This window comes from Megascapheus bottae, chromosome 3, assembly GCF_031878675.1.
Source record: "Megascapheus bottae isolate mThoBot1 chromosome 3, mThoBot2.hap1, whole genome shotgun sequence".
In the NCBI taxonomy this organism is placed as follows: domain Eukaryota; kingdom Metazoa; phylum Chordata; class Mammalia; order Rodentia; family Geomyidae; genus Megascapheus; species Megascapheus bottae.
The window spans coordinates 20,765,041-20,909,219 of record NC_143511.1 but is presented as its reverse complement, the minus strand read 5'-3'; the positions used below and the strand labels follow the sequence as shown (position 1 = coordinate 20,909,219).

Below are 144,179 nucleotides of genomic sequence, written 5' to 3'. Positions count from 1 at the left end.
TATGTCCTATACATATGCATTATATTTGAATGGGCATATTGCACAACTCAGAAAGCAGAATAATCAGAGTAATATTGACATACAAACGTCATACTTCTGTATTTGCTTACATCCCTACATTGGTCTTTTACACTGATGATTTCTGTACATTGTTGAAACACCCACTTTTCTCTTTGTAACTAATTTCCCTTGAAAAGAGATTTTTAAAAAATGTCAGGTGCTCAGTGGCTCATGCTACTGAGAAAACTGAGATCTGAGGATCACAGTTGAAAACCAGCCCAGGCAAGAAAGTCTATGAGACTCTTATCTCCATTTTACTACTAGAGAAAACAGAAGTGGCATTGTCGCTCAAAATAGTAGGGCACTAGCTTTGGTGAAAAGCTTAAGGACAGCACCCAGCCCCTGAGTTCAAGCCCCATAACTAAGTAAAAACTAGATAAAGATAACAAATTTTCCCTCTCCAGACAACCAAATGTTCTAATTTTCCAAATATATTTGCTAAATTTTTAATGTTCTACTTACTATACTTTTTTACCATAAAGATTTCAACACGTTTTCCTCTTTGGCCAATTCTTTTTTAAAAAATGTTTTTGTGCCATTCTGTTGGAAAGTGAGGAACCTTGAACTTTCATTGCACATATATTCTTTTAAAATATGAATACATATATAATGCAAAGCAACTTTTCTGGACTGTTTCTGGACTCTTTCTACAACCCAGATTCTTCCTTGTTCATGACCTTCATGATTTGAGGTAAAGCTTTGCTCCTTATCTATGTTCTCCATGATGTTAAAAATACTATGTGTATCGTTTCTTAGCCAATGTTCTGCAACTAATGATTTACTCACATATAATATTTCTTAAGAGTGGTATTATTGATATTTTGACTCATCCTGGCCTCTACATGCTAGATTCCAGTAACATCTACCAATCTGTAATGATCAAATTCATTTTCAGAAATTGCCAATGTCACTTAAGGGATGAAATCATCCACGATTAAGAGCCACTAGTAGAATTATATTAATCACAAAATGGTTTTACCTAACATCAGAAATGATCTGAATATTATTTTGGGGTAAGCGGAGAAATAGTAAGGTTCAGAGAGCCTTATTGCATTTTAATATGGAATACTATACTTTAAGGATTACTTTTTGTTGGTATTTTCATTGACTGAGAAGTTACAGATAAATATTCTAATCACAATTCAATAAAGTTATAATTGAGCCAGAATGATTTTAAGGAAAAATTGTTTGATTTATATTTTCAATCGCAGATGGAATAACTAGACATGAAAGCAGAAAGAAAGGAATTGGTCTGGGGCTCAGATCTGTAATGCCAGCCCCCCAATGGGGTGGGATCTGAAAGCTTGCATTTTGACGTCATCCTGACCAAAAAGTTAGTGAGATACCACCTCAGCTAGCAAACCAAAACAGGTATGGTGGTGAATGTTTGTAACCCTAACTATAGGGAAGCAGTATGTAGATATCCAAATTCAAGGCCAATATTGAGTAAAAATATGAGACTCTAGGTGAAATATAATGCAATACAGAGAAGAATAGCTTCAAGTGATAGAACCAATTACCTAAAAGGAACTGGGACAAATTTTGAAAGACACCAATTACTAAAGCTAATTCAAGGGAAAATATACAACGAAATAGAAGTCTTTACATTTCCTGTATGTGGAGCAGGAAATGTTTCTCTTCATTTTGCACTCTTTAACACTATCTAACTAAAATAAATTCTTGCTAAAACATAACAGAAAAGCAAAAAAAGGAAAGAGAGAAAGAGAGAGAGAGAGAGAGAGAGAGAGAGAGAGAGAGAGAGAGAGAGAGAGAGAGAGAGAGAGAGAGAGAGAGAGAGAGAGAGAGAGAGAGAGAGAGAGAGAGAGAGAGAGAAAACCCAGGCATACAGGTTCTGAGTTCAAGACCCAACATGACAAAGAGAGAGATTGAGAGATTTAGAGATTGGAAGGAAGGAAGGAAGGAAGAAAGGAAGGAAGGAAGGAAGAAAGAAAGAAAGAAAGAAAGGAGGGAAGGAACAGAGGGAGGGAGGGAGAAAAGAAAGGAGGGAAAGAGAAACAAAGAAGAACCTAGCTCCCATCAAAATCATTTATAAAGTCTGTAGGCATTTACACAGTGAGACCACAGGAGTATATTTTTAGGAGAGGATCACAGAGGTGCAATAGTTATGTGTATATGATCACCTGACATAATGTTTAGGGAAATGAACTCCAGGAAATGGAAACAAGAGATTTTTTTAATTATTATATTTCTTTGTTGCAGTATATTTTTGTTTCTTTTTCTCTTGTTTATCTGTCTTTGGAGGGTAAGGAGAGGTACAGAAATGATGTGACAAACGGTGAGCATATACAGCAGTGGTACTCACTAGATACTATGATGAAGATGAATGATGCAACTCCTGGGTGGGCCTGGAGGGAAAAAATTGGAGAGAACATGGGAAAGAGTGACATACTTCCAAACAAAATGCACTATGGGGGCCAGGAGTGTGGCCTAGTGGTAGAGTGCTTGTCTGGCATTCACAAAGCTCTCAGTTTGATTCTTCGGTACCACAAACACAGAAGAAAGCCAGAAGTCGTGCTGTGTTTCAAGTAGCAGAGTGCCAGCCTTGAGAAAAATCCAAAGACAGTTGCTCAGGGTTTGAGTTCAAACTCCAGGACTGGCAAATATTAAAAAAAATTAATGTACATTTTATGTGGCTTATGTAACCACAATCCCTCTGTATATCATCATTCAATAACAATAAATATTTTTTAATTATTTATAGAAGCAATGTGAGTTCCTCACTAATTCTTCCAAAAAATAAAAGAGGAGAAATCACTTCTATCACAATTTCATAAGGCCTATAATAAAATTCCAAATCAACATATTATGTGAGTAGAGTACTATAGATAAAGGAGTTCTAAAATTGGCCCAAGTATAACATTATTATTCTGGGTTCAATATCACAAAATAGAATTGTAAATAAGGATCGAGTTTTTATGTATTCTTTTGATGCAAAGTTGTTTCAATATCTCAAAATAAGTTAATGGAATATATACTGCTAATGGAATAAAAAAATTAAAAAGCAACAGTTATCTTAGTAATATGCAGAGAAGGCATTTGAAGAAAGTAGACAAAACCTTTTCAAGATGAAAACACTCAGCAAACTAAAAATTGCAAGAATCTTCCAAGGAAGAAAAGGCAAAATAACCAATGGCTAACACATGTAATGATAAAAGCCTGGGTATTTTCTTCTTAGGTTAGAACAAAACACAGATGCTTACAATAACCATTTCTATTCACTACAATACTGGGGTTTTAGCCAGGGTGACAAACCATGAGAAAAAGATACAAAACATCAATACTGAAGAGGAAGAAATCAAACAATTCCTATTATCATTCTGAAAACTATGAAATGCTGTTCAAAGAAATTGAAAATTTCTATGAAGAGAAAAATATCACACATTTATTGATTGGAAAATTAACTGGATCACGATGTTAATATTTGTAAACTGTCCCTTTCTGTGTTTAAAACACTTTTGCAATCACATTGGAACCATCTGGATAATTCAAATAAATCCACTTTTCATCAGCTAATTAGCAACCAGATTTTAATCTGAAACCATCATTCTCCTATCAGGTACAATAACATATTTACTAATTACAAGTATTAGGACATAGATATCTTTACTAAGTAACTATTATTCTGGCTGTCATAAGCAAAAAATAAACTAAAATAAATCCTTCAAAGCATCCTGTTAGATAACCAAACTGAACCAAGAAGGCCTAATCCAACTAAACAGACCTATTTCAAGTACTGAAATAGAAAGGGCAATAAGTGACCTTCTATCCAAGAAAAGCCCAGGACCAGATGGATTCACAGCTGAATTTTATAAGGCCTTCAAAACAGAGCTCACAGCAATACTCCTCAAGCTCTTCAATGAAATTGAAAGCGAAGGCTCTTTGCCAAACTCATTCTGTGAAGACACCATAACCCTTATCCCAAAACCAGCCAGGGACTCATCAAAGAAAGAGAATTAAAGACCTATTTCTTTTATGAATGTTGATGGAAAACTCAATAAAATACTGACCAATCATCTTCAGCAACTCATCAAAAAAAAATTATACACTACAATCAAACAGGATTCATCACAGGGAAGCAAAGCTTCACCAGGATTAATTCCAAATAGATCAGACCTCGAGGTAAAAGCAGATACACTGAAAACTTTACAAGAAAGAATAGGAGACACACTAGGTCTCCTTGGCACAGGTCGAAACTTTCTTAATAAAGACCCAGAAACACAACAAATTAAAGAAAGTTCGGACAAATGGAACTGCATTAAATCACAGAGCTTCTGTATGGCAAAGGACATATCTAGCAAGTTATATAGAAAGCACACAGAGTGGGAGAACATCTTCACTAACCATACAACAGAAAAAGGCTTCATATCTAAAATATATCTACAGCAAAAAAAAATGAATCTCTCCGAAAACAATTTTTCAAAGAAACAACCATCACATTAAAAGATGGGCCAAAGACTTAAAGAGAGACTTTATTGAAGAGGAAATAAGAATAGCCTATAGACACATGAGGAAATGCTCAACATCTCTGGCCATAAAAGAAATGCAAATCAAAACAACTCTAAGATTCCACCTCACTTCAGTTAGAATGGCCATTATCAAGAAAACTAATAACAGATACTGGCAGGGATGTGGCCAGGAGGAATCCCTACTACACTGTTGGTGGGAGTGCAAACTCGCTCAACCACTATGGAAAGCAGTATGGTGGTTCCTCAAAAGACTAAACATACAGCTCCCTTATGACCCAGCAATTTCACTACTTGGCATTTACCCAATCGTCCAGAAACGAGAACATACTAAAGCCACTAGCACTATTTAACATAGCAAAGATATGGAACCAACCCAGATGCCCCTCATTAAATGATTGGATCAAGATGTGCCATTTATACACAATGAAATTCTATGGTGTCATCAGAAAGAACGACATCACCCCATTTATAAGGAAACGGAAAAACTTGGAAAAAATCAGATTAAGTGAAGTAAGCCAGATTCAAAGGAACATAGTCTCAATGGTTTGCATCTTTGGTAATAATTAGTACAAACATAGGACTCTCCTAGAAGAAAATTACAATAGCTCAAACCCTAGATACATAAGGCCATATAGGATGAGGCCAAATTAATGGACCTCCAGGACATGGAAACAAGAGTTTAATTATGAGTGACTGTTGTTCTTAATGTACTATGTTTTTTCTCTTCTCTTGTGTTCTCCTTTGGTTAATCTCACATTGTCACAGTATCTGACTTTTTACCTGATGTGTGTGTGTGTGTGTGTGTGTGTGTGTGTGTGTGTTTATTTGTTTATTTGAAATAGGAGGGAAAACAAGATAAGGGGAGGGGGTGGGGGGAAGTGGGACAAAAACATGAGAAGGGGTATCAATGTGTAAGAAGTAATTCACCTTCTATCTGGTGAATATAACTGCAACCCGTCTATGCAGTAAAATAAAATTTTAAAATTATATTAAAAAATAAGAAATGTAAAGAACACCTTAGAGCATTCTCAAGCATAGTTGCATTTACTGAAAATAGGACAGGTAAACACCAAATTTTAGGTGTTTCAGCTCCCAGAATCCTTTTGGTTATTCCACAGCAGCAGACACCTCAGGCTATTTTCTTTACACAAAACTCAAATTCTACTTTTTCTGATTCAAGTTTTTCTATATAGTTTTTTTCTTCCCCCTTGGACTAAAAAAGAAATTCATCTAAAAGTGAAAGTATTTTTCTCTATTCATAACCCTTGAAACAAGAGCCATAAATCATACCTTCTATGCCATCTTCCAATGTTTTTAATGAGTAAAGAGTGTTTTACACATTAGTCACTAATTCTGTTTTTAAAAACACATAATTGAAGGCCTGGAGTTTGGCTTAGTGTTAGAGTGCTTGATTAGCATGCATGAAGACCTGGATTGGACTCCTCCATATCACATACATAGACAAAAGCTGGAAATGGTGCTATGGCTCACGTGGTAGATCTCTTGCCTTGAGAAAGCCCTAGGACAGTGCTCAGGCCCTGAGTCCAAGTCCCAGGACTATCAAAAATAAATAAATAATTCAAAAGTTAGAAATAGGGACTGGAAGTGTGACCTAGTGGTAGAATGCTGTCTACTATGCCCAAAGCCCTGGGTTTGATTCCTAGGTACCACATATACAGAAAGCTCTGCAAGCAGTGATGTGGGTCAAATGGTAGAGCACTAGCCTTGAGAAAGCTCAGGGGTAGTGGCCAGACTGACCTTAAGCCCCAGGACAGGCAATAAAAAAAGTAATAAGGCAAAGTAAAATTAACATATAGTTTAACTCTTAATAGAACTTTGTTTATCCCATCTAAAGATAATTTTCTTATATAAATTTACTGTTGATTAGGTATTTATTAATTTAAATTTATTTTTAATTAATTAAAAAGTGTGAGGGAAGAGCTAGATAGAGGAAGCATGGTGTGAATGTTGAAAATGGTTACATTGACCAAGATATATTCTGCTCATAAACTGCTATTTGTTAAATGGCAACTTCTTTGCACAACTACTTAAAAATAATAGCACATATATATGTATGCACATACAATTTTTTTATAAAAAGAAAAAAAAAGAACCCTGTTAGGATCTCAGATAAAACAGGCAAGAGGTGAATGATTTTCAAAGCCAGGCCAGACACTGCTGTGAATTAAAATCAAGAAATAATTCTTGGTGAGCTTTCTAAGGAAGAGATACAATATGAGTTGGGAGAAGCAGGCAGAGGATATTCAGGGCTGGGAGTGGGAGAGTGGGGGGAGTGTCAGCTGCGGAAGGGACAGGCAGAGAATGCAATACATGTGTGTGACAAAGTTCATTCCTCATGACTTTCCAGTGACATAGGAAATAAAAGAAGTTGCTGAAAAGAAAGGGCAGCTGATACAGGTGTCTTTGGAGAAGGAGGATTATAATTGAACAGGTGCATGAACTAGTTAATCGACACTCCCCCAGGATGATGTATCAATGATAATTCTGGTCCCCTGGAGGCCAGTGGAGGCCAACATGCACTGAAAGTCAGGTTTAAAAGGCAGCTTTGCAATTTAGAGTATAGATATTTATCTGGATTGACAGATTTATTCACACGTGCCTACCTGAGCAATGCTCCCACAGCTAATCCCTATAATCTATTACCGTCATGGAACAGACTCAGATCTAGAATCCAAATTCACACGCCTTCAGAGCAAAAAGTATTTTATCCTTGGATTATTGAAACATTAAAGGGACATAAATCATAGAGCTCTCATTTGATAAAGGCAGAAACTCTTGGAAAATAGTCAACATGAGTTGAACCTAGTATCAGAAATGTGTGATGTCTTCCAAATCAATTTTCCTCTACCAAGTAAACCAATACTATAGTTCTGATCACAATGATTGGTACTTAAAGAAAGTAGTAATCAACAATAATGGTGTTCTTAAAGCAGATTAATCAAATTGTCCTATTTAATACACTTCTCTTTTCTGGAATTGTTAAGAGTCTGAATTTCTTTTCCAGAAGAGCTTTCTCTGGCTGTGTAAACCCTCTGGTTCTTACCCAGCAAGTGAGATGTGTTATCTATAGATGTGATATCTGCAGCCCACAGCTCAAGACTGATGTGAGTTGATGTTTAAATATCCCCCAATGTCTATTCACTTTGATTTTCCTCCATGCATTTCTTCCCTTTCATTCTCCACTGTTTCCTCAATTTCTCAAATACATTATTAATATCTGATCTAAATTTTTGCTTTCAAGGGAGCCCAAACTAAGGCAGTAAAGCTATATAAAACTACTAGAAACACTTCTTAGAATTTAAATATAAAAGTTTCTTTAAAAGAAAGCAAAAATTATCTTCCAGGGTGAATAAAATACTAGGTTCACAAACATCTTTGCAAGTTTTGTCAAGACTGTATTCTAAAAGCACTGAAGAAAAAAAAAACCTAAAAGCATAGAAGTCCTTGTGAAACACGATAAAGACATTACAGCATCATATCCTCTACCATCCACAGACGTCATTGCCTCAGAATATGCTGGAACAAAATCCAAGTAAAACATAGAAAATTCAGGCAGTGCTCTGGGTTTTTTTCCTCCTAAGATATGTCTTTTTCTTAAAAATAGAATTCCCCAAACCTCAAATGTTGATGTGGTAAAAATGTTTATTCAAGGTTAAACAGTTGGCTTGCTGTTTTCCTTACAATTACATTTAAGTGGGGTTCTAATGAATGTGTGAGTCTTAATAAGATTACCTTTCTACTCCCTTTGGGATATCTAGATTGTTCTGTTAAAAAGAGAGATCATAAACCCTAATCTCATAAAAGTTAAAGTTAGAAGATACACTTTTATATCCTGGCTGTAAATGGCTTGAACATTGGATATGCCTTTCTGGTTTGAGTCTGGCAGACATTAAATGCTATTCTATGTTAATGACCATCAGAGCTATACCCTCCAGCAAAATTTACATAGGAATATTGTCCATAAATTCCAGAAATATGAATAATGTACTAGAATGTCAATTTAAATCATTAAGCCACGTTTTGTAGAATAGGTGCTTTAACCATTCTCAACTCACAGAATTATTAATGACTGGAAATAGAAAAGCCTTGAAACAGCCCCTCCTGCCCCCCTCAATTCCTCTTAATAGCACAGCAAAACCTGCATACCTGGAGAGAGCCTCATACTACCCTCCACTTTCCATTTTTCCAGACAGATCCAGGAGTCAAGAAGACACTGTCTTCTGTCTTTGTTTCTTTTAAAATCAAGTTAACAAGAATATCTTTCTTTTAAAATTTATTTTTGTATAGTTTAATTTTTAAGTTGCATATCGTTTACAAAGAGGATTTTTAACGTTTAAATAATATGTCACAATTGCATATATTTGGCAAATTTTTGTTTTCCATATATTTTATGGTAATTAACAGAAGAGTAACATTATATTCAAAGATAGAAGCACCATTACTTCATATACATTGATACACTTCATATATTTTTATTGTAATTAATAGAAGGGTTACATGATATTTGCCAGATAGAAGAGTGCATTAATTCCCATACATTGATACACTTTCACATGTCTCGGTCCCCATTTCCCTCCCCCACACCCCCACCCCTCATCTTGTTTTCCCCCATTCCCTATCTAATTTCAAATAACCAAATACAAATATACCCAATATATCAGGTAACAAAGTGAGATACTGTAACAATATGAGATAACCAAGGGACAGCAAAAGAGATGAGAGATAACATAGTACCTTAACACCAGCAATCATTCCTTATATGGCTTATGTTTCTATATCCTAGAGATTCTTTCATTTAGTGTCCTACTATATGGCCTTTTGTATCAACGTTTTGCTCTATTGCAAATCTCTGCTAGGAGAGCCCAAGGTTTCTACTGATTATGACAAATGAGGGGAACCATTGAGCCTAATTTCCTCTGAGTCTGGCTTACTTCACTTAATATGATTTTTTCTAAGTCTTTCCATTTCCTTACAAATGGGGAGATGTCATTCTTTCTGACAGCAGCATAGAATTCCATTGTGTACAAATACCACACCTTGTTGATCCACTCATCAACTGAGGGACATCTAGGTTGGTTCCATATCTTTGCTATGGTAAACAGTGCTGCAATGAACATTGTTGTGCTGGTGGATTTAGTATATATTTGTTTCTGGATGATTGGGTAAATGCCAAGTAGTGGAATTGCTGGGTCATAGGGGAGCTCTACCTTTAGTCTTTTGAGGAATTGCCATACTGCTTTCCATTAGTGGTTGAACGAGTTTGCACTCCCACCAACAGTGTAGTAGTGATCCCTCCTGGCCACATCCCCTCCAGCATCTGTTGTTATTAGATTTCTTGATCCTGGCCATTCTAACTGGAGTGAGGTGGAATCTTAAAGTTGTTTTGATTTGCATTTCTTTTATGACCAGAGATGTCGAGCATTTCTTTATGTGTCTATAGGCCGTTTTTGTTTCTTCTTCAGAGAAGACTCTCTTTAAGTCTTTGGCCCATCTTTTAATGGGATGGTTGTTACTTTGGAGATTAGTTTAGGATTGATTAAATTTTTGGAGTTGTTGATAAATTTTAGATGTGAGGCCTTTGTCTGTTGTATGGTTGGTAAAGATCTTCTCCCATTCTGTAGGCTTCCTAATTAATTTACTAGCTATGTCCTTTGCCATACAAAAGCTCTGCAGTTTAATGTAGTCCCACTTATCCAGCCTTTCTCTGATTTGTTGTGATTCTTGGTCCTGATTAAGAAAGTTTCGACCTGTGCCAAGGAGGCTTAGTGTATCTCCTATTCCTTCTTGTAAAGTTTTCAGAGTGTTGGCTTTTACCTCCAGGCCTTTGATCTATTTGGAGTTAATTCTAGTACAGGGTGACAAAGAAGGATCCAACTTTAGTTTTCTGCAGGTGCTCAACCAGTTCTGCCAGCACCACTTGTTGAAGAGGCTATCTTTCTTCCATTCTATTTTTTTGGCTCCCTTGTCAAAGATTAGGTGGCCATAGGTCTGTGGTTTAATATCTGGGTCTTCAGTTCTATTCCATTGGTCTTCAGGGCTGTTCTTGTGCCTGTACCAAGCTGTTTTGATAATTATAGCTCTGTAAAAGAGTCTAAAGTTTGGTATTGAAATTCCTTCTGTGCTGTTCTTTCTGCTAAGAAGTGTTTTTGCTATATGGGGTCTTTTATTATTCCATATGAAATTTTGGATTGCCTCTTCTATTTCTTTGAAGAATGACATTGAGATATTGATCCAGGAGCATGGGAGGTTTTTGCATTCCCTCAGTTCTGCTTTAATTTCCTTTTTCAAGGTTTTAAAGTTTTCATCAAAAAGGTCCTTTACATTCTTAGTTAAGGTAATTCCTAGGTACTTTATTGTCTTTGAAGCTATTGCAAAAGGAGTTGCTTTCCTGATTGTTGCTTCTTTCCTCTCACTGTTGGCATAGAGGAAGGCAGTTGATTTTTGAGGGTTAATTTTATACCCTGCTACCCTTCCAAAGTTTTGAATCAGCTCAAGGAGCTTGGGAGTAGAATCTATAGCATTCTTTAAATACAGGATCATATCATCTGCAAAGAGGGAAAGTTTTACTTCCTCTTTCCCTATTTGGATCACCTTTATGCTTGCTTCTTGCCTTATTTGCACTGGCTAGGAATTCTAATACTGTGCTGAAGAGGAGTGGAGAGAGTAGGCATCCTCGTCTCATTCCTGATTTTAGAGGGAATGCCTTTAGCTTTTCACTGTTACGTATAATACTAGCTATGGGTTTGTCATACACAGCCTTTATTATATTGAGGAATGTTCCAAGGATTCCTAGTTTCTCCAGAGCTTTTAACATAAAGGGGTGTTGGATCTTGTCAAATACCTTTTCTGCATCTATTGAGAAAATAATGTGATTTTTGTCCTTGCTCCTGTTGATGTGTTGAATTATATTGATTTGCGTATGTTGAACCAGCTTTGCCTCCCTGTAATGAAACCTGTTTGATCATAGTGTATAATTTTTTTGATGAGTTGTTGTAGATGGTTGGCCAGTATTTTGTTGAGAAGTTTTGCATCGATGTTCATCAAAGAAATAGGTCTATAGTTCTCTTTCTTTGATGACTATCTGTCTGGTTTGGGGATGAGGGTTATACTAGCTTCATAGAATGAGTTTGGTAAATAACCTTCATTTTCAATTTCGTTGAAGAGCTTGAGGAATATTGGTGTGAGCTCTGCTTTGAAGACCTTATAGAATTCAGCTGTGAATGCATCTAGCCCTGCGCTTTTCTTAGGTGGAAGTTCTCTAATTGCCATTTCTATTTCAGTGCTTGGAATAGGCCTGTTTAGTTGGGTTAGTTCTTCTTGGTTCCGTGTGGGTATGTTAATATTGGCTAGGAATTCATCCATTTCTTCTAGATTCTCAAATTTGTTGGCGTAAAGGTTTGAGAAGTATTCCCTCATGCTACTCTTGATCTTGGTAATTTCTGTCATGATATTACCATTTTTGTCTGTGATTTTGTTTATTTCAGTATGTTCCCTTCTTTTTTTGGTAAGATTTGCTAAGGGTTTGTCAATTTTGTTAATTCTTTCAAAGAACCAACTCCTTGTTTTGTTGATTCTTCCTATAGTTTTTTTGGATTCCGATTCATTTAATTCTGCTTTGATTTTAGTCATTTGCTTCCTTCTAGTGGGTTTAGGGTTGGTTTGTTGCTCTTTTTCAAGGAGCTTATGGTGATACATTAAATGGTTGGTTTGCGATTTTTCAAATTTGTTATTATATGCACTCAGAGCTATGAATTTTCCTCTGAGTACTGCCTTTGCCGTGTACCAAAGGAGCTGGTATTTTTTGTGATCCTTTTTGTTAAATTTCATAAACTGTTGGATTTTTGTTCTGATATCTTCGATGACCCATTGGTGATTCAACAATGTGTTGTTCAGTCTCTATGAGTTACAGGGTTTTTGTTGGTGGAGATGTGTGTTCAGTTCCAATTTGATGCCCTTGTGGTCTGAGAGAGTGCAGGGAATAATTTCAGTGTTTCTGAATCTGTCCAGGTTTGTTTTATGGCCTAAAATGTGGTCTATTTTGGAAAATGTTCCATGTGCTGCTGAGAAAAACGTATATTGTGTTGTTGCTGGGTGGCATTATCTGCAGATGGATTTAGTATGCCCTTGTTTCTGGATGGTTGGGTAAATGCCAAGTAATGGAATTGCCTGTTCATAGGGGAGCTCTACCTTTAGTCTTTTGAGGAATTGCCACAATGCTTTCCATAGTGGTTGAACGAGTTTGCACTCCCACCAACAGTGTAGTAGTGATCCCTCCTGGCCACATCCCCTCCAGCATCTGTTGTTATTAGATTTCTTGATCCTGGCCATTCTAACTGGAGTGAGGTGGAATCTTAAAGTTGTTTTGATTTGCATTTCTTTTATGACCAGAGATGTCGAGCATTTCTTTATGTGTCTATGGGCCATTTTTGTTTCTTCTTCAGAGAAGACTCTCTTTAAGTCTTTGGCCCATCTTTTAATGGGATGGTTGTTACTTTGGAGATTAGTTTTGGATTGATTCAATCTTTTGAGCTGTTGATATATTTTAGATGTGAGGCCTTTGTCTGTTGTATGGTTGGTAAAGATATTCTCCCATTCTGTAGGCTTCCTAATTAATTTACTAGCTATGTCCTTTGCCATACAAAAGCTCTGCAGTTTAATGTAGTCCCACTTATCCAGCCTTTCTCTGATTTGTTGTGATTCTTGGTCCTGATTAAGAAAGTTTCGACCTGTGCCAAGGAGGCCTAGTGTATCTCCTATTCCTTCTTGTAAAGTTTTCAGAGTGTCGGCTTTTACCTCCAGGTCTTGATCCATTTGGAGTTAAATCTAGTGCAAGGCAACAAAGAAAGATCCCACTGTATTTTTCTGCAGGTGCTCAACCAGTTCTGCCAGCACCACTTGTTGAAGAGGCTATCTTTCTTCCATTCTATTTTTTGGCTCCCGTATCAAAGATTAGGTGGCCACAGTTCTGTGGTTTAATGTCTGGGTCCTCAGTTCTATTCCATTGATTTTCAGGCTTGTTCTTGTGCCAGTACCAAGCTGTTTTGGTCACTATAGCTCTATAACAGAGTCTAAAGTTTGGTATTGAAATTCCTCCTGTGCTGTTCTTTCTGCTAAGAAGCGTTTTTGTTATACGGGGTCTTTTATTATTCCATATGAAATTTTGGATTGCCTCTTCTATTTCTTTAAAAAATGACATTGGGATATTGATGGGTATTGCATTGAATTTGTAGATAGCCCTTGGGAAGATTGTCATTTTCATGATGTTGATTCTTCCAATCCAGGAGCATGGGAGGTTTTTTTTCCATTTCCTCAGTTCTTCTTCAATTTCCTTTTTTAGGGTTTTAAAGTTTTCATCAAAAATGTCCTTTACATTCTTAGTTAAGCTAATTCCTAGGTACTTTATTTCTTTGAGGCTATTGCAAAAGGAATTTCATTCCTGATTGTTGCCTCGTTCCTCTCATTGTTGGTGTAGAGGAAGGCAGTTGATTTTTGAGGGTTAATTTTACACCCTGCAAATCTTTTTAGTCCATTTCCTACTTCTTTAAACAAATACTTAAAGGTAAGTAATATTTTTTAACTTTGTTATTATTATTAAAGAGTTGTATAATGGAGTTACAATTCCATGTCAGGTAATAACTAAAACACTTCTTGAACAACGTCATCCCTTCCTTCATTTTCTCCTATATTTCCCCTCCCACCTCTGCCCATATGTTACATTGTTTTTTGCACAGTATATATTGAATATCATGACTGCATTTGTTCATCCTTCCTCTCTCCAATCTTCTGTCTTCCCCTTGCTCCTTTCCAAAAAGTCATAAAGAAGCAAGGAAATTTAAAACAACAAAGCTAACAATAACACAAAAAAACAATAACAAATAAAAACGTGTTTCCATTTCCTGGAATTCAATTTGAAAAATAGTTCTTTAGATATTCAGAAGAGTTACATCTTTGGGTTTCTCCCCTAAGTGTACCACCCTTTTCATCTGTTTATATATAAATGCCGTGCTCCTGGATTGGAAGAATCAATATCGTGAAAACGACAATCTTGCCAAGGGCTATCTACAAATTCAATGCAATACCCATCAATATCTCAATGTCATTCTTTAAAGAAATAGAAGAGGCAATCCAAAATTTCATATGGAATAATAAAAGACCCCATGTAGCAAAAACACTTTTTAGCAGAAAGAACAGCGCAGGAGGAATTTCAATACCAAACTTTAGACTCTTTTACAGAGCTATAATTATCAAAACAGCTTGTTACTGGCACAAGAACAGCCCTGAAGACCAATGGAATAGAACTGAAGACCCAGATATTAAACCACAGACCTATGGCCACCTAATCTTTGACAAGGGAGCCAAAATTAGAATGGAAGAAAGATAGCCTCTTCAACAAGTGGTGCTGGCAGAACTGGTTGAGCACCTGCAGAAAACTAAAGTTGGATCCTTCTTTGTCACCCTGTACTAGAATTAACTCCAAATGGATCTAAGACCTGGAGGTGAAAGCTGTAGAGCTTTTGTATGCCAAATTTCATAGCTAGTAAACTAATTAGGAAGCCTGCAGAGTGGGAGAAGATCTTCACCAACCATACAACAGACAAAGGCCTCACATCTAAAATATATCAACAGCTCAAAAGATTGAATCAATCCAAAACTAATCTCCAAAGTAACAACCATCCCATTAAAAGATGGGCCAAAGACTTAAAGAGACACTTCTCTGAAGAAGAAACAAAAATGGCCTATAGACACATAAAGAAATGCTCGACATCTCTGGTCATAAAAGAAATGCAAATCAAAGCAATGCTAAGATTCCACCTCACTCCAGTTAGAATGGCCAGGATCAAGAAATCTAATAACAACAGATGCTGGAGGGGATGTGGCCAGGAGGGATCACTACTACACTGTTGGTGGGAGTGCAAACTCGTTCAACCACTATGGAAAGCAGTATGGCAATTCCTCAAAAGACTAAAGGTAGAGCTCCCCTATGACCCAGCAATTCCACTACTTGGCATTTACCCAATCATCCAGAAACAAATATATACTAAATCCACCAGCACAACAATGTTCATTGCAGCACTGTTTACCATAGCAAAGATATGGAACCAACCTAGATGTCCCTCGGTTGATGAGTGGATCAACAAGGTGTGGTATTTGTACACAATGGAATTCTAAGCTGCTGTCAGAAAGAATGACACTGCCCCATTTGTAAGGAAATGGAATGCCTTAGAAAAGATCATATTAAGTTAAGTAAGCCAGACTCAAAGGAACTTAGGCTCAATGGTTTCCCTCATTTGTCATAATCAGTAGAAACCTTGGGCTCTCCTAGCAGAGATTTGCAATAGAGCAAAACGTTGATACAAAAGGCCATATAGTAGGACACTAAATGAAAGGATCTCTAGGATATAGAAATGTAAGCCATATAAGGAATGATTGCTGGTGTTAAGGTACTATGTTATCTCTCATCTCTTTTGCTGTCCCTTGGTTATCTCATATTGTTACAGTATCTCACTTTGTTACCTGATATATTGGGTATATTTGTATTTGGTTATTTGAAATTGGATAGGGAATGGGGGAAAACAAGATGAGGGGTGGGGTGTGTGGGGGGGAAATGGGGACCAAGACATGTGAAAGTGTATCAATGTATGGGAATTAATGCACCTTCTATCTGGCAAATATCATGTAACCCTTCTATTAATTACAATAAAAATATATGAAAAAAAATAAATGCATCCAGCCATGTGGAAGTTGTCATTATCCACATGTGAGAAAACATCTCATTTCTCTCTCAGAGCTTGGCTTACCTCAACATGATTTATTCTAAGTGTATTCAATTCCCTGAAAATGACATGATCTTATTCTTTCTAATGAGCAAGTGGAATTCTTATAGGTACCATGTTTGACTGATTGATATTTGAGATTTGAAAATTATTGTACAAAGAGTTGCCCTTTAACAGAGCAGTTTATGAATATATCTTGATCAATGTCATCTCTCTCAATATTCTCGCCCATCCCTCCCCTAGTCATCTCTTCTCTTACTCTTACTGTTTTAGATAGATATTAGATTCTTTATCCCATTCTCCCCTTTGACCCCACCCCAGCACTTTTGAGTAGCCATTTCCTGCAATTTTACTTTGATGAACGTTGATTTTGCCCAAGGAGCTACATTATTTATTTGAGTTCTCCTTTGAACCTACTGTATTTCAGTTAATATATTTGTATGTACTTGTATACCATCCAATGTACTTACATATGTTTATAAACCCAATATAACTTCAACATGTAAGTGAAAGTCTACACTGGGCCTGAGTTTACTTAAAATAATTTTTCCAGGTCTTTCCATTTCTGTACAAATAGCACAATATCCTTCTCTCTAACATATGAGAAAAATTCAGAATTTTTGATCCATGCATTTACTGTGTGGTATCTGGGATGTTTCTATAACTTGCCTCTTGTGAACAATGCAGCAATGAACAAAGGTATGCAAGTGTCTTCACCATATTCAGATTTGAATGTCCTTGGTAGATGCCTAAGAATGATAGAGCTGAATCATGGGAGAGTTATATATTTAGATTTTTGAGGGTTCTCAAAACTGCTATCCACAGTGGTTTTATATTCCTACCAAAACTGCAATAGGGTTCCTTTTTCCTCACATCCCTGCAAGCATTTATTATTGGTCAAATTCTCAAGATTGGCCAATCTAAGTGGAGAAAGATGGAATCTCAAAGTTGTTTTAAAGTACACCTTCCTTTTTAGCCAGTGATGTCAAGAATTTCCTCATATGTTTCTTTGCCATTCTTACCTCTTCTTCTAAGAACACTATCTCCTTAGCCTTTTTATTGATTGGTGTAATAGGGTTTTCTATTTTGAAAAGAGGTAATTTCTTGAGCTCCTTGTGTATTTTATATATTTGGCTTCGTATCATGTATTTCTGATAAAGATCTCCCAGTCTGCTGGCTGTCTTTCTAGTTTAGCACCTATGTCCTTTGCTGTGCAGAAACTTTCTAGTTTGATGCAGTCTCATTTGTCAAGTCTCTCTCCTATTTTATTTGTCCCTCTTCAAAAAGTCTCTCTTCAAAAAGTTTCTGCCTATGCCTATGTGTTCTAATGTTTCCCCAAGTCCATGTTGCAGTAGTTACAGAGTTTCTGGTCTGAAATGGAGGTCTTTGATTCATTTTGGTTTCATATTGGTGCATGATGACAAGCAGTGATCTAAATTTAGTTTTCTATATATGGAAGTCTAGATTTCCCTACATTAATTATTGAAGAGGCTCTTCTTTTGAATAGTTTCTGTCCCCTTGTCAAATATCAGATAATTATAAGTATAGGGCTTTTTTTTCTTGGTCTTCTAGTCTGTTACATTGATCTTCAGGCCTTTTTTTGTGCCAGTACCATGCTGCTTTTGTTATTATAGTTCCACAGTAGAGTTCAGGCTAAGTAATTATACAACAACAGAAGTTTATTGAACCTATACTTCTACAGACTGGAAAGTCCAAGAGTATGATACTGGCTCTGGCAAGGGCTTCTATGACTTCCAAACTAAAAGTCGAAGGAAGAAAAGCAAGAAAGCATGAAAGGCGGAGAAACTATGTAGACTGAACCAGTCACCAAGAACCATTTCCCATCAGAGTATAACTAACCACTCATGAAAGCTCTGACTAATCACTGTATTTTTTTCCTTTTCTCCCCCATCTCATATTTTTATTAGCATCATCACTTGCACAGAAGTTTCATTGTGACTTGTCTACAAAAGCCTATAATGTACCATGATGAGACCCATCCCCTCCAGTCACTGTTTATTAATCCTCCTTCTTCTATAACCAATCTCAAGCCTTGTTTTTCCCTTTTCACACTTGTACATGAGCAATTCTGATCATGTTCATTCTTCTTTACCCTTACTTTCCATTTGTCTTCCACATTTTCACTAGCCTATGATTCCTTTCAAGATACCATAAAACGATATTATTCAAAATTCACATTATGAAAGCCTTTTATTTCTAATACAGTTAAGGTTTTCAAGGGGTGTGGAGCTTGACCCACCTCTGCTCAGATGGAGCCAGCAAATCGATCTCTCTAGAGATCAAAGACACTCATCATAGGGATGAGATTTAAATATCTCAAGATCTGAAGTGTGCCCATTTCTTCCTGAAAAACTAATAAAAATAACTTCCATGCCAGTATTTGTCCCCTCAGTGTAATAATGTCCATATCAAATAATCTACTTAGCAATTATATTATGTCTGTGTAATATTTCTTTTTAAATTATCATACACAATAGCTAACAGATGGAGTCTGCCTTTGATGAGAGTCATGGATGATTTGTTTGATGAAATGATTGCATATCTTCAGAAATTTACAAGAGTTTCAAGTGAGACCACTATGAATTTGCCTTTAAATTTCTATGACATGACTAAAACCTCAGCCTTAGTGAAATATTGTGGAAAAGGTTTACATGTCTGCTTAAAACTCAATTAAAATCCAAGATTAGTTAGAGGTATAAAGGTAAGAACAAGCAGAGTGCATGCTGGAGGGACCCTAGGGCGTTGGTGCTCAGAAAAAGTCAGGAAGCAGAGAGGACACAGAGTGGAGACAAAAGTGAACTTGGATTATCTTGTAGTTCTGCAGAGAGACAGCTGTGGTGGCAAGGGTTAATCATAGAGCCAGGAACAATCATCTTGCTCTGGGTTTCAGCAAGTAGGTTCTTCTTGCAGGTGTCACCCTATTCATTTGCATAAATGACTTCAGCCTGGTTAAAAGTAGCACCTTGGCTCTACACCTGGCTTTGCTGCTGCTGGAAGATGTTATAGATTATACCGTATTTTGATCAGGTATTAATAGAGCTCTCTCAGCAACCTAAAAGTGATTAATGAGATGAGAAGATAAAAATGCCCCACCTGCTCCAACAACCCACAAATGGAATTAATAAGAGAGAGGGGAGGAAGGAGGGAGAGAGAGTGGGGGTGAGAGAGGGAGGGAGGGAAAGACAGAAAGAGGGGAAGAAGAGGAAGAGGGGGAGGGAAAAAGGGAGAGAGAGAGAGAGTAGGGGAGGGAGGGTGAGGGAGGGAGAAAGAGAGGGAAGGAGAAAGAGAAAGAGAGATCCTGAAGAAGCTTTGGTACATTATATAAAATCAGCTGCCTATCTGACTTAGCTTTTAATGATACCATTTTTAATGAGTTACAGTCTTCTGAATCAGTGTACCAGTGAAAGACAATTTAAAACAAATTATATATTCCTAAATAAATGACTTTTTGCACCAAGAAAAATCTTGAGAAGGACAAAAAAAATCTTATCCTGATGTCTCCATCTATAAGCAAAATAAATTCAGTCTAAGATTTAAAGAAGGTCCAAATATCAGCTACAAGAATACAATGAGTGAAGATTCTTCTTGAGTGCTGAACATAGACAAGCCCTCATGAACTAGAAGGTATCTATCTATTTAGGTTTAAGGAAGGAAGCTAATGGATCATACAGAAAACAGTTATGTCTGTGTCACTGGGTGAGGTGAATGCAGTCCAAATAGAAAGAAATCTGTGTTATATGAACAAGGCACTGTTGTATAAGAATGGTAATACTTTATTTGTTCTGCTATGACTTTCTTGTAACTCTGAAAGTATCTCTTTCTCCAATATATGGACTCTATCCCAAGCGGTTGAAAATTCAGTCCCATTGTGATGTTATAGGGCCATACCTAACAATGAGCAAGATCCTGTATCATAAATCATCTCAGATTTTCCTCCTACTTGTGCTGTCTGTAAGTACACTTTGCACAGTAAGAACTTTCATAATGTCTGAGACTAAGTGATATATCCCAAAATATATCTAAAGACGTACTTTAAGGATTAAGACTGCTTTGATTTTAAGCCAATGTGACATGTGCCAGCTCATTTCTTTGCTTCTTAGTATATTAGCTCTATAGTAAAGTACTGCTCTCTCTTATACATGGTATGGCCTTTAGGACCGAGGACAGTACATGAAAACATTTTCCTGACTTAGAAGTTGAATTCCACCTGCATTAGAAATGTATATGTGTATAGATAGATGTACATATATCCTCCAGAAATATCATGAAGATCCAGCATTCAAACAGTTAACTTTATATGAGCTACTTAAGTGTACCAACATACACTTGATAATCAAAAACCCTTGCTTTTTACTAAAATCAGCAAGATGGGAAACCAGGGCCATGGTTTGGTATCTAAAAGCTAAAGGGAATGTTTAATATGGGGAAAATGTCATTTACTTTAACCCCTAAATCATTTATATTATCTAGATATTGTAAAACAATCTAAGTGAAAATAGATGAAATATAAACACCAACTTGAATACTAGCTACTTTTTACAAAGATTCTACAAGGATCTTTTCTGTAGTTAATTCCTATACATATAATAATACAGACGACTCAATTTTCGGATTTTTTTAAATACTATTTTATTTTTAAGGTGTTTCACAGAGGAGTAACCATTCATAAGTTAGATAGTGTGTATGGTTCTTTCTAGACAATGCCATCTCTTTGTTTGATTTTTCCCTAGTTACACCTCCCATAAGTTGCGTAGTTTCCATATAGTATCTACTTAATAGCATGACTGAATTTGTTCATTGTTCCTCCCTCATTTCCACACCCCCTTCCCTTCCTCAAAAGACAAAAACACAGAAAGAAAGGGAGAAAGAGAGAGAGAGAAGGGGGAAGGAGGGAGGGAAGGAAGGAAGGAAGGAAGGAAGGAAGGAAGGAAGGAAGGAACGAAGGGAGGGAGGGAGGGGGAGGGCGGGAGGGAGGGAGGGAGGGAGAGAGAGAGAGAGGAGAGAGAGAGAGAGAGAGAGAGAGAGAGAGAGAGAGAGAGAGAGAGAGAGAGAGAGAGAGAAAGAAAGAAAGAAAGAAAGAAAGAAAGAAAGAAAGAAAGAAAGAAAGATAGGAAGGAAGAGAAAGGGAGAAAGAAAGGACACTATTTCCATTTCCACCATTTTTAGAATTTTTAAGGTATATGTAGGAAGTATAGATCAAAACATATGCTTCTGTTCTTTAAAAAAAAAGCTGTACATCATTCCAGAAAGGTACTCTGCTTTTAACCAAATATATTTTTTTTGTGAAATGATACTTGCTCAAATTGCAGGTCAAACTGTTTTGTTAATATTATAAAGGTGAAAGATTCAATTTGGCAGTTCCTTGCATATTTTTCTTTCTCTCAATATGTATGTATCTGGTGTGTGTGTGTGTGTGTGTGTGTGTGTGTGTGCGCGCGTGTGTGAAAGAGAGAGAGAGAGAGAGAGAGAGAGAGAGAGAGAGAGAGAGAGAGAGAGAGAGAGAATGTGCATGCTGTGTTATGACATGGATTCCTCTTAGAACCATAAAGAAACAAACAGTATTTCCAGTAATGTTTTTATTTGTTTAAATAAGCCAATTATAAAGTAATTTACCATACAAAAAAGTTGTACATTATCTAGTAATATCTTTTTCTCCATGGAGGCTCTTTTCCAAGATCTCAAGTGAGTTTTTAAATTCACAGTAGTATTGAACTTTAAAAATACTAAGCATTTTCCTATAGCACATACCTATGATAAATTTGATTTCTAAATTAAGCACAATAATGTTAAAAAAATAATAGACAAGAATCACAATAATATGTAGTCATTCAAATTACCTGAATGTAGACTTTCTCAGAAGACTCAAAGATCTACTAATAATTTCAAGATGGCAATTAAACTGGGACTATTAATAAAGCAATGCCTTGGCCTGACTCTCGAGGATGCCATCTATCATCCTCCCTGCACCAGAGGCTGAAATTTGAGATTCACAGTTCAGAGCCTGATCAGTATTATCTCCTGTTAACCAACAACAAAATCTGGAACTGGAAATTCAAGTGGCAGAGCAACAGATGTAAGTAGCACCACTAAAGCATAAGGCCTTGAATTCAGGCTTCTTGATACTCATACAAAATAAATAAATGACTAATTGCATTATAAAAAATGCAATTTCATGGAAAAGGAAAGATTGTGATAATTAGCTTCTTAAATAGACTGCAGCTATTATTGTTCCAAGTTTTCCAGTTAAAATCATAAAAAATATACTGCAGGTTACTACTTTGTCACCTTCTAGAATAGATGATTATTTCTTTTCTTTTTCAGGAGTACATCAGATGCTGTCAAATATGACAAAAGTCTGTTTCTTATTATTTGCTCAATCCAGGCCAATCTTTTATCCCTCCATATATTTACCAATACTTAGTCAAACTTTCACATGATATACACAGCCCAAACTTAATAAAGGATTATTCAGGATTTAGCACACAAAACTCAGTGTTGGTTTTGTAGTAGAGAAATCACTCCAGATGTGTCCCTTTCAAGTGGTATTTATTTTGTGAGGACCCCTGGAAAATACTGGTTGCCCACAGCCAAGAAAGCTATACTTCGGAGAAACTGCATTTAGTACTTAAAGTTCTACTGAGGAGGCCAGGAGTTTGGCCTACTGGTATAGTGCTTGTCTAGCATGTATGAAGACCTGGGTTCGATACCTTGGTACCACATGTATAGAAAAAATCTGGAAGTGCTGTTGTGGTTTAAATGGCAGAGTTCTAGTTCTTCAGAAATCCCAAGAACAGTGCTCAGGCCCTGAGTTCAAGGCACAGGACTGGCAAAAAAAAAATTCTACTGTGAATAATATCATTGCTCTAGAGAATCTTGCAGTTTGTATAAGAGACTTAATATTAGTCATTGTCAAAAACCTTATATTTGAACAAATTAATGAACTCTTGCAAGAATTTTTAATTGATTAAAATTTAGTAGTTAAAAGATTTTACCAATTAGAACAAACTACAATGATTCTGAAACTGGTTTCAAAATGATTATTGAAAATTAATTATGAAATAAGTAGGAAATGGCTAATGAGATAGATAAAAATCAAAGTTTGTACATGGAAAAATAAGAGCAAGATGTCCAACTTTCTTTTTTGCATTAATATGTTATTTCCTCTGAATTGGAACTAACATTCTCAGGTTCACATTTTCAGAAAGTCTCTGAAGAGAAAGCATAAAAGTTACAATGAAAAGAAAAAGCTCATTGAAAGTAGAGTATTCAACCATTTTCCCTGATCTCCAAGGTCATTTCTTTATCTCATCTCAGTTTTGTTTTTTGTGAGTCACGGGGCTTGAACTCTGGGCCTGAGCACTATCTCTGAGCTCATCAGCTCAAGTCTACCACGCTGCCCCTAGGCCTGGGTGTTGTTCCTGAGCTATTCTGGTCAAGGCTACTGCCCTATCCTTTGAACACCACTTCCCATTTTCTAGTGATTAATTGGAGATCAGAGTTTCAAGGTCTTTATTGCCGAAGTTGGCTTTGAACCTTGATCCTCAGACCTCAGCCTCTTGAGTAGCTATGATTGACAGGCATGAGTCTCTCACTACACCTGGCTTAGTTTTTGTTTCCCCCCCACAAAAAATAGTTGGCCATCTTTTCCTTTCTATCCATCAAACTACCATCCATTCTATCTCAAGTGAGAGAGGGAAGGTTGAGGTATGAAGCTTTTCACAGTGCCCAAATGTACTCACTGAAGCAAGCTGTTTATTTTAAGCGAAGAAATGTAGTATCCATACAGACTTGTGTGAGGATGCAAAAGTTAGAATCACAGATAGAATAAGCATACTTTTTATTTTTCCTTTTCTGTTTCCTATTTCTAATGCTTACTAGGGAAATTGTACCATTAAAAATAAAACATGGGCAAAAATACTAAAAGTTATCTACAAGGTCTTGACTACAATTAGCCAATGCACACTGGAGAGAATTAACCCTCATGGCTTCCTGACAATGGCCCTTCTGCTTTTATTTCCATGGAAACACAAGGTTGGGCAGAAAAAAAGCAGGGGAAAGTTTTGGGGACTTTTTTCTTATTTTTATAAAGATAACTTTTTCCTCAACTTAGTGGTGGAATATCACCCAACATTAGCCTAGACCCAAGAACCTTAACCTAAAGTTATAATGATGGAGGGGATGATGATGATGATGATGATGATGATGATGATGATGATGATGATGATGGTGGTGGTGATGATGATGATGATGATGGTAAAAGATAATTTGTCTGATGAAGATGACCAAGAAGGCATAAGATGTTAATAGAATCAAAGTAAGAAAAGGTTAAAAACAAACAAACAAAATGGAACGTAACATGGCTTCTTCCCAATGCTTTCTATATTAGCAAAAGTTCCAGCCCACCATTATGTATGTCAGAATCATGCAAACCTCCAATCTTGTATTCATAAATGAACCATAAGCACAAGCAGCGGCATTTTAATAGAACCTGGTAATCTTAGTAGCCACTTTCCATCCATTTCAAGATGGGGTTTCCTTGGGAATCTAATACTAAATTATCTCCCAGGTTCTCTTTAGCTTTTGGCTGACAAATCTTTTTCCATAAAGCCACGCTTCAACATTTGCCACAGAAGATTAATGTTTGAATGTTGTAGAAAAAAGTATCTTACCTCCTTTTATTTAATTTTCCAAATCAAATGAGTATGCCCAGACTTCAATTAGAGCTAATCTAATGAAAGTTAAGTATTCACACTCCTCTATTAAATTCTCCTACAATTCTACATAGGCATTGTTCTTTATTCTTCTACTAGTTCAGCAAATGTTGTTGGTTATCTGCTGTTCACCTGTCACCACATCTTCTATTGCTATTTAGACTCAAAAAAGTTCTCTTATGGAGCTTACAACCTAGACAAAGGATTCAGACTATCAACATCAAAAATCAAAAATTGCATTATGAAAACACTACAACCTCACAGATTGAAATCATTGGCAGGATAGATGTAATAGTTTATGAGGATAATGGGAGGAGCTCAGTACTCCACTGAGGATGAATATCTTTTATCAGCTCTGAAGGATGATGAAATATGGGGATTTCACATGTCACAGGGAAGGAACCATAGGGAACAAAAACAAAACAGCAAAGATTACAATGCAAGAATAAAATGAAGAATGTGTATAAGAAACCCCAAAGAATCCTGTGTGCTGAAAGATAAGAAAATGAAGAGAAGAAGATAACCATAGATGAAGTTAGAGATGCGAATCAAAGCCAAGCCATTCACTCTGTGAAAATCATACCACAAGGATAGGATCTCACCTAATTGGGAGACAATGAAAACTGGGATATCTGAGTGAAGGAGAGAAATGGTTTCCTGTTGAACCCAAAGGTCATACTGATTAAATGAAAGAGGAAGATAAAGAACAAATAAATAAGATGAACATCATTTGGCTCATGAATAAGGACTAATGGTGAGATCAGAAAATTTATGAAAGGATACTTAAAAGAGAAAAATCACATGATAAATTATAGAGCTTCAGTTTGAGATGTTTGAGAGATGTTTAAATGGAGTTGTGAAGAGCTCTGGTTTATATAACAAAAACTAGAGGTCATGAGGGTGCACTTAGATGGAGATGGAGATTTTCAAGAGGTTTAAGAATTAACTAAATCTTTTAAGGAGAACATGTAGGGAAAGTTAACTTGCTCTTAAGGTATGAATGTGGATTATCAAGATCTAGAAGTCATTTTTCAAAGAGGAGCTGTGTTCTATCACTAAGAAAAAAGACTTGAGACACAAAAATCTTAAAAGAAGGAAAATTTTTATTTTGGCTCACTGTTGTAGAGGCTTCCATCTAATGTCACTTCACTCTGTTCTGTTGGCAAGGCCAAAGGTACCTCATGGTGGGTACAAGTAGCTGAAGAAACTACTCACCTCATGGTGATGACATACAGGGAGAAGAAGAAGAGAGTTCCAGTAATCTCTCCAATGGTATTTCCCCAAAGACCTAACCTTTTCCCATTATCCTTCATCTCCTAAAGTTTCCACAAGCTCTCAATATCACCACAGGGTGGAAAGCAAGCTTTTAGCATGAGAGGCCTCTGGCAGACATTGAAAAAGAAAAATACAGCAACAGCTATAGTGAGAAACAAAGTTTTCCAAAGAAGAGAATGTCAACTGTGCCATTGATTAATATCAATCTACCTTCTGGATTCCCTTAAATGTACTTCACAGATTGATTAACATGAGCAACCTGAATGTATGTAATTGGTGTAAGAAGGCAAAGTGGAATACTGAGAAAAATAAATGGAAAATAAGTGAGTAGAATCAATGTAGATAGATGCCTGAGATATACCAGGAAAAAAGAAATAGTAGATTTAAAAATAATGGAAAAAGGAGGGAGTTTTGAACTCTACTTAGTAAGTTTAAATTCTGCATTATGCCTATCTGAGTATGAACATAATATAGAAGCAGATAATGACAATGATAACATGGATTTTAAAAAAGAAACCTTGAGTAACTCATAGGTATTTGGAGTCTAAAGTCATTAGCTTTCAATATGATAAAGCATAATTTCCTAGCCAAATGTGTGGCTCACACCTGTAATCCTTGCTACTCAGGAGGCTGAGATCTGAGGATCAAGGTTCAATGCCAGCCCAGGCACAAAAGGACCTGAGACTCTTATCTCCAATTTATCTCTAGAAAAAGGAAATGAAGTTGGCTCAAGGGTAGGGTAGTAGCCTTGAGCTGAAGAGCTCAAAGACAGCACCCAGGCCAAGTTCAAGACCCAATGACCCACAATAATAATAATAATAATAATAATAATAATAATTTCCTGACTGAGCACAGTTGCATACACCTATCATCCTAACTACTCAGCAAGCTGAGATCTGAGAATCATGGTTTGAAGCCAACATGGACAGGAAATTCATCTCCAATAACCACCAGAAAACCAGAAGTAGAGCTGTGGCTCAACTAATAAAATGCTACCTTTAAGCAATAAAGCAAACCCTCCCCCTCCTACCCTACACACATATATACACACACAGGAATAATTATTTACTTGAAGAGGGGTGGAAGAGAGATTAGACATACACGTAGAGTAATACAAGATTTTCCTATTAGGAAGATGGTGGACCTTAGCATTTGTATCTCTTTCCCAAGTATTGTTGAATGAAATGGGAATGTTAGGAGGATTTTGAAATAATCATAACACAGAGTAAATGTTTAAGAGACAAATGCTGGATAAACGGAATCTCTTAAGGCTGGCAATTCAACTAATTCTAATACAAATCTGTGAGTTCTCATGATATTCTCTAGTAATACTTATCTACAAAAGTACAAAAAATACTGGTAAGGGTTAATCTAGGATAGATATTTGTCAAGGGAAAGAGAGAAACATTGAGAAGTAAAGTGATGAAGTAACTATAAGGATAAATCTTAGAACCCAAGTTATATAAGGAAGTAAACATTTCAGAAAGCCTTTCATACAATGGATCCACATAGCAGATGTTTATGCAAAGTGAAAAAGTTTTACTAACCATCACTGAAAACAACTTGTTAAGCACAGGTTCAATGCCTTCTGTTCTGATATAAAAAATTAAGAATGAATAAAATGATGCCCAGGATGCTGAATACCTGAAGTAGACTGGACATGTAATGTTTTCACTTCTCTGTCTGCTTTACTATAATTTCCTGTGGTTCACAGAAGGGGAAGTACTTACACTACGTTTCTAAAACAACCTTGCCAGTTCAATTCCTAATGGCTTCCACCAATGAAAATCAACAGCAGAAGAAGATACCTGACATGTTTTGGCTTGACCAATTCTTCAGTAGTCGGAAGCAACCAGGGAGTGGGTGGAAGGAGAATTAAGGCCAACTTTAGTAATTATGGGTTTAAGATGTTAATGATAATTTTCACCAGTCCCAGTAGTAGAAAGTCAGCCTCTAGACGATCGAGAGCACTTCGTTAGTATTGTTCTCACCACAGCAGCAGAGCCCACAGTATGTCCAGCAAGCGACTCAGTAAAGAGTGCTCAGGGACATAGCATTCAGGCTTTCAGCAGTTTCCAGATTTTGAATTTGAAGCAACAAAAAAAATTGTTTTATTAAGTTTCTCTTTTGCCTTCTAATTGCTTTTAAGAGATTCTGAAGACATTTTAAATACTTCCCTGGATTAAAGGCCATCTGGCGGATTATGACTTCAAGTACAACCTGGGCTACCTACCAAGTTGCAAGGGAACCTGGGATATAGAACAAGCCTTTTGCCTTGTAGTTGCTTTCAAGACTTTCTAAAGACTTTTAAAAACCCTTCCCTGGAATAAAGCCTATCCAGAGCATTGTTAGTTTAAGTACTACCTGGTTACCTACCAAATTTCAAATAACCTGGAACACAGAAAAAGACCCTGAAAAAGAAGAAAAGGAGAAAGGGAGGAAGAAAGGAAGGAAGGAAGGAAGGAAGGAAGGAAGGAAGGAAGGAAGGAAGGAAGGAAGGAAGGAAGGAAGGAAAGAAGGAAGGAAGGGAGGAAGGAAGGAAGAAAGGAAGGAAGGAAGGAGAGAGGGAAAGAGGGAGGAAGGAATGGAGGGAGGGAGGGAGGGAGGAGGGAAAGAAAAAAGGAGAAGTAAAAAGAACAAAAACAGGAAGAAAGAAAATTAAAAGATAGTAAAAAAAATTGATCTGTTTTAAATGCCTACTCTGGCCAGAAGCCAGATGTCAAAAATAAAATAAAATAAAATTCAACAGTCTAGAAACTTGAACACCAGAATTTAAGATACACACTACACCCACAAGAAACTTTAGGTTCACAGAGACAGAGATATCCACTTTTTCCCGTTTTTTCTTTGCGACTCTAGACATTTTTTAAATGCTTTCTAAGACAAAGGGTTCTTGGTGAGACATACTTTCCAAATTAAAATTTTATGGAAATTAATTTCAGGAATATTCAAAATATTAACCCCACTCTTTGTTTTAACTCACATAAAAAGTTCTGCAGACCTCCAAGTCCTGCATTTTATTTCATGTCACTTAACTCAAGCATTTCTCATTCTACACGATCAGAGAGTATAAATAACTTTGTTTGTCTATCTGTCTATCTCTATCTTTGTTCTTCTCACACCTAGTAACATCGCATCTAACACCCCTCGGAAGAAGTATTCTGCTGAGTGCACTTTGGGAAAGTCTCTCTGTGAAGGAAGTTGCCCATCTGGTCCATCTATTCTGGACTTTGAAATCTCAACTGCAGTTGGCAGAGCAGCACACTTTGACCAGAGATCTATATATAAGAATGTTCTGGAAACTTTGAAGGCAACAAAAAGATCCGTGGGAATGATTAACTCAACACTGTGAAACAAATGATTTCCAGCCTAATAATTGATTTCATTTTAAACAAGCACAGAATCACAAATTACAAATTCTTAGGGTTTGCCATGAACTCTGATACCATGAACCTTTTCAATGAAGTAATTAGTGACAGCACTGCCTAGGGAGTGACCAAATAAATAAATGATCCAGAAACAGACATAGTTTTCAAATCTAGCTGGGTAGGCAAATTCATTAATTCAAAGTATACATTGCACTCTATTCTGTACCAAATCTAGCTACATACTGGGCACATAATGACAAATAGCACAGAGCCACTACCCTAAAGGAGTCCAGGCTCAGGAAAGGTGAAGAGCAAACTCATGAAAGGATGAAAGTGCTCAGGGAAGTGTATTTTGTAGAGTGACAGTGAACAATGGTACACAGTGCCAGATGCCTAACAGTCAGGTATGAAAAGGAGAGTGGACAGCAGAGGATGTACTATTGGGATGGCTTGCAATGTGGTTTGCTGTAGTAAAAGACAAGTCAGGTAAAAAGAAGAAAATCATCTCAGGAAAGGGTTTAGTGTAGATATTTTGGAATAGGAAAGAAAGAGAGAAAGAAAGAGGAAGGAAGAGGAAGGAAGACGAAGGAAGGAAGGAAGGAAGGAAGGAAGGAAGGAAGGAAGGAAGGAAGGAAGGAAGGAAGGAAGGAAGGAAGGAAGGAAGGAAGGAAGGAAGGAAGGAAGGAAAGAAGGAAGGAAGGAAGGAAGGAAGGAAGGAAGGAAGTTTCCTACAGAAACTTCAGAGGAATGGAGTGCAACAGTTGAAGGTTTTGCTTGGATCTCTCTTACTAGTACATGACTCCAGTGTTTAAATTCTAATGGAAAAGTCTTTTAGATGAATAAATAGATTTCATAAAAATCAGCCTGGCAAATTCTTTGTAAAACAACCTTGATGACCTTCACTACAAGAAATGTGAGTGAGGTGCATGGAAGCAGAGTCCTGTCAAGTAGAGAACTGCCTTAGAGAAGTTATCTAGAGCACGGCATCTAGAAAAATGAAAATTATTAGTTCTATGCAGCTATGAACACAGATTGTGATCTGTGTGTAATGTATAAGTGCACATTCTACGTCAATTCTGAAGAAGTTGTAGAAGTTGTACCTAATATGTTATTTTTTAGTTGACGTATGCATTTCTGAGGGACAGAAATGAGCGCCGAGTTTTCTGCTGAGGGTCATTGGAAGTACACAAATTAGAACTAAGGAGTCCTTCTCTTTAGGGAATACAGCATCCTGCTTTCTATGTTCATCAGAGGTGTCACACTGTTCACAAACATCACTTCCCAGTACAAAGCAACAATCAGACCCCTTAATTCCACTTTCTTTTCACCCAAATATTACCATTCAATGTGTGGCTTCCCTGTTTTTTGTTTTGTTTTGGGGTTTTTTTTTGTTTTGTTGTTTTTTTTTCTGAGAGATTTTCCTTTCTCACCCACCCCCTCCTTAAATCAGGCAAGGAGACAAGTAACTGACTTCGGTTTTCAAAAATGTAACCCGAGAGTGCATAATTCTTCCTGTCAGATTTCCTTTTCTGTAAGTTGGTGAGTTTATTGTGGTAGCACTCAAAAGGCTGAGCCTGAAAAGTTCTATAACATATGGCATACATTTAACATGGCTTGTGAATTAAAAATAACAGCCTGCCATCTGCCTCTGCAAGTTGATTTTTATCAAAGTCTAAATGAGAAACTCAAAGACGTGAATGTTGTCAATTAAAATACAAAATACTCAAGTTCAATAGTGACCAATCCACACATTTTTTCACACTAAACTTAAGTTATCCATGCCCTCCACTCCTACAAATTGAATGGAATAACCGATAGTTAATCTGCATTAAAAATTTTGTAATCCTTATATCTTCTTTCTTCCTTGTCTTCCAAAAGGAAAATAGAAAAACTTTTGTCACAAATTTAGCTTTCAAAGTTACCTTTCTCGAAGAATATATTATGTGCATTTCTTTTTGAGATGAGTAGACTGCTAAACAAGTGACTAGAACTCATGAAATATTTCTTCCCTTTAATATTTTATTTATTTTTCTCTTACACTTTAGTTAAATAACAGATTATTGGAGGAAAAGATTCAATGATTTTTTTGTGTGGGGAGGCATACATTTTTACATCCTTTGTAAATATCTAGAAATGATCTAATGAACTAACATCTGAGACAGGAGCTCACACATTTTAGTTGAGTTAGCATTTATCGAGCAACTGTACCAGGAACATCCCTGCCTGCCCCAAAGGCAATAGTCAGGGGAAAGATTTAAGGCAATAGCTGCTTTCAGAAATCTGGCTCCGTATTTAAGAAGACAAGATTTTTACTCAAGAAACAATTTGATATGAAGCTCATCTTTGTGTAGCCAAGTGCTCACTTGAATATACTGACAATAAGAGCAGCAAGTGTTCTAAGAAGAGGGAAATTTTTTCTGAAGTCCCAATTATTCTTTACTAAAAGAAGGTTTCACCAAGTATTGGTCTGTTTTGTAAATGGGCAAAATGTGTTGTGCACAGAGCAACTAAGAATACCATTAGAAGAGTCATCATCGCTCATACTGTTTGGATATAATATCCACATATTAAGGATCCCATACGCCTTTTGTTTCTTTGGTCTTGACTTATCTCACTCAACGTGATTTGCTCTAGCTTCATCCATTTCCCAGAGAATGCCATTATTTTATCTTGTCTGTTGGTTATGTAGAATTCCAATGTATACAGATACCACATTTTTTTTTGTATCCATTCATGTGCAGTATGGCATTTGGATTGTTTCCATCACTTGGCTATTGTGAATAGTGCAGAAATGAACATAGCTGAGCAGGTGTCCTTATCATATTCTGGATTATGATGCTCAGGTTAGATGCTTAGGAGAAGTATAGCGGGATCATAGGGAAGGTCTATTTTCAGTTCTTTAAGAAACCTCCAAACTGCTTTCCAGAGTGGCTGAACTAGTTTACATTCCCACCAGCAGTGCAGTAAGGTTCCTTTTCCACAGCATTTGTCGTTGTCTGAGTTCAGAATATTGGCCATTCTAATTGGGGTAAGGTGGTACCTTAAGGTTGTTTTTATTTGCATTTCCTTTATGACAATGGATGATGAGCATTTTCTCATGTGTTTTTCTGCCATTTTAATCTCTTCTTTTGATAAGTCTCTCTTTAGTCCCCTTGCCCTTTTAGTGATTTGTTTGTTGGGTTTGGGGGTGATTAATTTCTTGAGTTCCCTGTAGATACTGGATATTAAGCATTTGTCTGATGGATTATGGGTAAATATCTTTTTCCCAGGAGGTTGGCTGAGGTGCTAATTTTTTTTAACATTTCATCAAACTAAAGGGACAACTATAGAAAGTATTAAATAAGCTATAAAACAAGTAAAATATTTGTGCATTTATTGAAATTTAATTTGGAGAATCTTAAAAGGACTCATAACTGCTTGATTTAGACTAAGAAACAAGTCTACATATACTCTGGAGATCCATGACTCCGTGTCTTGGATACTAACAGGGGACAGTACATTTCACACAGAGTAAGTGGACATTTTCTAAACATGAATGTCATTGCTTTCTGGTTGGGCCATGCCACACATGACATGTGATATACAGTGCAACTCTAGGGGGAGATAATCACATAAACTCTGATAAAATATTGTCTTAATTTCCTATAGCTGCTACAAGCTACCAACCACATGGTGGCATTGAAAAAAACGTATCTACTGCGTCATAATAATGAAAGGCAGGAGGAAATTTAAAGCCAAGGTGTTCACTGGGCTATATACCCTCTGGAGTCTCTAGGGAAGAATTTTCCTTTGCCTCTTCCAATTTCTTCTAGCATTCCCATTCCTGACTTCAGTCTTCTGGCAGCCTAGCTTAGTCTCTATCTCTATTTCCACACAACAATTTTTCCTTAAATCTCCCTCTTCTTTCTATGATAAAAAGACATTTATTATTGGATTCTGAGCCCTAGCTAAATCCATAACCATCTTATTTCTAGACTTTTAGATTATTGCCTTGGCAAAGATACTATTTCCCAAATAAATTCACATTTACAAATACTTAGTTTATCATGTTAGCATATCATTTAGGAGAATATAATACAACTTACTGTAATTATAGTTTTTGTAGCTTCTAAACTAAGATTTAAAAGCTCTATCCTAGAGAATGGGAGTCTGTTCTACCTGGATATCTCCTTCCCTCCCTCTCTTCTCCCCCCACTTTCTCTTGCTCTCTCTTCTCTCCCCCACCCAACATATGATAGGCAGAGAGGTAATTAGATAGATAATAGTCATTATATATTTTTTTCTAAATCAAATATTCTAGTATTCAAGAAGTCAGTCCAATGATTTCACACACTAATAGTTCAAAAGAATTACTAAATGCAATACAGAACTTCAGAATAAATGAACATTTATTCTACTTTCTTGTTGATAAAACTTGAACAATGCTGATGATAAATTTACTTCCAATTCTAAAAGCAGATGTCAGAATAAACTGACAATCACTGATAAAAATAAAAGAGACATCCAAATATTAAGAATAATGCTCATTAAGTATCCTCCTCAAACCCAGGAAAGCATGCAGTATTTCATATTGTACTCATTTGAGGATAATATATTTTTACCTAATGAAAGAAGGGCCTTTGGAAAAATGCGTGCTCTGAACCCCATTAATAGCAATGTGAGGGAAAGGCTCAATGATGGACGGTATACATTTTAAAGTTAAAAAACTCACACCACAGGAATGCCCACATATCAAATAAATCAATGCAAGCAATCAATCATCCTAATGAAAGCCTATAGTTAGCAGGAGTAAATACCACTGTGATCTATTACAATTACAAACAAGAAAAAGAAAAAAAAACTTGATCCTGGGTGTAAACAATTCACTGTGGTTACATAAAAATCAACCTCAATAGCATGAACTAATGGAAACATAATTGGAGTTGGTTAAATATCAACATTCACCTCATTTGTCTTTCAAAAATAGAGGACAGCTACAAAGATTTCCCCACCAGTAAATAGCTTCCCTCCCCCACTTCACCAAAAAGTACCAGCAATCTTTTCAGAAAAAATACTGTCTCCCATTCAAATCACTGCAGCTGAATGAGGAAGGAAATGGATTATTCAAGTAACAAAATGGTGTATGAGATGATGCAGACTGCCAAGTCCAAATTCTAAGTCTTCCATTTCTGACATATGCAAAATTTCAGTCAAAAGGCAGCTATCTTTTAAATTAACTATACATCATCATACCTATCTAATGGATTTTATCTCTATTTATCCCTCTGGAGTGGGTACTGTCCAGCCTGGTGACAACAAAATGCCCACAAAGTCACCTAGTACAGGATAGGAAAAGCACATATACTTCTTGTATGGTTCTTTCTGGCTTCCCTCAGCATTACTAATTTTGCTGATAATTTTGTGTGGCCAAAGGAAGGTGTTAGAAACATCCAAATGGACCTTGGTACAAAAGAGATTCACCAGCCTTAGCAGACATTAGGTTGTTTTAGGTCCACAATAGAGTATCCAGTCTAACAATCTCCATTGTACAGATATTCACCCTTCTACCTGGAATTAGTATTCAATATTATCAGCAAGTTCTCCCGAATTGTAGAAGTGTTAACATGAAATCATTTCTGGTAACCTGAAGGTGTGATTTTCCAAAATGTAGATGGCAATAGCACCAATAGAAGCAACACCTGAGGATTTCTACATCTCCATGCCACCAACTTCAGGAAAGCCATTCTGTATATGATAGGTATATCAGGCAGAAGGCTCACAGATTGACAAAAACATCTTATCTCCCTACTATAATATAAACGATCATCTTTTCTAAGAAATGGAGAGAAACTCATTATATCACACTAGAGCTGGCTTTATGCTAGTGAAATAATTCACTGACAGTGATTTTTATTTTAATCCAGTTATTGAGATGCATGCTATAACTCACCTAAGGAGAACTACTGCCTTGAAAATGAATATTTTACTTTCATCTTTAGATTTCTAGTGCTTCATTCATATTTTCACATCATTTGAGGAAGTGTAGGATGACTATAGAACATGAATTGAAGCATGAAAGGAATCATGCTAGATCTATTTAAAAGTGACATTATCATCCCTGAAACATATTCTGTAAATACTTTCTCTGCATTTCCAAGACTATTCTTTGCACTTCAAATATAATCCACAGACTTCATTTGCCAAGACCAATGAAACTAACAACCAGTCATCTTTGTTTAATGGCTGTTCAATTGCTTGCAAACATGCCAACATAAGTACTCATTACTACAAAACACTAATATATAATTTGAGTCAGGGAACCAAAACTTTGTAAACTTTCTTAATAGGTTATGGGGTGGGGAGAGGGAGCACAAGGCAGGTTAGGGAGATGTGGAATGAGTGGAAAATGAGTACTGCTCAGCTGGAGGGCCACTGTAGAAATGAAAAGAGAGAGACGAGGAAAGATGTGATGAGAAAAGAAAGACTAAGCTTTCAAAAAGCTTAGTTTTCATTGAGAAATTAAAGATGACAAAAACATGAAGACTACTGGTTGGCTGCTGCTGGTGGTGGTAGTAATAGTTGTAATATACTTGATTATCTTTAAGTAGCTGTATCAAGGCTTACAAGTCAACAAATCAGTTTATAATTACAATGCATCTTGATCGATGCTACCCCCTTCATCATTCTCTTCCTCCCTCCTGGCTCAATCACTCACCTCAATGTTCTTAATTTCATAGGTTATAGGTTGGATATTATGACTGCATTCTCTCTTCGCCCTTTCTTTCTTCATGTCTTATCCTATCCTCTTAACCTCCCCTTCATACCTTTCCCAGGGGCCAGTTTCCTGGTGTTTATTTTGTGGGACTACAAGTCAGCTGTTCTAAGGAATTACATTGTCTGAATTCTCCGCTGCAAATGACATACTGTTTGGAGGCTCTGCTTCCCTTAGAAATACTGCACATGGCCCAGTATTCCCTCAGAGTTGGTCTTGGAGATGGCAATGCCTTGGGGGACATCTCTGGACACAAACGTGATTGTTCATCCTTCCTGGCTCTAATGCTGGCAACAGTTCCAAATTTTTCTGTTTTGCACTCACAGTCTAAGATTGTGTACAGGAAAAGATTTTGTACAGGATAAGCAAAAACAGAACAAATGGCACAAGACTTTACTATAGGAGGAGAAAAAAAATTATCATACCCTGGCCAAAAGTTCAGTGTAAGGACAGCAGTTCCTAAAGACTGCAGTCACAAGAATCAAAGTTTCCAAAACTAAACCAGGAAAGACAAAGAAAGAGCTTAAAAATACAAAAGTAATCTCACTCTGGAAGATCTTTTAAATTTTTCTGTCTACAATAGCAATGAAAACCCCGCTGCAAAACAACACAAAAATGACAAAAGTATTGACAATGTATTTCTATAATACATTTCTAATAAATATATTTTGACATTATAGATCACAAATTCTCTATTGTGGGATATAAAAAGACGGAATGTATCTGTGCTCTAATAAAATTTTATTTACAAAGTTAAGTGTATGGATCAGATTTAGCAATCCCAAATTAGAGTGAAAACTTACTTTTTAGAGGATAGAATTGCATTCTGTCACTTTCACTAATAGTTCAAAGGGTTACTTTTATGTTTCTAACTGCATGATACACTCTCTCTGGTTAAAAAAATACACATTTTATTATAGAATCGTGTTATTATTAAAAACATTTTACTAGACAAGGCATAGTTCCACTTTGGTTCATAGTAACAACTTTATAAATATTTTATTTACCCATATATTTCCACCAGGAATATATTTCTATTTTTAGCTTTTTAGTGACTTTTTGGGGGAAGTCTTGAAAAAGAATTCATGCAATATTAATTTTGAAGTTGAAGGGAGGTAGTTTCTTCTAGATAAGATACAATGCAATAGCTTTTGGCATAGCAATACTTCCTTTGGGAATAGTTTTGAATCCCAAATTAAAACCCCAAAACAAAACCTGTTTGTAAGCATTAGACAGCTGTTCGGGAAGTCAGTAATTAGAGGTAAACATTTCAGAGAGAAGGCAACAAGAGAGGTTAGCTAACATGTTCTCAAACTGCTTTTCAGATCAAGACATTTCTCTAATTTTGGAGGAGGTTAGAAGCTGAGAGTCTAGAAAACAGACCGCATAGTTGCAAAAAGTCCAAAGGTCCTTTCTGAGATTCTCACAGGGTCAGATTGGGTCTTTCACAGAAGCCTGTATATATGAAGCAAAAATTCAAATGGGAAGAACAGTGCCACAAATTGAGCTCAGCATTCAACATGGTTTTTTTAGTTCAGTCTTCATTGTATTCAATTGAATAGGAAAAGAAAAAACACAAAAGCCATGAAAATCAGTAGTTTTACAGTCATTGGAAAGAAAACAAAAAGAAGTTAACAAAATGTAGTTGAGAATACAATTCCCAAGTATATGAATCCCAAAGTCTGGGATTTCCAAGAAATTAAATTTTATTTGTAGAAACAACCAAAGGAAGATGGAAGTTAACAAAAACTATGATCTAGCAACTGCTCAGCTTAGTCTGTAAATGAATCACATTCAACCTCCTTGTGATTATAAAAATATTATCAAGAACTGCCACAATTTCTGTAAAAAATATAATAATTAAAGCAATAGCAGACACATCAAGAAAAGGAGTGAAGAAAAAATCCAGATAATAAGGATGATTCTATTAAAATTGTAAAACATGGTTAATAAAATAATCAATATAGAAAAGAGCATAAACAAAAGTTTAATTTAGCAAGAAATGATAAGCTATAATCAAAAATTAAATATAAACTCAGTGGTTGAATTCATAAAATAGATAAAATGTCTTAATTACAAAAGGAACTAAAATAATGTTTATTGTATGGAAATATAACTAAGTACTGAGAGTAAAGAAGCAAATTCTAAAAAAAAATTTAATATATGAGATATGAAATATACTGAGTTGGTATGAAATATCAGCAATTGAAAATACAAAGTAAAAGAGAGAAAAAGCCAACTAATAAACCAAAGTGACTTAAAACTATTGAAAAATCAAGGCTTCATTCTGAAAAGCTAAAGTCCATGCAGAATGAATGAAGAGAAGTCACTTTCATGGACATGTAATTAATGGTATGAAAAAATAAATACAAGAAAAGCATTTCCCAAATAAAAGGGATATGACCTCAAAGACAAATATAAGCTAATAAATAGGACTGACAGAAATAGACCATAATTGAGGGACTTTTTTCTTATGTGGGTCATGGAGCTTGATCTGTGGGCCTGGGGCTCTCCCTGAGCTCTTCAGCCCTAGTGATTAATTGGAGATAAGAATCTTTGGGTCTTTTGTGCGCATGCTGGCTTTGAACCACTATCCTCAAATCTCAGCCTCTTGAGTAGCTAGGATTATAGGCATGAGCCACCATGCCTGGCTTGAGGGATACTTTTAAAGTATGGAAAGAAATAACAGCAAAACCTAACTATATGCATCAAATAACTAAGCAGCGTTTAGAATGTATAGCAAGAAAGCAAATACTAAGATACTTTGTATAATTCTGTTCCCACAATAATTATATTTTTAAAATTATGACTATAAACTAGCTATTTCACTTAGAAGATATAAGAGATAAGGCTGGAGAAATAAATAAACCCTCATTATTTTGCAATTCACCATTGTAAAATTTTCTGTATAAACACAGAAAGAAGCTGGGAGTTTGGACTAATGGAAGAGTGCTTGCTTAGCATGCATGAAGACCCAGATTTGATTCCTTGGTACCACATACATAGAAAAAAATCCGTAAGTGGTGCTCTGGCTCAAGTGATAGAGCACTTGAGAAAGCCCAAGGACAGTTCTCAGGCCCTAAGCTCAAGCCCAGGATTGGCAAAAATAATATTAAATAAATCAATGAACAAACATAGAAAGACTGGCAGTATAACACTAGGAAAAGATATGCCAATAAATTCTACACAAGAAAGTTAGTGTCACTGTTCATGTATATGTTAAAGTAGATTTTCATAAAAGAAACATGACTGTTACTTGAATATCAACAGGTAAAGTCAGGGAAGTATTTTAAAAAGGTACAGTTGCATAAGGACTACAGTGAAAAATGTACTAGATACTAAAATGTTACTAGGGAAGACATAAATACAAGAAAGATATAGTATTTTACTGTAATAATCATCTCACTATATGTACATATATCATAGACCATTTTAAACATATTAGACATACACAATCACATACTAAATTTATAACACACCAAAAAAGTTCAAATACCAAAGAACTGACAGAAGGGGGATATAAATACATGACCTAAAGAGAGAAAAAAAACATGTCTACAACCCCAAAGAAACATTTTAGTTCCCCTTTCTTGAGAACTGACACATGTGAGACACATCGATATAAAATCAGTGTGTAGAATATAGCAACAGTATAAATACATGAGAATATACATGGCACACTTCATACAGGTTAAAATTTTTTGACCAGTTCTAGGACATGAACTCGGGGCCTGAGCACTGTCCTTGGGCTTTCCTTAAGGCTAGAGCTCTACCATTTAAGACACAGCACCATTCCTGGCTTTTTCTGTGTATGTGGTAATGAGAAATAGAACTCAGTTCTTTATTCATGCTAGGCAAGCACTGTACCACTAGGCCAAACTCCCAGCCCCTAATTTTTTTTTTTTAATTTTATGAAACAGATTTGACCACATGTTGTCCCTGAAAGGAAGACTAAACAAATTTCAAAAGATTACATATGTAGGTATTATATTCTTTTACCAAAGTAGAATTAAGTTTCTAACAAATGAAACAATAACTAGAAAATGCCCACATTAAAAAAATACACTACCAACAAATCTATAGGTCATAACAAAATTTTACAATAAAAACTGGAAAAATGTAGATAATGATAAAAGTAAATATATCAAAATTAGATGTAACAAAGCCTGGCCTAAACAGGGACTGATTGTTTCAAATTCAAATGTTAGAGCCAGAATTTATTTGTATTTGGTTATTTGAAATTTGATAGGGAAGGGGGGAAAACCAAGATGGGTGGGGGGTGGGGGGGAGGGGAATGGGTACCAAGACATGTGAAAGGGTATCAATGTATGTGAATTAATGCACCTTCTATCTGGCAAATATCATGTAACCCTTTTACTAATTACAATTTAAAAAAATGCAAAAAAAAAAATGTGACCTAGGACCTAGAGTTTGGCCTAATGGTAGAGTGTTTGCGTAGCATGCACAAAAACCCAGGTTCGATTCCTCGGTACTACATACATAGAAAAAAGCCAGAAGTGGTGCTGTGGCTGTGGCTCAAGTGGTAGAACTCTACCCTTGAGAAAGTCCAAGGACAGTGCTCAAGCCGAGTATTTAATTTAAAGTGGAAGGAATGAGATAATACTAAAAAACAAATGGAATAGAAATTAAAGTGTTGTAGATACCCTGGAAACTTTACAAGAAGGGATAGGAGCTATACCAGGTCTCCTTGGCACAGGTTGAAACTTTTAATAAAGAACCAGAAACACAACAAATTAAAGAAAGTTTGAAAAAATGGGACTGCATTAAACTGCAGAGCTTCTGTGTGTCAAAGGACACAACTAGCAAATTAAATAGAAAGCCCATAGAGTGGGAGAAGATCTTCACTAACCATACAACAGACAAGGGCCTCATATCTAAAATATATCTACAGCTAACAAAAATGAATCTCTCCAAAAAAAATCATCAAAGAAACAACCATTCCATTAAAAGATGGGCCAAAGATTCAAAGACAGACTTTACAGAAGAGGAAATAAGAATTGCCCATATAAACATCAAGAAATGCTGGACATCTCTGGCCATAAAAGAAATACAAATCAAATCAACTTTGATATTCCACTTCATTCCAATTAGAATGGCCATGATCAAGAAATCTAATAACAACAGATAATGGTGGGGATGTGGCCAGGAGAGATCACTACTACACTGTTGGTGAGAGTGTAAACTTGTTCAACCACTCTGGAAAGCAGTATGGCAGTTCTTCAGAAGACCAAACATAGAGCTACCCTATTACCCAGCAATTCCATTCCTTGGCATTTACCCAAAAGTTCAGAAACAAGGACATAGTAAAGCAACTAGCACAATGATGTTTATTTCAGCATTATTTAACATAGCAAGGATATGGAACCAACCCAGATACCCCTCAGTAGGTGACTGGATCAAGAAGATGTGGTACTTATACACAATGGAATTCTATGCTGCCATCAGAAAGAATGACTTTTGCCCCAATCATAAGGAAATGGAAAGACTTGGGGAAAAAATCATATTAAGTGAAGTAAGCCAGACCCAAAGGAACATAGGCAAAATGATTTCCCTCATGTGTAATCATTAGTACACATCTAGGACTCTCCTAGCAGAGGATCACAATAGCTCAAAACCTAGGTGCATAAGGTCATATAAGATGAGGCTAAATGAAAGGATCTCCAGGATATGGAAGCAAGAGCTTTATCTTGTGTGATTGTTGTTCCTAATGTACTATGTTATTTCTCTTTTCTTTTTTGCCCTTTGGTTAATCTCATATTTTTACTGTATCTGACTTTGTTACCTGGTATATTGTATATATGTTAATTTGTTCATTTGGAATAGGAAAGGGAAGGGGGGAAACAAGATGATTGGGAGGGGGCGGGAGGGGAATGGGGACAAAAACATTAGAAGGAGTATCAATGTGTGAGAAGTAATGCACCTGCTACCTGGCAAATGTAACTCTAACCCCTCTATGCATTACCTGACAATAAAAAAAGAAGGAAAAAACATTTTCTAAAATAAGCAGAAGAAGCAGAAGCAGAAGAGGAGAAGCAGAAGAGGAGGAGGAGGAGGAGGAGGAGGAGGAGGAGGAGGAGGAGGAGGAGGAGGAGGAGGAGGAGGAGGAGGAGGAGGAGGAGGAGGAGGAGGAGGAGGAGGAGGAGGAGGAGGAGGAGGAGGAGGAGGAGAAGAAGAAGAAGAAGAAGAAGAAGAAGAAGAAGAAGAAGAAGAAGAAGAAGAAGAAGAAGAAGAAGAAGAAGAAAGGAAGCAGCAGCAGCAGCAGTAGCTTTCTGGCATAAAGAGCAAACAATGAAGCCCAAATCTGGCTATCAGAAAAGACTTAGAAAAAAATCATATTAAGTGAAGTAAGCCAGACTCAAAGGAACATAGGCTCAATGGTTTCCCTTATTTGTCATAACCAGTAAAAACCTCGGGCTCTCCTAGCAGAGATAGAGAAAACCTACATACATAAGGCCATATCGTATGACGCTAATTGAAAGGACCTCCAGGATATAGAAACAAAAGCCATATAATGAATGATTGTTGTCCTTAATGTACTATGTTATCTCTCATCTCTTTTGCTGTCCTTGGTTATCTCATATTGTTACAGTATTTTACCTTGTTATCTTATATATTGTATAAATGCTTAATTGGTTATTTGAAATCAAATAGGGAAAGAGGGAAAACAAGAAGAGGGGCGAGATGGGGGGAGGGAAATGGGGACCAAGACATGAAAAAGGTATCAATGTTTGTGAAGTAATGCACCTTCTATCTGGTGAATATAATGTAACCCTTGCAATAAAAATATAACAAAAAAGAACCTGTCAGTCAAAAAGCTATTACAGAAATCTAGCCTAAATAAACTCCAGATTTTATTCATATAAGAAAAAATTAAAATTAAATGTGAGGCAAACATAACTATTTCAGAAATACTGCTGCTATATGTAATGAGCACACTCCTGAGATAACACTTATTTGTGAAAATAAGCTTCAAAATTTCTACAACTCAGTTTTGATCCAAAGTTGCAAATACAGTACAATGTATCTGCTTTGGGATTTTCCTTTCATTTTTATGCTCTTGTGTCTTTTTAGTGACCCTCAGCCTGAGAGAAGGGCATAGAGAACCCATAAAGTTTTTCCCACTTACTAAAAGCACTGAATTAAGAGTATCAAGAGTAGGACTAAAGTTATTGTGAAACTTAGCAAATTAAGTTTTAGTCACTGACATGGCAACTACTGTCTTTATAATAATCCTATTCATTTTCTGAGTCTCCAGGTAAGATGTTTGTATAGCATCTAAGCCCTACCGGGTACTAACTTGCTCTATTATAAGATACAAGGCTAAAAGATCACAAAAATGAGACCATATGTCAAAACATACCACAGAGGTGTTGGCAGGAAAATGTAAGTGTTAAAATGGATCATATTCAGCTTGCCAGAAAATTATATATAAACTGAATCAAAGAGCTCTTATCACTCGTGTTGGGCAGTTTGACAGTGGTTTTCCCAAAGCTTTAAAAAAGAAAATTCGCCCCGTGTCTCCATTACTGTCCATCTCATACAGATACTTTCTAGTTATCAAAAGATAAGAATCCAGCAGAGCACCAGTGGCTCACACCTATAACCCTAGCTACTCAGGAGGCTGAGATCTGAGGATCATGGCTTAAAGCCAAGCCAAGCACTCTTACCTCCAATTAACCACCTGAAAACCACAAGTGGCACTGTGGCTCAAGCAGTAGAGCACTAACCTTGAGCTGTAGAGCTCAAGGACAGTGCCCAGGCCCAGAGTTTAAGCCCCACAACTGACAAAAAAAAAAAGTTAAGAATCCTTGAAAACAGAAAGCTATTGCTTGCTTACAAACACAGAATTATTATAAATCTCTCAAAAATATAATACAATTCCTTTTCTTTGGCCACAAGTGAGCCTGTTTGTTTTTTGTTGTTGTTTTTGGGTTTTTTTTTCCTAGAATAATACACAGATACTGGGAAACCTGAACTGAGAAGTTTAACTGGATCTAAATGTAGCCTTCCATAGTGTTTAACTATGGGTTAGTTAATAGTCAGTCTGCTATTTCTTACTGTATGGTAGCACATGTGCCAGATCAAATGGACCAAAATGGGTCTTCTCCTAAGAGAAGGGGAGATTTTTCTAGGTCTGAATCATTTCTGATGCAGTAGAGTTGTACATTTAAAAAAATGGAAAACGGGCCGGGAGTTTGGCCTACTGGTAGAGTGTTTGCCTAGCATGCACGAATACCTGGGTTCCATTCCTCGGTACCACATACATAGAAAAAAGCCTGAAGTGGTGCTGAGGCCTTGAAAAAGTCCAGGACAGTGCTCAGGCCCTGAGCCCATGCCCAAGACTGGCAAAAAAAAAAAAAAAAGAAATGGAAAACAGGCCTGGTGCTGGTGGCTCACACCTGTAATCCTAGCTACTCAGGAGGCTGAGATCTGAGGATAAGGATCACAGTTCAAGGCAGAAAAGTTCACATGAGAATCTTTTGTTGTTCTTTCTTTTTGTTTTTGCTTTCTATTAATATGTTTTAATTTTATTTTCTTAGTGATGTAAAGAGGGGTTGTAGTTACATACATAAGGTAGTGTGTACATTTCTTGTCTAACATTGTTACACCCTCCCACGTTTTTCTCACCTCTTCCCTCCCTATTACCACACCTTCTCAAGTTGTAAAGTTCATTTCTAACATATTGCCTTGTGAGCATCGAGGTTACCCCGTGAGACCCTTAACCCCAATTAACCATTCAAAAGTAGGACAGGGTTTTGTGGCTCAAGTGGTAGAGCACTAATCTTGAGCACAAAGAAGCTCAAGGACAGCTCCCAGGACTTGAGTTCAAGCCCCACAGCAAAAGATAAAAACTAAAAAGTAGGGAAAGGAAAGGTTTCCAAGAATCCTCAGTGAAAACAAAGGGAATTGGATATGATTACTAGAGACAAGTTTTGGTGACAGTAGAGTTCTACTTATTTATGAGTAAGCAGCTGAAAATAAATTATGTTTGAAAATGAGTGGATGAGTAGTCAAACAGTCTAAGAATTACTTTCAGGCAGGAGAATGGTTTACAACTGTGTTCCTATGAATACTGTGATATGTACTGTGATTAAAAGCCAGACAGGATATAAAAGTCCAGGAGACTTCACCTCTAATTAACCATCCAAAAACTGGGACTGATATGTGGCTGAATGGGTAGTACCGTGACCCTGAAATCAGAATAGGCAAAAAAAAAACCCTCATATATTCATGCATTCATTCTAAATGAAAACCTAGAGAGGATAAGGAAAGAAAGAGAAATTGGCATAAGATCATAAAACTTACCAAAGGTAGTTTGAATGTCCAACAATTCACCTTTCTAAGAATCGAAGCATTCCAAGAATATAATGAGGATGACAGAGGAAAGATGTTCATGAGCCATTTATCAAACTTTCCTGAGAGATATAAGATTGTTATAACTTTAAAGAACCACTATTTTAACTAATAAAGACATCACCTCCTCAAAAGGTTAAATATTCAAAGCAGAAACCCTAATAAATAAAAATTAAAACTGATCCCAAGTTTTTTTAGACATAAGATACTGTATGTGTATCTGTTCTTGTAAATTTTCACAGCAAACTTTAACATTTCAGAAGATACATCGCAAGGTTATTTGTTAAAAATTATATTAACTTCTAATTATAGTAGGTTTAAGTCCTTAAAGTATGCTATATAATACAAGGAAATGTGTTGTTTAGGACATTTATCATGATAAATATGGAAATTTTGCATGCTTCTTTTTTAAAGAGCTAAAATAAAAAAGTATCTTTGTGATTTAAATACAATTAAGTATTCATTTTATTATTATTATTATTATTTATTTTATTTATTGTATTATTACTTTTTTGCCATTTTGGGGCTTGAACTCTGGGCCTAGGCACTGTCCCTGAGTTCTTCAGCTCAAGGCTACTGCCCTACTCCTGGGACAGGACGTTGTCTCTGGGCTCTTCAGCTCAATGCTACCACCCAACCCCTTGAGCTACAGCTATGCCAGATCTTTGCCAGATATATATATATATATATATATATATATATATATATATATATATATCACAGAGATGGCCTATTATCTAGAATATACAAAGAGCTTAAGAAACCCATAAAGGATCACCAAATTATTTAATAAATTGGCAAAAGAACTAATTACAAACCTCTCAAAAGAAACAAAAATGGCCAACAAACATATGAAGCAATGTTCATCATCTCTGATCATAAAGGAAATACAAATCAAAACAACACTAAGAGTGATTCTCACCTGGATTAGAATGGCCATCATTGCAAATACAGACAATAAGAGATGCTGATGTGCATTTGGGCATAAAGAAACTTTAATGTAGGCCCGGAGACTGGCTTAGTGGTAAAGTGCTTGCCTGCCATGCACGAAGACCTGGGTTCAATTCCTTGGTACCACATACATAAAAAAATGTTGGAAGTGGAAGTGGTGCTGTGGCTTAAGTGGCAGACCACTAGCCTTGAGAAAAAACCCCAAGGATAGTGCTCAGGCCCTGAGGTCAAGTCCCAGGACTGCCAAAACAAAAAACAAAAACTAAACAAAAAAAAATGAAATAAAACCTTAATATACTGTTGGTGGAATGTAAACTAATTCAGTCACTCTGGAAAGCAATTAGGGAGTTTCCTCCACAAAGTAAAGATAAATCTACCATGCGATCCAGCAATTCCTCTCTAAAGCACTTCTCCTAAAGATTACAAGCTAGAATACAGTAAGGCCACATGCACAACCATTTTCATTGCAGCACCATTCATCTTAGCTAAGTTATGGAACCAGCCCAGATTCACCTCAATGAATTAATGGATCAAGAAAATGTTGTATGAATACATAATGGAATATTACTTATCTATTAGAAATCATTCCCAAGAAATGGGATGACCTGGGAAAAAAAGTCCCTGTGAAGTAATGCCTAGAGAGAGAAAGGATGACTATTTTCTCTCATATATGGAAGCTAAAATTAATTCATCACTATATAAATATATACTTTGGAGTGTTATCCAAGTGTACATAAGTATATTAACCAAAGGTGGCAGATTCCAGGGAGAACTCAAACAAGGTATTGTCTTGGAATGATCCTACTTTTAAAAAATAATTTCATGGAATCTGTATACTAATTCATTTTTCCCTTACACCTATAATCAGGTAAAAAATAATTCTTCAGAAATTTTGCTTTTGATCCCAAAAGAAATTAGATTAACTGTCTACTAACAGGTTGGAAATTAGTTCTTACCAAATTAGTGCTAGGACTTTGACTAATAACTTTTAGGGAGATATTTTTCTTGGTTACTTTTCAAGTCCAAGAATTTCTGACTATCTACATACTTGAGAAGAAAACTCAGTCTAGCTTCCCATTTTTGAACCCTGGATCACCTGCTTTTGACTTGAACTATAGAGCTAGCAAGACTGTTATAAAACCTAGGTATCAAGCCTGGCACAGTAGTTCATACCTGTAATCCTAGCTACTCAGAAAGCTGAGATCTGAGGATTACAGTTCAAAGCCGGGACAGTGAGACTCTTATCCCCAATTAATCACTAGAAAGGGGGAAATGATGGATGGCTCAAGGGATAGGATGGTAGTCTTGAGCTGAAGAGCTCAGGAACAGCGCCCAGGCCCAGAGTCCAAGCCCTATGACCACCTTCCCGCAAAAAAAAAAAACAAAAAAACAAAACTTAAGTATCCACTCTGGAGTTAATTGTCCTGGGAAGATTTTTACATTGTGAAAGTAATGTATGCCATGGTACAAAATACAAATTAAAATATTTTCACGGGCTCCAGGTCATTCTTTAGAGATAATTATTTACTATTAAAAAACCTTATTTCTAGATATCCAGCAGATACCAATGCAACTAAAATAATATTTATGTATTTCTGTGCTTTAAGGTAAAACACTGAATAGTATTCTTTGAAGAATCTCTTACTTATGAATATATATATATGTATATATATATAGTGGTACTTAACTCAGGACTTTTCCCTTGCCAGGTAGGTTCTCTACAGCTGTTGAATAATAAGGAGTAGGAGAGGTGGGAACCTCACCAATGCAGGGGGCTAATCTGACAATATATTATGTATTATGTAAAAGCCATAGTAACGGAATGGAGGTGTGTCACAGTTGATAGAGTGCTAGCCAATGAGCAAATGCATCACGTACCTAAATTTAAAAAAAAAATCCATGGCACTGACATTAAAAAGTGGGGGGGAAGGACTGGAAGCATTAAAGAGCTAATTTTGTTCCAAAACATCTAGGGTTGGATAAGCCCAGACTTTTCCCAAGGTCGGTATGCATTTTTTGCATAGCTAAAGTACCATGAAGTATGGAGTAAATATAGCATCAGTTTTCTTTCAAGGTTTTTTATTGTGGGCAAGTGCCATTTTATAATAAAAGCAATAGGTATATTTTTTTAAAAATCCATGGCAAAAGCTTTCTTTGCAATTGATATCCATTAAAATGAAAACTACCATATAAAAAGAGACTAATGGATTCTGATTTGTAGTTACCCTAAAGAATCAACAGTTTGGCTTTTCTGAGGCCAGTGAGGTGAGTATACATTACAATGATGTGCTGAGTATTTCCAAAAGGTAAATGAAAAGATTTTAAGTGTTCTCGCTGTAAATTATAAATGCCTGAGTATACAGAAGCATTTACCCTGATTTCAATATTGCACAGTGTATATATGTATTGAAACGTCAACATGGTATATGTGCAATTGTTATGTTATTATATTTCAGCAAAGAAAGGTCTATATAGGAATATTTAACATTATAAATTTCTGCTGTACAAAATACAGGAATGGAATTTCCTTTAGTTAGTATATTTAAAACAGAAACTTTCAAACCACATATATACTATATAATATATACATGAATCAATACCATATTCAAAAAATTGTGTATTTCACTCCAGATGTCATAATTTACAGTGGAAATAAAGCCCAGTTGGGATAAAAAATGGAATTAAAAAAATGAAAATGCACAATATCTCTACAACATGTGAAACATAAAATCACCTTTTATGTTAGCAAAAAATACAAGTTCCATATCGTAACTCACAGTGTGTTGTTTGTTTGGATAAAATTTAACTTTAAAATACAATGGTAATATTAAATGTAATGGTTTTACATGTATAAAAATATTTTTTTACATTTACTCAATTAGAGAGTACAAATTCAAGACACAAAAAGAATGCACACACATTTCAACTAAGTGAACATCTATAGGCTAGAGAAATGTTTGAATCAAAGCACATTGAAAGGGCCTTAATTCTTTTCTTTTTTTTTCTCTTCTTTTCTTTTCTTTTGGAGGTGATGTACAAAGGGGTTGGAGTTGCATTCATCAGGTAGTGGATTCATTACTTCTTGAACAATCTAACCCCTTCCCATGTTTTACTCCCACTTCCCCCACACACACTCATTTTTTCTTTGTTTCTATTTTTTCAAGTAAGAATATCTGACTTAAATTTGGTAGGACATTATAACTTGCCAAAACTGAGTAGTGGGTACAAAAAGGTTCATTAGAATCTTTAGCCTTAATACATTTCTCTAAGAAAGTAGGATAAATAAAACTAGCTGGAGTTAATTAGCTATCTAAGGTCCATTTACAGCTCTCAATACTTTGACAACATTCTATCTAGCTGTCTATCACTGAGGTAGGAACTTTAATCATCCAGATTTTAAAATGTAGAAATTACAAAATAGAGACATTAAATAATTTGCCAAGTGTGAAGAGCCTCTTGCTGGCTATTTGATGCCAAAAACTTCACGATAAAACCTTCTGTTAACTGGCCTTCCCACGAAATGTGCAGCTTCTCCAGACATGACACAAAATTCAAAAGCTGTGAAGGGAAAGATTGATATATTTTGACTGTGTAAAAATTCAAATCTCTCCATGTGAAAATTACCACAAACAAATGCCTAAGGGAAAAAAAGATTATCTTTTTTTAAAAAAAATCAGTTTTATTGAGTTATAAACTACATACTGCTAAATGTTCCAGTTTTAAGTGTTCAAGTGCCATTAAATTAGTTAGTGCCTTATACAGTTTCGGTATAATTCCATTTTGGTATACATCTAGTAATAATCTAGGGCTTGTCTTTTTTTTCCTTATTAATATCTTTAAAAGGACTTCTTGTTTGTCAGAGACCTGTTTCAGAGTGCTGAGTATGGAACCCTTGTGAGGGATACATCCATGTATTTCTAGTTCTTGTTTCATTGAGACAAAATGTCAATGTAAATGTCTTAAATTTCTGGCACAACCCTACCTGGGCTTGAACTTGTGATCTTCCTGTCTCTTCTTCAAGGGTAGGATTGTAGGTATGCACAAATATCCTTGATCAAGGAGATTACTTTTTAACTTTACGATGAAATCCAATGAACTTTATGATTTGGGGTTTTTATGTTGTATAAAAGTTTGCCTGCCAATAAGTTACAATATGATTCTCTAAAGATCTTACAATTTGTGTTTTTAAGTTTAGATCTATGATTGACCCATTTTAAATTAATTCTTGTGGATCATTTGACTGGTGGCTTAAATTGTTTTTTCTTTCTAAATTTTGACATCCCTTCTCTAGATTACCTTGATGTATGTGAAGCTCATTTTCCAGTCCTGGGCTTAAGCTCATTGCCTGAGCACTGCCCTTGGACTTTCTCAAGGCTAGAGCTCTACCACTTGAGCCTCAGCACTATTTCCGGCTTGTTTCTATGTACATGGTACCAAGGAATCGAACCCAGGTCTTTGTGCATGCTAGGCAAGCACACTACCACTAGGCCAAACTCCCGGCCCCATTGAAGTTGAAATTCTTGTTGAAATTTACTCGGGCCTTCTAGATAGGTTTTAGAATCTTGTTTTCAACTTCATGTTTTCTAAAAGCTAGTTGAAGTGCTTATATTTGCATTGAATTTATTGAACCATTACACAACATAGTGTTTAGAAGTGACTTTTCTGATCCATTATCAAGATTTACCATTCCATGTATGTAGACCTTCATTTCACTCATTTTAGCTGATAATTTTCAGTTTCCAATTCTAAGAGTATTACTTGTAAAAATCTGGGGCCAGGAGATTGGCCTAGTAGTAGAGTGCTTGCACAAAGGCCAGGTTCAATTTCTTGGTACCACATAAGTAGAAAACAAAAAGCCAGAAGTGGTGCTGTAGCTAAAGTGGTAGAGATCTAGCCTTGAGAAAGCCCAAGGAAAGCTCTGGCCCCAAGTTCAAGCCCCAAGGCTGGCAAAAGAAAATTCTATCTTATTTGTAAGCAGCTAACAGGGAAAGTTTTTTTCTAAAATGTATGGAATTATGAGAACAAGGAAAAACAGCAAACACAAATATAAAAGATCAAAAATAAGGGAAAGTATGAGTTAAATGCTCACCTGACTTATGTAACTGTACATCACCTTTACAACTAAAAAATAAACTTTTCACAACTAAGAAAACTTCCGTAACTAAAAATCCTAAGCTGATATGTTGAAATCAGAAACTAGGAACACATAAATGTCATATTAATATGTGAGAAAAAGAGAAAAAGAGAGAGAACAAGAGAGAGAAAGAGAACAAGAGAGAGGGAGAGAGGGAGGGGGGGGGGAGAGAGAGAGAGAGAGAGAGAGAGAGAGAGAGAGAGAGAGAGAGAGAGAGAGAGAGAGGGAGGGAGGGAGGGAGGGAGGGAGGGAGGGAGAGAGAGAGAGAGAGAGAGAGAGAGAGAGAGAGAGAGAGAGAGAGAGAGAGAGAGAGAGAGAGAGAGAGAGAGAGGATCCTAGTGTTTGAACTCAGAGCCTGGGCACTGTCCTTGAGCATTTAGGCCCATACCCTGAGTTCAAGCCTCAGAGCTGACAAATATACACACAATAAACATTAACAATTGGAATTTGAAATTCAAAAATGTAATTAGGTACAAAGACTAAATACATAGTTAAACAGAATTCAGTCTGTAATTCTGTACTAATAACAAGATGTGAAAAGGATGCAATAATTTCTCTTCCTTTGTTCTCTCCTTATCATAGGGATGTTCTATAGAAGTGAATGTTGTTTAATATAATTATTATATAATATCATATGTGAAAATATCAATGTGAAAATTTAATATATTTCTATAAATATAAAATACAATTATATCATTTATATATTACATAAGATTAAATTGTTATATAATGCAATATTATAGTAATTTACTATTGCAACTACATAGAGGTAGATTGGCTGCTATCACTGTTGTAAAGCTTATGCCAAATACCTACACATATATAAGCAGGAAGAATGATTTAGTGTCAAGAATATTGAAGAAGAAAATAGCTTCTCAGTTGAACTGCTAGGTTGAGCTAGCTGACCTCTTTCTTTCCTTTCACATTCCTTGATTCATCTGCAGAATTAAATAGCATCAAATAACTTTCAGTGTTGAATTAGGAGCTATATTTCCCAAGTTAGCCCTGAATAAAAAACTAAAATAAAATAAAAAATAACCAGAAAGTTATTTTTACCTTCCTGTTCAACTTAATAGACTAACATAGACTAAAAATAGATAAAAATAAAGTGAGCTGCAGTGGTAGACCACTGCAAATAGAATAGTTATGAAATCCTCAAGTCTCTGACACATAAGTCATATTCTGTCACATCAATAGCCCGAGACATTTAGAGGGAAGAACATTGAACTTATCACCTGTAGTAGTTCCCCGATTCCAGTATCCCATCTTCCTCCAGTATGGAAACTGATATCCACCATCCAATAACACAAACCAACAACTGGTACGGTCACGACGGAGATGGACTTACTGAAGAGCGAAAAGAGATGATTTTTCTCAAGTTGACAAATGTAAACTGAAATAAAACCCTGCCAGAGCATTACTCTTCCTGAGTGAATGTCAACAAAATCAGATCACCTTTGTCTCACTGGATTGATCTGTTGTTCTTCCTCTACTCTGCGTTCCTTTTTACCTTATCTTAGCAAATTGCATTTAAGACGAAAAGGTAAAACACAACTGGGGCCTTCCGTCTGTGTGAAACTGTTCAAAGGGGCTTTTTGAGAAAGACTTGTGTTGTACCAGCAGCCTGCAGTCATTTTGATGTGAGAAAAGAAAAAGAGAAAAAGAAAAAGAAATGATTAAGGGGTCCGTCCTTACCAAGGGCAGCAGATGTAACCAGTGTCTTGGAGGAGGATTGCTGGCTGCCAGCAAATCAAGTTCCTATTAAAGAGAGAGTCTAAGTGTAACTTTCCTACTGGATTGCACCCATTTACATTTTTCCCCTTGCTTGGTTCCCTGAGATCCCGGGGTTGTTACAAAGATATAGCATAGAAAATGCTCTTCTCCTAACAGATGCCATCATTAAGTTGGATAAGAATTTCTAGACTTAAGGAGAGATTGGATCATGACACACCATTAAGTCTTATTACTTGACTCAGTAAACAATCAGCCTTTTTTATTATTTAGCCACCAAGATGATTTTTTGTTCCTTTGTGGAATTAAGCATCATACCTCGAACAAGATTGAAACAAGACTTTCATCCTTTGCAAAAATAAATAAATAAACCTATTTAATAGAACCTCTTCATCATAAAGAGTGAAAAGCAGGAAATTAAAATATTGTGGTTTCACAGAAGAGGGGCCTTAAGGGAAGTGTGTATGCATGCATGACTATCTCCTAGTTTCTGTCCCCTGATTATGCTCTCAGACCCCTTTTGGAAATAAACATCTCCCTCCATTCCTTCAGTTTCCCATGAACACAAATAGCAAGATCACTGGAAAAATTAAAAAGAACACGATGTGAAAGAAAATAGAACAGTCTCATTAAGTATCACATATATGGAAGAAAATAAAAATTTTGTATTTTTCTCTCTCTTTCATAAAAGGTACTATATGTACAAAATATAGACATATAGACAATATGGTTAGACCTGTAAAATGGAAGCCAGTTTTGGACAATTGCTTGGCAAAGTTAACTTCTACTTCCTCTAGTACCATCAGACATTAACAAAACTTTCAGAACTTATTTTATTTCAGGTGCTTGAGATGAACTAAAAAAAAAAAAAGCTATCTGGGATCTGATGAAATGAAGGAAAGCATTCATAGAGTAGCAAAGTAATAAAAGACCAGCAATAACTTTGGTGATTTTTCCTATGTCCTTTAAATGATACAGAAAATGAACTAACATTTTAAAGAGAAGCTACAAGATTCACATTCTAAAGTCCGTGGTCAAGTTCAGAGGCCAAATTTGAATTTGGAAATCACCTGGGCCAACTCTGAGAGGAAACTGAGGCACATTTGGAGGTAGGTGTTTTTCTTTATATAAACAATAGGTAGAATCATTATTCCAGAGCAAGTGTATTCAGTTTAATTTGTCATTTGGCAAATGCAGAGTCCTTAGTGATTATACCCCATTTATGAGCAAAGGCTTAGTCGTGGATTTCACAACCACAGGTTAACCTCAATTTTATCTTCTCCATCAGGATTTTCGCCTAACGCAGAAAAGACCCTGTTTTGAATTTAGGTTCCATGCACAAGGTTGTTTTATTAAACATTAAAATTAAAGAGTAAAGTAACTATTCTAATTTAGTAGGTGATACCTTGTTAACATATGTACGTCCACTTTTCTGAAGTTCTGAAAACTTCTGCTACTACTATGATGCCTTCTAGTGTATGTTTGAGGGGCAAATAAATATATTGTTCAAAATATCCTTATAAAAAGTCTTCATCGAGAAGGAGAAGCTTAACCATAAGCATTTATTTTATGCAGCTTGTATTGAAATCTCTGCTAAAGTCACTAATAATATTTTCACTATTTTTGCCTAGGATATAAATTAGGATGCTGATTTCTAAGTTGAATTTTTCTGTGCAATCGCAGAGCCCAAAAGTCTGATAGTGAAGAGGCTCCAATCTGATACTAATTAGCTAGATAACTTGAAGTAAATTGTTTAATGGCGATGTGCCTTGATTTCCTCATGTATAAAATGAACCACAGCAATGTCAGCCTGCCTATCTGTGAGAGCCAAAGACATCATCAATGTGAAATTGCTTCCAAGAGTAAATAACACTTTTTGATTATAAAGTGGTGATGGTGATGATGATGATGGTAGTGGTTTTGATGATGACAATGATTTAATATAACATAAGTGCATAGGCTGTGTGATCAGATATTTATTAAGGCTAGCACTCAGGAATTAATGCCATTTTGTTAGTGAGGGAATAAACTGAACTTCCTTTATTGCTTGCGTCACATTTGACTCACATATAAGATTTAGATGTTGCTTCCTGCTTATTAAGGGTTGTCATCTTCCACATCTGTAATCAGATTTCTGTAATCACTGAGCTGGAGTTCTCAATCCACTCCCACACACATACAAAGAAAATAAAAAGCCATCTTCTGATGTCCTCTAAGGAAAACCAAGAAACAGCAAAGAAGAAGCTATTGATGCTGAAACTCAAGTATATTGCATTACCTTTGTCTCCAATCAGTGATGACACATGATTGGCTGGGTAGACTAGATCAGTTCCTCTTCCCTCCCCTTCTTCACAAAGGCTGCTGATGTAAGATTCAGCATAAATACAGGATTTGTCTACCCAGGATTCTTGACTGTGCTTTGTGAAAAGCTGAGTCACTTATATATATTTGTAGAATTTATTGAAATTGCAAGCAAATGTATTAGCCACCTAGAAGCCTGTAATGATGGCTCCAGAAAACAGAAACTGTCTGGGACGTGAAACACCTTATCAAACACAATAAACTATGTCATGAATCTTCACCCTGAAAAGAAATGTTTTTCCCTCTATTTCTCTCACCTTTAATTTAATAATAATATATTGTCACAGGAACTGGTCATTCAAATCCTTTTTAATCATTAAATGTTATTAACCATTAAATGTTCTTGTTGGATGGGCTAAGAATTTAAGACTTTTTCTATGTTCTTTTCCCAAATCACTGAGGAGCTCAAGATTAAACTTGACTAATCAGTTATTTTTTTTTTCCTTCCACTTCAAAAATCAGAAGTAGTTTGATGAGATGGCCTTTCCTACAACCATCCCTAGATTAGCAACCAGGGCTGGAAGTGATGTAGAGCTTTCAAAATCAGCACCTCTACAATTTTGCTTCATTTCTTTGTCCTGTAAGTTCTTCCAAAGTATCTTATTTAGTACTGAGGATTTGGTTTGGTTTTTGTTTTGGGGGGGTTTTGTTTTGTTTTGTTTTTGTTGTTGTTGTTATTTGGTTGGGTTTTTTTTTTTTTTTTTTTGCCGGGCCTGGGCTTGGGCTCAAGGCCTGAGCACTGTCCCTTGGTCTTTCTCAAGTCTAGAGCTCTGCCACTTGAGCCTCAGCACCACTTCCGGCTTTTTTCTATGTATGTGGTACCAAGGAATCCAATCCTGGTCTTCGTGCATTCCAGGTCAAACCACCAGGTCAAACTCCTGGCCCAGTACTGAGGATTTGTGAAACCCAGAGATCATATGTTATGATTCAGATTGCCCCACCACCCTACACACCTGCCCATCAACTTGGTTGCCAAGCTATGGAAGTTAGTGGAAATTTTATCAGGTAGAACGTAGATGAAAAAAGTGAGGTCCGTGAGGAAGTGAAGTGTTGGGACACTCGTTGCTTTGTTTTTCCCATTGCTTTGCAGCCCACTAAGACATGGGCAACCTTCCATTACTTCTCTTTGGCCACATAATGAAAGCTACAGGTTACAACTTCCCAATTATGAACCAAAATGAGCTGTGCAGGTCAGGTACGGTACATGGATGGGAAGTGATTTACATACAATGTTTATATAGATTGGGGTTTGCACCATGCAGGAAATTTAATAGGTTCCCAAGGAGTATTTGATGTTTCCCTCAGTGATTTCTTAAAATCTTTAGAATCTGTGGAACTTACAAATGCCATTAAAGCAACTCATCTTTTATGAATTATAAGTAATATCTCCAAGCAAGAAGACTTGCTTCCTTTTCTTACACACTCAACTTATTTTCTGCATGCATTTTCCTCCAAAATACATGGAGGACAGCAAATGTTGACACTCCTTTTCTATATATTTAAAGGAGAATAGATCACCTGTTTAAACAAGAAGTTTCCCACTTTCATGGACTTCCTGCTTCTCAGCTCTAGATTGAATGTTCACTTTTGGCTTACTTTTTGCCCTGCAATTCACAACTTCCAACCTCTCAATAAAAGAAATGTACTTCTCTGAATTTCCTGTGACTTACTACCAACAATTCCTGGATTAAAAACTCATCAACAATGGATTAGCAATGTAAAACATACTAGGTGAATATCTCCAAATGGTTTTCCTTCACAAATAACAATGCTTTCTCCAGTGTGAGCCACACTGCCAAAGTAAATACATAGATGTATGTAGAAGCTTTCCTATATTTGTTTTAAATGTTTTTATGGATTATTTAACACTCTCATTGTCTCATTAAGTAAATGTACTACATTAACTAATCATAGTCACTCCAGGAGCTAAACTACTTCAGGACTATAAACTTCACTACATAAAAAGAGCATGCAATGTAATAATGGTTAAATTAATACTTTGATCAAGGAAACATTAAATAATAAAAGTGTGCTCAAAGTGAATGCTCTTATGTAATTATGCTATTATAACTCTTTTGCATAATTGTTATACAATATTGATTAAACATCTCACGTTAGTTTGTCAAATGCTCGATTTGTTGGTAGGAAATAAAAACAATTTTTAAGTCAATCCTTACATATGAATGTAAGCAATGAATGAAGTCCATTAATCATCCTTTATGACAAGTTTTGTGTGTCTGACTAAACATAAATATCTAGCCCTCTTGTGCTACTATTTAATATATTGTTTTTATTCAATTAAGCAAATGTTGTACAAATGACTTACAATTTCCTCTATCAAATAGATGTGTAAACATTTTCTTCCTTAATTTCAGAAGAACACAAATATTACCTTATCCCATATTACCATATGGGTTTTCTCCAGCACAGAAATGAGAAAATATCCTACTGGCCTTGATCCACAGATCTAGATTGGTCCTTGATATTTTGGTACAATCCTATCAGTTAACACACCTGAAATTCAAGTTCATGGTATTAAGCCCTTCCTGTTTTGTGTACTAATGTCATAGGAATTTTGTTTATTTATTTATTTTGATGCCAGTACTAGGGCTTCTCAGAGTCTTTGGCTATCACTTGCCTATTTCTCTCAAGGCTTGCACACTACTAATTGAGCATTCAAACCTCTTTCTTTACTGGAGATAAGAATCTAAAGGAGTTTCTTCTACTACTCAGATTTCAGCCTCCTAAATAGCTACCATTACTGATGTGAGCCACCATCAATCAGATGTGAGATACACACACACACACACACACACACACACACACACACACACATGAATTCTGGGCTTAGGTATTGTCACTGAGCTCTTCAGCTTAAGGCTAACGCTCTGCCACTTGAGCCACAGTGCCACTTCTGGTTTTCTGGTTCTTAATTGGAGATAAAAGTCTCACGGACTTTTTGTGTCTGGCTTCCAGCGACATTTCTTTATATATAAATATCATCAGTATTTTTTAATACTGCAATCCAAATACACTGAAGACAGCATTTCAAAAACAGTGTTTCCTATTGCCTTCCTTTATAAATTGTGGTCTTTAAACAATGTTAAAGCTATTGTCAACTATTGCTTATATGTCGAATTATTACACAACCTTTTTCTCAAATGTTATTTTCTCATACTGCTTGAATCTTTTTGTCTTAGACAGTGCTTGTAAACTCTTTGTAGGAGAACTATTTTAAAAATATATTCCCTTCATTGACACATAAAATCATTTATGATACAAAATCTTTGTAATATACTATTGCCATTTTAATAACAGTTTTCCAAATCAAACATAGGCCATAAAGAAAGTACTATGTGGTTTTCTAAACTGATAGATAAATGTGCAGTTGCAATTTTACTTCAAGATCATCACTAGCCTCTACTTGATCATTAGAAGCAAGAAATTCATCAAAAAATGAAAATTCACTCTGTAAATTTGGAGAAATATGAAAGTAAAACCCATTTCAAAGTAAATAAAAGGGAAATTGCTTCAACTCATGCATTACACATCACCTTAAGCGTTAGAAAAATAAAGACATACTTATTTTGGTACAGCTTTCAAATTACATATATCTGGTTCCATCATTCATTGATATTTTTTGCTTTGAAAAGGCTGAGAAATTCTATAGTTCTTGAGTTCTCTTGAATGCATTATCTCCTGGAGTTCTGTTCTTCATTAACTACTGTCATCCAACGATTAGGATGTTTTCAAAGGTTCATTATTTGTACATGTGAATCATGATAGCCGACTTGGAACAAAATCAAATCTTATATGGGTAAAAATGGGTCTTTATTAGATAGCCCAGGGTACCCTATGAGAATCTCTAAGTTTCTATTGGGCAAAATATAGCAAAACTTAAGTAAATTTAACCATAAATTATAAATTTTTCTCAAGCCAAATGCCACAGGGTGTGGTCAATTGAGCACATAGAGAACCAGGCCTGTCTTTATTTCTGAATTAGTGGGAGAGATAGAGCTGCACAGCCACTGTTGATATGACTTTCCAAGTCCCTCCCTAACACAGAATTCTTGACACAATTGGAAGGCAGCCCTTCCAAAACTACAATGTATCTTCTAGTCCTCTTCCTTTTTATATAGTTATGATAGATATAAACAAGAATGCAAGGATGCATGACTACATACGATGGTGTATTGTGTGTGGTGTACAAATATATAACCATGTGTAGGCCTGTGTTGGTGCTGTAATGGAGAAAGCATGTATCAACGGGGAAGAGATGTTCTACAGTGCAAGAAAAAATAAAGTTAAACTTTAGAAGATAAAAGTAAGAATTTAAAAATACAATAGATCAATCATTGTAAATAGTATAATTTAAAATAAAACTCAGCTTTTGATTAAAAGTTGTATCTAGGGCCAGGAGTTTGCCCTAGTGGTAGAGTGCTTGCCTAGCATGCACAAAGACCCGGATTCGATTCCTTGGTACCACATACATAGAAAAAAGCCAGAAGTGGTGCAGAGGCTCAAGTGGTAGAGCTCTAGCCTTGAGAAAGTCCAAAGACAGTGCTCAGGCCCTGAGCTCAAACCCAGGACTGGCAAAAAAAAATAAAAGATAGAAAAGAAAAGAAAAGGAAAAAAAGAAAAGAAAAGAGTTGCATATAGCAGTTGAGAACATGGCTCAAGTAGTAGAGTCTTTTGCACAAGCTCAAGGCATTGGGTTCAATCAATTCATTGCAAAGGGCAAGAGAGAGAGACAAAGAGAGGGAAAAGAGGGACAGAAGGAAGGAAGAGTGGGTGGGAGGGAGGGAGGGAAAATGTGCATCCAGTTACAATGTCTGACATAGCCTCATCCAAGAAAGGGCATATATAAAAACATATGACCATAAGTGAAAATTTCCTCTGCCATAGATCATTTGGAGCTAAACTGCACAAAATATGTGAATGTTTCACCTCTTGACATTGCTGGGTGTCATCTCTTGAAATAAATGTCACCTAAGATAAAGATAGATACTTTTGGTCTCCCTCACCACTTAACCCCAAACACAGACATTCACAGTCTATGCCAAATGGAAATTATTGTATATTTCTTGTTTCCTGATTGTCCTGAGGCAACTTTTAGATTCTACCTCCCTGTTATCCAACACATATACACCTTGGGAAACTGCCTCTGCATTTCTCAAGGTATCTAGTGCATTAGCATAGATGCGTTTAAAGATACAAAATTGTTGATAAACATTAGCTCATTAGTTTGAATTTTAAGGAAAAATGGAAATGATTCTTTTATATGAAAACAATATAATTTTATTCTTCCCATTCTACTTGTGACCTGAATCCCCAATCCTATGTTCTGATTATTGCTATACAGAGGCACAGGGGAAATATTCTAAAACTAGTTATTTTTGGAAGCCATTATATTACTTTTAATTGGTATATCAATAATAACTACACACAATGAATTACCTCATTTAGTTATTTTGGTGCAGATTCACCAACAGTTTATCTTAGAGAGTACACAAGGAAACAGCACAACTGGAATATGAGCATTTATGAGAACTTAATGGATATTTTACTTTCATCCAGACATGCATGGGATTTCACTTGCTCTAAAATTTTTGGTATAATTACTTCTGCAATAAAATATGGGGTGTACTGGAGGGCCATTATTGCCCATTTATGCAAGAACACAAGCAAACTTGAGACAATCTTCTGAAGAAAATCTTGTCTCTCTGATTTGATTACATTCACTGAGAGATTATACATATATACATATATGTGATTTTTTTCTTATTTTCTCCCCAATGCCATGCAATTTTACCCATAACTTTATTATCTTCTAGAAATGTTAAAGTCCTGTAACAAATGTAAAAGTGAATAAGTCATACTCAGGCATTTCCATGGAAATCTGGAACTCAATCACATACAGTAGCATTGAAAACCCGGTCAAGATAAATATGATTTAAAGACAGGTTTTCAGAACACTTAGATCAATTTAATTTGCAAATCAGATTGTCCACATGTCTTGCTGAAATCATTAGCACTCATCACTCTCAAGCATATGTAACTTTCTATTTATTATAAGGAATTATAATGCATCTGTATACATTGAGAGTTACAGTTATAGCTATGGGAATATGTCATTTGCCTACTGTTCTGTGTTATCGAATATACTGTTCATTACATTATTAACAGACTAGAAACTCACTGCTTTTTTTTTCTCTCGTCAGACTGGTAATGTGCCCATGTCGTAACAAGGTTTAATGGAGGCACATGTCACACAGGCACATGATGACCCAATCATCATGCTTATGAACCGGAAAAGGATCCAAAAACTCACTGCTTTAAAGAGTTCTATGAGCATAGGTTCTCTATGGAGTAGTAGATCAAGAGCATACACCATGGAGTTTTAGTCATCCATCAGGAAGAATAAAATTATTATATCATTTGCAAGGAAATGCATGTACTTTGAAAACAATATGCTATATGAAGTAAGTTAAGTTAGGCTTACAAAGACAAAGGGCACATGCTTTTTTTTCTCCCTTATTGATGTTACCTTGAAATTATGAACATATATGAAAACATATGCAGGGTCATATGCATAGATACAGAAACACATTGACTGAAATATAGTATATACAAAAGAAAATTGAAACAGTGTATTTACTTTGAATCACTAATGTACAATTTAATAAAATGAAACATATATTTCAAGCTGAAACAAGTTGGTGGGTAAATCAAGGGGAAAAAGGCAAATGGTGGGCAGACATTGTTATAATATTCAATGTGTATATGTAAAAATGGAACCAGGTAACTTAGGGGCTGGATGAGGTTAAGATAAGAGAGGATGATGGAAGGGTGACATTGATCGATATGCATTGAAGTCCTAAACTAGCATGTAGAAATAAAATCCTTTCATGGAACTAGGTAATGACAATCAAAGAAATGTCTTAAAAGAATTCGGTGAGAGACACAAAAGGGTGTGGTGAGCTGGGCAGGATGGCTCATGCCTGTAATCTTAGTTGCTTTGGAGGCTGAGATCTGAGGATAAAGGTTGAAGCCAGCCCAGGCACAAAAGAACCTGTGACTCCTATATCCAATTAACCACTAGAAAATGGGAAGTGGGGCTTGGCTCTAGACTAAGGTAATAGCCTTGAGCTGAAGAGCCCAGGGACAACACCCAGCTCAAGGACGGCACCAGGCCTAGTTCAAGCCCCATGACCCACAAAAAAAAGAAAAACAAAGGAGGGGGTGAAAAAACAGATTAAGCTTCCTCTATATCTCTATACAAGGAATTAATGATACATGCAGTTTGCATTTTGGCCCACTGACCTCAGAACATCAAATTTCACACCCTGAGGTCAAACAAGAGTTCCAGCTTCTGGAGGACAAAAGATTAAGCAATTAGAGTATAGATCAAACATTTTTTAATCTCTCAAGAGGTTGATAGCTGAGGGTCACAAGGAAGTTCAGCAGTGAGAGGCTCAGAGAGCTGAAATATCAAGAGTGACATCAAAGTCACTTCCTTAAGAAGACAGTACTTTCTCATCATAGTGTAATCTAATGTTCCCACAGACTAAAGCTTAAATATATTGGTGTTGAACAAAGAGAATGAATGTCAGTAGATATTCTCATGAAGTAGAACTCCTACTGCCATCAGTCACCTAACAAATGATAGATATATGAGAGATTAATGTATGTTGTTCAAATGAGTTTGCACAACAGTGTACTCTGGAACTGGGAGTTCATTAGTATGATTCCTTTCGGTTACTTTTTTCCTTATACTGTACTTCAACTTGTAATATAAAATATGCCCTTCTTTTTGAAAGTGTAACCTTCATCCTTTGTTTACAACCCAAAATCCTTGCCCCAGTCTCATCTCAAATTTGCTTGGTCTCCTTTGATGCAGAGGATCAATGAGCATTTGTTCTCGGCATTCCAGTTCCTGTTGACACTGGGAATACCAGTGACAAGCTAGAGCTGCGGAATGACATTGTTGTATTTGTTCTTGGTCCTACTATCTCAGTCTGGATGTACCTCTTCTCTAAAGGTCATTGCTCCTCTCAAGGTAGCCCTTTCTAGAACATTCTTTACTTTTAGGTTATCTTTTTTATTCCTTTGGGCCTAGTAGTGGTAGTTTCTTCGTGGTTATCATAGCACCCACTATATTATTTCTTACAGTTCTGCAACCAAGCCCACACTTCTGTAATTGGTTCCTGTGTAAAGAAATTTTCTTGGAATATTTTAAATTTATGCTTGACATCTGTTTTCTGTTCAGACCCTGAGTGAAGCAAACATAACAGTGAATAAGCACATAAAATTGCTAGATATTTTTCTACTGACTCTCTCTCTCTCTTTCCAGGACTGCCTCGTCCATCTCTATTGGCCTTGATGAATGTCAAGGTTTCATAGAATGGTGGTAGCTTACAGAGAAGATGATTTTTGCTGCTTCTCTTATTCTTCTTTGACATCATTTAATTTTTGTTCTACCCAGACTCATTTTTTAAAAAAAAATCCGTATTCAACTTACCACAAGATTTATGGAGACAATGTTAAATCACTTCTCAAGTTTTTTTCTAAATAATGAATGCCTATATAACTAAAATCTTGATTACTGTACAATGCTAAAAGCTCAATCTATTTTTAAAGTAAGACTGAACCAAAAAATTTCAAGATATTTTTTAGCTAAACTGTCTATGCATTTTATTACATTGTATTCTGAAAGTTGAATATATTTATTTGACCATTTTATATACAGACCACAAAGAAACAAGATGTGTATGTTTGCTTGTCTGTTGTATATTTTTGTTTTATATTTAATGAAGCAGTATGTAAATCACAAAACAATATTTCTCCACTCTCAAAGTCAATATCACAGCAGTACTTTAAAAATTCAATTTTAATTTGGGCACTAGTGGTTCATGCCTCCAATCATAACTATTCAGAAGGCTGAGATCTGAGGATTATGATTTATTTCTTCATTTTATTTTATTTTATCTTGCCAGCCCCGGGGCTTGAACTATAGACCTGAGCACTGTTCTTGGACTTTCCTCAAGGCATCCTACCACTTGAGCTACAGCACTACTTCTAGCTTTTTCTGTATATGTGGTACTGAGGAATCAAACCCAGGGCTTTTGTGCATGCTTGGCAAGCACTCTAGCACCAGGCCACACACCTGGCCCAGGATTAGGTTTAAGGCCAGCCTGGATAGTAAAGTATGTGAGACCTTTATCTCTAATTAACCATCAAAAACTCCATAAATGAAGTGGTGAAGAACTCAACTGGCAAAGGACCAATCTTGAATGAAAAAAACAAACATTTCAAAACTTTGAGTTCAAATCCCAGAACCAACAAAAGCACACACACACACACACACACACACACACACACACACACACAATGTAGTTTTATACCTAAATGAAAATATGAAAGTTAACAAAATCTTTGAATATATTTGCTTAAGGAGTGAGCTCCTTCATTCAAATATATTATTTTCTAACTTTAATTATCACTAAATCTTGTATCTATGGTCCACATGTTGTCTAATACAGCACTCACACAAAAGAAACACAATCTTCCATACTATTTTGTAAGTTGAAAGCAAAGCAAAAAGGAAGTTAGAAAATATTTCCCCGTTTTATTATTCACTTTGTCAACTGAGGTTACTGGTAAAAAATTGACATCTGTTAATTCTCTACTTTACATGATTAGCATTTGGAAATAACTCAAGATTTAGACAATCACAATTAACGATTACTGCTTATTTTAAAGTTATCAGGCAACCCAATCCACCAATAAATTGCTAGGCTCTCTGAACCCAAATGGATACAATATTCTTATCTAGGATGTCATTTTAGCGTATCATAACTCTAGCTTCTAGTATAACACTGACCCACAGAAGGGATTCTTGATATATCCATTCTGTTAACACACAACTGGAAAAAGCATAATTTCCTATTTACATCACTTACACCATATGTAGCACATATTGATCTTCCTGCCTAAGATAGTCTGGAACTTTAAATACTTAGTCTTATATAAATGAACATAAAATTAGTGATCTAATTTTCTAAAGTAAACACTTAATTGTCCCACAAAATGCATATCCAGATGCAAGCAAGTAATTGCATATGCAAAACAATAATTTGCAAGTAAAATTACTTGCTTACATGTGTGAGGACATATTTTACAGGTGCAATTTAGGTGCAAATTTCTGAAATTTTGAACCCAGGCATTCAACCCATCTAACACATTTTACTGTGATGTGAGGGATAAAATAGAAAAGCTGCTTTGGTTCTGAAAGTATGCTATCTCCTAAATTGTTACAGCAAGCAACATAACACCTTTTGGGTATTTGGATAGGGGGAATTAAAAATAATAACATAGTTATTTCATTTGGGAAAATAGTTCTTAACTCAGAATTGACTCCGGGTTTAAACTGCAGTTTTCTCCTCCAGCTCATATACTCCCATAAGGACTGCCTCCAAGTGAAACCAGAAAGGGGGAAATTTATCTCAGGGATGCATTTGTTTTTGGTCTGTTGTCTTTTTCCTCAACATCAAGTAGTTCCTCCAGTTAGAGTTCTCAGTAATTAGCTGATTTGATAAGCCAGTTCAAAACTGTTGCGTCTCATTTGTCAGGTATTTCTGATTCTTCCTCAACAAAATTAAAGCAGATTTGTCTACAGATGTGAAAACAATGATTTGTGTATTTGACAAGAACAATAACTATGTGATGTCCTTACTGTTAATATGGACTCTATGGCTGAACTACTTCAGATAGTTTTTCTAGGGCTATGATTGAGACCAAGAATAAATATTTTAAATAATCAATACAGAAAATTATGTATGGATCAGATTTTGAGAACAGCTGCCTTCAGATTGTGATATTACTTTTCAAAGTGGTATTTAGCCAAAAGTTAATTGTCATCTCTTTAAAAATTGGTAATATTAATTTAGTATAAAATAATTAAAAGGAAATAACATTTAATTCATATTTCCACTATAGTTCAATCTACTAGAAATAATTCAATTTATGTAGTCATATTTGGCTTTGAAAGTGTACTGCTCCACTTGGAAAATGTAAGACAATCAGCAAGTTCCTGAAATTCTCAGACCAAATATCCTCACAAGTGGTTTGAATTAAATTCTCCCTCACAAATTTATAAGGATTGAACAGAGGAAGGAAGGAAGGAAGGAAGGAAGGAAGGAAGGAAGGAAGGAAGGAAGGAAGGAAGGAAGGAAGGAAGGAAGGAAGGAAGGAAGAGAGGGAGGGAGGGAGGGAGGGAGGGAAGGGAGGGAGGGAGGGAGGGAGGGAGAGAGGGAGGGAGGGAGGGAGGGAGGGAGGGAGGGAGGGAGGGAGGGAGGGAGGGAGGACAGAAGGCAAGAAGAAAGGAAGGGTAAGAAATAAAGAGGAAGTTGTTGCCTGGTAGACAGTGAAAGCAAATCTCTCTCTCTCTCTGTAGTCCACAAAGAGCAGTGAATATGCCCTGAGAACATGTTGGTGTCAAAGACTTGGTCTGAAACTCAGGTTTTTCAAGGCAGAATGTCTTAAGACAGGCATGGGAGGTGGAAAAACAACAACAACAACAACAACCCTGTATAACGTTATTCCTACAGATGTTCACAAAGACAAATGAACGGTTCCTCCAACTCTTATCTACTTCCTGAAGTCCCCTGAATCAAAACACAAAACCTGAAGAAAACTAATAATGAAGATCCAATCAGATTGACGGTAATATAATAGAAATACAAACTCAAGGTTAATTTCAATTCCAGAAAACCAGAAGGAACTTCCCTTTGTTGCATACCTAAGGTTGGAACTAAGCAGTCCCCACTTCAGCTATAATGTGTAGGACAGTGTGTTTTACATGTTGTGTGCATTTAAGAAATACTGGCTTGCTTGGGCAGTCACCAAAGACAAGTACTTTGGGAAACAAAAGCAACAGATAATGTAGGGCATCCATTGATATGGGAACACTGGTAAAACTATGACCTGAGGAAAAATACAAAGAGAAGAAGAATGCAATCAGGAATTCAGAGTATATCCTAAAGATTTAAGAAGAATAAAGGAAGGGGTAGGGAGAGGGAATCAGGAAAAATGTTGGAAAGGATGACACTGATCAAGATGCATTGTATTTATTTTATAGATTGTTTTTCTTTAATGGCAACTCCTTTGTACAACTACTTAAAGATAATTTTTTAAAGAAAAGAGAAATACATGATTCTGCTGACTACTACAACATTTTTCTAACGCATAGTTCTTTGTCGGCTGAAAATGAAGACAGATAAGATCAAACCTCCTAGAAACTGCTATGTATCAAAGAAGATTTCAGTGGCAAATGAGATCATGGAAAGGAGTGACATTTTCGAAACTAGACACTAATAGGAAATCGGCCTGGTGCATCAGTTTGAGGATGATGAAAGTATTTCCTGTGAAGTCACCTACCACTGCAAGAGAGCAGAGCCATGGAGCAAAGCCTGTGTTTCTATTCATCTCCCAAGTAGGTCAAAGGAAGAAAAGGAGATGATCTTGAATGAGTTGTTCCTGTTGCACTTATCACCATTAATGGCCCTGAACCTGAACTACAAACTTAGTACATGCTTTCTTAAAACTGATCTTATTGTACTCACCTTATGCAAAGAATTACTAGTTCATGAAAGTTAAGGAACTTACCCAGTATTGGAGATCAGTCTGGGTTCTATCACCCTAAGGCAGACTCTACTGTCTCCAGCCCATGACTGCATGAAGACTAAGGATAAGAATCAACTCACCTGTCTTCCTCTACAACATCTTCACTCATCATTTTTTCCTTATTGACCCCAAAATAATCACTCCACTATTTCCACAAAATAATGTTAATTATACACATGATTTTATAGTTGTCTAAAAATAATGATGTTAGTAAACAGAAAATAAGGAGAATTAGGGAAGTAATCTCAATGGAAACATCAGCTATTTGAGATTTATTTTACATTTCATTTATTTTTTTAATTTTCATTGTAAAAGTGATATACAGAGGGATTACAATTTCATAAGTCAGGTATTTAATACATTTCTTTTTTGGACTCCCTCCCTCCCAAGCCATCCCCCCAACCCCCACCACCTTGTTTTTTTTTTTTGGCCAGTCCTGGGCTTGAGCTCAGGGCCTGAGCACTGTCCTTAGACTTTCTCAAAGCTAGAGCTCTACCCCTTGAGCATCAGCACCACTTTCAACTTTTTTCTATGCATGTGGTACCGAGGAATCGAACCCAGGTCTTCGTGCATGCTAGGCAAGCACTTTAACCACTAGGCCAAACTCCCGGTCCCCTTTTTGTTTTTATATACACTTCCAGGGGCATGAACTCAGGGCCTGGGCATTATTCTTAACCTTTTTTTTCCCCCCTCAAGGCTAGAACTCTACCACTTGAACCACAGCTTCACTTCCAATTTTTTCTTGGCAGTTAATTGGAGAGAAGAGTCAAATGGACTTTCCTGCCTGGCCTGCCGTTGGACCAAGGTCCTCAGACCCTCCTGAGTAGCTAGGATTGTAGACATGAGCCACCAGTGCTTGGCTTGGTTCTTAATTATTCCCAAATTTAAGCAGTGGCAGATGGAATATAATCCTGATTTAAAGCTCTTTTATTTTATTTTTTTTGTTTTTCTAGTCTTAAAACTTTAGAGAGGTTTATATTTACATGTTTAGGAAAAAAATATTTATTTCCTGACACTTAAAAATGGAATGTCAAATAACAATTCAAGCTGCTGAAAATAAAAGCTTAAAATGGAAATCGCCTGTTCTAGACCTGTAGCCTTAGGAATGTGACACTTTCCTGTAGAAAATGCGCTAAATTTCAATCAAAGTATATCAATTCTTTGACAGGTGAAATTAAATTGATTTTTCCTTCTAGTTTTGCTCAAAGTGATATTATAACCAAATGTTTTATAACAATAGTCAAATATCATACATAGTGCCTTTCATCCCATTCCATTTTCCATTGTGTGATTTTTCCCAAGACTTATCAACCTTGACTAATGAAAGATTGATGCTTGGGGAGGGTTTATCATCTCGCCTGAGGCCAGCAAGCCAAAAGTAGAACTACAAAGTTAATCATAGAATTGAGTATTTCTTCTTTTCCCCCAGAGTTTACTCTGAGGTATCTCTCCTCTTAAACTTCTATTTAAAAGAGTATATTTATTTAGGGCACAATTTCTTATCAGATTACCAACTTCTGGAGAGCAGGAGCAAGTCTATTGATTCTTGGTAACTCACAATATATTCTAATGGGGATTTGTTATAATTCTATAATTAATCATATGTCGGCCTCTTCTAATGTCAGAAACTTTGTAGACAGATTTTCAAGAGTATAAGATAACAGAAATTCAATGTGGAATGGAATAAAAAGTCACACGTTAAGGTAATATGTAGCCTCAAGGTGTAAGATAAAGCCAGGAAAATGATTTATGCTGACTTTTTTATTTTTAAAATTAATTAATAGTAATGTACAGAGATATCACAGTTACAAATGGAAGATAATGGGTACATTTCTGATGGAACATTGCTTCCCACTTCACCTTTTTTCTCCCACTTTCCTTTCTTCCCCCAATATCCTCTCCCAGGTTATAAAGTTCATTCCCAACATTTTATCTGGTTCATGACAAAATGGTATACTAGCTACAGATTGTCCACATATAGATAAACTTACTAATAACAAATGAGGAAACCAGGATTCAATTACATACCTCATTATCTGCCTGTAAGAAATAAATACTGTAAAAGATAAGGTATCTTTATTTTGGTATGACAAATGGGTATCTACACCCTTCCAAAGACAGGTAACCATAGGTTAAATAACTACTATGATTGATTTTACTTCTTCCTAGCTTCTTTCTTTTTTTTTTGCCAGTCCTGGGTTTAGGCTCAGGCCTGAGCACTCTCTTTGGACTTTCTCAAGGCCAGAGCTCTACCACTTGAGCTTCAGCACCAGTTTCGGCTTTTTTTCTATGTATGTGGTACCGAGGAATTGAACCCAGGTCTTCGTGCATGCTAGGCAGGCACTCTACCACTAGGCCAAACTCCGGGCCCCTAATCTTTCTTTTTTAACAATATTTTTATTGTAATTAATAGAAGGGTTATATTATATTTGCCAGACAGAAGGGGCATTACTTAACCATCATTGCTACCCCTTCTCATTTTTATGTCCCCATTTCCCTCCCCACCCCCTTCCCTCATCTTGTTTTCCCCCTTCCCTAGCCTATTTCAAATAAACATATATACAATATATCAGATAACAAGGTAAGATACTGTGACAATTTGAGATAACCAAGGGACACCAAAAGAGATGAGAGATAACATAGCACATTAATAACAACAATCACACCTTATATGGCTTTTGCTTCTATATCCTGGAGGTCCTTTCATTTAGCCTCATCCTATATGGCCTTATGCATTTAAGTTTTGCCCTATTGTAAGCAGTCTGGAGAGAGGGCTGAAGTGGTACCATGGTACTCAAAAAGATCAAGGCTAAGCCGGCCTACTATCCTACTATCCTACTCTACCCAACCCTTTGCCATAACCTCATCTATGGCAAATTCCTATTGGGCCTTGCCGATTTGGCCCTCAGGAAGCATCACAGCACCTCTGTTCACGTTTTCTCTGGTGCTCATTTTAGCCGTTTTCACCGAATAAATACATCAAATGGTAGAACGAAAGTCACATGATATGAGTAACCCCCAAAATCCTGGCTGGTATAAACTCCAGTGTTAAAATAAAGATGTACCAAAGTAAAAATATTTATCGCATTTTTTGGGCATTGAACATTGAAAGGATTCCAAATATCGAGGACCAGAGAGGAAATAAGCACAGATGCCGCCATTTGGTGGGTTGTTGTTGTTGTACATGTTAGAGACAAAATACAGTAAATGTTGCGCAGACATAGTTGCATTACTATGCGTCCCTTGACATATTGTGCTTGTCACTTTATTATTTAGCATTTATGCTGTATTTTCACTGTCCTATATTATTTTTACAAGCCTATCAAATAAACTAGCTTTATTCCTGTAAGAAGCTTGATCACAAACAGCTAAACATGCTATCCTTTCTCCCTCAGCACATGAAAGTTCTGCCAAAAAGGAATCTCAATGCCTTATTCTCTGCCTTCTCTAAGCCAATTTCATCTACTCATGCAATGGCCAGTGCCACTCTACTATGCATGAAGAGTAGAAATAAAGAAGGTAAATGTAGGCCTGCCTCCTTGCAGATTTTCCACTCTGGTATAACAACTGGCTCACAATGTGATCTCACCATCATTCAGATAAAGCTATGCCAAAGTTATTTAGTGTAATTTTGAACCTTGAACATTAAAAGGACCCCCTAAATCAAGGAAATAGTCACAGATAATAAGATACTATACAGTTTTATGAATATTGTTGTTCTACCTATAAATAGAGGAGAAATGGGTTGCACAGGATCATGTACTTGTTAAAGTCTAAAAATATAAAACAAGAGAGAAAGAGAGAGGAAGAAGGAGAAAAGGAGGAGGAGGGAAGGTAGAGGAGGAGAGAGGAGGGGAAAAGGAGGGAGAGAGGGAAAAGGAGAGGGGAGGTGACAGGAGGAAAAGGGAGGGGAGAACCCAAAGGAGGGGAGGGAAGCATAAGATAGGAGGGAGAGGAAGGGAGAGGAGAGGAGAGAATTCAAACAAAAGATGATCTTTTGAGAATTCTCACGGCCATTTTCAGCCCCACACACATATACCACTCAGTATGGAACATTGAATACCAACATAGTTTTAAAGAAATGATATTTATACATCTAAAATTGTGAATTATAAATGAAATCTAAGTCAACTGCTTTACTGATGCTTAATTAATAAAATACCAACTGCCCCAACATTTAAGGAAAAAAATTGCTGGGTGGTATTCACAGCAAATAGCTGTCAATCTATAATGTGGCACAAATACGGATTTACATTTTCTATTGGATGGTAATTTAAAGTCTTTTCAAGGGTAATTGTAACTATTCCGAATTTCCAAGTTGCGTCCAAATTTCAGGCGTTAACACCCAAGGAGGTGTAACTCAGATGTTTGAATTGCTCTGGGGAAAGAGAAAGGAATGGTTTCTTGATATATGTGGCAGCGGAAATCTCCGTCAAATAGAGTCTTAAGGAAAAAGAGGGATTTGTTTGGGCTATTTAGGAGGCTAACTCATCGTAGCAGAGGAGATAGGAAAGTTCAGAGATGGTATTGCTTGATGTAATAGTATTTTTCTAAATGCTATAAATAATTTTATGTGGTCAAATAGCCAGGAACGATTGGAAGAGTAATGTTGAAATTATGTATTTTTATACACTGGAATATCAGAGATATCAAAGAAGCAGCAGTACATTCTGTCCTGCAAAAAGGCTGTCTGCGGCTGTGTGAAGACAGCATTTCAAGTGACCAAGCAGAAGCTGAGATAAATTTGGATGCGATCGCCAAGGTTTATGTCAGAAACAATGAGAGATTAAACTAAGGCATTGGCAACAGGAGGGAGTAGAATGTAAAAATTTTAAAGAATGTTGGAGTCCAAAATGACAGTATTGGGTGGCAGATTGGATGGCAGAAGATGGCATAATTCCCAATTCAAAGATATCTAAAAAGTTGATTTAGTCAGACCCTGAAGAAGTAAAAGTAGCTACACACTTATACATTTGTTCCAATACATGAGAAGGTTTGGGAAGTTATAAATGGACCCAAATGCTAATGACCAGTTAAAGAACTTGGAGAAAATGACCGTCATTGGTTTTATGGAAAGTTCTTACCAGAAACAGACATATGAATTTGGCTTTTCTTCTACTATGCAAGAATAATTCTTAAAAAAAATTACCTGCAGTAATATGTCATGATTCCTAGCACAGAACTGTGTAGGAAAAAGTACAACATACTCATATGCTATTCTCAACAATTAGATGTAATAAAAATGAAGAAAGTTGTCTTTTTTAACAAAAGGCTTCAAAACAGAATGAAAAATATTTTCTGCTTTTCTGTGTCCAGTAGAAACTCAGATTTTAATTTTAAATAAGTATTGATTGGTATGATGGCAAATTTTATGTATGAAATTGGGCAAGCCATGTTACCCAGATTTTTACTCACACATTATTCTAGATGAACGTTTACAATCAGTAGACTCTAAATAAATTAAACAGGTTTTACCTACCACAATGCTGGTGATTTTTCAGTGGGAAGCTGTCATAGGAATTGAATGACTTTGCTCAAGGAAGAAAATTCTACTAACAGACAACATTTGAAATGGAAATTGGAAATCCAGGTACCCATACCTAAGATACGTGTGTGTGTGTGTGTGTGTGTGTGTGTGTGTGTGTGTGTGTGTATGTAATGGTTCTGTTTTTCTGGAAAAATCTAGACTAATATACTTAGTAACTATAGGAGGTTGTCTTTCTTTCAAATTTCAAAATTGTATTTTAAAATTTAAACAAAATAGTCAATATTTAAAACAATCTTACATGATCATTATTATATCCTTTTATGGCAAAGAAACTGAAGCATAAAAAAATCAAATTACATGTCATGTATGGAAAGGAAGAGAAAGGAGAAGAAAAGGAGGGAGAAGGAAAAAAGAGAAAACTCATGATCCAATTAGCTCCAAGGGCCTTCCCCACCAACCTCATTAGTACCCCCCCTCCCCACCATACGCACAATGCAGCTTTAGTAGAAAGCTTAAATAACATTATATTATATTTTGAAATAAAAGCTTCCATTGCTAGTTTCAGGAAATCTCTCACTTTATCATTCTGCTTAGAAATGAGAAGTTCTAAGAGAAGCAGAATTTTTGTTAACTGTGTGATGTGTGGTTAAAAGGCCTAAACACAAGTACATGAAGTTTATTATTAATGTACTAATCTAGTGGGGCTTTGAATAAGCAAAGAAATATTAGGAGTTTAACAAAAGAGAACTGAATAGAGGGGCTTCATCAAGAAACAGAAGAAATGGGATGTAATACTCATGGCAGAGAAGCCATAGAGGGAGGAAAAATGAGTCAGTGGGGTATAAAATATCTGGAATACAAAGAATCAGGAAACTTTTGTTGTCACCATTTTCCACTGGAGCATCTGGGGACACATCAGCAGATGGAGGTCTAATAGTTCATATTAAATGATAGATTCTTCTGATATCACTGCCTTCTATTTATTCCAAGCCTTGGTGAACAGTCTTATAGAACTGGCTTTTTCATAGTGCCTAGCAATGCAAAAAAAGCGCTCTGAAGTGCTACAAAGCCATAGCCTGCTGGATCTAAGTATAGCTACAGCCACCCCATCCCACCTTCAAATGCCACCTGACTTGACTGGTACCCACTTGAATTGAAGCAAAGCAGATAAGGGCAATATCCACCAAATGGCAGAACAAGTGAAAGGAAGTTCACAGAGCAAAAAGGGATCATGGGAAAATAGAACCTGAAGATTTGTAGAAAACTTGTAGAACCAGCAATTCCACTACTTGGCATTTACCCAATCATCCAGACACAAGGATATACTAAATCCAATAGCACAACCATGTTCATTGTAGCACTATTTACCATAGCAAAGATATGGAACCAAGTCAGATGTCCCTCAGTTGATGATTGGATCAACAAGATGTGGTATTTATACACAATGGAATTCTATTCTACTGTCAGAAGGACTGACATCACCTCATTTGCAAGGAAATAGAAAGACTTACAAAAAATCATATTAAGTGAAGTAAGCCAGACTCAAAGGAACATAGGCTCAACGGTTTCCCTCATTTGTCATAATTTGTATAAACCTTGGGCCCTCTGAGAAGAGGTTTACAATAGAGCAAAACCTACATACATAAGGTCACATAGGATGAGGCTAAAGGAAAGGACCTCCAGGATATAGAAACAAGAGTCATATAATATATGATTGTTGTTCTTAATGTACTATGTTATTTCTCATCTCTTTTGTTGTCCCTTGATACAGAAGCTTATCTTATATAGTGTATATATGTTTATTTGTATATTTGAAATAGGAAAGGGAAGGGGAAACAGGATGAGGGGCAGGAGTAGGGGGAGGGAAATGGGGACAAAAACATGAGAAAGGGTATCCATGTTTGTGAAGTAGTGCACCTTCTATCTGGCAAATATAATGTAACCCTTCTATTAATTACAATAAAAATATATTAAAAAAGAATACTTGTAGAAGACACAAAACTCTAAAGAGAGAAACTGGTATGATTGTATTCACAAAGCAAAAGTAAAATGTATGTAACAATGAAAAATTCAGCCAGACACAAATGTCTCATACCTGTAATCCTAGCTACTCAGGAGGCTGAGGTCTGAGCATCACAGTTCAAAGCCAGCACAGAAAAGAAAGCCCTTCAGAATTTTATATTCAATTAAACCTCAAAGAATGGGGAGAGGTTCAAGTACTAGAGTTTTAGCTTCGAGCACACAAGTTCAGGGAGAGTACTCGGACCCTGTGTTCAACCTCTAGGAGACAGACGTGTACACACACACACACACACATGCACATGTGCGAATGAGTAAGTCAGGAAAGTACAGACAACTGAATCTATTATACAGTTTATTTTGTAAACACCTCCTAGGGAAATGTCAACTTGTGTTTCTTCTCATATTGATCTTGTTGGGAGAAGTAACTCTTTGTCTTACATAGTCCTTCATAGTTATTCTATTAGTGACTCTGAAGTAATTGTGAATTCTTAAGTTCAACGACTAATAATATACCATACATAGCTATGTAATTGGTCCACAGATAACAAGAACAGGAAATGTGAGAAACAGAGGTCAAAGATCAAACTAGAAGGACTAGTCAGTGTTCAAACTAGATGGATCTTGTTTCGTTCACAGGATTTCTTTGCTAAAAAAATGTTTTAAACAAAACTAGACCCTTCAAGAGACGAACATAAAAATCTTCATTTCTTGCTTCTTAAAAAAAAATCAGAGGATCTGGAAAACTTTGAGTGGATTACATTCTGTTCGCTTGCCTCAACTGACCTACTTTGCTTATTCAGGTTACCTGCCTGGCAAGCTATTTGAGTTTGTCTACTTATCTGACCTCTGCTTGAACAACTCCCATTATGGAAAACTGTCTGTCCCACAAGGCAATGCAATCTATTATTAGACTCTTAAAACTGAATTTGCAAGCATCCAACTTCTGGTCAATTTCACCTACCAAATATAAATGGCATTAGTAATAGGTAGTCCTCAGTTATCCCTAGATTTCTCCAATATGGGGTATACATTATAATTATTTTACCCTTTCTGTTTTTGCTAATGATTCTCTGCCCTGACTCCTTCTGATCACCTTCTTCTGAATATTTTTTAGACATCTATGACAGGATTAGAATTTCCATAATTTTCTTGTCATGATGAAATTAATAACCACATTAAGCTTCAGTAAACATTGTCACTCCTCTTTTTATCCTATTGATACTTACTTTTGTTTATTTGTGTGATTGACCATTTCTTGATACCCTGCCAGATTAATGCAGATATGCCTTACAATTGAAACCATCAAGAACAAGATGCATAATATGCTCATTCTGTCCACTCTGTTTCCATAATAGATTCATTACCAATGTGGTCTCTGAGTATAATTTAGAAGTATCAAGCAAGTAAGCACTGTGTGAATATTTCTATTTAAAGTGAGTGAGTTTACAAAGTTAACAATTGACATGAAGTGACTTAAGATAACATAAGGGTGTTTGTATGTGCCTGCATGTAAATGGGAAAGCATTTCCTATACCTTTTGGATCATACATTTTGTTGATATACAGGAAATTAAATGTTAGAGCCTTATATGGATATAGATTAATTAGAAAAACGACAGCTTGAAAGTATGAAAGTATGAGTGACCTGCTCACAGTCACAGAGATAATTACTGACAAAAGCAGATCTAGAATCCAGGTTTCTTGGCTTCCATTTCCTTTTTCTGCAAAATAAAAATATCTGTTCCTTCTATCTCTCTAGTACTTTCTCAAGATAAATGTATAATTAACGCATCTTCAAGTATTACATATTCAGAGATTCTGAGTCTGAAAGGAGTTAAATAAAACCTGTTAAGTATTGGGCTACATACCTGTGAAGATTTAAATCAAAAATTTAAAACTCACCCTCAGCCAGCCAATATTCAGAATTTAAGGATAGCAGGTGCCATATTGGTCTGAGCCTTAGATTGAGTCTTAGAAAAAACTTTAAAATTCTGGTTATTTTTTATTGACTAGTGCTTCACAATGTGTACATCTCTTTTAAATCATTATTATCTCACATGTTAAAGGTCAAGATTCTTCCTAAAGGTGAATCAGCCTACACTACTAGATATTTTAATAAAAGCCAATGTAAAATTCTCATACTTATTCTTACTTGATGAAAGGGAAATCATTTTCTAGCTAGTGAATCTAAATTGAACATAAGTCTTTTTTTTAAAGAATCTGTGCTTTATAAAATAAGGCATAATGGAGATAGACACCTAGAAGGAGAAAACTTGAAGTCATTAATAAAAGCATACTTTGATATATGTGATTATAGGACAACAACAAGGAAAAGTAAACCATATTCTTTGAAATAAAAGAAAATCTGATCTTCCTGCTATAGTTGTAGTACCCAAAGCCAAAATTAGATCTATAACTAATGCACTACAGTGATGTACACACACCCACACACACAGTAACTACAAGTATTTCCTGTCAACAATTTGAAAGGTATGATGGGAAGAAGTCATTGCAAGTTACAATGGGTGCCAGTAATAGTGTTAGATAGACAATGTGCATATTTACTAGGAGTTGGTGCTTCTTCACCCAATGAATGGAGATTATTCCTTTAACCCTAAAAGTATAAATAATTATAATATGGCGAGTTACTTTATCTAATTCTGTCAACAAAATTGTCCATCCTGTTAGTCTCTAAATGAAGCCAGCTTTAAAGATCTGAGATCCAATTCTAATTCATGATTAATTCCATTATAGGATTTATATTTCCAACGATGCTTTTTCAACTCTTAATTCTGGCCAAAGCAATAGTATAACAAAATATTTTCTAAAAGCAACCGTCACACAATCAGTAGGAAATAAAGAAAACTCAAAGAGGTGAAGAAAGGATTTGTTATCATAAATGTGGTAAAGAGTTAAAATCTAGATTATATAAAGAATACCAAGAACTCAGTGACAACATTAAGTGGATTTAAAATGGACAATGAAGTTGAAGGTGTATTTCTCCATAGAAAATAAGCAAATGACTAAAAAGAAATTAGAAAGTGCAGTACTGTCATTAGAAAGGCACTGTCATTAGAAAGTTCAAATCTACAATGAGCTGCCATTTCATACCCATGAATATGGCTACTATTAAAATAAACAAATAACCCGGAAGTGGCAAATATTGTGAGAACATGGAGAAATTGGAACCCTTGTACGCTCTTGGTGGGATATTAAAACAATGTCCTCACTAAGAAAATGAAATAATAATTTATTCTTAAAAAAAAAAAAAGGAACTAGGGGCCAGGAGTTTGGCCTACTGGTAGGGTACTAGCCTAGCATGCATGAAGACCCGGGTTCCATTCCTTGGTACCACATACACAGAAAAAATGCTGAGAGTGGTGCTGAGGTTCAAGTGGTAAAGCTCTAGCCTTGAGAAAGTCCAACGACAGTTGGACAGTTGGACTTTACAAACTTTTTGTTGTGTATGAGAAATGCACTGAGAATAGAGGAAAAGTCACATCAGAGGTCAGTGATGGGATTGCTGGCATCTGAGTAACAAAAGGATAAAGAGATGATGGATGGTAGTATACATATTAGCAAGTACCAAACTTGGTTAATAGTCACTTCCCTGCTTTGAAGGTCACCACTAGATTTACACCGAAGTCCTTACAAGGAGGACAACAACAGTGATGAGCAAACAGGACCCCTCAGGAGTTTAGAGCAGGCAAGGAAGGTTATAAATAGAAATGCCCTAAATTCCTCAGCAGGTAAAACAACGCCATCAATAAAACTACAGATGAGGGGAAAAAACATATTGAAAAACCCAGGGAGGATTGGGGGAATGAAGTTGGGAATAAATGAACAAACTCCAGGTTGTTCTTTCATGGGAAGAAAAGCATCAAAGACTGGCCATGGAGAAAGGAGGTACACAATATATTATCTATAAAACAGACTTACAGTATAATAACTGACAAACTAGGGTTAGTTTTTGTCAGTAAGGATGACTAGAGAAAAAAATGACTTACTAAAGTGATTAGTAATTTCTGTGTTATTTTATAGTGTGCTCTCTTGTTGACTGTGCTGTAATAACTCCTTTAAATGATGGAGCTTGTCCTATAAAGAGATTAATTTGTCTTTAAGATCTACTCTGTAATGCAATCTAAGCAACAAAGAAAGGAATAAATAGATTAGCAGAAAAACTTTTTATCCAGATTTTATCAACTAGAAATTTATACTGAGTCATCTCAGTATCCCCAATTTCAGGCAGAAAGTGAACATAGAGTTGTTTATAATAATGACTGCAACATTTTAGACTGTAAGTGAATAGAACAAAGCATAGATTAAAGGCTGTGAGCCCTATTTAGAGACACTGAAAGTATTTGAAGTATTTTCCATCTGTAAAATAGGATAATTAATCTGTGGTTCCAAATAAGTTTTGATTTTAATATAGAATCATGGAGAGGTGTAATAAGACTATTGAAATAATCCAGAGTGAGACAATTGTGATAAAGTTTGAATTGCATCCAGCCTCCACTATATGTTCTCTCTCTCTCTTCCTCCCTTCTCCCTCTTCATCTCTCTCTCCTTCCCTTCCTTTCTCTACCTCTGTCTCTGTCTCTCTCTCTCTCTTTCCAGTTTTGCTCTCCTTTCCTGTTTTCTCTCTCCCCTCCCCCCTCTCTCTCAGCATGCACTAGCCCCACCACCAACCTCTGATTCTACCGACAAGCTTGGGAAAAGACCTTCAACCCTTCTTCCACCATCTCCTACCGTTGTTGGTTCCTTCTCACTATCCTCACCAACACGCCATGCCACATCTTGCCTGCTCCCAGACCCAGAACCTTCTCATTGGCTCTTCTGACTCTCACCAGTCTTCAAGACCAGTATGTTAGTATTTCTAATAACCAATGTTTTTGATTGCATTTAAGTTTTAAGTTGGATTTATGCTTATCTGTAAACATGGCTTACTTAGTTATAACTAAATGATCAAGATTTGAGGGAGGAATTAAATAGTTTAATACCTGTTTACTATGCTCACATGACATTTTTTACCCAGTAAGTACTGTACGTACTTTATGTTTTATTAGTATTATTATTATTAATTGAATTATGTAATAATAGGAGTATATTTAATGATTTAACTTAATTTTTCACATATAATTATTATAAGAATAATGGTTACATGTTTGAATTCATTATATTTAATATGTATTACAAAATATTTAATAATACTTACTATAAAAAAGTTATATAAATCAGATTTACATAAGCTTTATACTTATATAAATCAAATTCAATATAAATTAATATGCATGTCTAATATAAAATATTTAATTAAATAATTTTATCATTGCTATTATTAAATATAATTTATTGCATACAAATATTTTCTTGCCCTTTCTCTGTCAAATGCACAAGTTTGAAATCTACTCCACAAGAAGGTTGTTTGATTTGGCAAAAGGTGAGATGACTCTCAGAAAGTCGAGGTCAAAAAACCTACAGCATGAGGGTATGGGAAGCACAGTGATACAACTAGTTGTTTTTCCTTTTGTTTTTCTCATGCTTGCTTCTCACTCTCTCTGTTCCATGTGTTCTCTGAAAACTGACTTCCTCTGCTGATTTTCCCTGGCGATGGTAACAAGTGGCTGTCCCCAGAATCCCTTCCTCGTGTTTTCCACATGTTCCCAACAAAACCTCTCAAAATGTCTGTGTGACTGCAAGTGATCCTGGCTAACTAAGAATCAGACAAAGGCAACAGCAAAGGCAGACATACTGACGAATGGGCTGAGAAATCTAACTCCATACACTTCCCTTCAAAGCAGGTTCCAGGCATCCTGAGTTAGTCACTTCCAAGTCACTGTTAATCATGGCTATCTGGCATGTCACCCGCACACTACGCCTTCGGTTGGAACGGCCTATTCTTGTCTTTCACCCAGCCAACTTCTTATCCTCCATCTCTCCTCAAACCACCCACATTTTTTACTTCCCTGTCCTTCCCAGGAACCACAAATGACTTTGTCTCTTTTGTTTATTTTCCAAATACAGCATCCAATGTATTGTATCAAACTGGACATTGCATTTGCTTTCTCCTGAGTTTCTTAAGGGAGGAAAACTCAGTTTTTGGTTAATGCTTGTATGTTCAATACCTAGACAATTTGTTGATTGGTACTTACATAATTTTAACTGTAATTTTTTCTTATAAGTTACATGGATCCAGTCTATTTGGGAGAAATAATCTGAGCTTAGGAAAAGTTTAATAAGTGGCTTTTAAACATTAATTATTTACAAATATCAAAACTAATAGACAGTGTATTTGTGTGTACATGTGTGTGAGTGTGAGTGTGTGTGTGTGTGTGTGTGCCAATTCTGGGGCCTGGTCTTAGGACCTCACACTCTCACTTTGTTTTTATCACTCAAAGATAGAGTTCTACCACTTCAATCATACTTTCACTTCTGGCATTTTGCTGATTAATTAAACATAAAATTTTCACAGGCTTTCCTGCTTGGGATAGATTTAAACTACAGTCCTTAGAACTCAGACTTCTGAGTAACTAAGATTATAGGTATGAGCCATCAGTGCCCAGTAATGTTTGTTTTTTAAAAGAAAAATTATAGAAGTTTTCTTTATGAACAGTAATGGACTAAAAGTTAACAATTTCCTGAAGAATGAGTAATCTGAATAATTAACAATAAAAGTATTATATGTAAACATATTCACATTACATAAATAAATTTAACTAAATACTTTTAACACTTTGTGCAAGCAACTTATTTCATCCCAGCAGATCTTACCCTTTCTTTCAATCAACTGTATGTTTTACTGCTTGAATAATATCTTTTGCAGAGATGATACAACAGTAACCTTGTAACATTATGCTTGAATAAATCTGAATATTGAACATCGTCTATTTTAATAACTATTCTAGCTGCATCTATTTGCGGTCATAGTTAAATGCAATGTTTCCAAACTAATGCTTTTAAGAATATCTTCCTTTAAGGATTGTGTCTCTTTAGTGTTGTTGTTCTTAAAAAAAAAAAAATCTTCAGAATGGCCTTGCACTTTTCCTTTCCTCTTTTTCTCATTTCCTGTTTCATTCACTTCAGCACAAAGCCTAGCAGCACCCTCTGTTGGAGTCTTCTCTTGCAGATAGCTTCCTCACTTCCATCTATTCTCTAATTCTCTGAAACACAGTGAGGGTTCCTTGGATATTTGTTGCAAGGTCACTTTCACACCTGCCTGGCTGCCACTTGACATGATCACGTGGTTCAAATAAAACGATGGCAGATGTGCTGCATGGTTTGGCTGATTTCTTATTCCTACTCTTCTACCATGAAAAGATTTCATGGTGGTGGATGTTTTGCCTTCTTACTTGGATCCACTGAGCTCAACACACACATTGAGCAGACTTGAACTCGACACGAAGGCGATAACTGAAGTCCCTTTTCTTTGCCATTGAACTGTGTGTGTCCAGAAATAGTCTGAAGGTCAACCTACCTATTGAAGTATATGAGAATAAATTAAGTGTTTCCAATAACTATATTTGGAGATATTTTGTATCATTTTCACAAAAGGTAGATGATACAAAATCCTTCCTAATGTCACTGCCTTTTTCAGTTCTAAAATATAAGAAAATAACCTGAAATGCAACTTAAGCAACTCCCACATATAAGACTTGGGCATTTTTAAAGGCCTGCCTGTGATTATGACAGAGTATTTAACATATGCCATGCATTATCTACATGCTTTGTTTCTAAAGTGAGAAAACTAGTTCAGGAAGATGATACAGCTTTCTCAAGGTGATTTCAGTAATAAGTTTCAGGTACTCATCTTCAGGTTTGCCTCAACCCAGCACACTTGTACCTTCTTTTGTATGTATGCTGTCATGAATAAAAGTGATAGTCATAAAATAATATATTAAAGAAAATAAATTATAGTGACAATCATAATAATATTTCACCTCCTACTTAATGTTATATTCAGATTGTTTCTGTTGATACTTGATATTTGACAGTCAATAAATTGTTTAAACTCTTTTCCTACAATTTTATTACAAAATTAAAACTATTGTGGATACACACAGCATAATTTGGCATGTGTTTAAAATTTCAAGATATTATGAAATTTGTCATAGAAGATTTGCAAGATAGCATTTATTTGCAGCAGCATCAAAGAAATACAGAATGTAAAGACATAGTTTTCTTTCTGGGCTTGCCTGCAACTGACACAGTGATGGCCAATTGTGTCTGAGCACCGAACAACTCAGATTTGGGAAAAGACCAAATGACCGTTATTTTACCATTATAAGGAAAAATATGTTTGGAAAATATGACATAAAATGCTCCAAACATCAACTTAGTGAAACTATAGTTGAAAGACACCAATTTGAAGTAATTTACTCTTTGAGTTTTAGTCCTTTTCACATCTAAACAAAAACCTCTGTTTGGGGTGTTTTGTTTTGTTCTGAATTTTATTCAGGCATTTTTAAGCAGTGTGCCTTTCTTCCTACAGAAAGCACCTGGGGAAAAGCAGAAACAATAATGTCTCTAATTCAGGCAGCAGGATGCTAGCTGTTCTGGCAGACCATCAAGCAGTTACATACCAACCTATAAGACACAGTCACTGTACACAACTAGACAAAGATGGCCTTAACAAGAACAATATACTACTGTGATGGCTTTACTTTAATCTATCATTTTCTATGATTTAAAATCATGTTCTATGATCTAAAATCTATGATTTTTCTAAAAGATACATTATTTTAAAATATCAATATAATATTAATATTCATTCATTAACAATAAGGTATTATAATTTGGATTGTTAAAATAAAAGAAATTGGAATTTGAGGTAAGAATAGTATTCAGACATGGGAGTAGAAAAGGCTTACTGAATCAGATTTGATCTAACTCATCTCAGGACAGGGTAATTCTGGGACATATGAATGATAGACAAGCTTCTGTCTGTTAGAAAATTGCTAACTACTGCAAAAAAATGATAACTTTTCAAAATGGCAATTCCATATGGATATATTTTCTTTTCCATGTTATGATAAGCAAGGGAGTTGAATTCTACCTTGGAAATCTCTCAGAGTACTCTGAATTCTGAGTTCTCAGAAAGAGACTGGAGCACACACAAACATACTTGGCTCCTTGACTTATATTTTAGAATGAGGGAAACTCACAAAGTCACACCAAAATTCAACACAAGATGAGAAATGTAGTCCCCAGTGGGTAACCATTCTCCAGTGACAAAACTGTGTTATGGTAAAGCAACACAACACTTGATAGACAGTTTGCTTTATTCCTTCAGAAAATATTTACTAAATGTCAATGGTGTATATATCATAGCAGAAAGCACTATGAAGTTATAAATAATTTATTTTCCTTCAAGCAGCTCATAAACTTCTATTACAAATGAAAAACAGAACAGATTAATGGCATGTGCTTATAAGCACTTATAGGCTCTATTCTCAATTACTCAAGAGACCATTACAGATTTACTGATTTATTGTTTGATTCCTTTCCTTCTTTACCATCTTTTGAAGGCATATTTTTTTCTGCTTGAAACATACATGGTATTCACATATAAAGACACACGGAAAAGTATAGACAGATAAACAGTGAGAAATTCAAATCAATCAGTTTAGCTACTTGTCCTCAGCCTTCATAAGACATGTAGTTGTGAAGAATAGAACTTAATTTATTGACTACTTTCAAAAAGTCGTGTTCCTCAAATTCTTACTGCAACAAATATTCAAGATTTGATACAGTAATAAGTGACATTTCCACAGGCAAAGTGATGAAGGAAAAAATATTTGAAACTCAGGGGACAAAAACAAGAGAATGGGGTATCAATGTGTGCGAAGTAATACACCTTCTCTCTGGCAAATATAACTGTAATTCTTCTGTTAACTACAATTAAAAAATATTTGAAACTCAGACAAGGATAAGCACAAATCCTAATGGCACCTGTCATCTATTGTCTATTTTAGTTCAGGCATAGCCTTTGTGCCAAGCTGTATGTATGACCATTTCATGCTAATACTACTTAAAATAAAGTCGATTTTGTGATTGTTTTTGACAAGCTTTAGAAAGAAAAATGTCACATATCTTCACAATTTGAAGTAACTATATTGGTATTAATTGACAAAAAGAAAGTCTTTTTAAATCATCTATTTCTGTCTGAATGTTATTTTCTTGATGTTCTGTTTGTAGTTTTTATAAATGCTCTAGATAGTACTATAAAGATAGGAGTAGTTAATGCTGTAATGCTGGAGGACTAGAAAGTTTAAAATGAAATAGAATGTCAAGGACATATACAACAGAGAAGTGAGCCTAAACTCATGGAAAAAGATGATAAATTTTGAAAAATTATTTTACTACTTGCTCAGATAGCGTCAGCTTCTGGTGTAAGAAGATAGTTTCACTCTAAAGTTGGGGAAATCATTTTTAAACACTCCTATAAAGGTGAATATATTCCTATGTTTACTTCATACAATACAATCCATTACTGAAAGGGGTTTTGACACTGAGGGACAAGACTTGAAAGAGGGAAAAAAATGATTATATACAGTTAAGCTTCGTACCACAGATAGCATATTTAGCCTTCCTCTTAACTTTACCTAAAACTAATCATGAGCATAGACAGAACACAAATAAAGTGGTTAGATTACAAATACAATTAACTCATGTAAGTAGGTATATACAAATGCTATTTAAGAAGAAATACAAACTTTGAGTGAGACATAAATAGAAAAACCAATGGACAGTTTTGGAAACTTCAATTTGGAATAGGCCCACAAACAATTTTCAAAGTAACTTTAGGAAAATCTGGATGATTTTAATAAAACTGAAGTTTGTATGTATCTCTTTTGTAACTATTTATCACATGTTCCCTAGCTTTATGCATAAGGACTTGAATAGAAAATGATCATAGAGCTATTTTTTCCATCCTTGGCCCATGAGAGGCGTTACTAATCAAACAAGGAAATGTTTTCCACTAATGTCAAACATAGCCTTAGATTGCTTCGAAATGCATTGTTCCAGTCACTAGCAATACACTGGCAGTTGACATAGTGATGAAACTTATTTGCTCCAGCACTAAGCAAGTAAAAATGATACAGACAGGTTCTTATTCCAGAACAAATGTCCTTTTTAGTATTAAAGGGGAAGAGAAGAGTAGGAGGGCTTTGGAAAGTGAATAACTATAGCTTAAAAAAAAAACATAAAATCTCTAAGGATAACTTCATTATTATACTATTTCCATACATGAATTCAGTATTAGATTAAAAGCCTGTTAGATAGGATCATGATTTTCTTTAGACACAATAGAAGCAAGTAAAAATTATGATTTCAATGGGCCTGAGTTTTTGAGTCTTGCATATTTCATCTTGGGGTTCGTTAAGGAACCCTCACAGCTAAATGGACTGCTATTTTCACTGAAATGTAAAGGTTAATCAAAGTGGGCTTGATGATTATCAATGCAAATTAGTTACATTGGGTTAAAAGAGGAAATGTTTCAAGACAAGATAGTTGCTGGAACACAAAGGTGCAATGCCTATGTGCCTCTGATGGTATAATTTTCATTGATATGAACTCCAGAAAATGGAAACAAGAAGAATTTCATTTTTGTTGGTTTTGTTTTCTTTTTGTCTTATTTTTGTGAGAGTGAGGATGGACACAGTAATGGAGGGCAAAGGTGAACAAATGCAGCAGTAGCCCGGCGTAGCAACTCATGCCTGTAATTCTAGCTACTCAGGAGGCTGAGATCTGAGGATCAAGGTTCAAAGCCAGCCCTGGGCACAAAAGGACCTGAGACTCTTATCTCCAATTAACCTCTAGAAAATGGGAAATGGGGCTTGGCCCAAGAGTAGGGCAGTAGCCTTGAGCTGAAAAGTCGGGACAGTGCCCAGGCCTAGTTAAAGCCCCATGATCCACACAATTTTTTTTTTAAGTGTATCGGTAATACTCACTCAATACTGTGTTGAAAATGAACTACATAGCTTGTGGGTTGGGACAGGTGAGGAAAAAGTGGGAGAGACTGAGGGAATGGGGAACACTGCCCAAAGAGAAACACATTTATTACCTGATTCATGTAACTGTAACCCCTCTGGACATCACCTTTATAATAACCAAAAAAAATTAAAACAAGATAGTTCCTGGTATTTTAAAGCATCAGCTACTGGCTTAAAAAATCACAAAATCTTCCTGAAACAGTAAACATAAAACTCAAAATTATTTTCTAAAAAATCCTTAAGAATAAATATACTACGAATTTGTATTAAAAATTTTATCCACAGATAATTGCTTTCTATTTATTTTGTTTCCAAAACAAGATCTCCATAGAAGCCTAATAGTAAACTTTTCTATATTTATAAACTTGCTTTGTTCAACATTTCTTCCAAGACTGTCATATCCCCTCATCTCTTTCTTTCCCTCTCTTTTATTATAATCCATCTTCCTCCTCATTTTCCTCTTTCTTCTACTCTTTCTTCCTCTTGTTCTCCCTCTTCTATTGAAGCTCTCTCTCTCTCTCTCTCTCTCTCTCTCTCTCTCTCTCTCTCTCTCTCTCTCTCTCTCTCTCTCTCTCTCTCTCTCCTTTTCTCTCTCTCTCTCTCCCTCTCTCCCTTTGTCCCTGTCTCCCTCTCTGATTTCTTCCAGGCTTTCATCTTGCCATGAAGAGAGTAGGGCTATGATCTACCACGCTCTTCCACCATCCACATTGGAGACAGTCAATTATAGACAGAAGCCTCTAAAAGTATAAACCAAAATAAATCCTATTAGTAACAAAAGAAACACAGCAGGACCAGGTAATGGTGTGTGGAAGGCTCCTATCAAGCAGGAGCTCAGCTTACTTAAGGAAGAAGAACAATATAAGGAGTGCAGACAGCATGCTGGGAGCTAAGATGAAGTTAATGTAATAAGCATATCTACCTAGATCATTATGAAGAATTTGCAAATTATGTTGATACAAAGGAAAACCCCTAGAATATGGCTTTAAAAAATAAGATTAAATCAAAAGATCAAAATCATATTTTTACAGGATATCCCTGCCAGGGAGCTTGCTGCAAAGGACTGGAGTCTAACCAGAGAACATGGGCGTGAAATTTTCAGAGTCTCCTTGTAGTTCTTCGTTTCATGTAGACGAAATGTCCCTAATTCCTACATGGCCCTAATATCTGATCATCCGAGCACTGTGTAAGAGTTTGCATATGCAGTTTCACTTCCGTCTTGTTTCATTTACAAAGCATGTGTCCTCACTAACCAGCCAAAATTGTTTTACAAGCTTATGTCTTCCTGATGATCAAAGAAGCTCTCTAGCACGAGATGTCTCTCTGTTCTTTTCTTCCTACAAGCAGAATGTTATTTCCTCTGTGAGGTTTTTTAAGGGCTTAAATTAGAGATTTTGTAGAAATTTAGAAATGATCTTTGCCTGTCTCTCTGACCTCAGCATTCCTGATTAAATGCATTTTTATTACTAAAGAAGCTTTTAGTTCAGGATAAAATTATTCAATGAATGTCTTCTTGTAATTGACTTGTGGGCCTAATTCACTAAACAAAACAAGAAGTACAGAAACGCACACTAAGTTACAGAGAAAACAATAGTGAGAAAGGACACTAAATTGCACAAAAGGTTTCCTGGACTATGATTTCTCTGTTCTTCATTCCCTTTGCCAAATGTTCTTTCTCTTGAAACCTTGCATTAGAAAACCAATGAATAGGTTAACCATAGATGAGAATGGCATGGAAGCAGTTAATATTACTGAAACAACCAATTCTTTGTCTCTTTCGCTTTCCAGTAATAGAGTTTAGCTTGGATGGCAAATATGGAACACAGTTAATGTCCTTTCCAATAAATCAGGATTAGAAAAGTGCATATAACCATGGAAGGCCTCAGATGAGTTCCTTAGAGACTGGGTGCAAGGTATTCTGTGGATCCTTACCTTGCCTTTTATAGTAAGCTTTTTTTAAATAAAATTCTTTAGTCACTTTTTTATAATTTTTTATTTCAATGTATAAGTGACTGTTATTCCTTACGTATTATGTTTTTCTCTCTTCTCTTGTGTTGCCCTTTGATTAATCTCATATTGTTACAGTATCCTACTTTGTTACCTGGTATATTATATGGATGTTTACCTGTTTACTTGAAATAGGAAGGGAAAAATATAGGGACTTGTTTTTGCTTTACAAATAGAGCCCATGGTCTTTAAACACTGATCTATGGGGAAAATATGTCCAGAGGCAATGCAAGGCATTGACTTTAGTATGAGAACAACAGGTCCAGGTGATTGTTGATTGTCTTTCATTCTCAACATCAATCCAGGGATTATGTGACACTGCAGTGAGAAATCATGCATCATTTTCTATTTATGCAAGCAAGTTTCTCTAGCATCTGCTTTTAAATAAAGCATACACCAAAACTGATTTGATTCAAAACCCACTCTAGAAGTAAAATATCTTTACTCATAAATGCTCGCTTTCCTTTAGAAAAATAAACTACTTCATCAAGATACACACTCCTAATACATTACTTTTATATTTAATGAGTACTATCTTACTTAACATGATGGCCCACTTATCTTCTGCATGCAACAAAACTCCATTCCTTTTCAGCACTGAATAATATTCCAATTCTATGTCTCAGTATAAAATTTCTTTGGCTTAATTCTTTTTGAAATCCATTGAGCTACTTAGATGTGTAGATTAATGTGTTTCATCCATTTGCAGAAATCATCAGCTATCATTTCTTCAAACATTCTTACCAACCCTTTTTCTTCATTCTCCTTCTGGCAATTTTGTATTATATTTCATCCCTTCTCATGATGTTTGTCTCTTCATTGATACTCTTGTTTTGTTCTTAAATCTTTTTCTTATATTTTTCCTAAGTGAAGTGTGGTTTCTTCCATCTTGCTAATTATATTTAAAATACTGTATTAAAAAAAAAAAAAAAAACTCTCAGGCCGGGAGTTTGGCCTAGTGGTAGAATGCTTGCCTAGCATGCACGAAGACCCAGATTCTATTCCTCGGTACCACATACATAGAAAAAAGCCCGAAGTGGTGCTGAGGATCAAATGGTAGAGTTGTAGCCTTGAGAAAGTCCAAGGACAGTGATCAGACCCTGTGCTTAAGCCCAGGACTGGCAAAAACAAAAACAAAAACAAAAACAAAAACCCTCTCTTTGTTGGTCTTATTTCTGAGCATCTTGTGGAATGATTACTTTCCACGTACTTATTTTGCACTTACTTTGGTCTTTTTAATAGATTATTTTTCTTCTTTCTTTGTATGCCTAGTAAATTCTTTTTTTTTTGTTGGTCATGGGGCTTGAACTTGGCCTGGGTGCTGTCTCTGAGCTCTTCAGCTCAAGGCTACTGCCCTATCCCTTGAGTCAAGCCACACTTCCCGTTTTCTAGAGGTTAATTGGAGAGTCTCAGGTCCTTTTGTGCCTGTGCTTGCTTTGAACCTTGATCTTCAGATCTCAGCCTTCTGAGTAGCAAGGATTACAAACGTGAGCCACTGGGTCCAGCTAGTGAATTGTTTTTGAAAATTGGACATTTGAATATTATAAGGTAGTAACTCTGGAAATTAGATTTTATACTTTTCCCTGTGTTTCTTTCCCTTTTCCTTGATTCGTTTCTGCTTCTTCTGTCTTCTTTCCTCCTCTTTCTCTCTTCTTCCCTCCCTCTCTCATTTCTTCCTTCTGTTTTATCTTCCTCCTTTCTCTTTTTCACTCTTTCTGACATTTTTTCTAACATACTTTTCTTTCTTAAATCTTTGCTTTGCTTCTCTTACTGTGGTTGTTGAAGATTTAAGTAGCACATTTTGGTCACTTTCCAAAAATAGTTTTTGCAAAGTCACAATTCCTTGAAGTCTCGGTTCTTCAGCTTTTGTTCTTAACCTGCTGTTTTGATAAAGACTGCTAAAACATTAAGAACTTTAAGAAGTAAACAATAGAACTTTTTCTCCATCTTTACATATTAGCTCTGAGCCCTCAAATTCTTTCACAATTTAACCTACCTTGAGTTTAGCTTAAGGACAAGCCCAGAGTGAAAGCTCAAGGTCTTCTCACACCTTTTCTAAACATGTACCTTTCCAGAGCACATGGATGTCTTTCCAGATTTTTTCTGTATTCACACTGTATTTACCTGACCTAATTTACTGAAGAAACTCTTCATAGCTTTTGTTCTCAGACATTAGAGGATCGATTGTATGTTTCAATCATGTCTTGTGAAGTACTTGCAGTATTTTTACTCAGGTTTTCTGAATAATACCCATACCTTTTCCATTCTAAGTCAGGTCGAAACAGAAGCAAGTACCCTGTTTCCATCTTCTGTGACCCATATAGATTAGAACAAACACAGCCTATATGTTCTCCCAAGACTACAAGCATCAAAGGAGAAGATAAGCTGAGGGCAAGTAACACTACAGAAGCTTGGGCTTCCTTGAATTTTCCTTTTGTCTACATTTAACATTACTTTGGTTACAGTTAAGACCTGACCTTTTCCAGAGTTCTGATAAAGTTGATACATAGAGTGCTTACTTCTTTATTGATGTTTCTAGAAATGGAGACCTTTGGATCGACTACAGTTTGTACTCTGTTGTTTTGCTACTTTCACTCCAGAGAAAATATCTTAAAGTCAAACTTAGCTTGTGGGTGAAGCAATCAGTACCAGGGTTTGAAATTAGAGCCTCATGCTCTCACTTCAGTGGTTTTTTTTTATGTCTGGCCCTCTACTTCTTGAGCCATGCCTTTAATCCAATTTTTGCTGATAAATTCACAGTAAAGTTCCATGAGCTCTCCTGGCTAGGCTGCCTTAGAACCCTGGTCTGGAGATTTTTAGCCACCTGAGTTAGCTAAGGTCACAGTTTTGAATCATCAGTGCGTGGCAAAACTCACAATTAAATATAGTCATTGTATTACATTTAACAGAATGACCAGTGACCAGTGTGAGAATATACTAAGGTAGAATTCAATTTTTTAAAAATCAAGATTAAAATGTTAAGTTCAAAGCCTGAAGTTGATGGTTCATGTGTGTAGTTCTAGATACTCAGGAGGCTGAGATCTGATGATCCCAATTATAAGCCACCCCAGGTAGGAAAATCCATGTGACTCTTATCTTCAATAAACTACTCAGAAAGAGCAGTAAATGGCACTGGGGCTCAAGTGGTAGAATGTTAGCCCTGAACAAAGAAGTTCAAGAACAGCGCCCAGGCCCTAAGAGAAAGTGTTATATCATTGAGGGGTGCTTTGAAGGGAATCCTAGACTCTTGTTCTCTTCTACCTTCTATCTATATAGCTGGCCCTGAGAGGCCAAAAACTACATAGGCCTCTTCCACCACAAGCTCCTGCTCGAATGTACTGTGCTACCACATGATCAAAGCAACAAAGCCAACTCATCAAGAACTGAGGTTTCAAAATTGCTGAAACACTTGCTATCTATAACATTTGTCAATTGTTACCATAAACAACAAAGCCAGCATTCCATTACTATGACCCAGAAATGACATAAAGTTGCCAGAAAATAGATTCCCTCCTCATCCATAGGAAATTATCTGTAGGATTTCCACAAGTACAAAGACCTATGGATGCTTAGGACCTTAATATAGCATAGTATTGACATATAATCTCCTGCATTGTCTCATATGCTTTATATTGTCTATAATTTGAAATGTAATCTAAAGGCTATGCAAGTAGTTACTACACTTGACTGTTAAGGAACAATAATAGGAAGTCATAAGCTCAGTACAGATGCCTCCATCATAGCTCTAATCATACAGAACATGAACACAATTTGTGGTAAACAATGCTCAAAGTATGCATGCTAAACATAAACTTGGGATGTGCATGAAAGGGCAAGGGCTACAACTCACTGTGTCTTCATAGCACTACAGTAAAGTAATTGCCACTTCACAATTTTGATGTTTTCCTCTGGAAACTTTCCGGAAAGTTTCACTTCTTTTTCATCTGTATTTGATTGAACTCGTGATGTGGATCCTTGAGATATAGGATGTTCCACATTACCTTTCATAATATTTCAGTCCAACTGTCATTAAGTGTATGCTAACTGAATTGATATTTTCATCTGAGATAACTATTCATAATTGAGATACTACATAGCTCCAACCTTTTGCTGTATATTTGTTATACCAACTGTGAACTCTAAGCCCACTGACCTTTTTCTATTGCTCAAACATGCCAAGCTTGCCCTATGTGTGGACCCTTGTACCTGCCATTTCTGGATCTGCAATGTTTTCATTTCTTAGTATACTAAAAAGACCACTCAAAAGTCTCAGAGCTGACATTTAATTGCTGTGACCAAGAAAAAATACATAAGAATCTTACTGACCAGTAACTGAACAGAGGAGTGACAAATAACCAAATATAGATGACTGTTTCACATAATTTTGCAACTGTGAGCAAGTAAAAGATACTTTTATTCAATACCTTCAGTTTGAAACTCAGGCCCAGAAACTCAAATAGTTTTTGATAATGTTTAAGCTTAATATTGAAAGGCTAGAACATTTGTCCAAAATATGGAGCTTTTTTGCCTTACATCAGTGACTCATGAATTGTAGTGCATTATTTTGACCCATCTCCAGGTACATTCAAATTCAGAATAATCACACATCAATTAACTAAAGGCTACTGTCCTGTGTAGCACAAGTCTGGGCTTTGACACTCTCAGAAACTATACCTGCTAGGTCAGTTTCCAGTGTTTTTAAGCCCTGTAAGTTTTTATGTCAATATAACCATGATATAAATACTGTTTAATAAACAGTAAATCAAAGGTGTTGTGGGAAAATGTCACACTGTTAAAGAAAGCCCCTTGCCAGAGTGCCACATTACAGAGGAAACCAGAATGTGGTTTGAGTTTGAGCTTGACCCACTTTAGCCTAAACTTTTTATCAGAGTGAGTCATTTTGCACCTAAGCACCAATATATTACTGTGTATAATATGCTGAACAATCTTTTTCCAGTCCATTGAAAACTTATCACATATTCTCATTCAAGGATTATTAAAGTAGTAAAAAGATAAAATTTATTATCACTGAATTAGTAGGCTTCAAGCTCAGATGAATATTAAGACATAGTGTCAGCTCTTGACTTTTGAGCCTCTTAGTCTAGGCTACTTAGTCTTCCAGGACCTGATCTTTGTCTTCTTTCTTCATCAGGCTCACTGACAAAATGGGCTTCCGACACAATGTCAGAAGCTCACTGGCACAATACTTTAGAAGTTCCATATGTTTTCTTATACCGGTTTACATCTAAGTAATGTCATTTTTCTTTCCTTCAAGCTCAAGGTCTTTGGTTAGCACACAGAAGTCTGTGTGTGTGTGTGTGTGTGTGTGTGTGTGTGTGTGTGTGTGTGTGTGTGTGTGTATGTGTGTGTGTGTGTACTGGGAATTGAACTCAGGTCCTGGAACATTAGCATTTTCACTCAATATTGGTGTTCTAGCACTTGAGCAAGAGCTCCACTTTCAGCCTTTTGCTGGTTAATTGAAGATAAGAATCAGACTGACTTTCCTATCTGGGCTATTATATCTCAGCCTCCTGAATAACTGGAACTACAGACATAAGCCATGAGTGGCCAGCACTAAAAAATCTAATTCCAAGATCGAGAACTTGTAATTATTTGTATGTCTCTTCTTAAAGATATATAATAGATCTTGGATAATTCCTGAGCCATGGGGTAGCATCTAATGATTGATCAACTAACTGACAACTGATAAATTATACTAGCTTTATTGCTTGCTTTTTAATTTTGACTTTCCCAATAGATGTTATGTTCCTTAAAGCCAAGGACCATACCATTTGCCATTGACTCTCAGTCAGTACTTGTTGTGACTGCCAGCCCAAAGATTATGCTGCTTAAGTACCAGATTGCCAACTGTGAGTCTAAACTGCACAATTATTACAAAATAAGCCCTCTTCATTTACTAAATCTTCCCACTGACATTTAAGAAAGAATAAAGTTGAACTAAGACAAATCTAAAAACATTCTGTGAAGCAAAATATTTGGTTATGCGAGAGAATTTAATGTGTTTGTGGAGAAAATATTTGCTCTACTAACAGGCATTTCTAAAATGTGTTTTCACAGTTGAGGATGAGAAAAATTGCTTTAAATGCATTAGGACATCAAATGTTAAAAACATATCTAGCCCTTACTTAAACTAGAAAAGTGATTGTCAGTAGAAATGCTTTCAGGCAACTTTGCAGTTTTTCAAGGTTTCAAAACATTTCCTTGGGCAAAAGATATGTAGAGACACCTTACATTGAAAGAATTTTATTTGCCAGCTTAGCTGCTAACATTGTGCCATTAACATAGTTGCCCATACAGTGTTGGAAATCAAAAAAATAGCATTCACTGCAGGTAACCATAAAACACAAGAAGTAAGAGTAAGTAAGGGGTCAACCTGATGAAAATACTGTATATGGGCCTAAATCAGGTCCTTTATTTGTTTCAGAGAATGAAGCCACAGACACCGAGGGTGAAGTAAAACAGTAAATATTTATTGAAGAAAATAAGCTGAGCTCCTGCTAGACAGGAAGGGTTGCAAGAGAGGGCACCACCTAGGGTGCATTGTGCAGGGGTTAATAAGGTATCTCTAGGAAATGTCTGTGTGTGCCCTGGACAACCTGTGAGCCATATCAGTCACCAGACCCAATCAGGGACTCCACACAGTCTTCCCAGCACTCCATGAGTCTTTCAGTCCTTCTGATTGGATGTCTATTCAGAAACATATCTATCTGGGTCCAGTCATTCTCTTATCTGTGTACAAGTCCAGGGGCAAAGGGCCATGACTGATGCCCAGAGACCGACATGCTGGATGGCCCCAAGCCATGGTGGTGTGATGCTTGGAGTGGAGTTTGTATATGAAATTGTTCAAGGTCATGGAAAGGCTTACAGAACCTCTATAAGAGGGAAACCTTTGTCTATATCACCTTGCCAGGCCCATGTTTTTTTCTGTCATATGATTGTTTGATATACCAGTGAAAAATCTTTCAAACAATTAAAATTCACTTAAAAGAAAATGAATGGCAAAAATGTATACAGCAGCAAGAAGGGTGGTGAGTGAGTAACGAAGGTGGAAGGTGAATATGGTCTAGTGCCTTACGTACATGAAAATGGAACAACGAAGCTTGTGGAGATTGGTTTGGGAAGTGGGGATAAGAGATAAGGGAGTAGTGGGTGAGTTTAATCAAGGCACATTGTCTGCGTACATAAACCTGTCAAAATCAGACTTGTTTATACAATCAATTGGTGTAATAAAATTAATGTAAAGGGGAAATAACACAATAAATAATCTTACCACTCTCTATTATCAAGGCTAAGACAGAAGTCATAAATCATGGTCAGAATCCATAATAAATCACATCCTCAAATGTCATTTGAGAATTTTTTTGCCATCCTAGGGCTTGACTCAAGGCCTGAGCACTATGCTTGGGCTGTCTCAAAGCTAGCACTCTACCACTTGAGCAGAGAACCACTTCTGGCTTTTCCAGTGTATGTGATACCAAGGGATTGAACCCCGGTCTCCGTGCATGCTAGGCAAGAACTAGACCAAACTCCTGGCCCTCAAATGTCATTTGATAATGTAACTTGTAGAATGTTATTTGCAATATACTGTGAACATTTATAGCTTCAAACAGGCAGAGAGACAGATCAATTGAAGCCCATGAAAATATACAGAAGATATGCAGTAACACACAGCAATATATAAACCAATAACCTTGGTTCCTTCTAGAGAGAGAGAAAAGGATTCAGGATAGAAAACTTCAGAATTATCAGCAGCATTTACATTCTTACACAAATAATATGAATCTGTATCATTTTAAATTAAAAATTATTTAAAATACCTCAGTGGCAAAATGGAAGCTAAATGTAAAATAAGTGATCATATGAAGTCATTTTCTAAATATTGTCCCAAGATTAATTTTATTACTTTGTATACTTCTGACAGAAATACAGAAAGAAGTTATGTAGTTAATAAAGCTATTTAAACAAGGTTAATGTATTGTTTGTAGAAATGTCAATGCTTTCGCTAAAAGTGACAAAATATAATTTTAATAATATTTGATTCCAAAATTTGGGTCATTATAATTTGACCCAAAGTTTTTTTTGAATAGGAAAGGTGATTTTCTTAGTACTTTTCTTATATTTGTTTTCTTATTTTTAAATCGTCATCTTAAATGCAGAAATGTTTGATCATAAATTTTTAATTGGTATTTTGAAACATTTACTTAATTTAGAGCTGTATTTTGCCACTAGAAATATAGCAACAATTTAACAACTTCCCATAAAGAAATATTTGAATACATTACAGTGAATTTCTATCAGAGATTTATGTTGCCAATACAAAGAATAAATCAAAACTTAAGTCAATTAATTGGATAGATTTTTACAGTGATTTATTAAATGGGATAAAATGAATATTTAGTGTGTTATATCCTGTATTGTTGCATAGCAAATTTCACCAAAATCTTAGTGGTTTAACATCAATAGTTATCATCTCAGAGTTTTGTAGATTCTAGTATCTAGGACTAAACTGAAAGGACCCTCTAACTCAGTTTCTCTAGGCTTCCAGCAAAGTGCTAGCCAAAGCTTTGGTAATCTGGAAGGTAACAGGGTAGGTCCTCATATCTAAACAATTCCAGAGTTATTGACTTGAGGCTTTTGGACTGAGAACCTGAATTTCTACCCAAAGTAATTATTAGGTCCAAATATAACATCTCCTTTATTTTTAATATCTCCTCAAAAAAATTTTACATTATGGCATTGACTTCCTAAAAGAAACAGGCAAGATATATTGTCAGTGAGGTATGCACACGTATTTTACCATTTAACATCGGAGTCGATAAGTTAATACACTGGCAATATGATCTGAAAGCAAATCAGTAGGTCGAAGAAAAGGATTAGATAATGGTGTGATTTTGTGCTGCTTTGAGGAAAAAGCCTTATTTCCTTAAAAATAAATAAATAAATAAACAAAACTAATCATTCTGTGGTGGAGCTGCCCTGTGAAAATTCTTTCCAGACTGGAACTGGAAGTAGAGCCATTGTCATTTATAGAATGTGTGTCAAAGAAAATAGAGATGGAGGGCCAGAAGTTTGGCCTACTGATAAGAGTGCTTGCCTAGCATGCACTAGTACCTGGGTTCAATTTCTTGGTACCACATAACAGAAAAAAAGCTGGAAGTAGTGCTGTGGCTCAAGTGGTAGAGTGCTACACTTGAGAGAGCCCGAAAACAATGAGCAGACTCTGATTTCAAGCTCCAGGACAGGCAAAAAGAAAATAGAGATAGAGTCATTCTCTAAGAGAGGGAAGAATGAAATAGAAATATATGGAGAGAAATAAGCTACACAAGGACCAATTGTGGTTCAAAATCCTGAATTTAAAGGAAACTCCATCTACCACTTTGTGGGTTGGTGTCTCCCCAGCTTTGTTCAGATGGATATGTGTTAGAACAGAGTATTGAGGAAATCAGAGTTGGGTTTATCTAGAAAGTTCAAAAAGGAAAGAAGGTCTAGGCAGACACGAATACAATACAGGCAGGGGAAGAGGGAGGATGATTATCCACTGTGTATAAAATTCACATACAGAAAAATGGAAACAAGAATGATAGTGAGAACCATGGAAAAAAAAAACAAATGAATGTAAGGAAGTGAACTGGCAGAATTTGGGAAGGTGGAGAGAATTTAGGAGCCCAGAGAAGGCAACTAGAAAGATAAGCAGTTGTGATGAGACAGAAAGAGAGTTTTGGTGCCTTTTAAACAGAAGGCTGAGGTTGTTGTTCTTTTCCAAGGAATCTAATTGAAGCTGTAAATGATAAGCCATGCTGACATCATAATAGCAAAATGACTTTTTACCTTTTCAAGTCTCCATTGCAATTCATGTAGAGGGAGATTATGAAGTTGATGAAGTTTTTATGACCCATAGGAAGACAAGGGAAGAAGCTAAGAGATTAATTTCTTAGGTCAGTACTAAAACCAGCAAGAATTATGAGCAGGAAGGTCAGAAAGCCAAGGAATAAACTGTAATTGAGGCAGATCAAAAATAAAAACAAGAGTAAAAGGTGACAAATGAACAAGTTACTAATGAATGATACAGGGTACCATTTTAAGGAAAAGCTTCAGACCATTACAAAAGATGAGCAAAATGAAGGCAATTATTTCTAGCCAAGGATAAAGAGGATTCATACAGGGAATCTGCACTATTCTGAATTGCTGATTTAAAGAAAAAAAAAACAGCCAAGTATGTGGCCTCGTGGTAAAGAGCTTGCCTATTATGCACAAAGCCCTGGGTTCAATTTCTCAGTACCACATACACAGAAAAAAGGTGGAAGTGGTGCTATGATTCAAGTGGCAGAACACTAGCCTTGAGCAAAAGTGCTCAAAGATAATGCCTAGGTCTTGAGTTCAAGCCACATACATACATGCATGCATACATGCAGGCATACATACATACATACATACATACATACATACATACATACATACATACAGACAGACATACATGCAGGCATGCATGCATACATACATGCAGGCATACATACATACACACATACACACATACACACATACATACATGGATCAGATATATATACTAGGAATTATAGGAGAGAAACAGAGAATTCAGGAGTTACAGCTGAGGACATGTGATCCAAATATCACCAGACGAAAGACGTTATGAAATGGGTCCTTACTGATTACCATTTGTACCTTTTTAAAATATAGCCTACTGACTACAGACTACTGAGGACTGACAGCATATATTAGTATATGGGCTTCTAGGTGGAAGAAAATTCTGTAAATAAAACCCAGTGAGATTTTCTTATTAGACAACTGTTTCTTCCCATATATTCATGCCAAAAGAAAACCTGGTCAGGAAATCTGAAAGAGGAGTGTGCCCAGCCATACTGCTTACGCAAACTAGATTTATTACCTCACCAATATCTAGCTCATTGCTCATCTTTATGTTTTCATTCATTTACTTTATTGTTATTATAGAGGTGACATGCAGAGAGATTATGAATATATGACTCAGATAATGAGTACATTTCCTTTTATACAGTGTCATCTGTTCCTTCATTCTCTCTCAGTTCCTCCCTCCCACCTCCATCTATAAGCTGTATAGTTCATTTTGATCAGTGCCCAGTGAGCTCCAATCCTGTACTTTTTCGCCCTTTTCCCTTGAGTTCTGTATCCTCCCCCCAGCCCTTCCAAATATGTCTACTTGAAATACCATACAAAAGGAAATGAAGATAGAGTTATCAGCAACTAAAAACTAAGAAAATAAGTCTCTTGTTTGCATATCATAGAATTCATTTCAGTACATGTATCATTTTATAAAATATGAAGAGACACTTAGGCATTGCACCTTGGAACTAGAAAAATACCATGTTACGTGAGGTAAGCCAAGTTCAGAGAGACAAATGGCAATTGTTCTCTCTGATATAGATCTAAAATGCATTAGGATATAATAAATTATACAGGATTCTAGATACTCACACACAGTGAGACCATTTTTACTTTTGTGTATGATAAAATTCATACATAATGTTTAACTGTAATCTTTCATTTCTTTAAAAATGCTGAAACAAACCAGGTGCCAGTATAATCCTATAATCCTAACTACTATGGACCCTGAGATATGAGGATCCAGGTTCAAAGCCAGCCTAACAAGGAAAGTACACAAGACTATTATCTCCAAAGAACCAAAAAAAAAAAAAAAAAAGAACATAAATAATTCAAAAGCATAAATAGAATTGTGCCTCTAGTGGTAGAATGCCAACTTTGAGCTAAAAAGCTGAGAGGCAGCCCATGAAGACCTGAGGTAAAGCCTCAGTACACACACACACACACACACACACACACACACACACACACACACGCACACTAAACATTATGGTTACTTGAAGTAGAGCCACTGATTGGAGAATCACTGGGACTTTAGTTTATAACCATTCTGATAACAAGTGCAAATAATGACAGAACTGTTCCCTGCCTTGACCAATCTTCAGGACTAATTCTAAAGCGCCAGATTTCCTACCATGAACATTAAAACAACCCCATAACATTTGGAGGATTTCTTTAACACCATATTTTTCTTGAAAGAAAGCAAACAAAGAAGCAAGATTCATTAACCAAAATGATAATAATAATAGTAGTAATAATAATATTGTGCCTGAATGAATAGAAATTGTTATTTAACCAGAGGGGAAAATCTCCAAGGAAGCTCCTTAAAGAAAACGTTTACATTCATTTTTTTAATATATAAAAGGATTCATTTGACAATGTATTACAAACAAACCCCAAAACCCTGTTGATCTCAGCTGGAGCAAAAGAAGAGAATGCAGACCAATTTACTGCCAACTGGTTTTCAAAGTTACAGGCCCAGATCCAGGAGAAAAGGAGGAGGAATGGGGCTTAGGTTAGAACAGATAGAAAACTCACATTTTCTGATTATCAGTCATGGGCAAGCTTTGTGTTCAGCACTTGGACAAAATTTTCTTCTTTAATAGTAAATCTAACTTTATGGCAAATAAACTAGAGGTGCTGTTAAGAAAAGTGGGGTCCAATGAGTTTGGCAAATTGCCTGAGGAGACACAGCTCATAAAAGGCAGATTTGGGATTAACTGACTGAACAACCAATGAGTGACACACAAAGAAATTTTCTGCAGTATATTTTATTCCTTTTCTTCAATCAACAACAAAAGACAAAGGAAGGTAATATTTAAGTCATTCACCTTATATATTTATTTAAATACTAATTCACAAAAATTTAACAAATCCATTGAGTGATATAGTCAATAATGTTAAACCAGATGACTTTTGTGTCTCTTTCTGTCATTCCTTTTCTTAAGTAGTTATTACTAACTATACAAAATGACGTGTTTCACTTGCAATGGTCATACATGTTTATAACATGCTTTGAGCATATTCACCCCCACTAATCTTTCTGGTTCTCCCTTTCCTCTCTGTTCTCCTATTTCTTCCCACATTGTTCCCCTTATAATTGCATGTCTTTTTAACTCTAAATTCTACACATATCTGAAGGGATGGGTAAGGTTAGAAGGATAAGGGAAAACAATGAAAGGGGTGATGATTTTGAAAAATAAGGGAGAACAAATGCAGTAGTGATACTTACTATGTTGAAAATGAACTATGCAACTTTTAGGAGAGGGGATTCAGGAGGGGAAAAATGGGAGAAAAGGAGGGATGAGATGACATTGTTCAAAAAGAAATGCACTTATTACCTCATTTAAATAACGGTAGCCCATCTGTACATCACTTATACAATGACAAAAAAATTAAAAAGATGAATTGTACTCATAAAGTGACATATTGATGTATAACTCCTTTGTACAACTACTTAATAATCATGAAAAGATTATTTTAAAATGAAACAAAATAAATGCTACACATAAGACAAAACATAGGCTAGTCATCTGAGTCTGGCTTATCTCACTTACAATGTGAATCTCCAATTTCATCCATTTTCCTGCAAATGACATCATCACATTCTTCTGCAGTGCTGCATAATCTTTCATTGTACACATTATTTTCTTTATTTATTTACCTTTGCTTTGTGGGTTGTTTGTTTTTTGGTCAGTCATGGGGCTTGAACTCTGGGTTTGGGCACTGTTCATGATCTCTTCAGCTCAAGACTAGTGCTTTAACACTTGAGCCACAGCACTACTTCAATTACCTATTCTTAAGCATCCCTGTTGATATTATGATTTGGCACTGTGAAGAATGTTACAATTAAACATGGCCATGGAGGGGAGTTTATCACGACTTATATTCTTTTCTATGCATACTGAGAAGTGGTGGTAGATCAGGGTTATAGTTCTGTGCTTGGTTTGATTAGAAACATGTATGCTGGTTCTTACAATGGCGACACTCCTTTTCATTACCACTAACACAGTAGAAACTCCTCCCTTACAATACAATCCACTGTCCGCTCAAACTTTCACCAGCATCTGCTCTTTGGTTTCTTGATGGTAGCCATTTTTTCTAGGGTGAGATGGCAAGATGGAATCCTAGTGTTATGCTTTCATTTTTTGTTTGTTTGTTTTTAGAGGGAGTGGTACTACAATTTGATCTCTGGACCTTTACTTGGCTCTCCACTTCTTCAGCCATGGATCCTAGCCCTTTTCGCTGTAGTTTTTATCTAGGGTCCTTCACTATCTGCCACCTCCCCACCTCCCCACAATTCTATCTCAGACTGTGTTCCTTTAATGACCCATGTAGCTGGAATTTTAGGTGTGAATCATCACATATGGATTTTTTCATTGATATAAGTTTCACTGACCCAGTTTTGCCTCAACTGTCCTGGAGCCACAACCCTGATTAAGATATTAGTCATATATATACTTCTTTGGTGGGCTTGTATGTGAGGAAAGTGTCAGTAAAGATTGAACTTAGGACCTACACATGCTAGGCATGATCTCTACCTCAGGAATGAGGAACCCCATTTCTTTTGAGTTAGTGCCTCCCTAGCTTAATTCAAATAGGCTTTGAACTGTAGATCTTCCTGTGTCCCACTGCTGAGTAGCAGGAATTATAGATATACATTACCCTGAACTATTCCCTGTACATATTGACATGTGTGCTTCTTTTGAGAACCATCATTTAAATATTACTTTTCCATTTATTAACTAGATTCTTTGTTCTTTTGTTGCTTAATTTTTGAACTGCTTTTATCTATTTTTGGTATTAATTTCATCAGATGTGTAACTGTTAGATTTTTGACTAATTCTGTAAGCTGTCACTTCACTCTGCCTTGTAGAATTGTTGTATTGATGTGATCTTCTCATTTCTTGTTCTTATTTTTTGAGAAATAGATGTCTTGATCAGAAATTTGTTGCTTATTGGTAGCTTTTCCTATGTTCCCTATTATCTCATAATAGTTCCTAAATTTTAAATCTTACATCATGGCTTTTGGTTAATTGTGATTTTGTATTTGTGCAGAGTGAGAGAGATTAATAAGTTTGTCTTCTGCGTGTGGATATCCTGTTTGCTTAATGCCATTTGTTTAAAAGGCTGTCTTTTCCCATTATTCTTTCTTGGCACCTTTATTGAGAATTTAGTGGTTTCATCAATGCACTAAATGGATCGTATACCATGATCAAGTTCTTTTGTGGCTTTTTCATCGAGTGGTGGTTATGTTAATGGCAGTTTATCTCCCTGAAAAATTAGTAATTTCAGGGTTAAATTCACTGATCTCAAACCAGTTTTCTGTGGCCAGAATTGAGTTGGAATTTGACAAGTTTTACAGTCTCTTGCTTGCTCCAGGCAAGGTTTTGTTCCACCCTATGTTCTTAAACTTGACCACATCCCCATATTTATGTCACCTGCCAGACCCTATAAGGCATCTGAGTTTGTAATCCCTAGACAGGATGCCCTTAAAGGTTTCCTGAACCTCTCATAATCTATGATCATTTGACTTAGAATTACTGGAATATATACCCCGATGCTTTTCTATGAAACATGTGGTGTCACATGAAAGGGAAAAAAGGAATTTGTTTTGAAAAGCTTACTTTCATAAACCATCATCGCTCGTGGAAAAGGAAATTGGAACTGTGGCATTTCCCTAGCATTTAACAGGAGTGAAATCTTCATAATGTTATCATATGTCAAACAATCAACCAATGTCTATTAAGACACTGACTCTGAGAACAGTGCTACCCTGCACAGTCACATAACCACAGAGAGGATTAACACTTACTTCTTATCATCAAAGAAGAAACTTCTCAGATAATTTATCCATTTATAGTACAGCAGCTTCTAAACTGATAGTGTGAATTCCTAAAGACCAGAGACATTTTAAAAATAATTATCTTTCTTTAAGAAATAAATAAAATCAATAAGATAAATTATACCAAGTCCAACTTCTACTTGTTGCAACTCATTGTCCTGAATTGAATGAACACAAATTAACTGGCTTAGAAGAAGAGATGTTTTAGAAATGTTTGTATACTAAGTAAAAACTCACTTGTCGTGCCTCAGAAGCTCAAAGAAGTCATCATGTGATCCTTCATCAATCTGTTCAAGTTAGAGGAGCCTTTCAGTTGTTTTTTTTTTTTTAGTTTTGATGGTAACAACTAAAATTTGCTCCTGATAATACAAAGGTGGAACTTGTGGCCAAAAACTTAAATCTTTTATCTGTATGCCTAGTAATGCCTAGTAACTTTCAGCTTCTAGAACAAGGACAGACACATAGTAAGTACTCAATTAATAATAATAATTTTTTGACTGAATATAGACTTACATATTTGGTAACTGATATTTTATAATACTAGTTCACATTACAGATAAAAATAAATACATGAGAAAATTAGTTTGGTAGGAAATAAAATCTCAGAATACTGGACCACAGGGGCACATCCAAAAATACAGATACTGCCAAGAAGATGGTTTGAATGGCTTGGAATACAGAACTGTACCTCCATAAAGCTTCTCATGATGATGTGTGCATTTCAGTGGTGTTCATGTAAAACTAGCCCACACTACATGCCTACCAAAAATTCTCATTTCTTCCTTTAGTTCCTACACTTATCAACTCTTTCTGTCAAAATACCTGAGAAAATCAATTGAGATGAGAAAAGATTTATTTGGGCTCACAGTTTAAGAAATTTCATTCCATGATGCCTTGGTTCTTTGATTTCCACACTTACAGTGCCACAAAACGTGGTAGTGTTTATGTGGTATAGCCTAGTTTATGGCAGTCAGGAAGTAGAAACAGAATAAAAGGAGTTGGAAGCAAAATAGAGTCTTCAAGTGTGCCTTACCCCCAAAGACCTGCCTCCCCCAATTAGACATCTCTCTTCTAAGTTTCTATCACTTCAAAATAGCCCCTTACACTACAAATCCATCAGTGGATTAACCCATCGATAGGGTTAGAGTCTTCATGATCTGATCTCCTCCCAAAGGGCACAATATTTAAACACAGATGCACTGGTGTTCAAGACATGAATAGATTTTTGGAGGGAAGGCATTTTTCTCAAGGGGAATATTTAGATATTAAGCAAATTGACAAATATAAAGACACCAGAAAATGATTGTTACAAATGTAGATTGAAGTAGGAAAAGAATTGAAAAATAAACTTTCCTGTGAATTCCAGTTGCTATTGGTTGTGTACACGTTCCTACTTGTCTGCATAACACTGTGCTTATATGTTCTGTTCCCTGCACTGCTTTTATGTTGCTTGTCTGCCTTTCCCTCTGAGCAGCTTTCCTGTACTTTTACTAAGAAATCCTGGTACATAACAGACTATTTGTACATCATCGTTGAACGAATATAAATTGTGAGCAATGTATCATCTATGTACAAATTTCACTGTGAAATTATCCCTGTGAACATCCACCAAGAAAAAAATTAAGCTTTATAATCTGAAGTGTACTATCTCACATGCAAATTGTATTTCTGAGATTTCATGTTTTATTTAAATCATTGTTTACATATCCAGAAGCATATAGTTCCCACATTCATTTCTAGAGGAACGCTGCTGCAGGAATTGCAGTCCGTTAGGAATAACATTAGTCTGATCATCCTAGGCATAAAGCTTATTGCAGATTCCATCAGAAATTGTGGGTTTGAGGTGGAAAAGATCCAGAGGTGCTGTTTTTTCAGTCTCGTGGTAGACTGTAATGTGTCTTGACTGTGCATGTGAGTCAACTATGGCAGAGAAAAGAATACTTAGGTCAAGGTTAAGCAGCTGGTATATGGAGTACTTAGACATTGAACCCAGTCTTTCTGGTATAAAAGTCTACCACTTTGCATGATAATTTGCTAAATAAGCAAATGAGAAATATATTACATGTATATCCCAATAATCACAAGGTGTTCCAAGAAACATGCATTCTAATGAATTAAAATTAAGGCTCTGTCTTAAAATACAAAATCCTTTGGCTTTGATTAAAATTATTGCGATGAAATAACTCTATTGTAGATATTAATGCATTCTCTCACTGTCTGAAAGTCACATTCTGTGATAGAGATCAGTATGATGGATTTTCTTATAAGAATCTGGAAATCATTTTCTCTCCATAAGGATAGAAAAGAACTTGCCCAATGTTTTCAGGTATAGTAAACCAAATATCATACTTGGGACTGTCAATATTTACTTAAAAATGGGGAAGAAATACTGTTTCCTAGAATGTGCTTTTCCTAGAATCATTTCCATGCTAGAATCAATGAGTAATAAGAGTTTATAAAAGAATAGGAGGAAAGATTTAAGGAATTTATAGGCATTAAGTGCCCAATGCCTGACTAGATTAAAGTGCTGTGTTTGTAGAAAGATGAGACTTGCAGCTATAGTAATTATTGGAAAATGTCTATCATCTTCTACAACACAGAATTCACTATTGAAATCCTGTTCAGAGAGCTGTCTGTGTTCAACTGTCTACCCTTGGGAATTCCTCCAGCTCTATCTCCACAGAAGGCAATATTGTGCTTAGCCACAGAGAAGAGGAAGTTAATCTGCTGAGCTGTTGTCCTGTTCTTTAAAATTGCCAAATCACTGACAGGATTGATCTGGGACTTTAACTCTTTAGAATTTAATAGGAAGAGAATAATTGGTATTTGTTTGTTTGTTTGCTTGTTTCAAAGATCTCTCTCTTTTGAACACTCTGTGCTTTAAGGCTAAACAACTATTTTGGAAATTGGTCCACTGAATGACAAGCTAACAGATTTGAAGCTGTCATTTTTTTATTCATCACCCCCATAAAACCAGCCCAGTTTCTGGGCTCAGTCCCCATGTCTCTACATCATGAGCAGAATATGGAGGGACGGTGTTATCTCCGTGTTTTTGAGTGTTTTCTATGGAAGCATGAAGAATTGGCTGTGTTTGGTGGATTTGATTTCTTTGCAAACTTTCATAAGGAGAAATTGGTGACTGACTTATTTTCGTTTCCTTCTCTCAAATTGCCTTCCTTTAAAGCATGTACATTCACATCAGTTTTGATGAATATTTTAAATCTAACCCCACCACTATAAATTCCTGTTTTACCCTTCTTTTAAAAAAAATAGAAGTCATTTCTACCTTTTTGTTCATGGATCACATAGATTTGCAATGTTACTAAATAAAGTGTAATAATCACAGCTGAGCCTTTATGTTTTACTCTCAGTATAAATTTTCAAAGGATGTCATCAAAAAAATCATCTTCAAAGATACTTTCTTGCATGCTTAAGTACTGCAGTGGAGGAAGCAGGGAAAACGGCAGTAGTTCTGATACCCTGGGCTTTTTGGTGTCTTGATTCTTTCCTCGGCAGCAGAGACAGTACATTTAACACTCAGATTTGCTCTGACAGGCTGACAACTGATATCACAAGACCACAGCTAAGAGTGGTTTATTACTTTTAGTGGGATTTATTTAATTCAGTCTCACAGCCTGAGGGTGGGGTAAAGATTTAACTTGAAATTAAATTCCAGCAGGAGACCTTTTAATATAAGAAAAATGGGCAGCAGGATAAATGACATGCTCAATTGCAATGAATTTAAGGGGGGGAAGGCTATATTTAACATGGAAAAAAAATCCACAAAATCATTTCACCCGAATGACAGAAGGAGAGAGGAAAAAGTACAGATGAACCAGTAATGATGGCAGAACTTAAAAGAGAATAATCTAACTGAAAGTTTTTGACACAGTAGAATTTCTTCAATCCATGCAGAAAAAAAGTCCCAGTTTATGAATGCTTTCCGTCAATGTCTGGATAAGTTGATAAGCAATCCCAAGTGTTCTTCTGTTGTTTATTTTCAAACTATCCAATAATTCTGGATGAAATTGCAGAGTTCAAGCAAAGCCATGGAGAGAAATTACTCCATCTTTTAAAAAAACTTGCACAGGGTAATGCCTACATCCAAAATATCAGAACATGAAAGTGGTATTCATTTATATTATAAGATTTAGAAAAGTGGGATTATGTCCTAACAGGTAAACCAGTAGAGTCTTACACATAAAACAACACAAGGAAACCTCAGTGATTATAGACCATGAATGTCACTTACAGGAATAACAGGAGAAACCCCACAGTCAATATGTATTGCAGTATCAGTGATGTATTTTGCTATCGATGGTAATATTTTGTTGCCTGAGACTTCCTTTTGTGAAGAACAGCTGTTTCCTAAAAGCCTTTTGAACAGGAGTGCTTTCTACTAAAAGTATACCCAAGTTTAAGACTTTTGAAAACTCAATTCCAACAAAAAAAATAATAAAAGAGCAGGATACAATAAAAAAAAAAAAGCAAAATGGCCATTCGCCTTATTCTGTGTTGGAAGTCATTCCAGTTCTGTCAGTTTTAGAGACATTACATACTTTCAAAGTTCTATCAGCTGAGTAGTACTAGATGAAAATCACTAGGTTTTGTTCATTAACCGTATTCTACTTCTTTATTGTAGCTGTCCTCCTTTTAGGAACATAGATTTATCAAGGCCCTCCAAAGAAGACTTCTCTGAATCCCTATACATTCTGAAGGAGCTGTTCCTTCTCCTCCATAACAACCCTGTGCTATCTTCATGAAGTCTAACTAGTTAAACATAGTTACTAAGTGGTAATAGGTAAACCTGGGTGTCCCGTGTTGCCAACCTTAATTGCTTAGGCATTATGTCATGTCATGCTAAGGGCAAACAAATAACTAGCCATTGTATATATTAATTATATTAATACATAAAGCCCTTAATGTATATTTATGTCCAAAGAACTTACCATGTCTTAGACACTGTAAAAAAAGATCCCAAACTGTAGAAGCAAATTTGACTCCACCGTCTTCTTTGACAGGAATGCAAATATCAATGTTAAAATGGCCAGATACCCCCCCCAAAAAATGTCAGCTACCTTGAACCGGTAGTTCCTATGATCTCATGATGTTCACTAGATGTTATTAAGCTGTTTCATAAATTTTAAAATGACCTGAAGTTGCTCTTAGAGTTTTTAGGAGAGTGCTGGGCAAACTCGCTGCTATTTGGTTTAATTTGATATCTCTATTACTAATTTGTCACTCTTTATCCCCCTCAAAGGAAAAAAAATGGTTTGGGAATGTGGCTTAGTGGTAGACTGCTTACCAAGCATTCATCAACTCATGGGTTCAATTCAGTACCACATACCCAGAAATAGCCAGACATGGTACTGTGGCTCAAGTAGTAGAATGCTATCACTTGAGCACAAAGAGGCTCAGGGATAGAGCCCAAACCCTGAGTTCAAGACCCAGGACAGGCAAAAAAATGATAATTATAGGTAATGATTTTACTCTGTATGGTTGACTCAACTAGGAGATATAATTAAAGACTGCAGTGCATTTGCTATCTCAGTTCTCATGCTATTCACCCACTTCTCAATCCATGAAATGATAAATACTTAAGTATTATCACTATAATTCTCATCATCATCATCATCATCATCATCATCATCATCATCTCCAAAGTTCTAGGCCTATAGAAAATTTCTAATCATTCTTATTTATTTCTAATTTACTGAAGTATTTAATAAAATTTTACTGTGATCTATTGATGGTACTTTTTTTCCTTTAGAAAGGGCCTGAGCAGTGACATAATAAAGTGACCCAGTATAAGAATAAGGGTACCACTAGAAGCCAGTGGGTTATTCCTGGAATCTTAGCTACTTAGGAGGCTAAAATCTGAGGACCAAAGTTCAAAGCCAGCCCAGGAAAACAAATCTGTAAGACTCTTATCTCTAATTTTACTCAAAAAAATCAATAAATAAAACCAGAACTGGAAGCTTGGCTCAAGAAAAAGTACTAGTCTTGAGCAAATAGTAAGTCAAAAGCTTCTTGAAGCACTAGTCTTGAGCAAATAAAAAGTCAAGAACATGAGGCCCTAAATTCAAGCCAAGTCTTGCTACAAACACACAAAAGAATAAGGTTCCTACATAGCTAACCACAGACATCAGAACTATTTCTAGAATAATAGTGCATGTATCTCTGATCCCAGCATTGACTTCCTCTGCATGCCTATCCCATCTAGGTATATAGAATATAGAATAATAAGCATCTTCCATGTTGGACCTATGAGCTGATCTCTCTGTCAGATTTAAGCCTAATATTATTCCTCTTCTAGTTGTTTTCAAGAACCTTTCTGGTGTGTATTTGAACGTCTTCACCGCTGTCTTAATTTAGTGGCTTATCTTTGCCTGAGCTTTGAACTCATCTTCCTCCTTGGTGTATTTACCCTCAAATAGATATCGGATGAACTTGTTATAGCTCTAGAAATCTTGGCTGTGACAAGTAATTTTTCACAGAAACAGACACAGTATGGTTTTCAAGGCTTTCCCAAAAGAATGAAAAATAATTTTCTTTCAGATTGCATAGCTTGGTTTGTAGCCTACCACTTGAGCCATGCTTCCAACCCAGGATTTTCTTGGTAATTTTGGAGACAGAATCTCTTAGACTTTTCTTCCCAGGCTGATCTTCTAGATCTCAGTGTATCGAGTAGCTAAGTCTATAAACATGAGATGGCAATACCCAGTTAAAAAAAAAATGGTTTCTTAAAAACACCTAGCAAGGGGCCGGGAGTTTGGCCTAGTGGTTAAAGTGCTTGCCTAGCATGCATGAAGACCCGGGTTCGATTCCTCGGTACCACATACATAGAAAAAAGCCAGAAGTGGTGCTGAGGCTCAAGTGGTAGAGCTCTAGCCTTGAGAAAGTCCAAGGACAGTGCTCAGGCCCTGAGTTCAAGCCCAGGACTGGCAAAAAAAAAAAAAAAAAACACCTAGCAAGTTTCTATCATCCTTATTTTTTCAAATAAAACACTGAGTAATTGTAAGTGATATTTTAGAAAGCAAGTAGTGATACTTTAGAGAGCATTTCTTGTCATTTAATGTTATTTTTGAGATTAGAATGAGTTTTGGATAACTATCAGCTGCCAGATTTTAAAAATGTGCAGAAAAGTTAGTAGCCTTTCTGTATGCCAACAATACACAAATAGAAGGAGAAATCAAGAAAATGATCCCATTTGCAATAGCCCCTAAAAATAATAAAATATTTAGGAATTAACTTAACCAAAGATGTAAAGGAATTATTTAATTTAAACTATAAAAGATTAACAAAAGAAATTAAAGAGGATACCAGGAAATGGAAAGACATCCAATGCACATGAAAAGGGAGAACCAATACAGTGAAAATGGCCATACTGCCAAAATTGGTTTACAGATTCAATGCAATCCCCATGAAAATCCCAAAGACATTCTTTACTGAAATAGAAGGTATAATCCAAAAGTTCATATGGAACAACAAAAGACCTAGAATAGCCAAAAGAATTCTAGGTAAAAAGAGCAATTCAGTTGGTATTACAATACCAGACTTCAAACTCTACTACAGAACCATAATAATAAAAACAGCATGGTATTAGCACAAAAATAGACCAGAAGATCAATGGAACAGAAATAGAAGATCCAGAAATAAAGCCAATTATATTTGACAAAGGAGCTAGAAATATACAGTGGAACAAACACAGCCTATTCAATTATTGGTGCTGGGAAAACTGGGAAACCACAGGCAGAAAACTAAAAATTGATTGAAGCCTATTGCCATGAACAAGCATTAATTCAAAATGTATCAAAGACCTCAGTATCAGACACGAAACCCTTAGGAGAGACTGGAACTCCTGAGCATAGGCAAAAAAATTCCTGAACAGAATCCCAGGGTTACAACAGATTGGAGAGAGACTTGACAAATGGAAGTACCTAAAAACAAAAAGTTTCTGCACAGATAAAAACATAGCTAATAAAGTAGAAAGACAGCCAACCAACTGGGAAAAGATATTTACCCATAATACATCAGACAAATGCTTAATATCCAGTATATACAGGGAACTCAAGAAAATAATCCCCCCCAAACACAACAAACCAATCATGAAATAGGACAGGGAACTAAAGAGAGACTTACCTAAAAGAAGTGGTTAAAATGGCAGAAAAACATAAGAGAAAATGCTCATCATCCTTGATCATAAAGGAAATGCAAATAAAAACAATCCTAAGGTACCACCTTACCCAAATTAGAATGGCCACAATTCTGAACTCAGACCATGACAAATGCTGGCATGATTGTGAAGAAAAAGGAACCCTACTGCCCTGTTGGTGCGAATATAAACTAGTTCAACCACTCTGGAAGGCAGTTTGCAAGTTTCTTTAAAAACTGAAAATAGACCTTCCCTACAATCCTGCCATACCACTCCTGGGCATCTACCCTGAGCATCATAACCCAGGATATGATAAGGACACCTGCTCAGCTATGTTCATCTCTGTACTATTCACAATATCCAAGCAATTGAAACAACCCAGATGCCCTACTGCAGATGAATGGATACAAAAAAATGTATACACACACACACACACACACACACACACACACAATGGAATTTTACATTGCCTACAGAGAAGATAAAATAATTGCATTTGCTGACAAGTGGATGAAACTAGAGCAAATCATGTTGAATGACATAAGTCAAGACCAAAGTAACAAAAGGTGCACGATATCCTTAATATACGAATATTAGATCCAAACGGTACAAAAGCAATGACTCAATATTTGGGTACCCAATGTTATGGATATGGTATTGGAGATATAAACATAACTACATAGACATGAAAATCTATGATGGGTTATATACTTCATAGACATAAGGTTTTATAATTTAGATTAATATGTATCTATGACATACAAAACCCTCATCTTATTTTTTTTTTCTTTTTCTTTTCCTTTTTATCAGTCCTGGGCCATGAACGTAGGGTCTGGGCACTGTCCTTGGGCTTTCTCAAGTCTAGAGCCCTACCACTTGAGCCACAGCATCATTGCTGGCTTTTTTTCCATGTAAATGGCACCGAGGAATCAAACCCGGGTCCTCGTGTATGCTAGGCAAGCATTCTACCACTAGGCTAAACTCCAGGCCGCTTCAGCTTAATTTTAATTATGTTCTAAAATTTATATGCCAGTGATTGTATATAGAGATTCCCTTCTTGAATACTTGTTTGTTAAACATGATATTTGAAACATGATGTAAAAATCAATGTTAATAACATCTTAAATACGCAGAGACATATTTATCATTTCGAAGGGTGATTATACCTCTTACCTACCACAGATTGCTTGGAAGTCCCATTTCTTTGGTTAATTATTACATTGTACTCCAAATGCAAGCCATAGTTATTTACTTTCCTATTATCTAACATTGTTGATTTGTTTGCTCCTATTGAAATAGGATGGAAAATTTGATAATGTTTTCCTGTTAAAATTAATAGCAAAGCTGTTTCTTTGAATAAACAGTGTCTTTTCTATTTAGTGTCCCATTTTTCAGAGAAGTGTTAAAGTCATTAACTTGGGGGATGGTGTATGTTCAAAGCAATTCCTTCTTAGGTGATTTGATAATTGAGATATCACCACACTTGTTTCCACAGTGAAGGTGAACAGAAGCCCCACCTGCTGATGAACAGTATACACAGATTTTAGGTTAATTAGCTCCCAAGTGTCCTGAATGTACTTAGACCATCAAAAAGATGAAAAGTTATACCTTTGATTGTGTCTGAAGCCCAAACTCCCCTCCACTGAAATCCAGTGCATGCATTTAACAGAACCACCTCTCTGCGGAGTGAAGTGTGTCGATGGTTTAATACTGATTTCACAGATACATTTCTTGGCTTATTCTTTTTTTAATATTTTGTTGTATTTAATAGAAGGGTTATTTTATACTCACCAGACAGAAGGTGCATTCCTTAACAGTCATTGCTACCCCTTCTCATGGCTTGGCTTAATCTTATTGGTAGGAAATTCCATTAAATAATGCTTAAAAAATCATTTCCAGGTCCTAATGATGATATACATATTTTGAGTTCTTCCAAAAATCTTTATGTTGAGACTTTCTGTCATAGAACTCTGCAAAGGAAGACAATGAATATTACAGAGAGAACATCAATTTTAGATCAAAGAGTGTAATGTGGAAAAATAATTCTTTTTGACATATAATTCAATTTATTTCAAGGCCCCTTTCATACATACTAATGGGAAATTTTAACCTTATCCTGTCCTCAGGGTTGTGTTATGACCCTGAGAGACTAATTCAATGACTGGACATTGGGGGTTTGAAATCCTGAGTCATCTGTCCAAGCACATGTCTCTATTAACATTATAATCATCTCATTCCAAGGCTCTTTAGTGATAATCCTACTGAGGGTAACAGGAATAATTCTGAGGGGATATAACCTCCCCAAGTCCCATTCCCAATTGTCCCCAAAAGATCTTCTACCTTCTCTATTGATGCTTCAGAGCAACCCAGTGGATGGTCAAACCACTGGGCTTACGAAAGCGAATGTGTTGTTGCAAAGACACTATAAAGAGGCATGACTTATTTTAGATAGGAGGCCTTTGTTTGTTGTATGGTTAGTGAAGATCTTCTCCCACTTTGTAGCCTTTCTAGTTAGTTTGCTAGCTATGCCTTTTGCCATACAGAAGCTCTGCAATTTAATGCAGGCCCACTTATCCAGACTTTCTCTGATTTGTTATGTTTCTGGGTCCTTATTAAAAATGTTTTGACCTGTGCCAAGAAGACCTAGTGTATCTTGTATTCCATCTTGTAAAATTTTCAGTGTACCTGCTTTTACCTCGAGGTCTTTGATCCATTTGGAGTTAATCCTGTGCAGGGTGACGGATCCAACTTTAGTTTTCTGCAGGTGCTTAACCAGTTCTGCCAGCACCGCTTGTTGAAGCGGCCGTCTTTCTTCCATTCTATCATATGGTTCCTTTCAACAGCTAAAATAATTGAATCACTCTAAACCTAATCTCCAGAGAAATAATCATCCCATTAAAAGATGGGCCAAAGACTTAAAGAGGGTCTTCTCTGAAGAAGAAATAAGTATGGCCTATAGACACATGAAGCAATGCTTGACATCTCTGACCATAAAAGAAATGCAAATCAAAACAACTTTAAGATTCTACCCCACTCCAGTTAGAATGGCTATGATCAAGAAATCTAATAACAACAGATGCTGGAGGGGATGCGGCCAGAAGGGATCACAACTACACTGTTGGTGGGAGTGCAAACTCATTCAATCACTATGGAAAGCATTGTGGCAGTTCCTCAAAAGACTAAACATAGAGCTCCCCTATGATCCAGCAATTCCACGACTTGGCATTTACCCAATCATCCAGAAACAAGGACATACTAAATCCACTAGCACAACAATGTTCATTGCAGCACTATTTACCATAGCAAAGATATGGAACCAACCTAGATGTCCCTCTGTTGATGAGAGGATCAACAAGATGTGGTATTTATACACAGTGGAATTCTATGCTGCTGTCAGAAAGAATGACATCACTCCATTTGTAAGGAAATGGAAAGACTTAGAAAAAAATCATATTAAGTGAAGTAAGCCAGACACAAAGGAACATAGGCCCAATAGTCTCCCTCATTTGACATAATCAGTAGAAACCTTGGGCTCTCCTAGCAGAGATTTACAATAGAGCAAAATCTAGATATATAAGGCCATACAGGATGGGGCTAAATGAAAGGACCTCCAGAATATAGAAACAAAAGCCATATAGTGAGTGATTCTTGTCCTTAATGTATTATGTTATCTCTCATCTCTTTTGCTGTCTCATATTATTACAGTATTTTACTTTGTTATCTGATATATTGTATATATGCTTATTGGGTTATTTGAAATAAGATAGGGAAGGGGGTAAACAAGATGAGGGGTAGGGGTGGGGGAGGGAAATGGGGACCAAGACATGAGAAAGGGTATTAATGTTTGTGAAGTAATGCACCTTCTATCTGGTGAATGTAATGTAACACTTCTATTAATAACAATAAAAATATATGAAAAAAGAGGCATGACTTAATATTAAAATTTGTCTTAGAGATATTTAGACCTGAAAGTTTCCAAGATGGGCTGCCTTACGAGAAATATGAAGTGGCCCCAAAAGGCTAGACCCCCCCATTCACAAAATTCTTTTCTTCCTATCTTTTGAGCAATTTACTTTTTTATAATAAATCCAAGTAAAGTGGCAATTGGTGGCTGTTCCCATTTCTTATCATCTTGACATATTTTTAACAGTAATTTTTAAAGAAAGTTTCTAAATGAATTTTATATAAGGATGTACATATACTACATCTTCAGAAAAAACAAATCATTCAAATAAAAATAATGAGCTTCATTAATATCAGTTTCAGTAAGCTTGATTGTGTATAGTATTTTTAATTCAAGTTTCAATTTTTTCTCCCTAAGAACAAACCTCCCCTGCCATTTCATTCTCTGAAATAAAAGCTACAAGAGCTGGAAAGATGTTAAGTAGAGAAATGGATACATGTTCTGTTTTATAACAGAACTGGGGGAAAAAGGATAAATAAGTTATGCCTTTCAGTCTGTTGTCACTAATGGAAGATTTTTAACTAACCACGGAGAGCAAGGTTTCCTATGGACTTGTTTGCAATTAGAATACAGCAAAAATCCATTTCAAATGTGTTGTGAGGAGAAAAAAAGTAGAACAGTGTGCAAAAAAAATAATTTATCAGCTTTAATTTAATGTTTTCATTTATCTATCTTTTATACCCATACTGACTCTACACATTTTTTACTACTCCCTAAAAAGACTAACTGGGTCATGGAATTCCCTCTGCCACAAGAAAACCACATTCAAAGCAAGATTTGGTGGGATCATATTAACTCGAAGAGTAGGTAACTTCATAGTTACTAGCAAGAAAGGCTTTCTTCAGAGCCTGGCTTTAAGAATTGCTATTGATTTCACCTCTTCTTGCCCTCACTTTGCAGCCCAAATATTCTTTATACCTTCTAAGCTACTTGCCCAAGAGCTATAAATTGAAGTCAATAATTATACTTGATATTCCCCTTAAAAATTCCCATTTGGATCTTGTTTCCAGTTTTGCTCTCCTTTTCTGTTCACTCTCTTGTATCTCTCTGTATCTCTGCCTGTGTCTCTGTCTCTCTGTCTCTGTCTGTCTCTGTCTTTGTCTCTCTCTTTCTGTCAGAAAATGGATGAAGGGCATGAAGCTATATTCTAAATTAACTTATAAACAAGACACTCTGGTTAGAGTTGCACTATAGAATTGGGCAAAAACAGGCTAAAATTATAGGCAGTATTCCCTGTTGATAGAGGGCTGGATGTAAAGCACTTTGAACTCTCTTAGAGGCACCATACATCACCCAGGAATATTCCTATTTCCCTGAGTGTATGCTTATCTCAGAGAGCATAGTTGGAAAAGATCATCACCTCAATGAAAGCCCAAACATCAGGAACATAAAATTAATAATAGTGATCAGCGCCATTTATTTTCCAATATGATGGCTAGATCAATACAGATACCTTTCTAGATCAAAAAATAATAGAGGGTGTGAATCTATTAAGGAAAGACATGGCCAGATGAATGCAAGCATATAGGGTTGTGTATATATCAGCACACAGGTTACCAAGACTGGTGAAGAGGCAAAGTAGATCACATTGACTGATGAGCTTCATAGAGTAGCTCATGAAATTCTAAGATGGAGCACTGGTTCCTTCTAAGCATGCCCCATACCCATCCTGACCTTTATCAGAAACTCTCCTCATTGCCAATGGATACCTGGCCCTACTCGTCTTCCCTAAATCACTAAATTACTTTTCTGATATAGTGAATTCACTTTTTTCACTTAATTTCCTCTTATGGAACATCTAGTCACTAATGTACACATAACACTGCACTGAAATCAAAGTCCAAATTCATATTAAGAGACGCAAGATTTCAATGCTAGAAGAGTTCAGAGTATTCAATCCAATAGCTACTTAAAAAATTTCCTAGTGATAGTGTTCCAGTCACCTATGAAGGAAACATGATAGAATTCATTCTTCTCACTTCAGAGTAACTTGGGTTGCTGTGTCTCAGGTCTTTATGAATCCTGACTTCCCTGCACTTCATTTTGGTATTGTCTTCACATTTCCATTCTTTCCTGTTTTAATGTACACCTGCCTACCAACATCATGGGAAGTTGTGGAGCTAGGAAAATTGGAGTTGAACCCTAAATATTCTGTGTAGTTGATGTGTGATACCACAGTCATCCATCCAAAATTAATTTTCCCATCTACAAAATGCCACAGTTACTTCAAGATAGTATGTTTCAGTTAAGTGACATCATTTAGTTAATGACATCATTGAGTTAAATGACATCAAAATAATATTGAATTTGGTTGATTTTGTTGATATTGATTTTGCTGTTTCTTTGTTCATATATATTTCATTATTCCCAAACAATCCAGGTCCTACATAAACATTCCACACCTTCCTATCCAGCTGGAGAACTCTGCCTGTTCTCCTAGCCAAGGTGGAACTCTGGCCATCTTCCATACCCAAAAGCTTCAATTTCTGGAAGACTAATTTTTCTTTTAATCCTCACTTCATTCTTTTTCTTAGTGCTATGCTATGAATATCTGACAACTAGCCAAGTATTTCTAAACTAAAAAAAAGTACATCTACACTGAAGATTAATGGAGTTCTAGCTCATGCCTTGTCTCGGAAGCAGTGTCATTACTTCTCCATTGGAAATTGATTGTATCTCCAGGTATTTAAATGGTATAAAAATGTGCTCAAATCTAAAATATATCTACAGCTCAATAAATTGAACCACTCCAAAACAAAGCTTCAAAGAAACAACCATCCCATTAAAATATGGGCTAAAGACTTAAAGAGAGTCTTCTCTGAAGCAGAAAAAAGAATGGCCTATAGACATAGGAAGAAATACTCAACATCTCAGGCCATAAAAGAATTACAAATCAAAACAACTTTGAGATTCCAGTTCACTCCAGTTAGAATGGCCATGACCAAGAATAACAAGAGATGCTGACACGGATGTGGCCAGGAGGGATCATTACTATACTACTGGTGCAAGTGTAAACTCGTTCAACCACTATGGAAAGCAGTATAGCAGTTCCTCAAAAGACTAAACATAGAGCTCCCCTATGACCCAGCAATTCCACTACTTGGCATTTACCCAATCGTCCAGAAACAAGGATGTTCATTGCAGCACTATTTACCATAGCAAAGATATGGAACCAACCCAGATACCCCTCAGTAGATGATTAGATCAAAAATATGTGGTATTTATACACAGTAGAATTCCATGCTGCCGTCAGAAAGAACAGCATTACCTCATCTGTAAGGAAATGGAAAACATAGAAAAAATCATATTAAATGAAGTAAGCCACTCAAAGGAACATAGACTCAATGGTTTCTCTTATTTGTAATAATTAATATACACCTAGGACTCGCCTAGCAGAGGATTACAATAGCTTAAAACCTTTATGACATAAGGTCATAAAGAATGAGGCCAAATGAAAGGATATCCAGGATGTGGAAACAAGAGCTTTATCTTGTGTGATTGTTGTTCTTAATGTACTATATTATTTCTCTTTTTTGTTGCCCTTTGGTTATTCTCATATTGTTACTGTATCTGGCTTTGTTACCTGGCATATCATATATACATTTATTTGTTTATTTGAAATAGGAAAGTGAAGGGTGGAAAACAAGATGATTGGGAGGGCGTGAGGGAGGGAAAGGGGACAAAAACATGAGAAGGGGTATCAATGTATGAGAAGTATTGCACCCACTACCTGGCAAATGTAACCGTAACCCCTGTATACATTACCCCAACAATAAAAAAAAATATTTTAAAAAATGGGTTCAGAGAACAAGTATGAATGTTGGGTAATATAGACTCATATAAATTTAAAAGTGGTAGATTCTTGACCATGATTTAAAATTCTAGCTTAATCTGTTAAGATAAGAAACAAAGTTAATTCCAAATTTAATCTGCAGTATGTTTAGTGTATTTGGAAAACATTGGTTAAAAAATATTTCCCTACTCCAGCACAATTATGGATATCTTAACTAATTTGTGATCTTTTAATAAGACAATGATAGAAAGTAAATTCATGGGCTAGGAGTTTGGCCTAGTGGTAGAGTGCTTGCCTAGCATGCACAAAAACCTGGGTTCGATTCCTTGGTACCATATATATAGAAAAAAAGCCGGAAGTGGTGCTTAAGTGGTAGAGCAGCTCTAGCTTTGAGAAAGTCCAAGGACAGTGCTCAGGCCTTGAGCTCAAGCCCAGGACTGGCAAAAAAAAAAAAGAAAGTAAATTCATGGAAGAGCTTAGAACTGCTCTACATGTTGGCACCAAAATACTGTTTCTCAATATTGCTAAAAAATACATACTCTTTTTCTATATATACTATATATATGGTATATATACATATATGTGCATATATATAATATCTCTCAGTGTAGGCTCTTTAATACCAAGCACTGTGGAGAGCCATTCACTGATTTATTCCCAGCAACTGGGTCAATTCTAGATAATAATACACTGTGTTCTAGTACTTGATTTATTAATGTATACTTAGTTCCCAGCATGACCAAGGAAAGCTCTGAGAGATACTGTTATCATCACATTATTTAGTTATAAAAAGTATATATGGGGAATGATTATCATTACATGCACTCATTGACAGAACATCTAAATTAAAAGAAATTGGTGTATAGAGTTTTTTTAATTGTCAGAGTGATGCATAGAGGGGTTATGGTTATACTCATTTGGTAATGAGTATATTACTTCTTGAACACTGATATCCTTTCCCATGTTTTTCCCCTTTTCCCTCCCCCGAACCCCTCCTAATCACCTTGTTTTTCCCCTTCCCTTTCCTATTTCAAATAAACAAATAAGTGTATATACAATAACCAGGTACCAAAGTCAGATAGAATAACAACATGAGATAAGTCATAAGGGGAAAAAACGAAAAGAAAGAACTTCACATAGTATCTTAAGAGCAACAATCGCATAGATAAACCTCGTGTTTCCTTATCCTAGAGCTCATTCCACTTAGCCTCATCCTATATGGCCATATGTACATAGCTTTTAAGCTATTGTGATCATCTGCTAGAACTGTGTAGAGTTTTATACATCTATTCATTTCTCTCTTGGAAGATCATGTAAGCATGGGTTCACTTCTCATTTCCTAGATTGACTTTGCTATCTCTTCCACACATTTACATAGTCTCCTATGCAAAGGTTTAATTCATGGGATACTTTAAATGGTAAATATTGGTTTATTCACTTGGAATTTACCTCCGAATTCTTTTTATGTTCTTTTATATACTGATTAAATTGTAATGATTTGGGGGTGTATCCTGGTTATCTATGGTGGTGGAACAAATCACTGAAAGTTAGCAACTTGAAATAACAAACCTTTTATTGTTTCAGATGACAGAAATTTGCCTGGATTTCCTTGGGCAATTCTCTTGCAGTATGTACCATGAGTTGAGGTCTTTAAATTCTCATCTATAGATATATTGGTTTGGGAATGCATGCTACTCGCATTGGTTTTTCTTGCTGTTTTTCTTGTGACCAATCATTACCTGAGGTCCCAAGCAAGGTTTTCTTGGGATATAGGCCTCATGATAGTGAAATTTCTTTAAGGATGTCTCCTCTCATAGCCTCCCAATGTAATTCTTTGAATGAGAGTGAATTACAGAGATTCCCATGATCCAGCAATCCAGGGATATCACTATCATCGTGTTGCATTTACCAAGGCAAGAAGACATCAGGGCAGCCCAGACTCCCTCGCTCAAACTATAGAGATTGTGGTCACTTTAAGACTACTGAACACATCCTCATTGGACTTTCCTAATTCACACCCAACTCCATACCAAAGCATCCTTAGAATCTACTTTTAGAGAAGTACACAGCCAACAAGGGGAAAAAATGCTGCTCTCCTGTTGCTCATCTTTCCACCTTCTGCACTTCAGCCTCAAACACAATGTATGGAACATTATAGAGGTCTTCTTCCAATAGGAGCTATTGGAGAGAGGCAGGAATGGACAGCTCTTCTCTTCAGGAGTGGTGAGACTGAAATGATGGAGAGGAAAGAAGGAGCCCTACTTTACCATTTTGACTCTTTCTGGGCAGCTGTCATACATCCTGGCATGTTCCATGAGAAATCTTAACATTGCCAAACTAAGCAAGTCCCAGCTGAATATTTGCCAATTCCAATCAACTTTTATTTTTGGATAAAATATGCAAAACAAAAGCAAAAAGATAACCACCTTTATACTTTAGGTTGATGTAACAGTATGCATTTTCCAATTTTTCTTCTTGTATTGTTCCCAATACCTAAGTGCCTTTTATAAATGATTAAACCTAAAATGTTTGTGGAACTTTTTTCCTCTTTGATACAAAAATCCACAAGAGGATTCAATTATAATGGAAGCATTCTCATATACCCTTAAGAATGGCCTTGTGCCTATAGCCTGAAAGGATATTTTGGGTACTTTATTTCTTTGAGACTTGATCGAATGACTTGAGGAAATTATATCCAGTTTGGGGAATAACCTATCAGCTCAGGCTCTTCCATATGTGTTTGATGGCATTTTGTATTTCAGTGTCAATGCATTCCCCCAAAGAAAATCAATTGCTATGACAACATGGACTCAAGACACAAATTTAATGATGCCTTTCACAAAGCATGATGGAATGTTTAATATAGTATAAAGGTGGTAAACTTATGAAGTTTTTCATAAAAAACACATCATCTTTATAGACGATTGTTTTAAGCAAAAGCTTTCAAAGGAATTTACAAAGAGTAATCATTTCTAGTATGGTAGGGTTTTATTTATAGGCTGTGCATGTTTTGTGTGTGTGTGTGTACACATAGTAAACTACAAAAGGAAATATTCTCACTAAAAATAATTCCTTTTCACCTTTCACATAATTTAAGAAAATGTTACGTTACAATAATAATGCATGTTGACAAAGTCCAGTATCTGTAGATATTTTTTAAAGTTAGCAGTAGGTGTTACTAAGTACAATGGACCCTGACATTATTTTTTTATTTAATTTTCTTTTTCAAAACACCAAGCATATGAATCCAACAAATGAGAGCTTGACTCATAAGAACCATTTTTAGACATTTAACGAGTATGCCACTGAGTAATGATATCTCTCTGCAAGAGGAAATAAGATCCCAGTTTCTAAAAATTCTCCTTAGAAAACACAAAAGGAAAAATCTAGTGCCGAAAGCAAAACACAGAAAAGGCCATTTTGATTTGTAAAAGAGCAAGAACAAGATTGATCAGAGCTATTCAGAGGCAGTTAATGAACTACACGGACATATAACTTTTCTTTTCTATTTGACAACTGCATTTTACCTTTACCATCTTCATGGAAATATTTTTTATGGATAGTCTAATAAAGAAAAGAAAAGTAACCATTTTCAGATGTTAATTGTAAGTAGCACGAAATGTATCAAAACAAAAACATATTAATATAATTCTTTGAATTCTACTGTATAAATTTCATGATACACTCTCCATTTTCTTACTTTTGAAAATTATAAAAAAAATTCACTAACTGCATTTACCTCATTCCAATTTTGTTTCATACATTGGACCTAGAAGCTACATGTTAGTTTTGTGATTGTAAATAAATTCTCCCTAGATGTTATGGGGACATCATGGATGGTTCGGGTGATTTATAGTTTGAGAATGCTCCCCACGAGCTAATATATTAAAATCTTGATCATCAAAATACATAGTGGTATCAAGATGATAGGGCCTTTAAGGCAAGATTTGATCTTGGGGAACCACATTTAGAAAGGTATAATGTATGGGCCAGGAGTTTGGCCTAGTGGAAGAGTGCTTGCCCAGCATGCACAAAGCCTTGAGTTCAATTCCTCAGTACCACATACACAGAAAAAGCTGGAAGTGGTGCTGTGGCTCAAGTGCTCTCTCTCTCTCTCTCTCTCTCTCTCTCTCTCTCCATATATATATACACATATATATATATATGTGTATATATATATGCAAGGAAGGAAGGAAGGAAAGAAAGAAGGGCGTAATTATTTCAGGAGTGGATTAATTTTCAACTACACTATGCAAGGTATTAGTAACTTATGCCTGAATTCTAGTTCCTCCGGAGACTGAAATCTAGAGGACCATGTTTCAAAACAGCCTGGGCAGAAAACTCTGTGAGACTTCACCTCCAGAATAACCATTAAAAGTCATGGTTAGAGCCCAGAGCTGGTGGAGCATGCCTCAGTCCTAGCTACACAAGAGCCTGAGGTCACCATTCCAAACCAGCCAGAGCAAGAAACACCGTGAAACTCTTATCTCTAATTAACTTACAAAATGCCAGAAATGAAGCTGTTGCTCAAGTGGTAGAGCGATAGAACTGAGCAATAAAATTTAGGGATAGCACCCAGTCCCTGAGTTAAAACCTCAGGGGTCAGAAACAAACACACATACAAAAAGCAGAGCCAGACATGTGACTGCAGTGGTGGGGAGTCCAGAGCTAAGCAAGCCCAGCAAGCTTGAAAATTCTATATTTCCCTCTTTTCTTCTCTCCATATTTTGCACATTCTCCCACCATCAGGTACTATCGATACATCAAGGAGCCTTTGCCAGATAGGGAAACTGTGCTGTTTGGAGTTTCTGGCTACCACGATCAAGATCCAAATATATCAATTTTCTTTATCACTTTCCCAGCACTGGGCATTTGCTAGAGCAATATAAAAACAGATTGAACCAATGATTGCAAATTAAACAAATGAATTTGGGTAGCTCTTCAAGATGAATTAAAGGATGTGTGCATATGAATATAATGGGCAGGTCTTGACAAACTTTAGATTATAAATTCAAATCCATTCTCTTCGTTTCAATTTCAAGATAATTGAAATCGAGTTGCCAGGGAGCTACAGGACATGTAGTGACATTTGAATTTCAAATAAACAAATATGTTTTAGCCCAAACATGGCCAAGGAAATAGTTAAGAGGCATTCTTACTCAAAACTAAAGTTTTGGATCTGAAAATTAAATTTCTCTAGACAGCTTATATTTTCACTTTCTAAAATGGTCCATATAGACATAACTCATCAATGAAAATAAATAAAAACCAAACAGAAATAAAACAAGAGTTCTCCTTGGAGGCTCAGAAATGTAAACAGATTGTTAGAGGAGAGGAAGTCCAAGGGAAACTGCAGAAAACACCCTAAATTCTCTGAAGGAAAAGGGAGGAGCCTCCGATCACCATGTTGTCGTCCTTTTGCTTGCCATGAGAGTTGATCTGCTTCTTTGAGATTGCTTTTCAGCTCTGTCTTTACTGTCCTATCTTTATGGCTCAGTTATCTAACAATATTAAATGTGTTCGAGGCTGTAAGCCTTGGGAACTGGAGTCCATTTGCAGTCGTGGACTTTCTAATAAAGACTCCCTGTTCCACCCCTTAACAACAACAAAGAAGTGGGAAAGGAAAGGAGAAGAAAGCTCTGCTCCAGCTGGACATCCTAGTTATCAAAAGCACATGGTTTCTACAAGCGGTGCTATTTGATGTTTATCTTGGCATCCACAGCTATCCAAAACTAAGGTTCACGCCTGTAATCCTAGCTGCTCAGGAGGCTGAGATCTGATGATCAAGGTTCAAAGCCAGCCTGAGCACAAAAGGATCTGAGACTCTCATCTCCAATTAACCTCTAGAAAAAGGGAAGTGGGGCTTGGCGGTAGCCGTGAGCTAAAGAACTCAGGGACAGCGCCCAGGCTGAGTTCAAGCCCAATGACTCACCAAAACAATAAACAAAAAAAAGGGCCGGGAGTTTGGCCTAGTGGTTAAAGTGCTTGCCTAGCATGCACGAAGGCCTGGGTTCGATTCCTTGGTACCACATACATAGAAAAAAGCCAGAAGTGGTGCTGAGGCTCAAGTGGTAGAGCTCTAACCTTGAGAAAGTCCAAGGACAGTGCTCAGGCCCTGAGCTGAAGCCCAGGACTGGAAAAAAAAAAACAACAACAACAACAAAAGCTAAGGATCATGTATGGGAAATCCTGAGTATTGGCAAAGGTAAAAATGCAAAATGCCAGGAATGATTTCCACTGATATGTGTACCATTTTATTTTTCATTTATAAATTCAAACATCACCCAGTTAAAGCATCGGAAATACATGCCTTCTTTTGATTCCCGTATGAAGTCTTAGGAGTAAATCTTGAGGGGCCGGGAGTTTGGCCTAGTGGTTAAAGTGCTTGCCTAGCATGCATGAAGACCCGGGTTCGATTCCTCGGTACCACATACATAGAAAAAAGCCTGAAGTGGTGCTGAGGCTCAAGTGGTAGAGCTCTAACCTTGAGAAAGTCCAAGCACAGTGCTCAGGCCCTGAGCTCAAGCCCATGACTGGCAAAAAAAAAAAAGGAGTAAATCTTGAAAATGGTATTGAGTCAGGCAACTTTCAGAATGATACATATGGTCTAATACCAATATATAAAGTGTCAACACAAAATAGCACAAGATAACATAGCCCAATATCAAATTCAGTGAAGAGGATGTATGTCGGCTTAATCATGATGGTAACTTAAAGGAGGATGTGGTTTGGATTTGGGGTAAACTAAAAATTATCTAAATGTGAGGCAAGAATGACAACAGCCAAAACTGATTAAAAAGGAATTTTTATCTTCCACCCCCTTCTTTTTTTGAGCTAGTCCTCAGTCTTGAACTCAGAGTCTGGGTAAAGTACCTGAGTTTTATTTTCAAGACTAGACTCTACCACTTTGGAGCCACAGTTCTCTTTCTGGCCATTTTGTTAATAAATTGGAGATGAGTCTCCCCAATTTTCCTACCCAGGCTGCCTGCAAATCACAGTCCTCAGCCTCTGCAGTAGTTAAAATTACAGGCAAGAGCCATAATCACCAGCTTTGTATATTGAGGTTTTTATGATATTTGAATTTGTTCACTGAACGATATGAAAATGTATTAAAAAAATTGTTACATGAAAGAACTTTTTTATTTTCTGGCCAGTCCTGGGGCCTGAACTCAGGGCCTGGATACTGACCCTGAGCCTCTTCGTGCTCAGGGTTAGCTCTATACCATTTTGAGCAACAGCTCCACTTCCAGTTGCTTTGTGGGGAGTAGTTAATTGGAGGTAAGAGTGTCATGGCCTCTCTTGCTCAGGCTGGCTTTGAACCATGATCTTCAGATCTCAGCCTCCTGACCAGTTAGGGTTACAAACATAAGCCATCAGCAACAGGCTATCAAAGAACTTTTATATGATGTATTAGCAATAATTATACAAAGATCTATTACACTACAGATTACCTGGCATCATAGCTATTTCAAAGGCAAAATGGACAATGGACAGCATCTTGATTACTGAAATGCTTCTCACTATGTGACATTCTGTCATAATTCAAAAGTGAAGTCACTAACATGCATAGTTATGTGTAGTGTAACAAGGCTGCAGCCGATGGCAGAACTCATATTGTAATCTGTGTTGTTGGCTATAATGGGATCATATCATCCAGTGATGTCATAGCTAGTTTAGTTTGTGTCATCACTTTATGCATTCTTCAGAATGCCACATCACACATGAAAAGATCATGGTGGGACCAGGAGTTTGGTCTAGTGGTAGAGTGCTTGCCTAGCACCTAGGTTTGGTTCCTTGGTATCACATACCTAGAAAAAGCCAGAAGTGGTGCTGTGACTCAAGTGGTAGAGCTCTTGAGAAAGCCCAAGAACTGTGCTCAGGCCCTGAGTTAAGCCGGGACTGGCAAAAAAAAAATAACCATGATTTAGTAGGTCACTGGTAGGAAATCTGTGTGCTGTAACTTACAAATCTTTCAGCAATAAATAGAATCTTTCTTTGTTTGAATAGCTTTTCATATATACTTGCCTTAATTCCTCATCTGAGGAAAGTTGCACATTTGTTTACGATACTGAAGTGTTTCTAGATGTTCTCATGTAATCACCTGTTTTATAGGAAACTCATTTAGGCCAATTCATTAAAGGCTGTGACCCATTGCTATAACTTTAAAACATGTGCCTATTATCTATAGTCCTTTTATGTATGAATAAGAACTTACTAACCTTTTCAGTTATAGCTTTATGTATTCTGTTGTGCCAAAGTAACTGGAGAGCACACTGTGGTGAACAGTGATAATCTGACAAAGTCAATGGCTCACCACATTTACTGAGTGATTTCTAGTAAATAATGTATGTAACTGTAGTCTGAAGGACCTGGACCTTTAGACACGCTCCAGTGTTTGGAATATACTTTTCACATAGAAAAGAAAAGAAGCCGTTCTGGTTAAGATATTCTCATCAAAAGATATTAAGCACCAATTGATTCTAACAGAAACAACCCTTTTTCGAGGGATTTTTAAAATTTATTTTAAAAAACATGTTACAAATATTAAAGAAAGAGTTGCATGTATAACCATGAGAAAAACATGGTAATACTAAATGATATTAAAAACAAAACTATTCCTTAGAGTTACTTCATCTTAGATGCCTAGAACCTAAGAAGAAACAATTCTTTTACTCCTTTTCATATATATACTATATATATACATATACTATACATATATATATAGAGAGAGAGAGAAAGAGAGAGAGAGAGAGAGAGAGAGAGAGAGAGAGAGAGAGAGAGAGAGAGAGAGAGAGAGAGAGAGAGAACCATGTGCTAGTGGATCACAGGTGTCATTCTAGCTCCTCAGGAGGCTGTGATGTGAAGAGTGCTATTTAATGGCAACCCAGGCAGGAAAGTCTGTGAGACTCTTATTTTCGATAAAGAAGAAGAAAAAGGGGAAGGGGAAGGGGAAAGGGAACTGGAAAAGGAGGGAAGAAGGAGGAAGAGGAGGAGAAGGGAGAAGGAAGTGGGAGGAGTGGGAAAGAAAGGGGATTAGGCGAAGGGGAAGGGAAAGAGAAGACAGAAGAAGGTAGGAAGAAGAGGAGGAAAAGAAAGAAGCAGAAGGAAGGAGAGGAAAGGAGGAGGAAGCAGAGAAAGGAGCTGTGGCTCAAGTGGTAAAACACTAGCATGAGCAAAAGAAACTCAGGAACAGAGCTCAAGACCTGAGTTCAAGCCTTTAAAGCCCACAAAGAAAATTTTTTTTAACATTTTATGGAATAGTCAGTTTTTGCTGAGCTTTAAGAAAAGCCATGCTCAACTACTAGAAACAAAATTCTCCAATAATTTCAGTATTGAGTATTTACCTTTGCATTATGTGCTAAGTCACTGGTTTTCATTTGTTTTGGTTTAGACAACTGAGGTGAGGCTAGTGACAACTTTTACTGAATTTTTCAGCATTTTCACCACTAATTGTTGCTGTTACCTCTTTACTGTTCTCTTTTCAAGAACTTATAGCATGTTTCTTGCTTTGCATTTCCTCCCAACATTCTAACTCAGCATAGACAAAGGCAGTTCAACAATGGAGTATTTAATTGAAGCTGGAGTTAGATGTGGGAGGGGAGGTTGGATTGAAAGTAAAAAATGTGAAATGTGATTTGATGTTTCACAGCTGCATTCATTAAAACAAGACTATTGCTATAAATTCACTTCTGACAAGTGGTAGCAAGAGACAGCAAGAGAGGGAAATCCCATGCAAATGATTTTTATTGAACACGTACTGATCACATTTAAGGAACTGTATATCCTACTTAAATAATGCAGGAGCATGTGATTCTTGCCAAACCTCACACAATGTTAAACCCCTGGTTCATGTTTTATCTTAAAGAGAGAGCTTCGCATCCTTTGGCAGCTGATGAATTCAGATAGAAAACATGCCAAGAGCATGGACCAAAGTATTATCACATGCACTCCCTGCTGCATAACTATGCCTCATCATATGCCATTGCATTGGCAAGCAGAGCCCAGAGCTCTGTAAGAACAAGAAGAAGCTCATAAATAATGGTTGAATCACACAAGAGATAATTAAAAGAGACAACTGAATGCCAATGGACTCCCCAGCAGAAAATATTTCCTCTGTGAGGATCCTTCTTGCTCCTGTTTTATTTCTTTTTCCTTTTTCACTTTTAGCTTGGACCACCAGTTCATTACAGCAAATCTTTTTCAGATTGGAGTGTTTAAAGCATTGTCAAACTCTGCAAAACATGTTGCAGGCATTTTCACATTTAACAGCATCTCTTCAGTGAATATAAACACATAGACAAGTTCTCATTGTGGAAATTCTTTGCTTTTACTTTGCTAATCTAATGACATCTACCTGCTGGACTTAGCAACCACAGACACCACTTCTAAAAAAGCCAGAGGAGAAATTTTCAGAAGGTGCAAATTCTCCTTGATTTGTGTATCCTAACAATGTGAGTGGAGCTCCTTCGTTCATTCTTTTCATTCAGTGTAAATATGTGCTGATGTTATAGCTGCCTCCTCATTCTTAAAAAAAAAAAGATTCACAATGAATTTCAACATGGCTCATCCAACCTCTTCCGAATTCTTTTTCAGAGATGTTTAATGTTTCTGGCTTGACTGCTTTGTGCTCAGGTTGACAGGCTATTTTTAGTATCCCAAGTATTTTAAAGTCTCAAAAAAAATCTAGCTCCAGTTTGCTTGTTTATGAAATGCATTTAGCAGACAATTAAAGTTCATTTAATATGCATTCCTTCCAGTCTAAGAAAAAAATACCTTGCATTTTTTTTCACAGTGGGGCTACTTAGTCACTAGAAATCGTACATCTACTTCAAGAGGAGAACAAAGAGATTGAAGTCCCCGTCTTGTCTTATTTTAATTCACTGACAATGAGATAAGCCTGCATAGTAGTGGAAAGATATCCCTCAGTCTAACCAGTCATCTGTGTAGTTGGGTGAAAATCTGCATTATCACAAAATCAGTTGCCAAACATTCACCATAGCACCTATAAAGAGCCAGGATCTGTGGCCAGGTAAAACTAAAGAGAAAGAAGCTGGTCACTGCTTCCTGGTGATTAACGTCCAGCAAGAATGTAGATATAAAGAAAGAATTAAAAGAAATGAATTCCCTGACACTCACAAAATCACATATTATTCTAACTTAAAATACCGATCCTGAACCTAACTGTGAAGAATCATCATGAAAAACTAAAAATGAAAAAAGGATCTTGGACCAGGAGTTTGGCCAAGTGGTAGAGTGCTTGCCTAGCATACATGAAGACCCAGCTTCAATTCCTTGGTAGTACATACATTTTAAAAAGCTGAAAGTGGTATTGTGGCTCAAGTGGTAGAGCTCTAACCTTGAGAAAGCCCAAGGACAGTGTTCAGGCCCTGAGTTTAAGCCCCAGGACTGGCAAAAAAAAAAAAAAGAATCTTTTAAAAAGCAGAAAACAGATCTTATTTTTACTCAAACATCAATTTCTTGAAAGCCATGAAAATTTTCTGAGTAAAAAAAAGACAGAAAAAGTAACAATTGCTCTGATAATACATTCTGCATTAAAAAAGATGTAAAATCACAATAGCGCAATAGATATGTACATATGACTAGATAAGATGATGCTAATCAAAGGGAACTACAAGATATGGAAACAAGAGGTTTTATTGTGTGGTAGTTGTTTTTAATATACTATGTGAAGTTATTTCTTTTTTTTCATTATCCCCCTAATGTTTATTCCCTGTTGTCACTTGATTTGATTTGGTACCCTGAGTATTATACATACTTTTAGGGAAGGGAAAAGGAACAACAATGGTGAGACAAAGGGCAAACCAATGCAACAGCAATACTCACAAGACAACATGTTGGAAATGAACTTCATAATTTGGGAGGTTTGGTGGGAGAGAAAAAGTGGGAGAGAAATGAGGGAACGGGTGCTAATGTTCAACAGGAAAACTACTTTCTACCTTATGTATGTAACTGTAATTCCCTCTGTATATCACCTTGACAACAAAATTAAAATTTTTAAAGCTGTTACAATAGACCATTACATGAGAGAACAAATGAAATAGATAAATAGATAAGAATTAGGCAAAAGTATATAATGAGTGATTGTTGTCCTTAATATACTATGTTATCTCTCATCTCTTTTGCTGTCCCTTGGTTATCTCATATTGTTACAGTATTTCACATATTGGATATATGCGTATTTGGTTATTTGAAATTGGATAGGGAAGGGGGGAAAACAAGATGAGGGGTGGGGATTGGGGGGGGAAGAGAAATGGGGACCAAGACATGAGAAAGGGTATCAATGTATGTGAAGTAATGTACCTTCTATCTGGCAAATATAATGTAACCCTTCTATTAATTACAATAAAAATATATGAAAAAAAGAATTAGGCAAAAGTGATCCATGTTGAGTTTACTGAAGAAGATGAATCAACTATATTATGAAAGGGACTATCACTATTCCTAGAAAATATACACTATGACTGGAATGTAGCTCAGTGGTAAAGCTCTTTTCTGGAATGCATTAGGACCTGGGTTCAATCTCCAGGATCACAGTGAACAAAATGCTGGATTCCTTTGTAGTTCAAATGGTAGAGAGCTGCCTTGCAATCACTGGGCCCTGAGTTAGACTCCTAGTACCATAACTATAAAAATAAAAAGAAGAATAGGGTGGGAGATTGGGTGTGGCTCTAGTGGTAACAAGCACACTAGGCAAGTACTCTACCACATGAGCCACAAGCCCCAGTACTGCCAAAAAATGCACACAAAAGTGTTTAGGAAAGAGAAAGCTATGATCTGTGCTCAAGTGGTTCAGAAAAATATTTTCTTTATTATATTTTGTGTGAGGGGAGTAAAAGAGAAAGGATGCAAATGAAAAATCTGACAGGACAAAATATAACAATATGTCAATCTAGATAAGAGGTTCTAGTTAATGTTCTTGAAGCTTTTCCTACAAGTTTGAAATTACAAATTAGAAATGTCATAAAAATCAAACCAGAAAATTCTAGTATTTCTACTACATAGAAGAGGCAGAGAAAATGAATGAATGGACACATCAACAGAAGAGGGGGTGGACAGCATCCCATTGAGACAGGCTTCCAAATATCAAAACATGAGACACAGTACGTCCGCGAACAGTTTGTACACAATAGAGTGAACCTCATGACAAAATGAAGACAATCAAACCTAAGATTCCAAATTAGGGAGGCCATGTCGTTTCTTCCTTCCTCTTTCTTTTAGTTCCAAAGAAGTAGACTCTATTCCTACATCAATATTCATGACAAGTTAAAGCAAGTTGTACTCTCACATCACTGATTCCAAGGAGGGAAACTAAGTGGTTGTTGGTTGCCAATGGAATAATGAAAAGAGAAGTGAAGGAAGAAGTTACAGGAAGAATGGTCCCAGGATATCCCTTACTTGAAATATTCTCAAAGAAGAGAAGATTATAGTTCAAGGATTCATGCTCACAGATTTCTCTTTAATCAAAGAAAAGAAGCCATGAGTTGATAGCTCATGCCTATAATCCTATCTACTTAGGATGCTGAGATCTAAGTTTGCAGCTAGACTGGGAAGGCAAATCCTTGAAACTCTATTTCCTTACCAATGGGGCAATGTCATTCTTTCTGATGGCAGCATAGAATTCCATTGTGTGTAAGTACCACATCTTTTTGATCCATTCGTCTACTGAGGGGCATTGACATTAAGTGAAGTAAGCCAGACTCAAAGGAGCATAGGAAGCCTACAGCTTCCCTCATTTGTAATAATTAGTACAAATCTAGGGTTCTCCCAGCAGAGGATCACAATAGCTCAAAAGTTATGTACTTATGATCATATAGGATGAGTCTAAATGAAATGAACTCTAGGATGTGGAAACAAGATGTTTATCTTTGTGGTCGTTATTCTTAATGTACTATTGGCAGTTATTCTTTTCTCTTTTTTCCCCTTATGGTTAATCTCATGTGGTTACTGTATCTGACTTTGTTACCTGGTATATTGTATATAAGCTTATTTGTTTGTTTGAAGTAGGAAAGGGAAGAGGGAAAACAAGAGAGGAGGGGTTGAGGGGAGGGAAAGGGGAAAAAAAACAAGTTTCAAGAAGTAATATAGCCATTACCTGACAAATGTAACTGTATCCCCTCTATACATTATCTCGATAATAACATATAATAAAAAAACTCCACAAGAAACAAAAAGAAACACTACCGCTAATTAACCAACAAAAAAGCTGAAAATGAAGACATGTCATAAGTAGTAGAGCACAAAGCTAAACAAGAACATGAAATTCTGAGTTCAATCCCTAGTATCATCACACAACGTATGGAGGGAGGGAGGTAAATAATGAATTCGTCTCTTAAATTTCTGTGACTCAATGTGAGCCTTAATGTTCATGTGAGGGGCTAATTGAAACCCAGCTGCTGGTGAGGGCTCTTCTGTGCTTTACCATCTTTCTGCATCACTTTTTTCTACCTGATAACACGTATGTTTTGAGACTACAAATGTGTTCCAAATATATCTTGATCCTTGTAAAAGCAAAGCATTGGGCTGGGGGTGGAGAAAGAAGGGGGAGCAAAATTGCACTGGAGAGGAAAGAATGATAAGTACAAAACAAGCTAGAATAAAACTCATACACTGAAGAGTTGATCATACACCAGAAGATTCCTCCCTTCTACTTTGTCATGTCTTCATACAATTCACTGGACCACATGGTAATCTTCTCTGGAAATATCACAGAAACACACAGAATCATGTTCTTCTAATTTTCTAAGAATGTCTAAATCCATTCAAACAGAGAACACCAAAATACTATAATAATTGAATATATATACCTACTTTTCATCCACTCCTTTCCAGTGTGGGTTTGGTTTTGTATTTGGTTGTGTTGTTAAATATTTTGGGAAGAAATATGTTTTCATGTTTTGAATTTGCTTCAAATAAGATCCATTGTTTAATTAACAATCTATCCTATTAAAATGTTAAGATCTGCATCAAATATATCCAGGCATAATGCCATATGGATAATCTGGATTACCAAATAACTTTTTCTAAACTAGAATTTCCCTGTTAGTGGTGACAAAAATGAGAAACTTATATTGTCTATGCAACCGTAACATAAACCAGTCTGTAAACTTACCAAATGCTTTCGTTCTTTTTCAGTAAGGATTCAAAGAGGATTTTAAGGTGAAGGAATCAACATGAAAGTGCTATGAACTGGGGCCGGGAGTTTGGCCTAGTGGTAGAGTGCTTGCCTAGCATGCACGAGGACCCGGGTTCGATTCCTCGGTACCACATACATAGAAAAAAGGCAGAAATGGTGCTGAGGCTCAAGTGGTAGAGTTCTAGCCTTGAGAAAGTCCAAGGACAGTGCTCAGGCCCTGAGCTCAAGCCCAGGACTGGCAAAAAAAAAAAAAGTGCTATGAACTAAGTTAACCATGACAGCTCTAAAATTTGCTAAATTTCTGCATATATAAATGAAGCCTATGAAACCTAAAATGCATACCTGAGTCACATTTGTATTTTTTGAGTTTTAATAGAGTTAGTAAGGTTTTTCTGTTTACCTATGGAAAAATTGTCATAAATGCTACATTTTGACTAGTGAAGTCAAAGAAATTATTTTTATATTTGAAGCCAAAATGACTATGGAAGTCATAAATTCATGGAACTTCCCTATACTCTCAGTGTATAATCCATTAATTCTATTAGACTTCATCTAGTTTTTTCTTATGGAAAGCATGGCATGAAATATGAACATAATTGGGGGAAAAATAATTTCACATGTAGTGTTCTAGCACCCATACATTAATCAGCTCTGCCATCTATAAGGAACTCAGTGAATCTTTATGTTCTTAATTTTTTTTCCTAAGTGCTTACTCCTAAAATATCATCACAGAGGCCTTGAAGAAGCAAAATATAGTTCAAAAACCTGTATCTAGAGGTCAAGGATTTTTCTCTGAGAAACTTCAAGTGCCCTGAAAATTTGTTCAATTCATCCCTCACATTTGCCTTTGAAATAGAAAGGCTCATCATTTTCAGAGAAAGGAGAGAAGCCATGCTGTGATAGTGAAATTGTAGGCAGAAGAGCAAAGTAGTCATTGTCTAGCTGAGGGCTAAGCCCAGCTCACATTTTCCTGTGGGATTTCTGCTCATAGAACACTGCTCACACTCACCTGAAGTATCCACTCATAAACAAAACCTCTGTCATTGTCACATGCCATATGTAGTAGATGACAATTCAGTTAGTCCACTGTGTCCAATCCCAGTTATCAGACCAGCTCATATATTCTACTGGAAACTCCTAAGCTTCTTTCCTGCAAGCTCTTCCCTGACTGGAGAAGTTAGCTCTGTTCTGTGCAACCCGCATAAGCTGAACATGACCAGCAACTCTGGTCTGGCCTTAAAGGCATTGGACTGTTGTGCTATAACCACCTACACCTGGGAGAATGTGCATTTTTAGAGAAAGTCCCCTTTAAATTGCTTTAAGCAATAAAAAAGAACTGTTCTGTGTAAGTCAATATTTCACAGAAGGTTTGGTTTCAGTTAATAGTCAATCCACACCAGTTCCTACATTGCTTTGCTTGGCATTCCAAGGCTTGTATCTTCTTTCTCAGACTCAATAGTCTTTATTCACTAGTAGCTCCACCATCACAGTATTAATGTCTGACAACTTGAAGTATGGTAACATTCATTTGAGAGGGCTACCATAACGAAGTATCCCAGAGGAGCCATCAAGCAAAATAGAGACTGGAAAGTTCAAGATAAAGGGACCAGGAGAGCTGAATTCCCATACAAAGGCCACTCTCCTTCACATTAAGATATTCATCTTTTCTTTGAATCTTCATATGATCTTCTTACATTTCTGTGTCCCAGTATTTTTCTTTTAAGTAAGGGCCCAGGCATGTAGGATAAAGATCTACCCTGGTATGTACATGGAACCTTTATTATTTGTTTAAAAAGTTTTCTGTCTGAGAAGAGTTCAAGTCTAAATACTATGAGTTTGGCCTTCAGCATATGCATTTGGTGGACAAAAGTCAACTCCTGGCATACCAATAGTACTTGATGGATGGCTAACTTCACAATGCAAATGCATGGCGTAAAGTTTCTGGAGAAGAGTAATGGTGACCTCTATGATACCCTCCCTTTGTCAGTGGGATTATCATTCCTACATAATCTCAGGAAACCTGTTGTCACTGACTTCCTTAGTGTTTTAAAGGGCTCACGCCTCCATTTTTAAAGCACTTATAATGACCAGCACGTGAGATCACACTATCATTTTGGCCTATCCTCCAAATACAGCAAGAGACTTGGATAGTAGTGGGTTCCAATACAAAATTTAACATATTGGTCAGAAGGAATTAGAATAATTGATAACCTTAGCAGGGCGCAATAGTTCATGCCTGCATTCCTTGCTACACAGGAGGCTGAGATCTGAGGACCACAGTGCCTAGGCACTACAGTCTGAGAGTCTCTTATTCCCCATTGACCACTAGAAAAAAAACAGAAGTAGCCCTTGGCTCGAGTGGTAGAGTGGTAGCCTTGATCTGAAGAGCGCAGGAATAGTTCCCAGGCCAAGAGTTCAAGCCTCACATCTGACAAAAAAAAAAAAATAGATAACCCTAAACAAAATGTTACAATTAAATCTTCAGGAAGTTTGACAAAATATTTTGAGCAAAAGAAATAGAAAATCATTATAATATAATCATTATAATAATGATTAAGTCAGACAAGAAAACCAGAGTGTAGAAATGTTGGGAAATAAAATTCTCACCTGTGTTGGAGTGATTCTGTATGTAATATTCTGTATTAATTAGAAAGGTCTTACAGATATTACTTGAACCCGATGGTCATGATATTTTAACAGATTTCAAGACACAGACTTTGTAATCTCAGCTATACAGCATTTTCACAAAAATAATAGTTTCACTTGGGTATATTAGTGGAAAAAATTCAAAATGAGGGACTTCTCTTTACCCAGTTAGCCACATTTCCAAAAGTATCAATATGAAACATCCAAAAGTTATTGTTAAATCATATTAGATTAAAAAACATAATGTATGAACTGTAATGTATGTTTCTTGGGACAATTGAGGAAATTTACATATTAACTTGATATAAGATAGCAGAATTGACAATAGTAAATGAATACAGTATAATATTTGCTCCTAGATATTGAATGCTAAAATCTCATGTGTCTTAAACTGACATCCTCTTAGAAAGTGAAAAATAATAAAACCTTTCATGTTTATTTTCTGGAAATTTTCAGTCTTTTATAATGTCAAATAGCTATTGCTATCCCTTTGGTTTTTTGAATTTTTCTTCTTCTTTAAAATAAGAATATAAACTATGTAGTGCTTGTCCCTGCTAAGTACACAGCTTTTACAACCTAGAGAAATAGAAGTTAGAGAAACCTGTTTGTATCCGTCTAAAACAAAACTCAGCACCTTTTCTTGCAAAAGATAACTGTGGTGTTGAAAAAACTGACATATGAAAATGTATATACAATATTTTTTAAATACTAAAAATCCGGCATACTTTATTGTTTTTGTTTGTTTTCCTTTATTTCTTAGGTTATTGTTGTTGTTGTTGCTTTGTTGGCATTGTATTTTGTTTTGTTATTAGAGGGGTTTTTTTCAGGGTTTGTTTTTTTTTTCAGGGGCTTGAACTCTGGGCCTGCGTACTGTCCCTGAGCTCTTCAGCTCAAAGTTATTAGACTACTCCTGGAGTTTCAGTGCCACTTCAGGTTTTCTAGTGGTTAATTCAAGATAAGAGTCTCACAGACTTTTGTGCCCAGTCTGGATTTGAACCATGATCTTCAGATCTCAGTCTCCTGAGTAGCTAGAATTACAGGCATGAGCCACTGTGCCTTGTTGTTGTTGTTGTTTGGGGGCGGTGGTCTTTCCTTTGATTAAATACCTTGACAGGCGCTTTGTAAAAAATGCATATCACAATCAATCTCATTCACAAAAATAGACTCAAAAGTATGAAAATAAAAGCATTTATGTACTAAATTATCATATAAGTATATAACATGATATATACATTTATTAATCATGGGTATGGGTAGAATACCTCAAAAGCACGGAGACTAATTTATTTCAGTAACACCAGTGAAACAAGTCTAATATTGGAAAATTAATGGGATACTTCACTATAATAACAAAATAAAACAAAAACAAGTGTATTTTTTCGTAATAGAACAAATAAAAATTAATTATTTTATAAACTTTCACATCACTTCATAAAGAAAAAAATTAGAAGCCAGATAAAAAAGAAAATTTGTTTAATTTGAAGATTTTTTTCTCAACAGGGCAGTATATCAAATATTGATAGGTGAACAATGATAATTTCTACTTTGAGCCTGGATGTAGTTCATAGATACACTCTCACCTGTTTTATTTTACTTTGTACTGAATTTTCCAAACAGTGAAATAACAAACAAGCTTGAGCAACTAAATAATAAAGAGATCTGTAAGGAATATTCTCAATATTTTTAACTCACGCCTGTAATCCTAGCTACTCAGGAGGCTGAGATCTGAGGATCACGGTTCAAGGCCAGCTTGGGCACTAAAGTCTGTAAGACTCTTATTTCCAAGTAACCCCCAGAAAACCAGAAGTGGTGGTGTAGCTCAAGGTGTAGGATAGTAGCCTTGAGCTGAAGAGCTCAGGGACAGAGCCCAAGCCCAGAGTTCAAGCCCCACGACTGAAAAAAAATACATTTTTGTTTTGAAAACAATGGGCATTTTGACATTTAGAAGATACACTATATGCTACATAACAATAAATATGATTGAATACTCTAATCCTTTCCTATAAAGTGTTCTGTCACTCTATATACCACCAAATCTCACCAAAACCATGCTTCTATAAAGTGTTGCCCATTTGTTTTTGTTGTTGTGGTGGTTGTTTGGTGTTATTTTCACATTTTTGGAGGTGGTTACTGTTCAGAACTTCTAAACTTAGCTCATTTTTTGTGTATTTTTTCATATATTTTATTGTAATTAATAGAAGGGTTACATTATATTTACCAGATTGAAGGTGAATTACTTCACAAATATTGATACCCTTTCTCATGTCATGGTCCCCATTTCCCTCCCCCATCCCCACACAACTTGATTTCCCCCCTACTCTCTCCTATTTTAAATAACCAATTAAGCATACATAAAATATATCAGATAACAAGGTGAAATATTGTAACAATATGAGATAACCAAGCGACAGTAAAAGAGATGAGAGATAACATAGTACATTGAGGACAACGATCACTCATTATATGGCTTTTGTTTCTTTATCCTGGAGGTCCTTACATTTAGCATCATACTATATGACCTTATTTATTTAGATTTTGCTCTATTGCAAATCTCTGCTAGTAGAGCCCAAGGTTTCTACTGATTATGTCAGATGAGGGAAACCATTGAGCCTATGTTCCTTTCAGTCTGGCTTACTTCACTTAATATGATTTTTTTCTAAGTCTTTCCATTACTTTACAAATGGGGCAACATCGTTTTTTTCTGACAGCAGCATAGTATTCCATAGTGTATAAATACCGCATCTTGTTTATTTTTTTTAAAGGAGCTATTTGACTAACAAGTATTACAGAGCTGTTTGGCTGGGCAAATCAGTTTCGATCCCTTCATGTGTTGATGCTGTTCCTCACACAGAGCGTAGGAGAGCAGAAGAGAACTGCGCCGGGCTTGTCAACGATATGCATTTCATCCAGAAGCTGGCTCGGCTCCGCTGCCCCTCACAAAGCATGTGCAGTAATCCACAACCGGTACTTCCCAAGATCATTTTGAAAACTTAAAATTGGGAGCTATTTTTCACACTGCCCAAGGTTTTCAGGCCTTCACTCGTGTTTAAATTAATGGAGAAAGGACAAATCAAACAGTTTTCCTCACAAGAACCTGTTTCGGTGCCTACTGTGCCATTTGGGCAGTAAACACAAGGAAAGAATTTCATAGCTTTGGGCTTTAAGTTTTTTTGTTTTTTTTTTAATGTTAGCACATATAATTCTTGTGTACCTTTAAAGAGTGCTTTGTTTAAAAGATTCTTTTATTTGATGTAATAGAACATGTCTAATCATCTCAGGTGCAGAATATACCAGAAGTGACAATTATCTGCCAAAAAGGATTAGACCTTAGAGAAGAGAAAGTTGACTTTAAGTATGTTGTGCTGAAATGTATCAAGTACCAGCACAGAATATACATTGAGCATATGTTTCTGTATAGTACTTATTTTGTATTATTATTAATATAACAGAGCTATTGACTAGTTTATTACCGATTATATCTGTCTTTCCTTATGGTTTTTATATCATATATATATAGAAAATTAATGTATATATCATGGATACAACCCATACATACATATATTTATATTGATTATATTTATATGCATATATTTAATTATATGTAATTATATATGGAAATATATGGAAAAGAACTTCCATATATCATTTGGAAACATTGTAACAAGGCACCATAGGTAGATAAGAATCCCATCACAACACTGAAACACTTTCTCATTTCTTAGTTTAGAAAGGGAAAAAAGAAGAAACAATACTAAAGCATATCATCATGCCCTCTAAATTTTGTATGAAACAGCTAGATGCAATTATCACCTGAATATTGTGTGATAGTCTTCATACTTATATTATACAAGTATTTCTATTCTGAGATAACTTCTGCTTTGATATAACCTGTCATTCTTAAAAATGTAGCACTGACATCCAATCTCATCAAATAATATTTATCAAAATGGACTCTGGGAAATGGAAACAAAATGTTTTTAATTCATTGTTGTTTTTGTTTTCTTTTCTTTGGTCTTTTTTGTTCAATTATCTGTCTTTGGGAGGATAAGGAGCAGCATAGAAATGGAGGACAAAGGGTAAACAAATGCAGCAGTGGTTCTCACTAGACACTATGTTGAAAAAAAATCATCTCCATGAAAACCCTGTAGAAAAATATCTTTCAATTCCTATCTCAGGTGTAACTGATATTCTGAAAAAGAACTTGCATAATTTGATCAGATAATCATTATTTCTACTCTAAACCGATTATTGTCCAGATTCCCTACCAGGTTTGAGTCTCACTTGTGGCAAATCATACAAGACCTGCATGCAGTTGTTTTGGATCAATTTTATCTATGGATTCACTACATTTTTTTACTTTTTGGATTGTATTGTAAAAAACATTAAGCTTTCTTAAATCCTTTTCACAATGCATAGTGGGCATAAATAGAAGAGAACCAGTTGAATATATGAATATATCCATTAATGTATTACATTGGTTGATAATTTTTCAAAAAGCCATAGATCTACAAACAT

General features: G+C 36.1%; 1 long non-coding RNA gene and 1 other non-coding gene across 2 annotated transcripts; both read right to left on the bottom strand.

Annotated features, from left to right (window-relative positions):
- Positions 1-49,573: 49,573 nt before the first annotated feature.
- On the bottom strand, positions 49,574-116,073 carry LOC150065042 (uncharacterized). Its single transcript, XR_016534731.1, has 3 exons — positions 115,899-116,073; positions 53,164-53,275; positions 49,574-50,352 (listed from the first exon to the last, which is right to left on the bottom strand). It is a non-coding gene; the product is annotated as an uncharacterized LOC150065042 (long non-coding RNA).
- On the bottom strand, positions 62,236-62,339 carry LOC150065043 (small nucleolar RNA U13). The gene has a single exon (XR_016535056.1). It is a non-coding gene; the product is annotated as a small nucleolar RNA U13 (small nucleolar RNA).
- Positions 116,074-144,179: the final 28,106 nt, after the last annotated feature.